General features: G+C 46.2%; 2 protein-coding genes across 5 annotated transcripts; one reads left to right on the top strand and one right to left on the bottom strand.

Moving 5' to 3' along the window:
* The first annotated feature begins 30,230 nt into the window (after nt 1–30,230).
* Nucleotides 30,231–108,269, top strand: ADAM19 (ADAM metallopeptidase domain 19). Of its 4 annotated transcripts, XM_026510866.4 has the most exons (23): nt 30,232–30,436; nt 33,124–33,206; nt 37,843–37,913; nt 59,175–59,253; nt 64,966–65,042; nt 72,537–72,729; nt 73,403–73,468; nt 78,176–78,247; nt 81,825–81,991; nt 84,274–84,358; nt 85,045–85,184; nt 87,110–87,287; nt 89,899–89,988; nt 92,663–92,858; nt 94,176–94,284; nt 96,023–96,227; nt 96,965–97,042; nt 97,157–97,265; nt 98,349–98,493; nt 99,352–99,436; nt 99,690–99,914; nt 103,750–103,902; nt 104,662–108,269. In XM_026510866.4, exons 1-23 carry the CDS (start codon nt 30,370–30,372, stop codon nt 104,713–104,715), a joined length of 2,727 nt encoding a protein of 908 aa, XP_026366651.2. In that variant the 5' UTR covers nt 30,232–30,369; the 3' UTR covers nt 104,716–108,269. The 4 variants fall into 4 exon arrangements, with proteins under 4 accessions (XP_026366650.2, XP_026366651.2, XP_044244481.2 ...); XM_026510865.4 differs by lacking the exon at nt 104,662–108,269 and having other exon boundaries at nt 30,231–30,436; nt 103,750–104,634; XM_044388546.3 differs by lacking the exons at nt 30,232–30,436; nt 33,124–33,206; nt 37,843–37,913; nt 59,175–59,253 and adding an exon at nt 65,281–65,389.
* Nucleotides 108,270–110,029: 1,760 nt separating this feature from the next.
* On the bottom strand, nt 110,030–123,134 carry NIPAL4 (NIPA like domain containing 4). The gene is made up of 6 exons (XM_026510864.4): nt 122,941–123,134; nt 119,475–119,714; nt 116,508–116,564; nt 115,307–115,397; nt 113,172–113,332; nt 110,030–112,380 (listed from the first exon to the last, which is right to left on the bottom strand). Exons 1-6 carry the CDS (start codon nt 122,975–122,977, stop codon nt 111,752–111,754), a joined length of 1,215 nt encoding a protein of 404 aa, XP_026366649.2. The 5' UTR covers nt 122,978–123,134; the 3' UTR covers nt 110,030–111,751.
* Nucleotides 123,135–124,036: the final 902 nt, after the last annotated feature.

The following is a 124,036-nucleotide window of genomic DNA, read 5'->3' as shown; positions in this document are numbered from 1 at the left end:
ATTTTTTTCAAAGTAGTTATCACCATCTGTAGCTATCCTGTTTGTTTCCTTGTTTATTTTCTCCTCACCAACCCCTGTTGTGAGAAGCTCCAAGAGAACAGAAGCATTGTCTTTCTTCCTTGATTCATGATCCCTGATGCCCAGCACTGTGCCTTGCAGTGTATTACATGCTCAGTATACATTTGTTGAATTAATTAAATATAAGCTATACTTTGTGGATCACCTGCTACGTGCAACTGTCTCTGGTATTTTATGTGATTATCTCACTTAATCCTCACAAGAAGCTTGTAAATAGGTATTATCATCTTTATTTAATCAGTGAAAAATCTGGAGACTTAAAGAAGTGAAATGACTTATCCAAGGCAACCCAGCAAGTGAGCAAAAGAGTTGACAGTTGAACTCAAGTCTCTCTGCCTCCAAACTCAACACTCTTCCTGCTTCACCATGTTGCCCTTGCTGACAATTCTGGAATAAAATCTACCTCGACTGGAACTCGCAGACTGATGGAACTTTCTTCCACCAGATATGGAAGCCTGAGCTAGCTTAGGGTAAAAGAAAAACATAAAAGGAAGCTGCAAGATTAAAGGGGCCATCAACTCACCCCTAATTTTGTCACCACTTTCCAGAGCACAATGAGGTCTTCCACATTTTCCCTCTTGGGAATATCACTCCCCATTTGTTCTTTTGGGGATCCTTTGCAGCCAAGAGGCTCTCTCTGGGGCAGGCAATCACAGCAGTATGTTGGATGCAGTGTTGGGGCCAGGGTAGGTTGCGCTCTTCAACAGGCCAGTCAGGACCTTCACGAGGATTTTTCTAAGTGGACATGGTGAGACAACTTTGCTTCCCTCATCGAAAATGATTCTCTAAGAAGTGACTTTGGAGCTGCCCATGGCCATGTTTCCTCTCTCCAGGTCAGGCTCATCTCTGGTAGGAGCAAATGATGCCAACACAGAAGCAGAGGCAGGAAGACAGAAAGAGAATCCAGACATTGAGTCATTGAGTCTTTGGTTCCATTCATCACAGAGCTTAGCTTCATACCCACCTACACTGGTCCTTGAGCCAGTTAGCTAGTTCAAGCATTTCTTTCCCCATGGTGTGGGTTTTTATTTCTTACATATTAGTCGGGACAAACACAGGGACATATAAAAAGGCCCCTTCATGTGGTGCAAGGAGCCAGTCCATATCTTGAAACTCAGTGAATACTCTTCACAATGTACATTTTTTACCTCTAGTGATGCTGTAGAATAGTGTTTAAGAATTTCTGTAAGTATTGGGATCAGACATAACTAGAAAAGAGTCCTGTTCCATCATCCTGGAACCGTGTGACATTGGGAAAGTAACTTTAGCTCTCTGAACCTATTTTCTGAACAATAAGAATAATAATTATATATACCTCATAGGATTTTTTGGAGGATTAATGATTGTACACAATGTTGGGGGCATATTATGAGCAGTAGTTGTATCCTGGTGTTTCCCTCTTCCCTTTTAGCAACAGCACACAGCTTCCCCCTCCCCACTCTGTTTTATAATGTCTCTGGGGCACCTCCAAGTTGCTAGAACAAGGCCAATCCTAAGAAAATGATTGGGAGGGAAATAAATTTGTCTTACTCAGGTGTCCACCTGCCCCAGTGTTGGCTTCTTTTGCTCCTTAAGATGTGACGGTATAATTGTTGGGAGGGTACTAGCCACTACCACCTCCTGACATTTGTATAAAGCCAATCAGAACACTTTGTTTTCTCCTTTGAGTTTCATGAAAAACACAAGGTGAAGAAACTGAGACCCAGAGAACGGCCATTGACTTGTCTCACATCAAGCAGTTCCTCCCTGTTGGAAGAGCAAAACTCAGGTCTGCCAGGGAGAAGTTCAACTTTGTACAGACATAGAATCATAAACTTCTAGCTATGAAGGATTCAGACATTTTAAGAAAATGTCTTAATATAAAGCTGAAGTTTATATGTTCTAAATTTCTTTTTACAAACAAACCGTACTCTTTTGCATGAATTAGGAAAACACAGGAAAGCCCGAAATTCTTTCATAAGTACTATCCTTCCGTAACTTCTTCTGTGCAAATATAGTTATGCGTGTATTTTCTTTCTAATTGTAAATAGATTTGTTGTTATTTTCTGTTTGTAAGAGTAACAAGGATTATTGGAAAAAACTCATGGTAGTAAACACCATAAGAAAGTACAAATTACTGTAATCCAGTCATTCATAATTAATCATAGTTCATTAATCATTTTGGTTCGTGTATTTCTGCAGATTCTTTCATACGTATACCCACACAGTTACAAAAACGAGATCATCATGAAATTTAAGATACAAACCCCTTGTAGACTCTCTCTTTTTAAAAATATATCGTAAACACTTCTCTGTGCCACTGGATTTTCCTCTACACCATGCTTTCTAAAACTTTTTATTATGATAATTTCAAATTATACAAAAATAGCATTATAATAAACTTCCTGTACCTATTACCCACATTCAACGATTACCAATTGTATACCCACTACTCCCTTTACTCAATGGATTTTTTAAAAGCAAATTGGAAATATGTTATTTTATCCATAAATATTTCAGTATATATCTCTAAAAGATTAGGATTCTCTTTTTTTATAATAATTTTTTACTATGTTATGTTAGTCACCATACAGTACGTCCTTAGTTTTTGATGTAGTGTTCCATGATTCATTGTTTGTGTATAACACCCAGTGCTCCATGCAATATGTGCCCTCCTTAATACCCATCACCGGCCTATCCCAGTCCCCCACCCCCCTCCCATCTGAAGCCCTCATTTTGTTTCCCAGAGTCTATAGTCTCTCATGGATTCTCTTTTTTTAAAAGATTTATTTGTTTGAGAGAGAAAGAGAAAGCACGAGTGGGAGGAGCAAAGGGAGAGAGAATCCGAAGCAGGCTCCACATTGAGCTCAGAGCATGATGTGGGGCTCGATCTCAGAACCCTGAGATCACAATCTGAGCCAAAACCAAGAGTCGGATGCTCAACTGACTGTGCCACCCAGGTGCCCCAAGATTAGGAGTCTTTTAGCTAATTGCAATCATTCATGAATACCATCAAATATCCAGTGTTCAGCTTTCCCAATTGTCTCGTAAATGACTTTTTTTCGTTGTTGTTGTATTACATGTTTCAAACAGGCTTTAAGCAAGGTCTACTTACTGCATTTGTTTCAGATATTTCCTAAGTCTCTTTTTCTTTATGTATTCCTAGTGTCATTTTGTTTGTTTTGTTTTTTGTTAAAGAAGAAGCTAGGTTTGTTTTGTAGAGTGCTTACATTATGAATCTTGCTGATTGTATCATCTTGATGTCATTTAGCATGTTCCTTTGCCCCCTAAATTTTCTATCAATTAGTTAGATTTAAAGCTTTGATCAGAATATTTCTTAGGTGGTGGGTTGTTCTTACACCAGGAGGTACTAATCTAGAATACAACTTTGAATGGTTTCCTCATATAGATACAGAATAATTTCTTTAACCAATCACTTACTATTGCAATTTAAATTGTTTTTTGCATGTATTGTGATTATCAGCACTGAGACAGCAGCCTTTTAGCCAAAACAAATTCCTTTCTTTAGAATAGATTCCTATAAGTAAATGTAGAGCCAGAGCTCAAAATAAATGACCTTTGAGAAGGTTCCAAGGAGTTAAACTTTCTAAGAGGCTCTTTCTTTCTTTTTTTTTTTTAATTAACATATAATGTATTATTTGTTTCAGGGGTACGGGTCTGTGATTCATCAGTCTTACACAATTCACGGCGCTCACCATAGCACATACCCTCCCCAATGTTCTAAGACGCTCTCTTGATAACTCTGAACTAGGCCATGGCATAAAGGCTGGCTGGGTTTAAGGGTAAGTGAAAGTATATCTCACTCTCATGAGGTTACTCTTACTTTGCTTTACTGTGGCCTAAGCCAGTGACCAGGGCAAAGACCTCCTATAGAATCTGGGGTCCGAGATGGCAGATGCAGCCACCCTCCACCCTCACCCCAGGCACCCTTTCTTCATGGGGGAGCTGCCCACACGTCAGTCTCAGCACCCACATGGAGTAAAGGGCTGCCAGGATGGAGTAGACTGTCTAGGATCATTTCCTTGTACCCTTTGTTAGGTTTATGATGCCCAGATTCTGGGTTCATTACTTCTTGTGAGACTTCTACTTAGCTTAGCTTCTTCCATGTGATATCCTTGTTGTACTCAAGGAGTCAGTGTACTGGGCTGGCCCGAGTTTCCTTCACAATTTTTGTTGGGAGCCAAGATGTTTGAATCATTCTAAAGTCTTTAGTAGCCCCTTCTCCACTCTAGTTTGAAGGAGAAGGGAGGCGGTGAAACCCCTCCTAGCTCCAGCCTGGGAGTGTTGAACTTTCTCATATAATGGCGCAGGCCCGTGAAAAATAGGAGTAGAGCAGGTCAACTTCTGACTCCCCTTGCCCCGAGAAGATGATCCAGAGCACTGATGAATCCGGAAGCACTTTGCACTTGCAAAGTGTCTTACTACAAAGGCAACAAGACCCCAGCAGGTGACTTTATGGAGCTGAGTAGAAACAACGTGAGCACAGGCCGTGTGCTCCTGATGCCCCAGTCTTGGGCAGAACCACACTTGCAACAAGTGGGTAAATGTCAGTGAAGACCCAGAAGTAGGTAAAGATGCTGAATATAAATGAAGTTGATAATAGAAGCCACTGATTCAGGACACTGAATTCTGCTGCCCTAAGGGGAACACTGAAGTCAGCCTTTGTAACAGTCCAGCCTTGTTTAGCTTATCAAATCTGGCTGGAGCAAAAGCCGCAGGATCCACCCACTTCATCAGAAACAAGTCTGAACAAGCCAGGCACTGTCCATCAGATACCCAGGCATTTTGACAGTTCAGTTCTGACCACCAGCCAAATGTAAATTGAGAATGCCAAGTCATCCATCATGGGTCAGCCACGTGTGAGGTTAATGCCCCATCTTCTAGAAGCACACAAAAGGCCATTTGAGTAGGAAAGTCCCACCAACTCCTGCTGAAACACGTAGCCTACATTCGGATCATCTTTCTGAACAGCATCTTGGTTTGGAAGGCACAGCTGTTGCTGAGATCCCTGAATATAGCCTGCTGTTCTCTGTGGAAGCTAGGGTAGATTAGTGTGGTTAACTTGAGATGCAGTAAAGCCCTCCAGTCTGCCCCCTCCTCCAAATAGCCAACCTGCTGGCAGCCAGATGCTGATGTTTACCGTATTATCCATGTCTGCTTGCTAGTGGGAAAAGCGGGGTGGTAGTTGAACCCATCGTATGACTTTAGGAACATCAGCACCCCTCTCAGGAGCTTGGTTCCACAGGAACGGGCTCTACTTCATACTGGAAAGTCCCCTTGGAAATAAGCACTCAGCACTTCTGATCCTGGGAGGGTGATGATTGACAGAAGTGGCCTTCTCTGACTCAACTCCCAGAGGTGTGGCTTTTAGAGAATTCCGTGAAACATGAGACATGGACCAAGGACAAAGCCAGAGTCAGGTTTATGCCTCTAACAGCTGTGGTTTTCAAATTATTTCGGATTGAAGACGTTGAAACAACAGCTGCAGATTTATTCCTTGTTCTTGGGATGGAAGGTGTTGGATGCAAATACAATGGAGACACAAAGGCCATGATTATTTTCTTCTTCAATAAAACCCAAATTATGTCTTGGGCCCCATAAAATAAGATGGAAGTGAATACATGGGGTTAGGTACCCCCAACCCCTGTGGCTTTCCAAACTCAGATGAATATTTTTGCTGGAAGATGCCCCAGGCTCATAGAGTCCTGAGAGACCTTAAAGTTATCTAGTCTATGTATAGGAACTGCATGGTCCTCCTATGTCATTCCTCATGCTTGTGTCCATGACAGACATTGTTAGCTCTAGCCTGCTTTCAAACATTCCCTCTCATCACAGAGGTGGTCCAGGCAGTATCTGAAAATGATACGAGCTGACACTCAAGATCAAGGTCTTTGCCATCCCCGATCTAGCCCAACTCGTGCATTTTACACGTGGAAAACTGGGGGTCAGAGGGGAAGAACCTGCCGAAAGTCACACAGTGAATCAGTGTTATTTGTGGAAAGCGAAATAAAGGGGCTAGAATTCTTAGAAATGTCGAGCAAAATATAGGTCACTGCTGACTTACCTATTGTGCTGTATTTGTTCTGTTTTCCTAGATTCATCACACTGTTTCTCTAAATTTTGAGGGCTTTTTTTCCTAATATAAAAGCAATAGATCTCTCTAGAAATACAAATAAACAAAACAAAAAACCCACTCAAAAGCAGCACTTACACATAAAACTATTGCGTTAAAGCCATGGTCTATAGACCTTTTCTACATGTATGTGTACCTTTACCTATATAACTATATTTTTATGTGGGAGTAAATCAAGTTTCCTTTTTAGAGTTCCTGATCACAAGAAATTCTTAATGAAAGCAATGCTTCAGGTCATACCCTTGATTGGACCCATGTTGTACATATTGTTTTGTGACCTGGTTTGAGTAAATGCTCATCAATTGCAATGTCTAAATATTCATGGAACTTCTGTTGTTAGAAATTTAGACTATTACCAGTACTTTGCTACTCTAATATCCACTCTAAAATCTTTGCTCACAAGCTTAATTGTTTTCTTAAGGGCAAGCACATTTTAAAGGCTCCTGACACATTGACAAATTGCTCTCCAATAGAGCTGGGAGAGGGAGGCCAGCAGTGTCTCTGAAGTACGTTCTGTTTTAGCAACTTTACCAACATAAGATCTCATTATTTCTATTCTTCGTTTATTCTCCTGTCAGTATACTTTGTACATCAAGAAAGAGTGTAGAATTTCCAAAGGTAAAACCATACTTTTGCAGTTCCCTGGGTAAGATACATGACTAAACACATAATAGTGAATTAACATTTACTGAACATTTACCAAGTGCCGGGCATCAGGCATGAACTCATAGCCTTGACAACAACCCACCTTGTAGGGGAAGTTCAGAAGGGTTGAGTAACTTGCCTGATGTTCCATGGGACCAAGCGTGGTTCAGTCTGACCTGCATACCAACCCCTTTGCCGTGCTGCCTCCACATAGTCACTACAAGTAAATATTTGTATGTGGGCTGATTGATTATTTTCCTCTGGTAGGACAGACCTGAGCAACTCAGAAGGGAACAGCCATAAAAATAGGCTAAAAACGCAATCTTAGTTCTCCTAGTCAGTCCTGACTGGAATAGCCCTGGATTTCAGCAATGTTTAAGCTGGGTTTGAGGGTATGACCTGAGGTAATATTTTTATTAAGGATTTCTTATGACTGGGAACTCAAAGAAGGAAACTTGAATTATCCCATATAAAAATATAGCCACCCAAGATTATCAGTGGCATTTCCTTTTTATAGTGTTTGGTGCTAATAATAGCCCCAAACTCCTCAACCCAACTTTCCAGCTTTTTAAAAGAACAGTACTTACAAGAATGTCTGAATACTTGTGACTGGTGAGATTTATTCCATCCAGTGTTTCCTGTGGTTTCTCTGGAGAAAGCAAAGGGCTTGGGAGTTGGGGGCTACGTACAGTCTCTGTGCTGCCACAGGGACCTGGTGAGTGACAGCCAGAGAGAGAGGTTTCTAAGGAAGTGAGACGGGGATGTGAGGTGAGAGGAGGAGAGATGCCTGAGGGTTTTTACGGAGAAACCAGAGCAAGTCAGATCATCTGTCTTAGGTTCCAGGGAGCCAAGTAGGAAAAATGGGCCCCTCTCTCCCTATTGTTGTTCTCTGGACAACCTTGTTCATGTCAGTCCAGCACTTGGTGTCTGATAGGACCCGAGAAGGGATTGCAACCTCTAAGAGCCTGAAAGGTCTTGGCAAAGCAGAGAATGATTTTATAAACCAAAATATTCTCTGAAGGTTTCCAGCCCTTGTCTACTTCAACGTCTTCCACAGCATGTCTACTGGTGGAGGACCTCTCCCTGCCACAGCATCTGTGGAACAGTTCACCATGTTTCAAGGCTCTCTCCTTTAGAAAAAATTATTTTTGGAGATATAATTTACATAAAATAATATGTACTCATTTTAAGTGCACATACAGCTCGATACATTTTGATGAATGTGGGCACCCATATAACCATCACCACAATCAGGATGTAAAACACCCCCCTTCACCTCAAAAAAATTCTTATCTGCTCCTTCTAGCCAATCCCCTCCCCCCAGCCACCACTGATCTACTTTCTATCACCGCAACTTAGTTTTGACATTTTCTGAATTTCACATAAATTGGATCATAGGGTATGTACTCTCTTGGTCATGACTTCCTTCACTAGGCATAACATTTTTGAGATTCACCAGTGTTATTGCATGTATCAACAGTTCTTTTGCACTGCTGAGTAATATACTATTGCGTGGATATACCACAATCTGTCTAGCCCTTTGAGTTTGCTTCTTTTGATTATCATGAATGAAGTTGTTCTACACATTCATATAAAAATCTTTTTGGGGTATATGTGTTCCTTTCTCTTAGGTGAATATCTTGGAGTGGAATTGCTGGGTCATAGAATAAGTGTGTGTTTAACTTAATAAACACCTGCCAAACTGTTTTCTAAAGTGGGGTATCTGAAAGTTTCAGTTGCTTCACACCCTCACCGATGTTTGGTACTGTCAGTCCCTTTAAGTTTAGTCATTCTCAGTGGTATCAAGTAGCATCTCACAGTGCTTTTAATTTGCATTTCCCTTCTAACTAATCATGTTGACTATCTTTTCATGTGCTTGTTGGCCATTCATATATCACCTTTTTGGAAGGGTCTGTTCAAATCTTCTGCCCATTTTTCTTTAATTGAACTATCTTCTCTTTATTGACTTCTCAGAGTTCTTTTTATATTCCGGTTACAAGTCCTTTATCTGATATTTGCTTTGCAAATATTTTCTCCATATGTGGCTTGCCACTTCAGTTTCTTAGTAGTGTCCTTCAAAGTGCAGTAGTGTTTTGTTTGGTTTGGTTTGGTGAAGTCTAATTTATCAGTTTTTCCTTTTATGGTTTAAACTTTTGTGTCCTGTCCATGAAATCTTTGCCTACCTCAAGGTTGTGAATATTTTCTCCTATGATTTCTTCTAGAAGTTTGTAGTTTTAGCTTTTGCTTTTAGCTGTATGATTTATTTTGAAGTAATATCTGTATATAATGTGAGGTAAAAGCCAAAATTCCTTTTTTTATATATAGATATCCAATTGTTATATAAATGTGAGTTGACTTCTGGTCCTGCTACTCACTAGCTTCATGACCTTGGACAAAGACTTAAACTCTCTGAGGCTTCATTTCTTTATCTGTAAAATGGGATAATAGTACCTACTTCTGGGGCACTTTATTTTCCTTCAAAGAATATGTATAAAAGATTTGTCATTGTGCTTGGCATAGTAGGTCATGACTGTGAACTGCTTTTGTTCCTGGTCTGAATACTAACATCAATTATACTTACAAAGCTATTTTTCCATTTATAAAGCGTGTTTGCATATAGTTGGTATGAATTCATCCTATTCCTCCATGTCAGGCTTTAAGACCCCTGAGAGAAAATCCTTATGCTTCATCTGTACTCAGTAGAAACTGTAGGTGGAACTGTGATTTTCTGAAAGGCAGAGGTTGTGTTTGCTCTTCTTTGCATTCTCCCCAGTGTCTAGATTGTGCTGGCTACACACACTAGGTACTCAATGGTAGTGTGATTTCATTTAGTGGGACAAAAATCTATCTAAGTTCTTCTTGAAATCAGTCATGTTTCCAGTCTTTTCTATCATCTCTTTTTCCCTCCACAGAGATCTCATGGATTCTGAACCACCTTTGATGATCAACCCATGGCTTCCACATCCCACTTTCTGCTTGGTTTGCTTCAGTCCTCCTGTTTTCAACACCCTCACCCTAAAAAGTTTAAAAGCACACTCCTTGGTGGTATCCTAATCGAAGCTTTTTTGGTTGCAGATGCAGAAACTCACTCAAGTTAGTTCAGTAGAAAGCAGTGAAAGGTTACAGGGGGACAATCACACAAGTGTGGGGGAGACAGGAGAGCTTAGAGGAGAGCTTGCTTGACTTGAGTAACCAAGGAGAGCCCCTCTATTTTATTCTATATAAAAGCTTTTGAAATGAAGTCTGGATATGTTTGAAAAGGTGAACATGGTGGGAGAAGTCTTTTCCAGTAGATTTCCAAAGATAGAAATGCGCTAGTTATTCTCAAATACTGCTTGGTACTGTGTTTATTTGGGAATCCAACTCATCTTTCCCAACTGAATTTTGAATATGAGCTTTATATTATATTTCTTCATATTCCTTTAGAACAAAATAATATTAATACAGATTACCATCATCACCACCATCATCATCATCACCACGAGAACTATTTATTTGACATTTATGTGCTAGGTACAGTGTTAATTGCTTTTCCATATTTTTTTTCTAATCCTCAAATGCTTTTGAAATTTTATAGCTGAGGAATTTGAGGCTCAGGGAAGGCGTGTTCTTTAACTTGACCAAAGTGATTACTTTAAAGACACATACAGGGGAAAGACAAATCCAACACTGTTCTGCCAGTTCCCAAAGTCTCTTAATCTTGAAGCTTAAGGCCTCTTAAGGACATGGTTTCAACTCTTGACTTGCTTGTTGAATGAAAAAGGCTCCCTGTGATTGGTATTGGAAATCCTCCCCCCACCCCTTCTCAGTCGTCTATAACTATTAAGCTATTAGTGCAGTCCTAAACTAAAGATCTTTAATGATGACTTTGTCCATCATGAAGGTTTCTGGCTCTTTGAAAAAGACAGAAAGTCATTATTTCTTCTGACAAGCCCTTCTTCAAATGGGATCTTAATCCTCAAACCTGCAGGAATATTGACACTGGGAGGAAGTCATTGCTCAGCTCCAGTTAGCACTGCTAATCTTTGGGCAAACTGCTTCTTTTAAAGTTGTTTCCTTGGCTTGGCTTTCTATGTAGAGAACTTGGTTACAGAGAAGGCATGGGAAGGGCTTTGCAACTGATACTGATCAATAATCTTCAAGACACAGGGAAGAATGACAGGCTTAAGTGATCCTTGGTGACCCTACTGAGCCAAATGCACTTTCAAGATATCTACAACAGTGACTTTTTTTTTTTTAAGATTTTATTTTATTTATTTGACAGAGAGAGACAGCTAGCGAGAGAGGGAACACAAGCAGGGGGAGTGGGAAAGGAAGAAGCAGGCTCCTAGCAGAGGAGCCTGATGTGGGGCTTGATCCCAGAATGCCGGGATCACGCCCTGAGCCAAAGGCAGATGCTTAACGACTGAGCCATCCGGGTGCCCCCAACAGTGACTTTTTAAACCCAGGTCCCTATTCAGAGAAATATACTAGCTTGTGTATTTGTTGTGCTCTCTTTGAGATGGAATTCTTGGGCCAGCAAAGGAAACCCTCTCATCTGCATTCTCTGAATCATGGTCCCCATATACCATTGAAATTACTCACAGTCTGTAAAAGAGGAAGCAGGGTTATGGAGAAGGACCCTGGCCCAGGAAGGAGTATGAATCATTCCAATGTGGTACACGGGGCACCACCCACTGTTGGCATTAAATCCCAACTCTGCCCTGCCCTCAGCATCCCCTCCCACTGCCTGCTCTGGTGATCTGTGTAACACACAGTCTCATAAACACAGCTCTGAGTTGGTTGCTAAGACCAATTGTTTGCATCCATATAACTCTTTGTAGTTAGCAAGGCATCTTAAATCATTTATCAATCCACCCACCCATCCACTCTGTGAAAACGTACTTGGTAATAATAGTAATATTATGGGCGCACCATGGGACAAGCATTGTGCCAGACATAGAAGGTATAGTGATAATCAAAAGAGTCATACTGTCATGGTCGCTGCCATCATGGAGTTGATAGTCCATAGCAGTGATTTGTTTGTTTGTTTGATTAAACAATTCAGTGAAATTCAGTTGAATGGTGTTATAAAAAGTATTTCTTACTGAGGGTCATGGCCAAAAACATGGAAACACAGTAGTTTAGCGGAGGCTATTGTCAAAGATTCCTCTAACTATCCTCCTCACAGTCACCGGAGAGTTCATGGAGTCTCATGCAAGAGACAGAAGATATTATTACTATTCTTGCTTGTGATAGTATTTGTTGGGCATTGTACCTTGCAGGGAAAACAAAAGTTATCAAACACATCTGTCCTTGCCTTCAATCCCTTTGGGGCTCCCCGTTACCCTCAGAATGAATACTCAACAGCTTAGCCTGGAGGATCTGGTTTCTATCTCTCTGTCTCCTTTTACCACTATTCATACCACTTCCCTCCATCCTCCTCAAATGCCCTCCTGACCCCAGCTGCTTGGAAATACCTCCTCACCTTTGAACACTCAGGTTAAGTGTCACTTCTGCTGTGTCTTTGCTTCTTGTTTGGTCTTTCACTGCCACATCTGCTTTTTTCTTCTGGTTATGGCACCGTGTTTTCGTTAGAAGTCCCTTCCACCCCACCACCACCACACTCGATGAGGTGCTAATGATAGGCAGGGCTCATAGGGTAGGTTCCTGACCCAGACCTAGAACCCCGCATTCTGGATACTGCAGTTGATTCAAGGATATGGTATATAATCCAAGCAAGGCCAGTCACAGTCTGTGAGCCTTTCGTGTTAAGATAGTTCAAGCTGGGCCTCCAAATGGTCATGAATATACAATGTCTATCTTCACAGCACTCTAATTTGTCTATAGCATGTCTCCTACCATACTGTAAATTCCCTTAAGACAGGGACTGTTCTTTGATTGAAAATATGTGTGTGTATTACTTTGTGTGTCTACAAAGAGAATATATTGTAGGAAAGTGGTGGACAATTTGCTGTTGAAAAATTTTAAAACACAAAAAGGTTGTAAAACACTTGTAATCCTCCCTCTCCCAAAGACATTTTTTTAAAGATTATTTATTTATTTATTTGAGAGAGAAAGAGGAAGGGCAGAGGGGGAGGGAGAGGGAGAGAGAATCTCAGGCAAATTCTACGCTAAATGTGGAGCCCAACTTGGGACTCGATCCATGACCCTGAGATCACAACCTGAGCCAAAACCAAGAGTCAGATGCTTAACTAACTGAGCCATGCAGGGGCTCCTCCCAAAGACATTTTAACAGTCTTTTTATAATACAGATACACACAAAACTCACATTTTGCACAGGGAGAATATAATTGAACATACGACTTTATAACTCTTTTTTTTTTTTTTTCGCTTAAGTGATATACTGTGGAAACTTTTCCGTGTAATTAGCTGTTTTTCCTCATGATTTTTCTTGGCCATCAATTATTTTTAATCAGGTGGAAAATGTATCATGGGCTATTCATCAAAACTCTATTTGAAGTTTAGTGGTTTTTACTTCTCATTATTATAAAAAAAATGCAGTGTCTGATTTATGCCAAAGATGACACTGCAAAGAGTGGTCTTTTCATTGAACGATACTGATCAATGAGATATCCATATGGCAGGTGTGTAAGTTACCTATTGCTGGGTCACAATATTACCACAAACTTGTACTTTAATCCAATGTGACATGTTACCTTAAAGTTTCTGTAGACAAGAATTTAGGCATGGCTTAATCAGGCCCTCTGCTTTAGGGTCTCACAAAGCTACAATCAAGGTGTCAGCTAGGGTTGCAGTATTGTCAGAGGTTCAACTGGGGAAGGATCTGCAATCAAATTCTTGTAGTTATTGGCAGAATTCAATTCCTTGCGGACTACCAAAATGAGAGCCTCAGTTGTTGTTGTTGTTGTTTAAAGATTTATTAATTTATTTTAGACAGAGAAAGAGAAAGTGGGGTGGGGGGAGGAGCAGAGGGAGAGAGAATCTCAAGCAGACTCCCCACTGAGCATGGAGCCTGAAGCAGGGCTCCATCCCACAACCCTGAGATCATGACCTGAGCCAAAATCAAGATTTGGTTGCTTAACCAACAGAACCACCTAGGCTCCCCAAGAGCCTCAGTTTTCTCCTGACTGTTGGCTTGAGGCCACCCTCGACCTCCTTGCTGCATGCCTCTTTCCGTGGAGTACCTCAGAGAGAGACTCCTCCCTAGTTGGGTGTTCCAATTTTAAGGAACCTAATCATGTACATGTAATCACATACATTCTGCCATGGCCCACACTCATGAGGAAGGGATCATACAAGAACATAAATACCAGTGTGGGAATCATAGGGGCTGCCCTAGACTCTGCCTCAGTGAGGTTTCCCAAACTTTCTTGATACATGGCACCTATAATATCTTGATAACTTTTTTCATGGCACCTCTAGCCCAGAAAAAATACCTAACATTTTTTTATTAAGCAGTTAGATCCAAACAATTTAGTAAATATTGATATCCTAACAATTTAGTAATCATCTGAAAAAAACAGTACTTATAATTTGAAAGGAAAAGAGTATTCTATTTTATTTTTAAACAATCACAATATTTGCTAATGGATTTACACTCTTGTTGGGCACCGTAGGGCTTATTGGGCCTTGAATCATATTGAACACCATTTCACACCTCCTGATTTCAAGGGGTATTTATTTTTATCACAGCAACTTCAAAAAACCCAGCTTTGCAAAAATATGATGTCATTGAAGAGAATGTAGTATGATTTAAAGTTGAAACTGTAAACTACTCCAAGTTAATAGTTTGTATGGTATCCAACAGATTGTCATTGTGCTTCTCTCAAAAATGTAAACTATCTCTTGGCACCTGTGAATTCACATGCCTTCCAAGGGTGACTTGGTACATAGTTTGGGAACCATGGCCATATGGAAAAATTTCCTTGACCTTTACTTCATACCCTAAACAAAATCAATTTCCAATAGATTGCAGATCTGACAGTAAAATGAAAACAGCAAAGCTTTTAGAGCAAGAACATTTTTCTGATCCTGGGGTAGTACAAAATCTCTTGAATAGGATTCAAAAAGTACTAAACATAAGAAATTGATAAATTCGACAATATTAAGAATTTCTTTTCATCAAAAGTGAGTAAAAAGATACCTTATAAAGTGGAAGAAGGTATTTGCGTGCATGTATCTGACCAATGGCTTGTAGCCAGGATGTTTAAAGAAACCAATAATGAAAGGCCTATTCAGTAGAAAAATGGGAAGCAGACTTGAACAGACTTTTCAGAAAAGAGGTTATCCAATGACCAATAATTGTATGAAGAAGTTTCAACCTCTTTAATCATCAGGAAACGAAAATTGAAACCACACCTCGATACCAACACACCCACCAGATGGCTAACAATTTTTGAAAGTTTCATCAAGGATGTGAAGAAACCAGAACTCTTACAAAGTTGGTGGGGATGTAAACAGGTACAATCATTTTGTTAAAGTATGTAGCACTTTCTACTAAAGTCGATCATATATGATGACTCCGCATTGTCACTCCCAGGTAGATACCCCAGAAAAATACAGATATATCTTAACCAAAATATGTTGACAACAGCACTGTTTATAACAGTCTTAGTCTGGAAACTACCCAAATGTCCAAAAATTGCAGAATAGATAAGTAACTTGTGGTATATTCCAATAATGGACTACTATACAGAATAAGCAACTTATAACTACATAAACAATATAGTGAAATCTCACAAACATAGTGTTAGTAAAAGAAGCCAGGACATCCCAACCTTCCTCCTTCTCCCCGCACTCCCCACAATGTAAACCACATACTGTGTGATTCCATTTTTATAAAGTACAAAAAGAGTAAAATTAATCTATACTGTTAGAAGACAAGCTAATGGTTCCCCTTGGTGGAAAGGGCTTCTGTGAGTAGAAAGGGGCAAAAGAGGGCTTCTGGATCACTAGGCATGTCTTCTTTCTTGATCTGGGTACCATTCACATGGCTGTGTTCATGTTGCGAGAACAGTTGAGCAGTATACTTATCACACGTTCACTCAATACATGCATGTATATTGTACATCTGTACAAAGTTGAAAAAATGCTGCAATGAACATCATTATAGCTGTATTTTTGCAGATATATCTTTTTTTTTCTCTTTTGACAAAATTCCTAGAAGTGGAATTGCTAAATCAAATAGTTTGGACATTTTTACAACTTACAATATATCTTGCCAACTTGTCAGGGACTTCTTTTATTTATCTTTGTCTCCCTGTGCCTAGCATCATGCCACTGATTAATTGACATTTGAATAGGTCAACAGATGAATAAATGAGGGACTTCTTTCAATTCCTTGAATGAATCAGGTCTTTTCAAGCCTAAGAGCAGGTCGTGTTTGCTCTGCCCAGAAATCTTGTCCCCCTTTAACTCCCAGCTTTAAAAAACACTCAACTAAGAGCCTTCCCCAACCACGCTGTCTAAAGTACTCCTCCTCTTATTCTGTCTTAGCTTCTCTTGTTTACAAATCCCCATGCAAAATTATTATATTTGATTTATTTGTGTAGTTGCTTGTTTATTACCATCCTCTCACTGAATTCTAAGTACCACGAAGATAGGAATGACATATGTCTTGCCCACTATTTTAACCCCAGCACCTACCTAGCACAGTGCCCAGGAAGGAGAAAGCCTTTATGCTAATGAGACATTTTCAGCCACAGGGTGGCTCAGATGCAGTTAGATAGACTTAAACAACAAAACGATTTTTTTTTTGGCTCATGTAATTGAGAAATTCAAGGGATAGATTTACTTCGGACATGACTGGACCCACAGGTTCAAATAATATTGTTAGGCCCTTGTCTCTTTCTATTTCTTGCCACTATTTGACTTCATTTTTGGACAGGTTCTTTCCTGACACAGTAGCAAAAAACTACCCACACAGCCCCAAGCTTAAGTTGCTAACCATCTCAGAAGAAAAGGAAGCAACTTTTTGATAGGGCTGTCAAGAGTCTTGGGGAGGGGATGCTCATTGTGCCAGCTCAGGGCCATAAACCCATTACTGAGCCAAGCACAGTGGGTATGGGGTTGGAGTTTTACACCCAGGCCTTGGTTCTTTGACTGTCTCTGAGTGGTTGGATGGGTAGGAGAGGAGGCTCTTCCCCGTCCAAACCCTAAGTGCAGATGTGCACAGGTGCAAGACCACCTGGGGCTAATTACTTGCCTAACTCCCAGTCCAACTTACCACTTGATGAGCTGCAGGGACTCAGCTCTCTCATGGGGTATATGCAGCCATTAACCCAAACCAGGCAGCTGAGACCTACAAGTAATTGAGCTATTTTCCAGCTAAGTGAGGCCAGCTAAAATTAAGTGCTTCCCTGAATCTTGATTGCCATTTTTATTCAGGCGGTATATTGGCATTCCCTGAATGCCTTCGCCCTTTGCAGTTTATTTGGGTTTTAGGTGGAGGTCTGCCCTTTATAGCAAACATAGGGGTGGAGTTCATATATAACATTTTCCTCCTTGCCAGTCCTTATCCTAAACTAAGTCCGTTAATACAGTTTTCTTGATCTAAGTCTTCTGCCCCCATCCTTCTGTTTTATCCACCTGCTTCACCTGCTTCAATCAGATCAAGCTAAAGTTGACTGAGCTAAGTGACAAATAGGAATTTTCTCATTGGTATGCAGAGGTACATCAGATGCGTAAACTCACTGGCAGCCTAGTATTCATTGCCTTGCAGACTCATCACTTTAGACTTCCAATTTGGCTCCTTTTTCAGGGTTTGTCCATGACCTTGAGGAAGTCAATTCCCTCTTTCTGGACCTTGGTAGCGCTAGCTATAAAATGAAATAATTAACCCGTCTGCTGAATAAGGTGGTTTCTAAAGTGTCCCCTCAGATCTCTGATTTTGGAATTAGCTTTCTTTCTTTCTTTCTTTCTTTCTTCTTTCTTTCTTTCTTTCTTTCTTTCTTTCTTTCTTTCTTCTTTCTTTCTTCTTTCTTTCTTTTTAAGATTTTATTTATTTATTTGACAGAGACAACCAGTGAGAGAGGGAACACAAGCAGGGGGAGTGGGAGAAGAAGAAGCAGGCTCCCAGCAGAGGAGCCTGATGTGGGGCTCGATCCCAGAACGCCGGGATCATGCCCTGAACCGAAGGCAGACGCTTAACGGCTACACCACCCAGGTGCCCCTCAGAATTACCTTTCTCCCCTCCTTAGCAATCTGGTGATGAGAAGGTTACCATTACGTGTGAGGTGGCTGTGGCACCAGCCACATGATTTGTGTATTCCCATACAAAATGTCCAAAAATTATTAAGAATTTCAAGATAGCAACATCAAAGAATTAAGCCAAGTATGGGGCCCTTCTGAGAATGGGGTCCTGTGCAACTGCCTGGGTTGCACTTCTGTGAAGCCAGCATGGATGCCTGAATTAATTAGATAGGATTAGCCAGCTATGCTGATGTTCCTCCTCAGAATTCTGCTTTATATCTCTGCCATCTTTTGCAGGAATAGCAAAATCAAATATCTATAAAATAAATGAGCGATGTGGGCTGCGGGTGGTGGTGACTGTGACAAAAATGGAGAACAAACGTTCTCCCTAAAAGGAGCAGCTCATATTGTCTGCCAATTTTCATCATGGGAGAATTTAGATGTACTTTTGTTCACCCTTTTAATATTTCAAAAGAAACCAGGGTCATGATCCTGGATTAAAAAAACAAAAAACGAAAAACTCCTGAGGTTTTTTTTAAATGCTGGGAACTGTTGAGAAAAATTATCTATCTAAAATTTGGCAATGAGGCAAAAGGATAATTGCAATTCCTTTTAATGACATCCAAGAGCAGTGGTTCTCAAAATGTGCTTTCTAATCAACAGCATCATCACCACCTCAGAACAAAGCATTAGCATATATATGCTTATATATAAGTGGTATGAATAAAAGCAGTGATACAAGGGACAGAAGGGAGGAATTGAGATTATTTTGTTATTATAAGGTACTCACACTACCCTTGATGTGGTATAGTGTTATTTGAAAGTGGACTTGGATTAGTTGTAAACGTATATTGCAAACTCTAGAACAACCACTAAAAAAAAGTTTTAAAAAGGAAGTGTAATCAATTTGTTAAGAGAGAAAATGGAGTCATATAAGATGTTCAAAGAGCCCACAAAAGGCAGAAAAAGAGTGAGAGACAAAAATAAGAACAAAGAACAAGGACAACAAATAGAAATCAGTAACAAATATGATAGATATTAATCCAACTGTATCAATAAGCTCTTGGAATATCAATAGTCTAAATGAACCAATTAAAAAATGAGAGACTGTCAGACTGAATTAAAAAAGACTCAATTATATCTTGTATACAAGAGACCCATTTCAAATATAAGACATGTATACATTAAAAGTTAATGGATGCAGAAAAATATACCATGACAACACTATTGAAATGAAAATAAGAGCATCTATATTAAGATCAGAGAGAGCAGATATGGAAGCAAGGATAGTTATTAGGGAAAAGTAGAGCATTACATAATGTTAAAGGGGTCAATATTCCAAGAAGACATAACAATCCTTAATGTGTTTGTGCCTAACAATAGAGCATTAAAGTATGTGAAGCAAAAACTAATAGAATTTCAAAGAGAAATAGATGAACCACTATCATAGTTGGAAACTTCAACACCCCTCTATCACAAATGGACAGAGTCAGCAGGCAGAAAATCAGTAAGGAAATAGATGGGCTCAACAACACCATCAATCAGCTAGATATAATTGACATCTATAGACTAGTTTATCCAACTATAGCAGAATACATATTTTCCTCAAGATCACATAGAACATTCTTCACTATAGATCACATTCAGAGCCATAAAACACACCTTACCGAATTAAAAAAGAATAGAAATCATACTATAACAACACTCAGACCACAGTGAAATTAAATTAGAAAGCAATAATAAAAGGATAAATGGAAAATTTCAAAATACATGAAGATTAAATAGTATACTTCTAAATAACACATGGTCAAAGAAAAAATCTCAAGAAAATTTAAAACTATTTTGGGTTAAATGAAATGAAAAAAACAGCTCATCAAATTTGTGAGATACAATGAACACGGTGATTAAATGGAAATTTATTGAATGTGTATATTAGAAGGAAGAAAAATAAAAAATTAATAATTTAAGCTTCCATCTTATGACACTAGAAAAAGAAGGGTAAATTAAATCCAAAGTAAGCTGAAGAAAATAAATAATAAAAATTAGAGCAGAAATCAATGAAATTGAAAACAAGATATCAATATGGAAAGTCAATTAAACCAAAAGCTGGTTCTTTGAAAAGATCAATAAATCGATAAGCCTCTAGCCAGGTTAACTATGAAAAAAAGACAGAAGACACATTACTAATACCAGAAGTGAAAGAGGGGACATCGGTACAGACTCTGTGGACATTAAAAAGATAATAAAGTAATACAAGAACAACTCTATACCCACACATTTGATAACCGAGATGAAATGGACCAGTTCCTTGAAAGACCCAATTTGCCAAAACTGACACAAGAACAAATAGACAAAGTGAATAGGCCTATAACCATTAAAGAAATTGTATCAATAATTAATAACCTTCCAAAACAGAAAGCACCACACCCATGGATTCACCAGTAAATTCTACTAAATATTTAAGGATGAAATTATACCAATTCTCTACAACCTGTTTCAGAGGATAGAAACAGAAGGAACCCTTCCTAACTCATTATATGAGGCCAGCATTACCCTTATACCAAAACCAGGTAAAGACATTAACAAGAAAAGAAAACTACAGATCAAAATCTCTCATGACCATTGATGCAAAAATTCTCAATAAGATATTAGCAGATTGAATCCAACAATATACGAAGAGAATTATATACAATGATCAAGTGGGGTTGTCTCAAGTGTGCAAGACTGGTTCAACACTTAAAAATCAATTAATATAGTCTACACATCAACAGGCTAAAAAAGAAAAATCCATTGATCATATCAATAGATACAGAAAAAGCATTTGACAAAATCCAACACCCATTCAGGATAGAAATTCTCAGTAAACTAGGAGTAGAAGGGAATTTTCTTAACTTGATAAAGTCTATCTACAAAAAACCTACAGCTAATATCACACTTAATGGTGAGCAACTTGAACATTTTCCAATAACATGAGGTACAAGGCAAGGATGCAACTTCTCAACACTCCTTTGCAATATCATGCTGGAAGTTCTAGCTAATGCAATAAAAAAAGAAAATAAAAGATGTACAGATTGGAAAGGAAAAAATAAAGTTATTTTCATTTGCAGATAATATCATCTATGTAAAAAATCTGAAAGATTGACCAAAAAAAAAACTAAAAAACAAAACAAAACAAAAAACTCCTGGAACTAGTAGGTAATTTTTGCAGGGTTGCAAAATTTACAAGGTTAATACACAAAAGTCAACCACTTTCCTTTATACTAGCAATGAACAAGTGGAATTTGAAATAAAAAATGCAACATCATTTATATTAATACCCCCAAAATGAAATACTTAGGCATAAATTTAACAAAATATGTACAGGATCTATATGAGGAAAACTATAAACTCTGAAGAATGCAATCAAAGAACTAAATAAATGGAGAGATATTCCATGTTCATGGATAGAAAATTCATTATTGTCAAGATATCAGTAAGGAGGGCATGTACTGCACGGAGCACTGGGTGTTAAACACAAACAATGAATCATGGAATGCTACATCAAAAACTAATGATGTACTGTATGGTGACTAACATAACATAAAAAAAAAGATATCGGTTCTTCCCAACTTAATCTATAGATTCAACGGAATCCTTATCAAAATCTCAACATGTAATGGATATTGACAAAGTCATTCTAAAGTTTACATAAAGAGGCAAAAAACCTAGCATGGCCAACACAATACTGAAGGAGAACAAAGTTGGATGCTACTCAACTTCAGGATTTACTACAAAGCTACACTAATCAAGACAGTGTGGTATTGACAAAAGAATAGAAAAATAGACCAATGAAACAGAATAAATTTCCCAGAAATAGACCCACATGAATGTAGTCAACTAATCTTTGACAAAGGAACAAAGTGCAACACAGTGGAGCAAAGATTTTTCCTTTACACAAGTGACACTAGTACAACTGAACAACCACATACAAAAAAAGGGGGGAGGGAATTTAGACAAAAGCCTTACATTCTTTACAAAAATTAGCTAAAAATGTATCACAGACTATGTAAATGCAAAACTATAAAACTCCTGGAGGGTAATATTGGGGAAAACCTAGATGACCTTGGGCATGCAGTGACTTTTTAAACATACTTTTATTTTTTATTTATTTTTGTTTTTAAAATTAAACATACTCTTAACATACAGTCCAACAATCATGCTCCCGGAAATGAATTGCAAACTTATGTCCACACAAAAACCTGTACGTGGTATATAGCATATTTAATCATAATTGCCCAAACTGAGAAGCAACCAAGATGTCCTTCAGATAAATAAATGCTGTTATATCAAAACAATGGAATATTATTCAGTGATAAAAAGAAAGAAGCTATCAAGCTATGAAAAGACATGGAGGAACCTGAACTGGATAGTGCCAAGTGAAAGAAGCCAATCTAAAGAGGCCACATATCATATGATTCCAACTATTTGACACTCCAGAAAAGGCAAAACTAGAGAGACAGTAAAAAGATCAGTGATGGGCAGTTTGGGGTTTGGGGAGAGAGATGAATAGGCAGGTCACAGAGGATTTTTAAGGCGGCAAAACTACTCTGTGTGATATTTATCATGCTAGATACATGTCATTACACATTTGACAAAACCCGTAAAGTGTATAACACCAAGAGTGAACCCTAACGTAAACTATGTACTTCAGGTGGATAAAGACGTATCAGCGTAGGCTCATTACATCAATCAGAACAAATGTTCTGCTCTGGTGGGGAATGTCAATAGTGGCATAGGTTGTGGGGGGGAGGGAAGGGGCGTATAGTGAATTCTTTATACGTTCTGTTCAGTTTTGTTGTGAACCTTACACTTCTCTAAAAAACAAAGTTTTTTTAATTCAAAAACTATTTCCTTCAGGGTCGTGTGGGAACAAACAAATATCAAAATCTCCTTCCCGGCTGTCGAGGTACCCCTGTGTGCTTCTGAGCATGGCCTGAATTCAGCCCAATTTCCAGAGTGACAAGGAAATGATGAGGGGAAAAAAGGCGATTTGGCCAGGAATTTGAAGCTGAGGTGCCCTGTGAACTCGGGCATGGTGGATCCCACAGCCACCGCAGGCAACTTCACCTCTTCAAGCCACAGTGTGCTCTTCTGTAATAATACCAGAGTAGCATAGTGGTTACAGACCCTAATGGCTTCAGAGGGTCTGAAGCTTCTCATATTTCAGTTTGAATTCAGGCTTTGTCTCCAACCTCGCAACTGCATGAACATGCTTCCATTGCCGCCCACCTCTAGCTTCAAAGTACGAATATCAGTAGTACCTATGGTGGAGGGTTGTCCTGAGGATAAAATGTGATAATGTACCTGGCACACTGTAAGCCTAGTGCAATCAGTTATAACTATTATAATTAGGTGGACATATTATATTGCCAAAGTTTGACTCTTTCTGACCTACAAAATCAACAATTCTATGTGGTTTGACTTTACATGTCTTGTGGGACCGTTATGGGCACTAAATGAGATCATATAGGCACTGGGCTTGCTACCCTTTGAGGTGTTCAATACACGATCGTGATGATTATTGTTATTTTTTTATCCACAATCCTGGGGCAAGTAGCTGTTGTTGAGAAATCAAAGGACCCAAGACACACATCAGGAAACTTGATCATCCTCTGTAACTATCGTTTCATTTACTTGTCAGTTCCTACTCCCATCCCTCTTTTCCCTCACCTCCTCCTACCCTAATTATTATAGTGGAGACCTGGATTTAGAAATCTTTGTATTTGTAGATTCTAGCAAATGCTAGGCTCGTAATAAGTGCTTAAGAAATTTTGTTGAATGAGTGATTCAAAGAGTTTTATGGGTTTCCCAGGGTTTGGGGGGATTTGTTTCTCTTGTGGATTACTGGGGCCAAAAAAGGAACTAAAGACTAAAATCTTGAACATAACCAAGGGACTTGAGTAAAAGACCTCTTTAGGCTTTAATTCATTCCATCAGAATGTGTCCAATAATCCTAACCTTGCTCCATCAGACAGTATTTGAATTGCAAGAGTGTTGCTGGGAAAATACACATTTGTTAGAATGGCTCAAATTGAAAGAACTTATGATACCAAGTTCTGATGAGGACGCAGAGTACCTGGAACTCTCATCTATTGCTGATGGGAAAGCAAAACCGTTAAATCACTTTGAAAAATACTTCTTGTAGTTTCTTATGAAGTGAAACATATATTTAACCACAAGACCTAGCACGGTCACTCCTAATTATTTACCCTAGAGAAATGAAAACTAATGTTCACATAAAAATTGAATATTTATAGTGACTTTATTCATAATTGTCAAAAACTGGAAACACCCAATGTCCTTCGACCGGCAAATGGATAAAGTAACTGTGGTACATTCGCACAATGAAATACTACGGAATAATAAAGAGATGGGAACTACTGATACATGCAACAATATGGATGAATCTTAAATACATTTTAGTGAATGAAAGAAGCCAGACTCATGCTAAATTCTGGATAGTTCCATTTATGTGATATTCTGGGAAAGGCAATGCTATGGGGACATAAAACAGATCAGTAATTGCTAGTGATTGGGACTGACGGAAACCAGAGTGAAGTTTTTGAAGTGATCCTTATTGTGGAAGTGGTGATTTGATTGTATGTATTTGTCAAAACTCATAGTCAGGTACACTAAAAAAATGGAGAATGTTAACATATGTAAATCATACTCAAATAAACCAGACTTTAAAAAAAGAGCTAAGTTGCTGGGGAAAATGGTTTACAAAAGCAAAGTTATCACTTGGCGAATATTATTACCATAGTAAGGGCCAGTGGAGACAGTTCTCCTAAGAGCAACTTGGAAGTGTGCCGAGCCAGAATGAAATAATAATTATTATTTGATTTATAATTTATTTAATCAAATATTTATTGTGCCTTCCAGATGTTGGGGGGATGAGAGCGAATCAGGTGCACCTCCTATTCACAAAGGGCTCACAATGTAGTGGGAGCGGGGTAAGAGAAAGAAAATTACAGTATAACATGGTCATTATCTTTGATATTATTTTAAGAACCAGTATATAATTAGACTCTTCACACATTATACAATTAAAAGGACAAGCTAAGCATTAGGAATACACTCCTTACCCCTGTACTTAACAGCAGTAGAACGAGGATAATAAAAGCTAGTGTTTATTGACCGCTTACTTTGTGAGAGGTGTTATTCTAAGCACCCATTTAAGCCTCACAAAAACCCTATGAGTTAGGAGCCATCATAGAAAAGTTGATTTGCCCATGGTCACTCGGCTATAAAGGATAGCAAAAGGATTTAAGCCCTGGTATGATGGCCACCTCCTAACCGCGACAGTATACTGTAGCTAGAGAGGAACAGTGACCTGGGTCACCTGAACTCCCCAAACTTGGAACTGGTTGTTCCAACTCTACCTCAATTTCCCTAACATCAGAGGAAAGAGTCAAGCATGCAAAACTCTCTGTGTGAGACACCAGGTAAACCATTATTCCCCTTGTGATCCTTTCCTGTGCTTGCTATTTACCCACCCACCCCTATTACTAAAGTAATATGTAATTATTATAAAAAAATGGAAGAGGCAAAAAAAAAAAAAAGATAAACAGAACCCAAGAAACCAAATGAAACAAAAAACTCTTCTTCCATCCTTAGTCTCACCACCCAGAGGTAAATATTGCTAGCATTTTGGCACATTTCCAAATGTGCTGATCTTTTAAAAAATGTCTTTTATTTATATAGCTGAGATCATACTTAAATGTAATTTTGGAGCCTGCTTTTTTTCACTTAACATCAGAGCATGAACTCTTCATAAACATTATTTTAAATGGATGTATAATAATCCATCATGTAGATATTCTACAATTTATTAACTGTTCCTTCACAGTTGGATATTTAGGTCGTTTCTAATATTTTCACTATTATAAATAACACCACTATTAACATTCTGGTCCATAAATCTTATAGATTATTTTTTTAGGATAGTTCCCCAGAAATGTAATTACTAGGTTAAATGTCAAGAGTATTTTAAAGATTACATAGAGATGTAGTATTCTTTAAAAACAACAAACACATTCTTTACAAACAAATGGAAAGGCTTCCATGGGGTTAAAAGTTGTTTGTATGTTTGTGTCTGTGTATAAGTATGGAGGGCAGCGGATGAGAGGCAGAACTGGGAACTCTCTCACTACTTGGTCGGTGTAGGAACCACATGACTTTTTCTCTTAGGAGCTACTGCCCAATTTTCTGGGGCACATGCTGATTAAATATTGATCATTGAGTGCCAAAAATGGAAGCAAATTTCATGTATGGAGTTTGTACGCCTTTTGCAAGCATACTGTCCATAGAATCAGTGAGACTTGGCACCTGTGGTTTTTTTGTTTTTTTTTTTTTTAACCAGGCAGAGCACTTTCACTGCCATTATCTCAACAGCTTCTCATGCTCCTGGGTGAAATAGGTTAGGACAGCCATTACCATTCCCAGGTCATTGGTTAGAAACTCCCGCCCACAATGAAGTGAATTATCCAAAGTCACGGAGCTGGTGGGAGAGAGCTGGGACTAGAATTCTAGTCTCATGGTTCTCAGGCAGAAGCCCCTGTTATGGAATGAATTATATCTTCCCCCCACCCACAACCCCCATCCATATGTTGAAGCCCTAATCTGCAATATGACTATATTTGGAGACAGGGCCTATAAGGAGGTAAAAAAGATTAAATGAAGTCATAGGGTGGGGCCCTGATCTGGTAGGATTAGTGTCCTTATCAGAAGAGGAAGACCAGAGCTCGCTCTCTCTGCACACACACAGAGAAAAGGCCACAGGAGGACACAGCAGAAGGCAGCTGTCTACAAGCCAGGAAGAGAGGTCTTACCAGAAATCAACTCTGCCGACACCTTGATCTTGGACTTCCAGCTTCCAGAACTATGAGAAAATACATTTCTGTTGTTTAAGTCACCCAGTCTGTGGTATTCTGTTATGGCTGCCCTGGCAGACTAATACAGATTTTGGTTCCAATAAGTGGGGGGCGAGGTTGTTGCTGTAACAAAAGCCTAAAAATGTGGAAGTGTCTTTGGACCTGGGTAATAGGCAGTAGCTGGATACGTGCATGCTGGGAAAAATACCAACGTTGCCTTAAAGGGACTGTTGGTAGACACTGAATGTTAAAGACAGTTGTACTGAAGGCTGAGGAAGAAAAGAGGAGTTGTTAAAGAAAGCATCGATTATTTTAAAGAAGACACACATCATCATGGTCAGAATGTTTATAGAACTGTGAATGTTAAAGGTGATTCTGGTGAGGCCTCACATGGAAATGCAGAACATGGCAATGGAAACTGGCAGAGAGGTGATCCTAATCGTGAAGTGGCAAAGAACTTGGCTGAATCGTGTTGTAGTGTTTTGCAGAAAGTGGAAATTGCAAGTGATAAATTTCGATATTTAACTAAAGAGATTTCTAAGCAAAGTGTTGAAGGTGTGGCCTGGCTTCTCCTTGTGGTTTATAATAAAACATGAGAGGAGAGGGATAAATGGAAGGGACTGCTAAGCAAAACGGAACCACAGTTTGAAGATTTGGGAAATTCTCAGCCCACCCATGTGGCAAAAAAACCCCAAGAATGCATGTTTTAGGGAGGATACTGAGGGTGTGCTTGGCCAACCACTTTATAAGGAGGTCACCCATGCAGTTCATCAGACATCTCAGCAGAAACCAGGAATAGAGATGGGATTTATACTAGGAGAGACATGGCCAGTTTGGACCAAAGGGAACAGAGAAGGGACAAAACAAAGGAAGGCTGTTGGACTTCTGGGATTCTACAGACAGGACAGCTGAGCTATTTGGCTGTGAATATGCTTTATCCTTCAAGAGAAGGGAAGAATAACCCTGAAGGTGATTCAGAGATCATCAGCACTGCCGTTCCCACTATATGCCTAGGGCACTCAGCCCAGAGGGCAAGGCTATTTTCCTTCTCAGGTTCAGAGGGTAGGGCCTCCCCTTGGTTTCAGGGAGCTGGGCCATCCCTGCCATGTGCTTCAGATGCAGGGCTGAAGCAAAATGCCACAGGGTGGGGCTGCTGTCCAGAGGGAGGAGGTAGGGCTACTGCCTACGGCAATGGAGATGACACTACTGCCCCAGTGGGCCCGGACCACAGAACATTCAGCTAGAGGATTATCCTAGAACTTTAAGATTTGGTGCCATTTGCCTTGCTAGGTTTTGGATTTGTCTGGAACCTGTCATGCCTTTCCTCTTTAGGATTTCTCCCTCTTGAGATGGGAATGTTTATCCTATGCCTGTATTTTGGAAACACATAAATTGTCTGGTGTCCAGGTGGAGAGGAACTTTGCCTCAGGATAAATCTTGGAGTTTTAATCCGTATCTGTTTTAGGTGATATTTCGATGAGACTTTGGACTTGGAATTGATGCTAGAATGGGTTAAGACTTTTGGGGTTGTTGGGATAGCATGAATGTATTTTCTGTACAATGAGGACATGAATTTTGGGGGGTGGGGTCAAAGAAAAATGTTAATGGACTGTGTGTCTCCCTCAAATTCCCATGTTGGAGCCCTAACCCCCAGGGTGACTTTTTGGAGACTGGGCCTATACAGTGGTAATAAAGATCAAATGCGATCATAAGGGTGGGGCTCTGACCTGGTGGAATTAGTGTCTTTACAAGAAGGGAGAGAGAAGAGGTTGCTCTCTCCACACAAGCACAGAAGACACCATGCGAAGACTCAGTGAGACTGTGGCCGTCTACAAGCCAGGAAGAGAAGGCTTACCAGAAAACCACCAGGCTAGCACCTTGATCTTGCACTTCTAGCCTCTAGAACTGTGAAAAAATAAGTTTCGTTGTTTGAGCCATCCGGTCTGTGGTATTTTGTTATGGCGGCTTGAGCAGACTAATACAGCTTCTAAATACATCAGTGGCAAGACCGTATCTTATTGATCCCATGGGTGCGCAATGGTTTTGACAGACCCACCTACCTACTCACCATCTTCAGGAATGTCTTGTCCTTCCCAATACACAGTATTTTGTTGAGTTGTGCAAACCTGGGTTTGAAGAAAGAGGCTCAGTGAAAGCAACAGATGACAAGAGGTCTGAAGCTTGGTTTCTAGAACCAGGATTTGCCAAAACTTGCTAAGGGATCTTAGGCAAGCCACTTTTCTGGTTATTATTATCCATCTGTAAAATAAAGTGTGCTGCATCAGGCTCTGAATTATACAGATGTGGGCTTGAATCCAGACTCTGACATTAGTTGTGTGACCTTGCACAAATTACTTAGCCACTCAGGTTTGGTTTTCTCATCTCTGAAACAGGATAATAGTACTTACCCCAGGGATTACTGGGCTAATTAAGAGAAGATGTATCCAGAGTCCCCAGTACATTTTAAAGGACAATAAATGAGTTCTTTTCCTAGATTGATTGATTAATTGATTAATTAATTAAGTTAATGTATGCAAAGCACCGAGGACAGTTTCCAGCACTTATAAAGGGCTGTATACGCCTTAGTTACCATTTTTTAAAAAATTCTAGCAGATAGTAACTCCTCAGTAAGCGAGGTCTTTATGATTATTTTCAGGCCTCATCTCCCTTCATTTCCTTCCAAAGCCCTAAATTCTAACTATACCTAATTCTATTTTCCCCCCAATACAGCCCGTGGGCTTTCCTGCCCTAGTATATTTGTCTACTCCGTTTTCTCTGCCTGGTGCTCCATTTCTCTTCCTCCAGAGCTCAGATGTCTTCTCCACTGGGAATCCTCTCTCCATTACCCTCCTCCTCCCAGTCAGAGGAATGGCTCCTTGATTTGTGTCCTGCTAAGAAAACAACTCCATATAGCACTTAGTTCTTTGTGCCTGGTGGTTCAGTTAACTCTTTCAGAGCCTGCCTCCTAGAGTAGCGGCCTTGGGGGCACGGTGCTGGGTGAGTAGCCCCTGGGTGTCACCCAAGACGTCTAGCACAGTGCGGGACAGAGGAAACGAGCCGCTACAGGGGTGCAGAGAGGGGTCCAGTTTAACTCCTAGAAGCCCGAGCCCCCGACCCTCCCCAGGCCGCGCCCACCGGGAAGCCTGCCCCTCCGCGGGCTCGGACTCTCCCTCCGCTGCTCCCCATCACCTGAGCCGACCCGGCTCCCAAGGGTCCCCCGGGCTCCTTCCCGGCGGTCCCTCCCGCCCCCTCCTGGCGGGCGCGTCCCCTCCTCCACCCCGCGGCGGAGCCCTGCGGAGCTGAGGGCGGAGCGTCGCTGTCGATGGCTGGGAGCCGGGCTGGGAGGCGCTGGGCGAGCAGTGGGTTCCAGACGCGCCGCCGCCTGGCCGGGGGGCTGGCATGGCCGCGTGCTTGTGAACGCGGAGCGCGCGAGGGGCCGCTGCCACCATGCCCGGGGGCGTGGGCGCCGTCCGGCTCTGCCTGCTGGCGCTCGCCCTGCCGGGGTGGACCAGAAGTAAGTGGCGGGGCGCGCGGGGGGAGGTGGCTGGGGGAGGATGGAGGCGGGTGGGCTGGGTGGCCCGAAGACCTGGGGGTCGCCCCCTGCAACTCCGCGGGGCTGCTTCCCCGCGGCCCCCCAGCCTGGGAGCCCGGGCTGTGTTCCCACGTTGTGCGCCCCGTGGGCGGTGGTGGGGGTCCGGGAGACCCAGAGCAGGCAGAAAACAGCCGGTCCCTGCCGTGGCTTGCCTCCCTGTGCCTCGTTCTCTCTTTCCACTGTTTTGTTTTTTTTTTTTTTTGCTTTTGGCTTCTCTTTCCGCTGCTTTCCTAGTCTCTCCCTCTTCTCTCCAGTCTTTGTGTGTGTGTGTTCCTATAAATATATATTGATAAAATCGGCACCATACCATATGTACAGCTTTGTGCCTTGCATTCTCCACTTCACATTATGAGCCCACATCGTTTCATTCTCCAAAAACATGATTTTAATGACTGTAGATTACATCAAGAAATCGCAGAAGTGTAATTTTCAAAAAGTTAAAAAAACATGACTCATACAAATATAGGATGAATGGGTGGCAAAGACTCCTTCAATTCATTAATGAAGCAGTGAGTAGAATGGTAAAGCTGGTTCAAAGCGTGAGAGGAACGGGTCGTACAAGCATCAGGGACAATGTTGAAGTCGTGTGCTGGGACAGATACAGAAGTGGTCAATGCCCCCACAGGGTCAACCAACCTTAATTCTTAGTTCTCTTTCTACCATACCGAAGTCGTTTGCATCTCTACCAGACAAAAATCTACAGTTAATATGTAACTTCACAGAGTATGGTTTTTAAATTTGTGGTAAATTAAAAAAGTCAAACCAAGGTGCATTCCCTTAGAAAAATGTGGTGATCTATGGGAGGGCCTGTTAAACAATGCTCCAATGTGACATTGAAAGGACATCCTGCTTGCTTTTTGCCTCATTTGCAAGTTTTTGAACAATTTTTCTTAAGGTGTATTGTATTCCTCTATTAGTTAGCCTTGCTTTCAGTATTCTGTTTTGCAATCATAAAGATCATTTCATTCCTTTAAACATTCCATTAAATATCATAGAATTCCTTTTTGTTGTAAAGAATCTAGACTTATCAGAGGCACCAGAGCAGGGCTATGCCTCTCTGGTTCCCCCATGAATATCAAGCACCTGGCATAGTACTTGGTAGACAATTAAGCATTCAGAAAACACATTATGAATAAATGAATGCCTTGCTTCTGATTTTTACCAGTACAATGAAACTAATGCTTGTCTAATGAGATTATTTTTCAGATATATTTTGATTGAGAATACTTTATATCAGTACTCTGAAAGGAACATTAATCACTCATAATCCTGCCACTCGGAACAACTGTAGCCACCTTTCATACCACTCATTGTATCCTATGTGATCGATGTGATTGGCGTAGAAAGAATAGAATTTGAAGTCCTCACCACCACCCCAGGAGTCCTATGGATATGGCCCCTTCTTGTGGAGACTAATTTGTCTAGGTCTTGGGAAATTACCACTTTATTAAGATTATCTGCAAAAAGTGTTTGAGGTTAGCGGTATCTAGAACAAGTCTTTCCGCAAACAACGTTCAGCTCCCCATTCTTGGAAGATAGAAATCCTGCTACCTACCTTGTCTTGCGGAGGAAGGAGAACTGAGGGTGATAGTGATTTGGAAAGTGGGAAGTGATCTACAAATGCAGACTTGCCATTAGGAAGCTCAGGGTAATGTGATGATGCTTTGTGGATGTGGGAGGAGTTTCATGGTGACTCTCCCCAGTACTGCTGTGAGATAGGCAGGCGGGTATCATTGTCTTCATATTACACATGAGCAAACTGAAGCTCGGGGGGAAAACTTCCAGAGCATACCCAGAATCCAACCACTTCATTCCTCTCTCCTGAGGTCATTTTAGTCTGAACCACCATCATCTCTCACCAGGTCTGCAGCCTTGCCTTCTTACTTCTATTCTTACGCCCACCCCTCCCCCACGTTACCCCCCAATCTCCACCCAGCAGGCAGAATGATCTTTGAAAAACTGAATACAGATCATATTGCTCTGTGTCTAAACCCTCCAGTGCCTTCCAAGTCTATTTATAATAAAATCCAGGCACTTGTCATGGCCTCTGTGATATCAGACCCATGGCTGTCTTGCTGACCACGTCTCCTAACAGCTTCCCTGCTCATTTACTAGATTCTAACTACCTCTATCTTCTGCTTGTTCCTTAAACGGGCCAAGTCACCTTCGGCTCAGGCAGGACCATTGCACTTGCTGATCCTTCTCTCTGGGCCGCTCTTCCCCCAGGGCTTTTCACAGCTGCCTTCTTCTGGTCTCTTAGGTCTCAAACGACATCTTTGTTAAACATCCTGTCTAAAATAGGTGCCTCTTCTTCGGTTCTCTTTATTCTGTGACCCTGTTAGACCATTTGAGAATATTTGTGTGCTGTGCATCTCCCAACTCTAGAAGGTGACCTGTGAGGAGTTCAGAGACCTTGTTATCCCTGTTTACCACGATATGGCCAACAGTTAGCAGAGTGCCTGACCCATAGTAAGTGCCAAGAGCCTGGCATCCGGCAGGTATCCTAATGACCCAATAAGCGTTTCTTTTTTCCGGTTGGCAGTGCATGCCTAGCTTAGCTAGGGTGCAGAGTTTTGGAATTCCAATGGTTGTGTATCCTGTATTGGCAGGAGGAAATGTGGAAGGCAGCCCCCAGCTACAACATGAACGGATAATACCTCAGTGGAAGACTGAAAGCCCCACGAAAGAAAAGGTAAGACACAAAACATCTCATTTTCAGAGGCAGGAGCTGACAAGTACATTCTGTGAGATGCGGGGCCACCTTCTCAACTTTCCTGGAAGGCCAGTCATTGCTATTAGTTCTGTTTTTGGCCTGCACTCCCCTCTCTGTGCATTGGTTTTGAAAAATCCCAGATGGGACTTTCCTTCATTGTGTGACAAACTTCTAGAACACTTCCAAATGCTATTAGTTGAGGAAATGAAAATTATTAATGTTGACACAAGCTAAGTGCAAATATGTGTCACAAAAATCACCAGCTCTCAAATGGAATTGATTAAATGTTGTCACTGTTATTTTTACTTTATATAATACATGCTTTACTTCATTGATAAGATAATGTACTTGGAGAGAAAAATAATAATTCAAGCTATTTTTAAGAGACAGGGAAGGAATCTAGTACTGGGGAATATATCTTAAAATGCAATAAATAGGCTACTTGGGCCATGGCACAAGCAAAATGCACAGGCTTGATCAAGGGGATTGAGAGTAAGACAGAAAACATGATCCTGTTATGCAAAGAGGACCTGTACATCCAGGATATTCTTTGTGGTTCTGGTCTTTACGGTTCAAGTGAGACATGAAAGAGCTAGAAAGGAAGACAATTGCTGTGTGCCCGTAACCAGCTATGGGACTTTCTACTTTCTGAACTTCAGATTCCTCATTTATAAAACAGGGCTTCAAGGGAATAGGAGTAAAGAGGGCTGGAGAGAAGCAATAGTCAATTAGGTCCAGAAAGAATGATTACCCAACATTTGCAGCAACATGGACGTGGCTGGAGGAGATTATGCTAAGTGAAATAAGTCAAGCAGAGTAAGACAATTATCATATGGTTTCACTCATTTATGGAACATAAGAAATAGCAGGAAGATCGGTAGGAGAAGGAAGGGAAGAATGAAGGGGGGGTAAACAGAAGGGGGAATGAACCACTAGAGACTATGGACTCTGGGAAACAAACTGAGGGCTTCAGAGGGGAGGAGGGTGGAGGATTGGAATAGGCCAGTGATGGGTACTAAAGAGGGCACATATTGCATGGAGCACTGGGTGTTATACGCAAACAATGAATCAAGGAACACATCAAAAACTAAGCATGTACTGTATGGTGACTAACATAACATAATAAAAAATTCTTATTAAAAAAAAATAAGGTCCTTTGGGGAACAAAGGGTCCATGATTTATTGGGCAGCATATAAAAAAGCAAGATTATTGTAGGAGAGAATGGAGAGAGAGCTGTATCAGGAAAGATTTCAGACTTTGTGGAAAGGTAAATGGAGAGGAGAAATGCCCGGAATCCTTGAAGCTACGGGTAGGGTAATACACCAATGTCCAAAAATGCTTCAGCTTGAATTTATTAAGGGAACTTCCAGCAAAAAATTTGGGAGAAATGAAAGTAAGTGACATTTAATCCTAAGGACAATAAATGCATGGACTTCATTTCATCAAAAAGTAGGAAAGGCTGAAAATAGCTTCAGGAAGAATCTAGACAGATTGATAGATGGCCATCGTAGAGCAGGTTTATTTTTTAAAAAATTAGGATCTTGGATAGTCCAACATATCTATTATTGCTCAAGGAATGGATCTGATATTTTCTGTAGAGATTCTTTGTTCCTTCCAGATGTGGGATGCCCGGCATCCTCAGGAAGGGCCTGAGAGACAAAGTAGAGCTCCAGACCCTGTCTTCATTCCTAGCCATTGTCTGCCCGGAATCTGGGTCATTGTATTTTGTAGGAATAGTGGGCACAGTGCCTGGTCCCATAAGTATGTGTTGAATGAACGAATGAATGAATGTCAGAGAGAGAGCAGAAGGTAAGTTTCAGTCGGGCCTCTTATTCTCATTTAGGTAACAATTCATTCATCAAACATTAATTGAAACCCTTGCTGTATAGTAAGTATTATACTAGATCTTAAGGCAGGGTGCACATACACAGGACAGATTTTGATACCCTGTGAAGCTGAAGGTCTATTTAATCTACCCCTAAAGAGAAAGGAATTTTAACCTTTCCCTGTGGTAAGTATAACCAGCAGGTCGGCTCCCTCCACGTCCTAGGAGAGGTGAGGTTACCCCTTCCTAACACAGAGTGGAGCTGCAAAGGGAAAGCCGAGTAAAGCCGGCCAAGGACAATACATGGATCCTGATAGAGCTGTTTCATTGTTTTGCTTGCAATGTCCCCTGGAAACAAGAGACAACATATTTTAAATATCAGTGTCTGAGCATCTTCCACACCAGAGAGAGATATTTTTGGATCACCCACTTGTAAATATTTGTACTCATGTTGCAGCTTGTGTCTCTTTGGAGGAGAGGTGACAGCGCTTTGATTTGTGTCAACTTTCCTTTTTTGTGTGAACTGTCACGTGGACATCCACTCCTTGAGTAAGGGAATCGCTACAGCTCTGTTGCTGTGCACTTTTCCTCAGATGCCTGCTTGGACCTGTGTCCCTGATGCTTAATGTCACTGGACAGGGTAAATATGGAATATCCCAGGGTTAAGTGGCAAAGGATCAGCACCCACAACAGGTGTTATCAGAGCTGAATCAGGGCATCAGAAACAGAGATGTGGATCCCTTAGTGAAAGTTATTGGGTAAACAACCACCTAACTTCCTCTCCCCATGGTTTTGAAATGTCCCTTTTTAAGAGAAGTCAATAGGATGAATTAGTACAAAAATAGCAAAGGACAGGGTTGCCCAAGCTTCCTGGATCAGAATGTTCAAATCTCATTGGAGCCCTTGTGGCCTGAATGTCTCAGGGATGCCCAGTGCCTGGGACCCTAAGGGGAAGTGCAGTTCGGGTCAGATAAAAAGAGGAATGTGCTTGGAAGAGGAAGGCCCCCAACTAGAGGTGGCAAAGCAGTGGGCCCTTTTTCGCCGATGCTGAAACTAAGCTTTGGGGACAACTTTAGGAATTTATCAGTTCCTTGGTCCCAAGTTAGAGAACATGTATTTAAAACACACGAGAGAATTGATTCTGTTTCTAATACGCTCAAATATGTAAATATCTCATTTCAAATAAATAACTTTTCCCTTCAAAATGAGTTCAACCACCTGAAGTTGAATTGTTGAAGCAAGGACATTTATTATGACTTGAATTTTTTTCCCTTCTTTTTAAAAATTTTTTAAAATTTTTATTTTTCTATTATGTTCAGTCAGCCAGCATATAGTACATCATAAGTTTTTGTTGTAGTGTTCAATGATTCATTAGTTGCATAATTTTCCACAATAATAAGGTAAAAAGAGATGAGAAGTCCCTTACTTAAAATATAAAAGCAATTCTAAAAACATGGAAAGATGCACAAAGAAAATAAAATTAACCCATGGTCCTACTGCGGAGAGGTCACTATGGTAACCTTTTGACTTATTTCTTTCTACAAAAGTATATTTAAATAAAATATACAGTGTTGTTTTGAGTCTTTGTGTGCTTAACAATTATCATGTATACTTTCTTGATAGTTTAAAAATTAAAGTCATCATTTTTACTGACTGTTGAGGGTTTTGTCATATGATTGATCATTTATTTAACTATTCTTCTATTTTTGGACATTCAAGTTATATTTCATTAGTCATTATTATAAGTACTGAGCATCCCTGTGTCTAAAACTTTGCCTACGTTCCCATTTGTTCTCTTCAGATAGAGTGTTGTGTCACTGAGTCAGAGGGTCTAAACATTTAAATTTGTCCATCTGTCAAATTATTTTCCACTGAGTTGATATCAATTTAAATTCTTACTGGTAGGGTATGAGAGTGCCTACTTTCAGTATGCTCATTGTGATTTATGGGTTTTAAAAAATCTCTGTCACTGTGATTTTTTTTTAAAGGTGTCTTTTAAAAATTTTGCTTTTTGGCGGGGAGCAATTACCGGCGATGTTGAACACGTTTTTCATGCTTATTGGCCATTTGTATGATATCTCAAATGATCTCTTCTGGGTGTGCTGCTCATTTGGCCAAGTTTCTCTCATGTGTAAAATATACCTTTTTTTGGACCTACGAAACTTTAGTTAGAGGTTTTCCTAGTTGTCTCCTCTGAAATGTTTGGGGGGTATCCAAACTGCGAGCCAGAATGAAATAAAATACGAACTCACTCGGAAGAGGGTTCTCCCGGTATTTTAGATAATAGCCAACAAGTATCATTGGGTTTTCTCTGTGCCAGGCTCTGGGATGAATTATTTACATTTTCTATGTCACTTAATCCCTACAAGAGTCCCATAAGCCTGACTGTTATTATCCATTTTACAAACAAGGAAACTGAGCCGTAGGGAGCTTCAGTAACATGCTCACAAGTGCAGTGTGAGAGCCGGCCCTTGAATCCAGATCTGACTGCACAGAAAACTGACTGTTGAAGATCGTATTGTCGAGGGTTTGCCTTGACCAGACGTGCATGGAAGCACTTAACACCACATTTCGGCTTGGAGTTTCTTTCCTTTGTATGTGAGGTGGCGGCGGTTGGGGGAGGGGCACCTGGTCCTTTGGGGGCTGAAGTCATTTCATGTTTGGGCTGGAAATGCAATTGACCCTTTCTCGTTCACTTCCTGTGGATCAATGTCAGAGCCCTGTGCTAGATCCCTGGGAGCCTCATCCCCTGCTTTTAGGAACTGACATTCTTCTGTTGTTGCTTTTAGCATCCACTCAAAGCTGAGCTCAGGGTAACGGCCGAGGGGCGAGAATTCATCTTGGACCTGGAGAAGAATGAGTAAGTGGACTCCTCATTTATCCATAATGAAACAATTCACCTCCATGTCAATGCCGGATGCAGGTGCCGCTGTTTTGGAAGGAAGCAGTTTGTGAAATCACCGAGCGCTGGATCTGTCGTTTCTTTGCGGGGAGTGTCTTGCAAAGACAGCATATCCACGATCTCTTGACTTGCTGTGAAATTACTGGGCCGTTTAACGTCTTCCTTGAATTTCCTCTGGCTGTATTTCCGGGGCCTCCTAGAGTTCACTGCAGGCACACAGGGGTGTGTGTGTGTGTGTGTGTGTGTGTGTGTGTGTGCGCGCGCGCATGTGTGTGTGTGACGAAGGGAGGGATGGAAGGGAGGACTTTGGCAGCTGACTTACTAGCCCCAGCACGGCGCATGGCAGGAAGTGAAGGAGATTAGAGGAAAATTGCAGAAAGCACAGAGAGAGGCAGGGTGGAGTGTTGTTGGATTTGGCGCCTCAAACGCGGCCGCTCCATTTGTTCTGGGTCAGCTAAGTCTGAGATTCTGCCAATAAGGGCATGGTCAGCAGTCTCCCAGCTTCCTCAGGCTGATTCCTCCATCTTCCTAACCTCATTCATCTCGGGTGGCTGCCTGGCTCAGGAATATTCCCACATTGATTTGCCATCAAGCGCCGCTGTATCTTGATTCATGTTATCGAGCTGGTGAATAGATATGATGCATGGCTGCTCGTCGGCCGTTCCCAATCTGCTTGGCCACTTGAGAGCTCTCCTTACTTGGCTGGGGATGCTGAGGCCTCTGGTATTTTCCCACTAACTAGTTCTGCCTCGCAGACCTTGCAGATAAGGCTGCATGGCTCAGAGAACTGCCTGCCTCCTCTTGGCAGCCTCTGGAGTCCCCTGGAAGCAGATGAGTAATCAGACGCATCACTGCCAAGAAAGGGATGGATAGGGACCTTCCCGTATCCAGAAGGACGGGAAGGGCTGCTAAGCTCGGGTAGAAGGCAAGAACATAAATTATTCCAAATTTGGGCTTTTGGATCCTTGCACAGGAGGGTGAGTGGTGTTGGAAGTGTGGTAAAAGCATGCCCGAAGCAGCGTGCACAGCAATGGGCTTCGGCCACATCTTTCCTCTGCCTCCAGTAGATGGTGGCCTCCGGGAAGCTGGAGTGTTGGGCATCTCAGTCATTTTTGCTGCTTTCTTCCTGGCAGTGAAAGCCACCCCAAGAATGGGTTCCTTTTGTCCCATTTGCCTGGAACAGAATTGGCTGGCTATGTCCCCAGAAGGCGTAGGCTCTGCCTGCTTGGGATTTCTCCTTGTGTTGTCTTCCTCTGGTCCTGCAGGAAATGCCTTTGGAGGATCTCTTCTTGTCGGTCTCTCAGGAGCCTGCTTTCATTTCTTGTGGCCCCAGCCCTCTAGCTCCAGTCCGAATGTCCAGTTTTGGCCCCTGAGCCTAATCCGTCCTATTTGGCCTCCAGTGGACCATTTGACCCTTCAGCCTCCTCTGGGCAGTCCAAGAGATGGGGGTGTGTGTGTCATGGGTAAATGAGATCCCGGGACTCATCCTTCCCTCATGTTTTGGAACCTGTGCAAGAGGCCATAGGAAGTTCAAGCAGGGAGATGTCTTAGAAAACAGGGTACAGCGGTCTTACAGGTGGTTGTAGAAACTTTGAATCAGAGAGCATTGGGCAGGCACTTGTCTAAGGTCGCACAGCAAGTAATTGAGAGAGGTGAGACTGGGATCATTTGTGTTCTTGGCTTGGGTCTGGAGAAGGCCAGGTTTAGCTCCTAGCTGTGTGACCTGGGGCAGATGGCTGCAGCTTACGTAAGTTCGCTGTCCTCATCTATAAAGTAAGGATAGTCATGCTAACCCCACAGGGTGGTTGTGAACGAGGCCGTGCGCACAAGGTGCTTCTGGAGCACACGGTGACTGATCAGCCACGGTGGTGATTTTTATGGTCCCGCACTGAGAGCTTCCAGAGCAGAGCCCTCATGTAGTTCTATTGTCTGCTGCTCCAGGCCGCCTTTTGGTTTCCCAGTGAGCAGCGGGGGGCTGCCTGTGGTTCCTGGCCTCCTTGAGCGGGCAGAAGGCAGGAGACTTGACAAAAATGGAAGCAGCAGAGCCAAGCAGTATGACCTCACCAGGTATCCCTGGGGGACGGCTTCCTGCTATTTTCATCTAAATTGGGCTTTTTGTTTTTGAACATGTGTTAGCAAGCGGAACTCTTAACTGCACACGACTTCCTAGTGTGTTTATTTCCCCAGGCCTTCCCATTCATGGTGCTTGTGAGTCCGGATTCAAAACAGCTCGGGGGTGGGGGGTGGGGGGTGGGGGAGTGAGGCTTTTCTGATATTTCAAATCGCTGCGTTCAGGTTTTTGTAATCCCATGATACTTGAGGGGAAGCTAGGCTCTGCGCCAGGTGACTTCTCAAGCTCTGCTTCTTAATTTCCTCAACGGATTCATTCATTGTTATTCATCTGTTATGCATCCGTAGCATGGCTGGCCCCCGTGTCAGTACTGGAGACCCGGCTGTGTACAGAACAGTTCTGCCCTTACGGAGCTTATATTCTAGTGGCAGGAACAGTAAACAAATGAACAAGTGAACTGTGGTATGTCCAAAGACACGCACTGTGGAGGAACCATAGTGGAGGGCAGGGGGGAGGGTTCAGGAGGGAGGAGCTTTCGAGAATGGTGGTCAGGAAAGGCCTTGGTGGTGAATTGATATTGGAGTCAAGACCTGAAGGAGGTGAGGACGTGAGCCATGTGGACGGCTTTGAGATGACAATTCCAAGGAGAAGCAACAACCAAGTTCAAAGCCCCCAGTAGGTTATGAAGCTTCCCTTTCTCCACAGCTCACCTCCCCATACGTTTTCCCATACATTGGATTCTCAGGCCTCTCAGCGCAAGGGCTGTGGGCAAGGGCTTCTGGGACTTGTGAGGGAAGGGAGAGGACATTTCTAATTTATTTTTCATCATCCTGAGGTGTCTGGCCTTCTCCCATCAAGTCAAAGCCCGCGTGCTAATGCATGGCCCAAAATAGCAGTGAGCGGGCCTTTAATGGAATTCACACATGGAGAGGTTGCCAAGAATGGTGAGAATGGAGGAGCAGGGCGTGGGCCAGGAGAGCGGGCACGTAGCAAATGGGCCTTCGGTGCAGGAAGCAGACACCCCAAGTTGTCTTAATTCAATAACATGACAACCGGCAGCCTTTTCCTGCTGTGAAGCAACTGAAGATAAATGGATGGCATTCCCATGGGAGACGCACACCGTTTATCGAGTACAGGCAAAAACGAGTGGCATTGTAAGGCTGATGTCAATATGGCGTTCATGTCTGACAGTCCTAGGTTCAGATCCTGGCTCTGCCACTTACTAGCTGTATGTTTTCTTTAAGTCTCAGTTTCCCTATCCTTATATCCCTTTCTGGGATATAAAGGTAGGCCATGCCATGAGCCATGGGGAGGATGAAATGAGATGGTGTGTGGAAAGCCAGCACGCTGCCTGGCTTTAGTCCACACTCAGTGAAGGGCAGCTACTATTATCTCTTGCTCACGATTTTTTAACTGCAAAAGTAATACATGCTCATTGTAAAACATGTAGCAATACCAAAAAATGATAAGTAAAAGAGTGAAAGTCTCCCACCCTCAAGGAGAATCCATCATTAGCAATTTGGGGGGCATACCCTGGATACTCATAAACGCAATTGTACAGAAGCTCACGTACCAGCTGTTATTTTTGTTGGGGAGGGAGGAGCAGAAGTGAGCTTATACTATATATCTTATTCCATACTTGTTTTTTAAGACTCAACTGTATGTCTGAAGGTAGTATTCTACCTTCTATTATGTTGCTTTACATTTACTCACACACGTACACATGATTTGCAAAGATTGGTGCACAGCTGTTGTTAGGAGAGCCTTACTTGTGATCGAGGCAGTGCGGTACGTGGAGAGAGTACTGAGCTCAGAGACCGATGATGTCGAGGTGATCAACAAGCCAGCTGGCTCTCCTGGGTCTCAACGTTCTTCATCTGTAAAATGGGGATTTTGCCCCATTGGCCTCTAAGAGCTTTTTCTTGCACTACCTATTTAAAGGACATGGTGTAAGTAGAAAAATGGAAAAGAACTCCTGACCCCAGGAAGTTTGCTCTCCAGTTATAGGGACATTCTTGAAAATAGGGCACTGGGATAAAGGCAAATGCCACAAAACCACGGACCTTGAAGTTGAGGATGAACTGCTAGCTCAGGACTCGCCACTTAGGCAACATCAACACGGGAAGGGAAATGATAGGGAAGAAATTATAGGCTGCTATTTCCACAAGCCACAAATCCATAATATTTTTTCTGCATATAATTTCCCCCATGCCCTGAGGACTGCCATATCAACCCAGAAGCCGTACTGGACAAAGATTTGTTTGCTGAAATCAAATGGAATCTTCCTTAGCTGTAAACGTCTAGGGATATGAACAGCTCTAGGAAATGTAGGCTCTGGCTCACTCCCTTCTCCTTTCTGTACTTTTTCCCAAGGAGGGACCACTGAACTGTTGAATCAGCTTGCAGGATGCTCACTGGGCGGCATTACTCGAGGGCAGGATCACTCGGTTACAAGGTCACCTTCAAAAGCACACGAGCAGCTCAGCTAGTGGGCACTCTGCCCAGAGGACCTTTGGCCATGCACTGCTCTTCTGCTGGTCTCTTGAGCACATTCTGGAACTCTTAATTTCCTCGGTATACTGTCCTTCCTTGAGTCCAAATGATGATAAGATTCAGATTTTGGCTTGCGAAAGAGAGACATATCTTTTGGTCTCACTCCATTCGTTGTGCGCCAGCCCAGCTAACTAAAGGGAGATCCTATTTGCACGAGTCTAGCTAATAAGAGTGGACATTTGTTTTCTTTTGTGTGTATGTCTACCGCCAGACCTCAGGAAAACAGTAACTCTCAAGGCAGAATTTGGACTTTTAGGGGCTCAGTGATTGTAGCCTCCACCATTACTTTCTGACGTTAATCTCTCCTCATCTCTCTAATTTCTTAATAGTCCTTCAGAGATGCCACTGGGAAGGAGACTGCTTTTGTTGTCCTGGAAATCAAGAGACAACCTGGAAAATCAACAGGCACTAGATCACTGCTAAAGGAGTGATCTAGTGCCCTGTCTCCTTATTCCCTCAACTCTATTTGAATTGTATAATACTGGAGGACTGGAGAAGGGGAGAGTTAGCAAGCAAGAAAGGAGTTTTTTAGCAAGAGACAAGCTGGATTAGTTACCACCTCTTAGTGCTCCACTTCTCTTCCAAGGAAGCCTGGTAGAAATATGTAGCTGATCAGAGGAAAATCCTGAATACACCCAGGCCGTGGCACGCTCTGCCGCCTCCACCTTCCCAGCTTCCTCTTGAGTTGGGAGTAGTCTTTAACATCTTATCTAGGATAAAGGACAGCTCTGTTTGACGCTCTCTTGTCAGGAGCTTCATTTGTTGTTGGCAAAATTCAATTTCCTGAATCAAAGCGAGGCTTAAGAAAGGCTTAGACGCTATCCCGATGTTCTTGGTAACCCGCGCTCACCGAGTCGCATCGGAATGAGTCAACAGACATATGGATTACATTTCACTTAAAATACACATGGCTTAAGAAATTAGAGGATATCATTCTTTAACCAAGTATTTGGCAGATCTAAAGCATTCAAAATGTTTTTCCAAACTCGGCACGCAGCTGGGCTCCCCATTCCCTGCAGTGAAGATCGTGTAACCCAGGGAACCCGGTGCCGAGGAAATGGTTGAGTGGATGGGTGGGGACACCAGAATTTGATGAGAGCTGCCTGTGAGTGTCTGAGATTTACTTCAAACGTTTTCTCAAGCATCAGGAACCAAATTAACCCTGCCATGTTGACTCTGAGGCAGTGAATGCATGAGCGGATGCAAATTCCAAGCACTGTGCTAGGCACCTTGCCCCAGAAACACCTCGTGGTCCTGTTTGAGATGTAGTTTCCAACTGTAGCTTTGCAGACTGGGATTGATTTCACCTACACTTCCCATGTTGTCCAGAACTGCTGGAGCTGCAGACCAAATGGACTGCCAGCCAATCTGATGTGATCTTTTTGCAAACCAAATTCTCACATAAGCAGGGTTATTATTTCCAGATCACCGGAGATATGATATTGCTGTCTTAGGGTCCATTGCATAAATTCAGTTTCGGTAATTCAGAGTGCTGATCCGGAGGGATGCGGCTATACATTTGCCAGAAGACGGTGTCAAGGAGTGTCTGGAATTGAAATAACCTAGAGGTGTTGATTCTGAAGGCTGTGAGCACAGAAACCCGAAACACCATAATCCATAGAGTAGAACAGGCTGAGGCTTTGGTGCTAGAGAGACCCAATTGAGTTCCAGGCACTGACAGTTCCTGGTTAGGTGGCCTTTGGCAAGTCACCTGCCTTCTGAATAATTCTTCATCTGTATTCATAATAATATTCACTCCTTAGCGAGCATGTACCGAGAGCCAGTCATTGTGCAGAGACACCTCAGTACTGCTCTATGGCCTCCTCATGGCAGCCCTTCGAAGGGGCTGTGACTGTTATTCACATTTTATAAATGAGGAAACTCAGGTGTTAGGAGTTTACATATTTTGCCCAGTGTTAGCCAGATCCAGGCATACACTCAGATCTACCTTCTTACTATCTTCTACCATATGCTAGAAAGTAGATATTAATACCTTCATTGCAGGGTGGGCTAAGTTGAAAAAGGCCCCCCTCCCCAAGATATTCACATTCTAATCCCTGGGACGGGAGAATATGTTACCTTATATGGCAAAAAAGAGTCTGTGTGAGTGTGATTAAGTTAAGGGTCTTGAGAAGGGCAGATTATCCTGAATTATCTAGGTGGGTCTTCAGTGAAATCACAATTATATTTATAAGAGGGAGGCAGAGGGAGGCTTGATCATAGACAGGAGAAGGCAGTGTAACCATAGAGGCAGAGACTGGAGTGACGTGGCCACAAGCCACAGAAGGCAGGCAACCACGGGAGCCCGACGAGGCCAGGAGTGGCATCTCTCAGAAGGAGTGCAGTCCTGCTGACACCGTGATTTTGGCTCAGTAAGAATCTTGTCATTCTTCTGGCCTCCAGAACCGGGAGAGACTAATTTCCTGTTGTTTAAAGCCACGAAGTCTGCATTAATAGAAAGCAACCACAGGAAACAAATACACTCCATGAAGTTTAGCAGTAATGTATTAGGATGTGCTCAGTACAATGCCCAGCACATAACAAGCACGTTTCAATACACACTAACTTTTATTAACGCAAAAGCAAGAACAAATGATTTCTGAAATGTTTTGGTAATGCATAGTATTTCATGTGGCTGCTGTGACTGTCTTCAAGTATGAGGTGAAAGGAGAAAAACATATTGAGAAATCGTGTGTGTGGTTATCACTTATCAGCGTTTCCTAAGTTCCGGTCATGTTCTCGGATGCTCAGTCTGCCTTCAGGTAACTTCTGGCTGAGGAATGATAGTCACATATTAATAATGCTGTCAACAATTATGGTAATTGTCGCTATTAGCATGTAGACGAAGCCTACATAGTGGGCCCTGTTCTGAGGTCTCTACCTGGTTCATCTAAGTGAATCCTCACAGCAGCTCTGAGGTGGAGGTACTTGTATTGACCTTATTTGGCAGACGGGGACCTGAGGCTTGGAGTAGTGTGACTTGCTCAAGGGCCTCTGGGTGGGAAAGGCAGAGCCAGGACGTGAAGCTTAGATCTGTTTGACTCCGAAGCCCAGGCTCTTAGCTGTGGCTGTTGCTCAGTACTCTGTCTTGGTTAAACTGGCATTACTCCCCCATCCTCCCCTCCCTCTTCCCTTTCCTTCTAACTGTCCTAGGCCATGATTAGGATCTGGACTTCGGCGTATGGTAGTAGTGTCATCCAGGTGGGGATGGATTCAGAGCCTGGCTCCTTGCACCCACTGGTGATGTAAGCTTTGGCAAGTCACTTCACCTTTGTGAATCTGTTTCCTTACCCACTTGATGGGGCTAATAATAGTGGCCACCTCGCTGGATGTTGTGTGAATTCAATAACGTAATTCTCCGAAAGGACGTGCACAGTGCCTGGTGCACCAAGAAAGTGCAATAAATAGTCGCTATGATTTGTATTTTGCACGGTCGGAAAAACAGTTAAGAATGAAGGAAGAGGGAATTCCCCTGAGTTGGTTTCCAAATGTAATTTGGAAGAGTTGACCTTAAAACCCATGGCCCGTGAGAGGAAAGTCACTCCTGCTGTCCAGCTACAGCCAGTTTGACCTCACTGTATCTCACAAATATAGCTTTGCAGGGCTCTCCAGCCAGCCAAACTGTACATCTTCTCTGTGCCTGCACAATCAGTGCCCAACGGCTCCCTTGGCAAGACGCTGAGCTGTCCGATAAGGAGGTCGGGATGTGTTCGCCGGTTCCGGCTCGCTCTCCTTCCAGGGACCCACAGCCAGGGCTGCATGTGTAGCCAGGAAGGATGTCCATGGTTTTCTTTTGTCTCAAGCTGATTTCTCCTGGCGGCCCTTCAGCGGGAGCACGGGCTAAAATGAATGGGAGGAAGCTGTCAGCTGGCCTTAGATGGACCCTGGTCAGAGCAAAGGGAAGCAGTGCCCTTGGAGGAAGTCAGGAGTTGATTTCTTGAGTTTGAGGATCCCTTTGCCAATCAGGTTGTTTACCTTAAGATAACAACGATTGCCGGCATCCAGTGTGGGAGCATTTACCCCAGACTTAATGTTTTACGTAGGGTTTTTTTTTTTAACCCTTTGTAAATTTCCGTGTGAACTGACTCAAATGGGGTTGTACTATAGCCTCAGTTTTATGTGTATTTTCTTTTTCAATTAGAAATAGAGCACGGACAATCATCAAATCATTTTAAAAATTTTACACAAGAAATTTTTGGAGTGTGTGAAAAGTTTGATATTAAATTCTAGAAAAAAAATTACACAAGTAATAGACTTTCAGAAAAACAAGATTATGCCTTATGTGCTATTCTGTAATTGGCTTTTTTATTATTTATCTTCAATATCTTTCCATATTAGCATATTTATAGGTCTGTCACATTCTTTTTAATGGTGCCATAGAACACCACTAAATGGATGGATCAAAATGTATTAATTTCCCTATTAATGGACAATTAAGTTTTCAATTTCTTGCTATTACAAATAATGCTGCAGTAATCACATTATCTTTAAGAACATTTGCAAGCATGTCTGTAGGCTTGATACCTACAGATCGAGTTGCAAGGTCATTTAGCATATATGTTTAAAATGGTTTAAATTTTCATCAGTTGTACCTCTCACTCCGCAGCTTCTACCCCCGAAGGCTGTACCATTTTACAGTCAGACAGCAGAATGTGAGAGCATATGATAGACACATTTCCATGTAAATTTATCAGATGATTTTTTATGTGACGATTTTTAATGGCTGTATGATATTACATTGTACGTGTATGTCATAACTAACTTTGAAAATTTCTTATAATGAAAAATTATCGAATGCTCACAGAAGTAGAATAAAATAATGAATCCCCATATACCCATCATCCAGATTCGGTAATAATAAAGAAGCCACAATTAATGCAATTACCCCGTATTGATGGGCATTGAAACTGTTTCAGGGAGGTAGATGGGGTACCTAGGAAAGAGGCTTGAGGAACACTCTAAAGCTAAGCTGTATTTTTTCACACATGGGATGAGAAGAAGCTCTTCCCCATATCTCCCCATTGAAGAAAATTCAGTCTGAGTCCAATAGATAGGGGTATACCTAGTGGATGGAGCTGTGGAGCCATGGACTGCAGGGGGCTGAGAGTAAGACAGAAGTGCCTTCTTCACAACTTAGGGATGGGGGAAAGCCTCTTGAGAAGTGGGGCATGGCAGGCGGGATGCAGAGGGATGTATGGATATCCTTTTGGACTTGGGAGAAGTGTGGGAGTCCCACCTTCAAGACCTCTATTTTCTCCCTAGCTTCCAAGATGCCTTTAGGCTCTTCACCTAGACTCCCTAGAAGTTGGAAGTTATTTCCACTCCCTAACCTTTGTGCTTTGGCAATGGAGTGTGATTATCCCAAGGAAAATCTAAGGGAGGAGGAGGTCAATACTGGAGCCTCTGTCCTGAGAATGAAAGTGCATTTACACTTCACCCAGGAAGTATTATGATTTTAAGAAAATGAGCTTACTCTTTCTCTGTGTAGAACTTAGTGCCATACACAGACCTTTAGCTGACAGCTTCAATACTAAATAAATAGGCCCTTGGGCACCCTGGGGCAAGTTGTAGGTCTTGCTCTAACTCAGCTGGGGGCAGACATTGGGTCAGAGAATCCCTGACTTTTTTTTTTTTTTTTTAAGTAGGCTCCATGCCCAACATGGGGCTTGAACTCATGACCCTGAGATCAAGAATCGCGTGCTCTACTGACTGAGCCAACCAGGCGCCCCAAATCACTGGCTTTTCTGATGAGAGTCTCTATTGTACTGAGCTTGAGCTTTGGACTAGTCACTGGGAACTCTTACCTTCTTGTCTTTTCTTCCTTCTCTTCCTTCGTTTAACAAATATCGTGAGTGCCAACCCTGTGGCAGGTGTTAGGCTAGGTCGTGGGTATTCCCAGGCAAGCAGTGGCAAGCAAAACACAGTCTCTGCTGTCATGGGGCTTAGAGCTTAGTGGAGGAGATGAGGAATTAAACTAGTACAGAACAAGGTAGAGCTGTAGTGGAGGACGTAGAGGGCACTGTGGGCCTTGGGGAAGGGGAACTTACCCTGGATCGGGGAGAAGGGGCGGCTTCTGGGAGGAAGTGAAGTAAGGAAGAAGTAGGGTGGTGGGGGGAGGAGGGTGATAGAGTTGGCATATTCAAGCTGCACAAGTGGCAGAAACAAGGGCCCAACGGCAAGATTAACATGTGAAGATGTAAGACCTTCTTTCCGGTTAGAGCAGAGAGGGAGGGGGGCTGAGGAGATGGTGAGAGATAAGGTTGGCCAGGTTGACAGGGGTGAATCCTTGAAGGGCCTCGCGGCTCCCTAAATGGGTTAGCTGTTTAACTTGAGAACAATGGGGAACTGAAGAATATTTTGAAAGTCAGATAGTAATTGCCTCCAAAGTGCATTTGAGAAAGGACTACTTCAACTGAAGTGTAGGGTGGATTGGAAGGGGCAAGCCTAGTGAAGTACTAAGACCCACTCAAAAGTTTTATTATAATCTGAGTGAGAAATTATGGTGGTCGAATTTCGGGAAGACGTAGCTGATACGGAGAGAAGGGGATGCATTACAGAGGTGTTTACAGGGTGGAATCATGGAGACTGGAAGATGGGTTGACTATGGGCTGAGGGAGGGGATGGATTCAAGGGCCAGTCTGAGTTTCCTGCATGAGTAGGTAGCAGGACAGGGCTGCCAGTCCCTGGGTTTGTTCTTAGCTTGTGCTGGGACCTCAGACAAAGCCACTTTTTTTTCAGGTCTTTAATTTTCTCATTAGATGAAAATAATAATCCCCAGTCACCAACTTTGCAGGATCGTGGTGGGGATCCACAGATAATATCTATGTGTAGAGTAGTGTCCTGTTCTCTTTCCATGACCCTAAAAGGCCGGGCAGAAGCAACGTCTGTCCTTACCCTGGTTATCTCTGTAATTTGGGCTTTTACATAGTTTTGCCTTCTTATCTGCAATTCTAAGCACTTAATCTCCCAGGAGCTGGTGAGACCTCAGCCTGTTCTAGCAGCTGAGGCCTCACTGGGGGCCTCTCTGGGGGTTCTCAAACCCGCTTTTGTTGAAAACAATGATATCATTGAGTGGGTGGAGCTGGGCCAGGCTTTCCTCAGCCAGTTTAAGGAGAAATGGGGTCTTTATGACTTCTGTACTTATGGCTCTTTTCCAGTCCCTTCCATAGCTCCCATGTGCCCCACTGCCCGCTTTCCATCTTTCTCCCCTGAGGTTACAGATTTGCGGAAAACTGGCAGCTTCCACATTTTCTCCTCTTGCATCAGTCTCCCCGGAGAGAGGTCCAGATGGGCCAAGGGGCTATAATGGCTGCATTATATCAGGCATGGTTTCTTTTTCCAAGTTCCCCTCCTCCCCTGAAAGGAAAGGCAAGTCATGGAAAGGGATTCCTTTGGAAGGGAGACTGGAACGCTAGGGAAAGAGGTGATCTAAGTGTTGGGAAAGATAGCAGGCTCCTTGTATTCTAGAAGCGCTTTATCTCTTGACTTCTTGATGCTAAATTTGGGGTTTGAGTAAGAGTACAAAGATTGAACTAGCCTTTCAGTTATGTGGCGGTGGGAATACGGCTGGGGAAAGGAAATCAGAACTGTTGAGTAAGGACCCTTAGTTCCTATTCCTTTACTTCACTCTTCCTCTCTGTCCTCAACTCACGCACACGGACACACACACACATAAACACTGATGCTTAAGCACCCTTCCTCCAGAGCTGTTTAGGCAGCGCGTTCGGGGTACTTGGAAGCTGGTTGCCTAACTGGTTTGCAGCAATTCCAGGAAGGAAGGAAGACGGGCTGTTTAACCGTGACTTGGCCCCCAGGGACCAGATGGTCATACCCACCTTCTGTGTGGCCTGTTCGTGTTTGCCAAGCTGACCTTGTAGGAAAGGAAAAATAATTTTCTCTCTACCTTTCTAAGTTCTTGGCTGGGAACTCTGTAACAAAAGACAGATTAACAAGAGAAAAACAAACAGAAGTTTATTAACGTGTACGTAAGAGATACCCAGGGAAAAATGAGTAGTAACTCAAAGAATTAGGATTCAGGCTTACGTAGCATCTTTCCCAAAGAACAATAAATCTGTAGAGAAATGACAGGACAGAGGAAAGCAGCTAGGCTTCCAAAGATGGTAAACTGTGGGGAGGTAAATAGATGGGAAGCTAATGGGAGACAAAGGCTAGTCGGTAAAAGTTGTTGTGTGGATTCCTCTGGTATCTTCTCTGGGCAGATAGGGCCTGAAGTTGTCTCCCGCGATTACTGATCACCTTTTGTCCTTCCTGGTAGAGAGGGGAGGAGGGACGCCTTTGAAAATTTTATCTTACTTTTAGGCAAATAGGGGGAGGGCCGAGAGGTTTTTGTTTTGTTTTGTTTTTTGTATCTGCTTCTCAGTTGCCTTCAGTGCAAAATCATCTTTATGCTAAAGTGGCATCGTTGGGGGTGGCATCTTCTGCCCCCCTTCTGCCTCCTCTGAGCGTCATGGCGGCAGATGCAGGTGCTGGGTGGAGGGCAGAAAAACCGCTTGCTTCACTCCCATCCCCTAGCATCCCAGCACGGTGCCTGGCGCACCACTGGCCTCAGTCAGTATTCGTGCAATGAGTAAGTGGGTTCACAGATGCAGAGCCTGAGGCTGGGGAGGGGTACTGCAGCTTGGCCGATGACCCAGAACAAATACGTGGTGAACTCAGGCCAGGAGGAATTCGGCCTTCCTGCGGCCATATGCCCCGCGGTTTGTACCGTGATGCAGTTTAATAAGCAATTATTGATGAGATTGCACTAACATCCTTCCTCTCTGCCTTCTGCGAGTGTCTGGACGGCCGAACTCTTGGATTAGCTACCACTGACATTTCGCTTACTTCTGTTTATTTAGACTGATGGGTGTAGAAACAAAGTATAACTGTGTGATGTTGGGTGAGTTGCTTTCGCTCTTTTTCAAGTTCTTCTGTAAGAGTGGATTGAGGGGAAGTATTGGACAGAGAGGGTGGCAAATAAAGATGCTTTTGTTGCCGTCAGCTCTGCAACTTACATATTGATCGTCCCCCCCGCCAAAAAAAAACCTTTATGGAAACGATATGGGACAACGGAGGCTGCTATCAGACAATGTTTTCGTTTTTTAAATTTTTCTAAGAAATAGAGATCATACCCCATTTCCTTTAACGGTTGTGGTGGTGGTGGTGGTTCTTGTTCTCCTCCTCCTCCTTCTTCCTTTAACTGTTCTTATCTAGTTCCAATAAACACTCATAATGGGCTTTTCAGGACACTGCAGAACAAACCTGTAAACTCTTGGGTGAGTCATTTTGAGGTCCCTTACCTCAGGTTCCGGACAATTAAGCTCCCTGATCCCAAGAAATCAGCCGTTTGCTCAGAGAGGTTACTCATTTTTGTGGAGTTAGCCAGGAGGGAGGCATGAAGAGGATTAAATAAAGACCCTGCTGGTCAAAGGAGTAAACAGTGCTCATCCAAACATCCGCTGGTATATAAAAGTAAAACATAGGACCAGGAGCTGGTCGGAAGGATGCCAGGTCTTGTGCGGACTGGGAGAAGATGTAATGGGAAGCGGTTGGTGAAAAGGAGTGTTGATTTAATGCATTGTTTGGAAACTTCCTTAATAAAAGGTTAAAGAAAACATGCCATGTAGCTTCGGCCTTTTGCCAGGATTATGGGTGGCGCCATCTTGCCTCAAAGTGTTGCTTCTGGGGCTGGTCCTCTGGCAAGAATGATACTTGTTCAAGGAAGTCCTTGGGATAGGGGGAGATCCCCACTCCTTAGATTAGGACCGATGTTTAAAGTTCCTCTTTCTTTGGCCTTTCTGTTCCCTCAAAAAGGAATGCCTCTGCCTGTGGGCCCCTGGACTTGTCAGTCCTTATTTGGCTTTAGGGCCATGCTTTTGGCATGTTGGTTTGTTTCCATTCCTCTGGAGTCAGAGGTGGAATGAACACTCCGGGCTCATGGTTTGGAAATCTTGATTCTGAAACAGCTGTCTCTTCTCCCCTTTACTTTCTCCTTCTTCGAAAACAAAAGAAAACAAAATAATACTTACTGAATTTGTTATTTTGTCCCAAATATGGGCAAACATTGGCCACTATATTAGAACAGCCCTCTCTGCTTTTCAAAAACCCTTCCAGTGCCTCCCTGTCCTGGACTATTTCCACTTGATAGAAAGGGGGACTAAGGCCAAATAGCTTGTGATTGGCAAAATGTCCCCCTAGCTAGTTAAAAAATATTAATAACCAGGGGTGCCTTGGTGGCTCAGTTGGTTGAGCATCTGACTCTTGATCTCAGCTCAGGTCTTGATCTCAGGGTCATGAGTTCAAGCCCTGTGTTGGCGTGGAGCCTACTTAAAAAAAAAAAAATTAAGACCCATAAAGAGAGAGACTAGTATTATGAACCCTCAGATACCCATTATCTGGATTTACCAATTATCAAGATTTTGCCACATGTGCATCTAGCTATTCCTAGAGAAAATGATAACCATGATTTTAGAACACAAATACTTTATACTTTACAAAGAGTTCTTCCACATTTGTTGATTTTACTTGACAAAGTTTCATACTCTTTTGACAGCAACCCTTTGACAAAGATTCTAAAATTCTTCCCATTTTATAGATGAGAAAACAGGCACAGAGAGGTTCACTGACTTGCCCAAGCTCCCCAGAACTTAACGTGTCCGAACTAGTGTTCGGATGTTATTTTCTCATTTGATCCTTTCAATGGTGCTGTAAGATAGTAATTATTACTCTGTGATTTTTGGTCAAGGACACGAGGTGGTTTAGGTGGCTCAAGTGAAAAGAACTAGTTCTCATACAAATACCAGTGAGCACTTGTCAAAGTTTGAATTATCTCCTCATGGTGGAGCCAGAAAGATAAAACTGGTTTAAAAGTCGGAGAAGGGAAACATGTATGTACGCATGTATTTTTTTAATAGTGAGAAAATGAAAGTTGAGATAAGATCGCTAAGTTCGATATAAAACTGGTTAATATCATTTTAGGGGAAATGAAACCATAACCTTCAGAATTATCTTTTCCACTGGGTAGAAATCATTTGCATCTCTATCGTACCTCATTAGCGTTTTACAAGGTAAGGGCTGATTTTACAGGGTTGTAGGAGAGCTGCCTTAATTAACTGTAGTCTTTCAAAGCGGCATCTCCCCCCCACGGAGTCCGGACTCCGGAGACCCTTAGCCTGGCCTCTCCAGCCTACCAGCTCTGAGAAATTGAAAGCAAGCGTGGTTGTCTTTTGCCTCATTTCTAGGGTTTCAACTGACAGTCATCTGGAGAGCAGTGCAACTGTTACTCAAACCGAAGCTTTCTGAGCCCAGACTTTCCCTCTGTGCTGTGCTGGTATCATCTTCAGGTGCGGGAGGGTGATCAAGAGCCTAGAAACGGGGAAAAGAATTTAAAATGTTAACATCGATCCAGTGGAGTAGGAGAATTCCCAGAGCCTGAAAATGCATCACCTGGAAAAACTATTAAAAATACAGATTTCTTAGTCCTTCTCTAGAGAATATAATTCTCAGTGGGGCCGGGATGGGGCCTGGGATTTTATATTTTTTCACAGTGTTTCCGGGTGTTGTGCAGTGACTGGTCTAAGTCCCAGACGACGGCATGGAGAGCCTGAGCGAGAGATGACAGAGGCTTGCGTTAGCATCAGCACGAGTGGGAAGGGCGAAGATCCTCCAGGGAGAGGCTGTCCCTCCCCACGCATCACCAGTGTTTAAGCGCCAGGATACTCTTGAAAGACCTAGATGGAACAATCTCTGGGGGGAGGAGGTGTGTGAAAAGTAGCCACGGTGGGATGAGCTAAGTAGTGCGGACCCGTGCTGAGCATGGCTGCCTAGATTGTTTCTCAAGGTGGTTTGGAAATTGTTATCTCTTTGTCTTCACCGGATGCTTATCTCAGGCAGAGGAAGGAGGGTTGAGCTCAGAGAAGATGCTTGTTTGAGCCCTGCTGCTTCTCTCCCCAGAGGGAGTTTTAGAGATTGAAGTTTTAGAGAGGCGTTAGAAATTTGTCTGATAGTAAATAATCCTTAAAAGGATTGTTCTGGTTTTGAAGGTGCTGAGCCTTAGAGCAGAAGGGTCAAGGCTGTTTCAGACTGTAGTGTGCTTTGGGGTCTGGCTGCACCTACTCACAGGGCCCGGGCCGCCACAGGCAACTCTATTGTCTTTCCCTGGAGAGCAATCTTATGTCTAGTATTTGGGGGGCAGCTTCTTTTCCCAGCTGGGTTCGGAAGATGCAGGTTTTGCTGGAGGGCTTTGGGGCCTGAGCAACCTGAGTCTTGCCCAAATCGATCATTTCCATGCTGGCTGCTATTAGCATTGGGATAGAGTCTCTGCCTGCCTTGGGTGCTTGTGAGCCTGGAGCGTGTGTGTGCATGAGGCAGGGGAGCATTTCGTAGAAACTGCTTTTCCATCAAAGCCAGAAAAAGGAGGGGGTGGGGTGGGAAATCTTGGACAGTCCTTCTCCCTTCCTGGACGCACATCACTCACAACTTGTTTCCTGAAAATCCTAATACACTCCAGTGGTGAGAGATGGCTTCCTGCTGATGTGCTGAGCCAGCCCCTTGTCCGGGAGGAGATGAGAACAAGATGTGGCTGAAGAAGGGGCGGATGGGCCAAGCTGGGCTGCTCAGTGGCCCCGTGGCCCCCTCTCTGAGTCCCGACAGCACTGCCCAGTACCACCTGGACACACGGGCATAGGTGGGCCTGGCTTGGGTGGATTTGAAAGTGGTGTTTTGTCTATTGGTAAAATTGCACAAAGGGTGGTGATGAAACATGACCCTTCCTTTTGCTTCTGGAAAGGAGGACCTTCCTGGCCGACATCTGCAACCCCATTTAGGGAAAGGGTTGTCGTTTCAAAAAACTCGCTCTGAAGTTCTTATGCATTCATCCTCTTTCTCCTACCACGTGCTTTACCCATATTTTTCTCTGCATATGTGCGTATCTAACAGCTCATGACATTTTTGTGACATCCCGTTTGTCCTGAGGGCTACTATCATTACCATCAAATTGTGGTTTGGACTACTGGTTCCTGGAAGTGCTTTTTTTTAACGCTTCCACTTTCTAAGAAAAACAGAGCAGAAAAGTGCTTAAGAGTATGGTCAGGGCCAACAGACTGGGGTCTGAAACCTGGCGCTGACATCGTGCTGGAAGAACTTGGACAAGTTAAATGTCTGAGCTCCCAGGGTCCTCAATCACACAACGGGGAAAGGATTAGGACCTACCTCATAGGTGGGTTGTACATAGGTGTGTTAAATGGTTTAACACTTAAATATGTGTGAACTGTTTTGATGGAACTTTTCTGGGTTTTTCAAGTTCAGAATGATCCAGGATGTGGTAGAGGCAGGAAGGTGATGGGGGCTTGGAGAGTGAGACACTTCGAGACTTCTGAGGTGTGCCTGCCTTAAAAATAACTCACTAGCTTGTGGTCTAGGGTGGTAGTTCTGCATCACAATCACTTAGAGAGTTATTACAATGGATGGGTGAGTTTCTCTCTGCCCCAGTACATTTGGGGTGCGGCCCGACGACCTACATTTTTAACTAATTCCTAGGTGATGCTGATGCTGCCGGTCCTGAAAGGGTAGGTAGATAGAAAAGGAAGCGGATTGTTCTAGGTGGATTCAGAAGACAGAATGAGGCCAGTGGGTGCCAGCTACAGAAAGGTAGATTTGGTTCAATATAAGAACTTTCTCTAACTACTAAATGTGTTCTAAAATGAAGTGGGTGGTCTCATGAGCTCCAAGTCACTGGAGAGGTCCAATACTGAATGGCCATCTGGCAGATTCCTACACAAGGTAGAAGGTTCACTGTTCATTCATTCATTCACCCATCCATTCGTTCATTCATCCATCCATTCATTCATTCATCCATCCATTCATCCACTTAGTCACAGAATAAACATGTATTGCCTATCTGGGAGGTGTTAGGATGTGGGGAGAAACCTTGAACAAAACACCTGTACCCTTGTTCTTAGGGAGCCCACAGTCTAGTGAGTTTGGCTAAATGATTACAAAAGTCCCTTTTAACCCTGAGGCTCTGAGAGTCCTATGATGATGGTGTCAGATCCCCAGAATAAGAAGCTACAGAAAGATGCTTACCCTTCTGAAGACATGGCCAGGGACTGACAAGAAGGTGGACACTTCTGAGGTTCAATCTAGAATGTTCTCTTTGGAGCATCTTAATATCACTGAATGACTGATTTTTCCCCCCTAAGACTCAAAAAGAGGTTAAGAACGTATTTGCCAGGAGTGCATTTCCTGTGGGAAGATTCAGATCTCGCACTGGCACTGGGATAGACCATTAAACTCTGAACCCATGCCTAGCTGTCCATAATGCCGTCTGTGAAAGCAGACCCAGGAAACGGAGCTGCCGGAATAAGTTAATTGCTTTTTCACCTCTCTCAAGTGATCAATTGGAGAATTCATGGCTGGGGAGAGTTGGGGGGAAATAGGTAGATTCCATCCGTTTTTCTGGGTTCTTCCATCATAATCCCTGGTGAAAGCAACGATGATGACTGCTGACCTTTACTGAGCTCACTCTGTGATGCCAGGCGCCTGGTGTTAAGCCCTTTTCATGGATTGTGTCATTATACTCTTAATACAGCCCTATCAGGTAGGCATATTCTCCTCATATTTGCAGAAGTGGGGACAAAGGTCCAGAGAGGTCAAGTAACTCACTCCTGGCCACAGACACAGTAGATGTCACAGCTGGAATAGAAACTCCATTCCCTCAGACTCCAAACCATGCTCCAGTCTCCTAATGCTGAACAACTCATTCACTCACTCATTCATTCAAATCTGGTTCAGTCATTCTTTCATTAAGTCGGTGTTAAATACTGGTGAGCAAAAGAGCTTGGCCTCAGTCCTGCTGGGGCTTACAGTTTATCTCCCTCAGACAAAAGGGTGACTCCTTCTTGGATCCTTGGCTTGTTAGATGCTAAGGAGAAAGATGTGGGCTGGGAGACGGAACCTGCCAAGTGAGCTCCTGACCCGAAGTTCCCATGCGAATGAGAGTTTCTCTACACAAGCTGGGTTTTGTACTTTGCTTTAGTTTTACATTTTCTTACTGAGTTTCTTTTCTTCTTGTCCAAGCCTGATGTTGAAGGGCTTGACATAGTATAAGAGACAATTATTGTGACATTTGCCTTCTGGCTGCACTCTGGGAGTGGAGGCAAATCTGAAAGTCAGGAGTCCCAGAACTTACAGCTGAAACTGACTTTGGAGACCCTCTTCAACTGACCCTGTCTTGCTGGGAAATGTCACCTCTTCCAAAACCAGGGTGGTCTCTGCCGATGCCCTTGGCTCTCATTGCTGACTCCAGTCTATATTTTCTTCTTTTTAAAAGCAGTTTCAGATTAGGTTTTCAGTTTTCAAAATAAATACATGATAATTATTTTTTAAAAATCAACCAATCTTTGGAAGCTTGCAACTTATATTGTGAACTATCTGCAATCCCCTGAGATAACCACCATTAACAACGGACACTTGCTTCTCCAGTTGTTTTCAGTACACTGGAGTGTATTGTTATTAGTTTTTATTATAAAAGGGATTTTTAAAATATGTATTTTCCTGAAATTTATTGTTTTTTTATCTAACTGCTTTTTTAGGCATTTTTTCCATGTTAGTATATATAGATCCACTTAATTCTTTTTTTTGTTGGACTCCCAGTTTCTCTTCCATTTTTGCCCCTGGACCTCAACTTTCTACAGGTGCATTTTTCTTTTAATGTGGCTGAGCTAGTTGAAACATCCATTTGGCTCTTTTATTTTTCTTTGAACTTTTAGAGGAATTCTAGGACCCTTGTTTGGTGTTGTCTTACCTTTGGTGAGAGATTCTTAACCGCAGCTTCAAGGGGTCTGTGGCAAGAGAGAAACCAATGTCCAATTTTAGAAAAGAAAAGAAAAGAAAAGAAAAGAAAAGAAAAGAAAAGAAAAGAAAAGAAAAGAAAAGAAAAAAGAATTTATTGTATTGTAACGCACAGATCTACCAGGTCTCAGGAAATCTGAACCACTAGGTCTCAGAAAAGGCAGGCAAAGGCCGTGCCGGGAATCCACGCAGCAAGAACAAAGGACCAGATGAATTGCTACCATCTGTTCAGTTTTTGCAATGTCACTCCATTGGCTTAGCTTGGATCATGGGCCACCCTTGGCCAGGGCCAGGTAGGACACCTTGATTGACAATCTCACCAAAATATGCAACAGGAAAGAGGGTTTCCCTTGAAGAAAACTTGGCATGCTGATACTCAAAGCTGGCGAATGCAGTGCTAGTGTTATCAACGAGGGTACGAAATAGAGTCCATAGACCTTGGGAAATTCTGAGTATGTGTTTGCATGTGTGTATTCCTAGGACCCAAAAAAGTTGCAACCATGCTTTAGTTTTGTCTCCTTCATCTGGTTGTGTCCAAACTAGGTGATGAACCCATTGAATACAAAATTAATCAACTTCCTCATGGTTTTCTTTTCATTCCTTAGGCCCTTATGATGGCTTATTTTCTTCAGCGCAGGAGATGGGTGGGTGGTTCTTTCTGGGTCATTTAGAATGACTGGCTGCTGTTTCCAGGAGGGTGGAGGCCATCACCTAAAGAGACAAATGTCTGTGTCTATTCTTTGCAGACACCTTTTTGCTCCAGCCTACACGGAAACCCATTATACTCCAAGTGGCAACCCTCAAACCACCACTCTGAAATCTGAGGTAAGTTCAGGTCAACAGAGATCTACAGGTGGCCTCTCCTGGCCCCACCCCTGGGGAGTGAGGAGACGCATTGTGGAGACTGCCCCCCTCCCCCGAAGGGACTGTTTGCCCTGACCCAAGACCAAGGGCGCAAGCAGGAGAACCATTATGCGAATTTGTTGTTTCATAAGGGCGCCCTCTCCTCTGCTGGCTACAATGGCCAAACAGTATTTTAGGTAATTGCATCTGATTAAAATTGGTATCAGTCATTACGAAGCATGCATTTTCTTTGTTGTATGTTAATCACCCACATATTAACAAAAGTCTAAGTGAGAGAAATGAATTACCAGTAGTCCTGCCGTTTCACTTAATCAGATGTTTAATTGGTCCTTTTCCATATGGATGGATAAGGTTTTGTAGTCCGCCTTTTTAATGTGATTTTAGGTTATGCAGATTTTCTTGTTTTGCTGCCATCTTCATATTGGATTTTTTTTTTCCCTCAAAGGTGTTTTTGAGTTTGGGTATTTGCACAAAGATTTGTCATGTAAAAAATGGTCTTTCAAGGGTAGCTGGGGGGGCTCAGTTGGTTAAGCATCTAACTCCTGATTTCAGCTCAGGTCGTGATCTCAGGGTCCTGAGATCAAGCCCTGCATTCGGCTCTGTGCTCAGCTGGGAGTCCTCTTGTCCCTCTCCCTCCTCCTACTTTCGAGCATGCTCTCTCTCTCAAATAAATAAAATGTTAAAAAAAAAAGTCTTTCAAATGGTTTGTCAGATGGATGCATTTTAGTTTGCTTCACCACACCCCACTGGTGGGCATTTAAGGAAGTGAATTCTACCCATTTCATGGTTTGCTAACTTTTCCTACCGGGGGACCTGTTAGCATTGGTGGGATCAGAGCAGTGGTTCTCAGCTAGGAGTGATTTTGCTTAAATCGTTTCTTTTGCTTAAACTTTTGTTAATGCGTGGGTGGGTAACTACCATAGTGCAAAGAAAATATGTTTCATGATGATTTCTATCAATTTTAACCAGATGCAGTTACCCTAAAAATTTCTATTTGTTTAACCATCTCAGCCAACAAAGGAGGGGACATTTGGCAGTGTCTGGAGACAGTTTTGACTGTCACAGCTGGGAGGTGGATGCTGCTGGCATCTAGTGGGTAGAAGCCAGGGATGCTGCCAAGTGTCCTACGATGCACAAGGCAGCTCCTCCACAACAGGGAAGTATCTGGCCCTAAATGTCAGCAGTGCCCAAGACGAGAGTGATCCTTCTCAGACTGCGCAGATGAGATGGGGGAGAAGGAGGGAAGACGGACTCCAGCAGGGGCAACAGTGGTTTTCTGCCTTTCGGGCAGGACGTCATGGACATTGGTGGCATGCAGATGTGGAAATGTGGTATACAGGGCAGCAGGATAGGTCCCTTTGCCTCAGTGCTCCTCTGGCAGCTTCTCGTGGAATCAGAGATTCCTACGTGGCCCATCTTTAAAATATCCCTGCTAGAGTGCAGATGTCCAAAAGACAACGACAGCCACTTTCCGTCAGCAAAAGCTCAGGTTAGTTTATCAGATTAGCCTTGGATGGGGAAGGGACACAGGATCGCTAAGTTTTGGTAGATCTGAGAGGTCTGGAGCATAGTAATCAGGTAGCTGAGGAGCTGTGTTCCATCCATGCTGTCTGCTTCACCAAGACCTTTCTGGAGCGGGGAGGAGTTAGCAGTGTGGCCGGTACCCACAGAGGGCAAGCTGGCCATGTCTTCTCATCTCTGGGGGGCATTCAGGTGTGGCTCCATACTTTCTTCAGTGCCCCTTGGTCGAAACTTCCTCCGTCATTGAGACCTCTGCTCTCTGCCTCTAGGGAGGCAGGGAGGGGGCAAGCATGCCTCGAAAGCCCCAGGACCTCACAAAGCACTGTCCTCTGAGTTTGGCTCTTGCACTTCTCCACCCGCAGCTCAAGAATGGGTCTCAGTGCACAAGTTTGCCATGAGCTCATACTTCCTGCTGTGAAAGCCCCCTTGGGTGGCCCCCTCAGACCGAGAAGCTGAGAAGGAATGCGATGACTTCATGACTGTTCATTTACTTGTTCTTTGTGCTCTCAGCATTAGGCAGAGATGCTGTGAGGGCCTTTCAGAAACAAAGGAGTGGATGAGAACTTCCCCCCACCCCCAGAGTGCCCCTCCTTCCTAAAGGTCTTATTGACCGAAGCACATCCTAGCTCTAGTATGGGACGACCCGTTATTTTTGTACATCCCCTCCTATTGGACTCTTGCAAAGCCCCCACCCAGCCTCATGGAGCTCCTACTCAGCTTTCTTATCTGGGAGCTGAGGACTTCAAAAAGAAACGAGAATAGAATATACCATTTAGCTGCGCCTGACCCCAGTGTGGAGGGCCACTCCCTCCCAGCCTTGGCCAGGGTTACTGGGAACCCTGGGAACCCTGGGAACCATTAAACTCATCCTCCGGGCCTGTAGGAGTTACAGATTTGGGGTCTGAAGCCAGGCTTGTAGACTTGGCTTTAACTAGCTATGTGACCTTAACCAACCCTTTTGACCACACTGGTGTTGAGTTTCTTCATCAGAAAATTGGATGTATTAAGATGTGACTCTCAGAGCTATAGAAGGGTAAGATGAATCACCAATTTTGTGGGAATTTATAAACATCTCTCCCAGCACCACATTTTACTCATGATGATTTTGAGAGAAGAAGAGAGAAAGGAACATGTTTACGTTCAGATAACCAGTGAGTGGCAAGGCTTAGACTAGGATTAAGTCCCTGTTGGTGCTAGAAGAGAGTAGGGCTGTGACCAGTCCAGTCCTATGCACTTTCCTGGGACTGCTTTTGCTCAGAGAGTCTAGAGTTAGGCTGCTGTGGTTTGTCTCCACCTGGCTGTGTGACCTTGTGAGTAACTGGAAACCTCTCCCACCTTTAAGTTCCCTTTTTAAAAAAATGGGAGTAATAATACCTACCTCATAAGGCTATGAGGTTGTTAGAATTAAAGGAAAAAATCTCCATTAGCTTTTTTATCCAGTAGTCAGGGCTGCACGGATGTTAGCCCCCACTGATTACAACAGTCACTGGCAAGTATCGCTAGCCCACACGGCGTGTGTGAAAGCCCTCGGCCAATTTAAGGCATGTTACAAAAGTCCGTTGTCAAGCTATTTCCGAGAGCACTCAGTGAACACATCACTCCAAGGATGGGAAGAAGCCCAGGGGTTCTTCACACACATCCCTGGATTTGAATTCTCTTGATTTGTAGAGGTACCTGGATTTTTGAAACTGTAGCTGACCCTCATTTCTGAGCTTTTTGACTCTCCATCATTCCAACCCCTGCGGACCCCATTTACTGCATGTGGGCCTGGCCCCCTCTTGCACCTGTGAAAGATCCCGGTTGTGGAGTTTGTGGCCCCATGGCTGAGTTCTGAGGATCAGTTCAGAACCTGGGCGTTTGATGATGCGTCTCCGGGTCTTGGAATCTGGGGGGAGGGAGAGATCCGTGCGACAGGCTGGCATCTGCAAGCAGATGGAATCCTGGCTGGAAGGAGGGCTGGGCCTGCCTCCCCTTGCTTCATAGGTGCCGGCGCGGTGGCTTTCCTCCGTGCTTCTCTGAAGGTCGGGATCTGGTTTGTTGGAAGGCCAGGAGAGTTCGATGCAAAGAGGGGGCCTGCTGCCAGTCCCTCCTCCTGACTGCCTGACCTTGCATGGGTGGAGGAGCCGAGCCACACTGCTGGCCAGTGGGCTGTCACCAGGAGAAGGGGCACCGGTGGTCCGGACACTGACCCTGAGCTGAGGGCCAGCCTGGCGCGTAGCCTGTGGTCTGGCTGCGCGGTTCAGCTGCATAGGACGCAGGACTGGTGCAGGACGACTGAGGATTCAGGCCCTTGGTGGGCTTCCAGCTCCCTCGAGGCCACCTTCTGCCTTTGACAAGGAGACTTGAATGCCCGTATCATGATCACTGAGGTTCGTTCCTGCCCCTGTGGGCCAGGGTCCTTGATGTAGAGTATTCGCACAACCACCTCTCGAGGTAGAGACCCAGGATGCTGGAGGTCTGAGAGAGGTTGTGGGACTGCTTCCATCGCTGGCAGGTGAGGGAGCGTGCATGTAATCTGGCCTGGCCATGCCAAAACGCCTGAATTTAATCATCAGGCCACACCACTGCCCAGAGCTGGTGGAAGGTGGGGCCAGAGAATTCAGACGAATGGGTCTGCTGCGTCCTGGGTCACGTCCCTACTGGCTGGGGATTGAGGAACAACTGACTACAAGCAAGCATCGTCCCAGTGATGGTTCGCTTGGACTCTTCCATAGGCAGATGCCTGCAATTTCTGATTGGCCCTGCCTGGGCGTTGGGGGGAAAAGAGAAAGCTCCCATGTCTGCAGCTCATAGCTCATCCCCTTCCTAACACCTCTGCAGAACCTGGCTCTGCTCTGGGGACTTTTCCTTCTCTCTGTTCTGAGCAGCTGAGCTCCCTTGAACTATGTGGGGAGACGTTTGTAGGAGTGTGCCCCTTGTGTGTTGGGGACAGTCCTGGGCTGCGCCTTTCGGTCTGGTTGGTGCCTCAGTGCTCCCCGCTGTGTCCCGGTTGGCCTCTTAGATGCCCTGGTCCCCCTACTTCTGATACAGTCTGCTGGCACCTCCAACTTTTATTTCAAGCCTCTCTTCAGAGTCTGTAATTAGATCTTTGTATGGCTTTTTAATTAAGATTGGCTCTCACGAGATGCTAAGGCCCAGGAAGGCTGGAGCTGTGCCTGTTCGCCCCTTGTTGTGTCTCCCAGGCCTAGCCGGGGGCCTGGCCCGGAGCGGCGCTCGGCAGCTGGCGTGGTCATGAGGAGTCCAGCCAGGTCGGGAAGACCAGATGGCTGTGAGACACGCCGATGTGAGAACAGCATCAGAACTCCATGCGTCCATGCATGCGGCTGCCAAATCGGCTCTGATCCAGACACGCAGGGATTCAGGGGAGGTGGGGAAGTGGGGGAGCTCTCTGTTTCCCAGGGCTGTTGTCGCAAAGCACAGTGAACTTGGGGATGTAAGACACAGTTCCGGAGGCTGGAAGTCCAAAATCAAGGTGTCAGCAGGGCCAGGCTTCCTCTGTAGTCTCTAGGGAATGGGGCTTCCTTGCCTCTTCCAGCTTCTGGCAGCCCCTAGTAGTCTGTGGGGCTCCCCGGCTTGTAGCTGCCTCACCCTAATCTCTGCTGCCATCTTCCAATGGTGTCTTCTCTCTCTCTCTCTCGGGGTCTCTGTGTCCTCCCCTCTTTTTCTAAGGACATGGGTCCAGTATGACTTCATCTTAATTTAATGCCATCTGTGAAGACCCTATTCCAAAAAAGATCACATTCTGAGGCTCTGGGAGGACAGCATCTCAACTCTGCAGGGGGTCCCAGAGATGAGTCTACAGGCAGGGAGGCAGGCTCTTCAGAAGCCAGCCTTGCCTAGGGCCACGTGTCATGGCAAGACCCCTGAACTAGACCTGAAGTCCCGGCTTCTCTGACTAGCAGGGAGACCTTCAACAAACCTTTCTGCTTCTCTGAATCTCGGCTTCTTCATCTGTTCACTGGGGATGATGACATCTGCTCTGTCCCACTTCCCAGGACTATTACAAGGATCAAATAAAATGGTGACTTGGAAAGCTCTTTGCAGATTGTAAGTTAGGACGTATATAATCATTCCTGACCTTCACAAGACATGAACATTGCTGTACTTATCAGTGTCCTTTCGCCTGACTACCCCTCCTTTTCTCCTTGCTAGAACCACTGCTTTTACCACGGGACGGTGAGGAAGGCAGAAGAGTCCAGCGTGACACTCAGCACCTGCCGGGGAGTGAGGTAAGGGGCCCTGTCAGTGCTGTGGGTGCCTGGCACTTGCCCCAGGCATGGAATTTTTAGGACAAGCAGTGCTGGCCTTGGGCAGGGACCCTGAGATGCTGTCCATTGAGAGTGTATGTGAGCCAGTTCTAAGAGGGACTGAGCTTGGGAGAGACCAGGGAAATCCCAGATTATCTACAAATTCACTGAGATTGAGCTTTTTTTTTCTTGAGGAACTTGAGATTTCATTATTATTTAGGTATGGTGAAGCCAGAAGATCAGGAGATGACTGTCATTGAAAAAATAGTTTGCTGTACTCAAGATCCCAAGAGGAGGGGGCACAGCACCTAAGGAAGCATACGGTTCAGGTTGTGGGGCGTTCAGGGTGTGTGGGGTGAGGGGACGTGGGCAGGAGTCTTTGCTGTGGTTTCTACAGGAAGAAACAGGCAAGGCAAGGTTAGCTGGTTTCGGATTGGCCCGTTTGAAGTGAGACCTGGGGCATAGGGGCTGCTCCTAAGTTGTCTTCCACCTGACCCTGGGGTGATCAGGGCAGGGGGACTGGCCAAGGGGGTGAGAGCCTGCATTTGAAAGTTGTTTACCATCCCTAGGAATTGGCTAATCCTGAGAAGGGCAAGGCCCCAGCTGTCAGAACATCAGAATATAGAAAATAGAAGTCATGGTTCACACACTTGAAATGAGCGTGAGTGCTTATTCCCACTTCTCCTTTGCTCTCCTCGGGTAGAAGAACTAGCTGGCAGTAAAAAAGGAAATGGGCATCTAGTGAGAAGAGGAGGGAGGAAGAGAAGCGAGAAGCAAGGTAATTTTCAGGATGAGAGGCGTGGTAGAGAATGTTAAGGGTTAGGTTAGCTACAGCACTCTACAGACATGCAGGGTTATTATCATCCTGTAACAGTGAGGCCGTGCTAAGGCTTCACCCAGGCTCACATGCAAGTACAAGGCCCCTCGTGCTGCAGATCCCATGTGTTTGTTTATAGACTGGGCCATGTCTCCTCTGTAAGGCTTCGTGGTGCGTCTGCCGGAGGGAATTAAGCAGGAAACAAGTTTTGGCTGGGAGACCATAACGGTGGCTCCAAATCCCCTGCTCAGATGACCTGGTTGAGCCAAGCCAACTGGTCTCCCAGTGGTGTTTACAGGCCCAGCCACCACCACCTGCAGTCTGCAAGTAAACAATGTCTGTCCCAAGAAGGAAGAAAGGGAACATGCAGGTGTGACTTGCTTCTCTCTGCCTCTTCCTCTGTGTCCATGGTCTGGAGCAGTGGGAACTTGGCTTGGCCTCTCGTAAATCATTCCCGCAGCCGTGCTGACAGGGGGAAACCGGGTGAGCCGTCCATGTGTTTGTGTTTTGCATGCTTCCCTCTGCAGTCCACTCATCTTACTTTCCCAGCCTTCTCACTCCACACCTTAAGAACTTAAGGGCATCTGTGGGCCCGGCTGGCTTAAGAGCCGGAGACGTATACCAGATGTCTCACTCGGACCCTAGGGAAGGAGCAGCTGCAGCAGCAGCAGACTTGAAACCCATGGAGCCCTCGAGTCCCTCCCCAAGGCTCATAATGCCGTGCCTCCGTGGGCGAGTCCCCATAGTGATGGTGCTTCTCTCCTGGGAACGTGCTCCTTGTGATTGGAGAAAATAGGTAGGATTTATACCAAATGGAATCTTTAGGCTGATAATACAAATACAGAGGAGTTCCCCTGAGTTTCCAGAGTTTCCAGATTGTTGTGGGGCCCCCCTCTTCTCTCCAAAGCTGTGTTTGGTGACTTTAATTGAAGCAGTAACACATGATCAGAGGAAAAACAAACTCAAATAGTATAAAAGAGAGGGTACAATGAAAGATAGGGTTCTTTCTCACCCAGGATTTCCAGGTCTTCCCCCCGCCCCCGAGGCAGTCATTGTGTTACCAGTTTCTTGTTTATCCTTTTAGAAATATTTCTTGCAAAAAAAGAAAGTTGGCAGGTAATATTGTGTTTTATAATAATATTTGGGCCGCTGACACCTTTAAGAATTGCACAGCAGCTATGGATACTTATAAAATACACCAGTAAAAAGATGTGGCATACCATTTCACTAGGGATGGTGGGTATCCGGGCTCCCCCAGTCTATCTCTGATCAACAACTCATCCTCTAATGTCTACCTGACTTCTTGCATGCACAAATGCTTTGCAGAGTAACAGATAGGATCAATGTAAGGAAGGACGGTTATTTGTGAAGAAATCTAGGCAGTACTGGGATGAAGGGAACGTGAGTGAACTTGTGGGTTCTAGGAGACACGGTGTGCCTGTGTATGTTTGTGTATGTGTCCCCAGCTCACTCTCTGTGAGCAAGAGAGGTATGGATTGCAGTAAAACATTTTTTTTTTTACCTCCTGGTAAGTTGTTTATTTTTAACAAAAATGCTTATGAAAAATTATTATTGCATAACTAATGTGTTAAACATTCAAATAATCTAGAAGTGTCAAGTTAAAAGAAGTGAAAGTTCCTTACCCCCTCCCACTGTTCCAGCCAGTTGCATTCCCCATCTATATAACCACTGTTGGGGATACACATAACTGAAAGACATAATCGTATGTAGGCATGACGTTTCTTAATCCGAGTAAGATTACCCGATACATAACGTCTTGTAAGTTTTCACTCACTTAACATTATGTCTTAGGCGCACATAGATCTGTCTCATTCTTCGAATGGCTGCATAGTGTCTTATCTACGAATGTCCGGCAAGTTTAATTACATAGAACATCTTTCAAGGATAAACAATAAATCATGTGATAGCAGCTCTGTCCTCAAAACTCTGGGACCCACATTCACTGTGGTTATACCTGACTCCTTGTCCCAGGACTCAGATCTGTGAGAGAGGGCAGGAGAGAGACCATGAGATTGGAAATGAACGCGAGAGAATATGTAAGAATGTGTGCATGATGGCCTGGAAGGAGCTCAGAATTTAGAGTCAAGACACCTGAGTTTGAGACCTAGCTCCACACCTCCTGGCGATGTGATCTCTGAGCTTTGCCTTCTCCGAATCATTTTCTCCTTCTCTTTGCCTCGGCTGGACTGGCGTCCCCCGTGGGCCTTCGTCAGTTTTACAAACAGTGCTCATGGTGCAGGGGCTGTGAGTGGGCGGTGGGGGTGGGGGCTTGTGTCAGGGCCCCACTGGGGAATGAGGAGCCTGTTCACCAGAAGACTGGTATCTGCCCCCAGCTCTAACATTAACTCACTGGGTAACCTTGCAAGCTCCTTGTTCTCTGGGCTTTGGTTCCTCTCATCTGAAAAAGAAAATAGATCAGGTCACTCGAAGGACTATTGAGCGTTGGAAGTTCCGTGCTGCCGAGCGTGCACGGTCCCAGGGAGGTGGGCGCCTGGGGCAGAAGGAGGTGGTTCGTTCACCTGCAGCAGGCCATCCCTGTCTGCCCCTTTGCCAGGGAGGGGCATGGCCTTCCGCCTTTGAATACCTGGCCTTCCTTCTGAAGAACACAGAATAAACACTGCCTCTGTGTCCGGCACAGAGTAAGCCCACGTGGGGCGGTTCCGCTAAGTCATGACAGGTGTAGTAGATTCTGGAGTCAAACCAGTCTTGCTCTAAAACCTAGTTCTCCAGTGTCGGTTTTCTCGCCTATAAAGTGGGAACGGTCGTGACATCATTGGTGGATTTACATTAGGGGATGAGTGCAGTCTCTTTGAGAGCAGGGACTCTTTTCGGTCATATTGCCTCCCTAGAGCCTAAAACAGTTCCTGGCACATCAGAGGTTCCATATATGTGTGTTGGATGGCTACAGAATGGCTCCCTATTACTTCAGTCAGTTATCACAGCCACGGTGTGAGCTGCCCAGCACAATGCTAGTCAACCGCAGAGCCCGAATTTGAACCCAGGTGTGTCTCCCTCCTGAGCTTACACTCCCCACTTGTCCCTTGCCACCCCATTCCCTAGGGAGTGTGTCACCTATGTGCCTTCTTCCTTCTGTGCTGCCTTTGATGCCCCCAGCTACCTCCTTCTCATTGGATGCAGATTGGGGCGGGGTGGGGAAGGAAGAGAAAGAAGGGGAATACCTCTTAGAGCAGCTCTGGTTGTAGGGACATGGGATGTGTCCCCTTAGGTTCACATTCCCCTAGGAATGGACACATTCCTAGGAAGCACTTCTTGGCTAGGTCCTTCAAGGGTGCATTTGGGTGAGTCCCATGGTCAGTCAAGAGTTAAGCACGCTTCACTCGCTGCTGTCTGCCTGTCCTGCCCTGCCAGGGTTCCTCTTTATAATTTCATTTATATCAAGCTCTCAACAATGAGCAATAGAGTGGAGAGTGGAATGGAGCTAGCATGTGAGGTCCCAGCCACCCAGCCTCCTGGGCCCCCCTCCCGTGCCCCTTGGCGGAGCTCTGCCACGGCTTACATTTAGCAAATTAAATCAACTGAGGCTCCTGGAAAGATAAATGACCTGTGGGTGCTCAGGGGAGAGCAGCTAGCAGGATTTGGGGGTGGTGATAGGGGAGGGCCACAGCAACTAGATTCTAAGAAATCCCCTCCTACGCCCACCATTGTCAAAGCTGGTGCTCACTGTGAAGTCATGGGGCCTGTGCCAGCTTCTCCTCCAAAGCAGGCAATCTGGGAGGGTTGCAGCTGTGCCAGGGGGGCAAGTTACCAGGAAGCACAGTAGGGGGAGGGGAGGGGAGCGGCCACGAGTTCTCAGTGTCCTTCTGAGCCCTATTATCTGCCCACTCCCTGAACCAGAGTCGTCTGGACCTTTGTGAAAAGACGGGCTAGGCCAGACTTCCGGAGTGTGCCTGTGCAGGGAATTACCACGGGGCTTGTTCGCGGTGTAGGTGCTCCAGCCACAGAATCTGAGGGTCCTACATCTGTAGTGTTAATATACCCTACAGAACAGTCTACTAGGGAACTCTGGGAGCTCTGATCCTGGAGCTCTTGGACCTGCAAGGTTGGAACTCAGTGATGGAGGCAGACGGCCCCGAGACTGCCAGACCCTAAATCTTTGGCTCCAAATACCCAGCAGACCTTGTGATGGAACCTCCCTGGGGCTCAGTTTCCTCATCTGTAAAATGGGACTCATGATGGTGCTTTATAACACTGAGAAAAGAAAAAAAGAATGATGATTGTTAAGCACCGTGCCTGGCATGTGGTTAACTCACAAAAAATGGCCGCTAACGATGAAAAGCGGACTAAATGCCTCCTTTGTCTTGTTATCTCCCAGCAGACTGCTGTCTTACTTCCGACAGGCGATCGCACCTCCGTGGAGAGTTAACAGTCGGTTGTAGCCATCTGTAAACCCGGGATATCTTTCTGATCCACTCTACAGCGCTGTTGTGACAGATGCAGTGCGAGGGCGTGGTTCAGGTTGTGGGACCTGGAACCAGACAGCTTGAGTTCTTACTACCGGTGCGACTTTGGGTCGGTTTATTAACTTCACCTAGCCTTAGGGTTCTTATTTGTACAACGGGGATCAGGAATGTTAGTGTGAAGAAGAAAATTCTCAGCACAGTGCCCGGACCATAGCAAAGCCTCTATATAGCCACCGTGATTACTCTTATTCACCATGTACCAAGCTTTGCCTTGACCTCTGTTCTGTTTGACCCAGAGGCTTGGGTCAACACACTGGAACCTTCCTGGTTCCTGTGTGGAAGTTTCCACTCACTGGGTGTTATCTTCGCAGCTACAACCTGATGGGCACAAAACCATCATCCGACTTGCTGTCAAGCCCTCTGTTTCCAATGTTTGGAGCCATTGGGGGAAACTGAGGTCATGGGAGGGGCCTTGGTCAGCCGAGATGAGAAGAAAGCTTGGGAACAGGATGCCCACGGTGGCTCTGACCTCTGCCCTTTCCTGTCTGGACTCGAGAGCGGATGTGACCCTTGCTCTTCACCCCTCTCCCACCCCCAGCTGTTCAGGGAGTACCTTGGGTGTCCTGCCACGGGGCTGGTCCCAGATTGCTGTGTCAGCCTGGGTGAGGCAGCCGGGAAGTCGTCAGGCTCCCTGGCACCGGAATGAGGTCAGCCAGGGATGGATTCCAGGAAGGCTGCTGCTGATCAGAGCCTGGCGCTGTCTCTCCCACAGGCATCACAGGCTCTTCCCAAAGGGCAAAACCTGGGTGGGGACTCGAGGGGGTAGGGGCAGAGGTGGAAACTGGGGCAGCCAGAGAGAGGTCCTGCCAGTTTGAAGTGGCAAAGAGTGACTTGGAGATACTTTAGCCTTTTGAACTTTCTGGACAGATGAAGGCCTGAGGTTTTGGAGCCCATGAAATGCTGCTGGTGCCCTGGGACTTATTACTGGGCTTCTTCCTCCCCTGGAGCCCTGACTGAGTGCATTCCTTGGCTACATCAAGGATGGCAGATGCCTGCTACACGGGCCTGTACTCACCCTTCCATGGATTATTTGGGATAGCGACCAAGAATAGGTCAATGCACTCTTTCTCTCGGAAGCCTCATTGATGTCATGCTCCCAGGCAGCTGTGTCCAGTCCATCAGTGTTTGGGGCGATGAAATCTTTTTGCTGTCTCTGTTACATACTCTAGTGATTTATTCCCAGGTTCAGAGTCTAAGCTGTATGGGGGCAGGCGCTTCATCTGTCTTGTTCTCTTCTCCGTCCTCAGCAACTAGTTTGATGCCTGGCACATAGCAGGAGCTCAGGGAACACTTGTGGAATGAATGACTGTCCTCTGATGAAGCTGTGAATGACTCGAGGACAGCGATCACATCTACACCACATCTAGTACAGATTGCGAGTTCAGTGAGTGGAAGAGTAGAATGAATGAATACATGTGCTTATTCTGAGTTCAGTGCTTGTATCTGTAACCAAGAGCCAAGAGTAGTTTCCCGTCCTTGGTTGTGGTCATCACTTCAGTGAAGAGCAGCCTGACTGGGGCTGGTAGGAAAGCCGTCAGTGATGCCTCTGGCTTTGGTTTCTTCTGTACACAAAAATCTTTCCATTTAATCATCTGGAGCCCTGTTAAATTAGTAAATTGTCATTTGCATTTACACAGGGGGAAAACTGAGTGATTTTTTTTTTTAAGAGATTCATTGAAGATCATTTGACAGCTTAACATTTAGAGGGAAGACCAGAACTTGGGTTTTCTCACCCCCAGGCCACTGGTTTCCTTTCCAGTCACCAGGCTATCTTTTTCTGAGTCTATAAGTTTCAACTTTTGATTTGTCATATGCCATGTTTGAGTTTGGGAAGCTTTTTGGAATCCTGGTCTTACCATCCTTTATATTATGAACTGTCCCTGGTGAGCCTTTTTAGAACCTTTGAGCTTCTTCATAATAAGCTTTTAGTACCTGAAATTGTGTACCACCTTTCATGTACATGTGCGGATTTCTCTGGAGAGGAAGTCTGAGTTTGCATCAGATTCTCACCCAACGGTGCGTGACCCCACAGTAAAGTTAAGCACCAATGATCAAAACCAACTGTGTCATTTCACGTATGGAGAAACTGAGGCCTGAGCAAGAGACTTTTCCAGGACTACAATCTTTGACCAGAGATTCTGTTTCTCCCGTTGACAGAGGACTGATCATGGTGAGCAGTAACCTCAGCTACATCATCGAGCCCCTCCCTGACAGCGAGGGCCACCACCTTATTTACAGATCTGAACATCTCAAGCTGCCCCTGGGGAACTGTGGGGTCGAGTACTCCAAGTCCACCACCAGGGACTGGGTCCTTCATTATACCAACCAGACCAGGAAACGACCTCGCAGGGTGAGTCTCAATGCAGGCGTCAACCTGGGGGTAGGTTTTTCCCCTCTGCGGATCCTTACTTTGGATCCAGGAGTATTTCTAAATTAAAGGAGATGGCCAGGAACGAGGAAATAACCTTTATTTTTTTTTTAATTCTAAGTTACTATCTTTTTCACTGTTGTGTGAGATACCCTTGTTTGGATGGAATAACTGCTTTTGGGAAAAACTTTTGGGAAAAACACTATGACATTTAAAATACCCTGAGATGCTTATTTCAGAAACTTTAAAATGTGAGAAAAAAAATATGCCTCCCCTTTTGGAATAACCACTTAACCATATGCACAAAGTGCTTGTATTTATGTATACTGAAAATAGAGGTATGTGGTTTAAATGCTTTTTGGGAACTTGATTGTCAGCATGTTCCCTCACAGTATGTTGGCCCCTGTACTTGCCAGCCAGCTCATAATTTTTTGAGTATAAAGGACTGGACTCATAGTCCCAGAGCAGCCCCAGCGATAACCAAGATGGCGGGCGGAAGGTGTAGTGAGGGTAATGGGACCGTAGCCAGCATCAAATGTAAAGTTAGTGAGGAGGTCCACTGCTTATTAACTAGCACCATTTCTTAGCAGTTGTTTTGAAATGAAGCCATGCCCACCATTTCTACAGCTCTGATCTGTTTATATCTCTTTCTTAGATGAAACGGGAAGATTTACACTCCATGAAGTACGTGGAGCTTTACCTCGTGGCTGATTATGCAGAGGTAAGGGGGAGGCAATGGGTTTTAGCGGAAAAACTACTCTCTCGATAGCTTCCATTCCAGGCTTTCACCCACTTTGGGGAAATGCTGAAACATTCATCTTTCTCCAGTGTGTCGTGTGATTTGGGCCTTAAATCTGACCGAGGGCTCTTTTTGCTATTTCAAACATAGTTGGGGAAAAAAATCAAGGAAAAAAATCTCTGCTGGCTCAATACATTAATTAGATAGAAAATCAGGGCAACCAGCGTTATTTATATTAACATTTCTTAAATTGAATCTGAGTACCTTTCGGTTTTGGTGCTTATTCTTAGGGAACCCATAAATTCTCCATAGAAATTTCAAAAAAAATTTTTTTTTGCAAAGATAATAAGTATATTCTCAGTCATCTGATTGAATACAATTTTCCTGCCCATGTGTGGGTCCATTTTTATAACCCCCTTGGTGCCAAATGAGAACCATGGTTCCCAAAGCATCAGCAGCCCCTGGGAACTTGTGAAGTACAAATTCTTGGGCCCCACTCCAGACCTGCTGAGTCCTAATCTATGGGGCCAGGGGCCAGGAATCCCTATTTTAACAAGCCCTCTGGGTGATTCTGGACACAGGCAAGTTTGAGAACTACTGACCTAAGGAATAGCTGTTTACCCTTTAATTCTATATTTCTCAAATCAGCCAGATTCTCAGGGGCCTTGGCTTCTAAGATTTGATGAGCATTCATCTCTCTCACTCTTTCATTTATTCATCAGTGATATCTTGATTCTCTCTTATGTGTCAAGCACAGTGCTTGACCCCAGGAGATGAGCCCAGACCTGTCCCTGACATCAAAGTTTAGAGTAGCGGCACAAAAACTCAAGTGTGGTGACGGCCAGGATGGATCTTTACAGGGGATTAGAGCAAAGATCGTGAGAGGGCTGGCATGGTTTTGGGAATTGGGGAAACTCCACGGGGATGATGTTGAAGCTGAAACTGGAAGAGGGGGTTCAGGTTCCAGAGCCCATATTTGCCTACACTAACCATGTTTCACCTCCAATTCTCACTTTGTGTAGTGACTCAACCACAACTAAACACAGCTGGGCAGGGACAGTCACAACGAACTGAGCACTCACCATGGTCTAATGCTGCCGCCTCGCCTGGGGCTCCCCTGGTACAGAACTCGTCAGAGCTCCGCCTGTCTCGTGCCCCCTCCAGATGCTGCCGTTACCAGATCCCCAAAAAGACCTCATCCCAAGGCAGCTTTACCTAGTCCACAGTCCCAAAGCACGGATCCTGGGGCAGTGAGGGTCGTGGAAAGAACACTAGGCTTCGGGCCAGAAGATCATTAGTGGCAGGAGCAGGTGGCCTTGAGCTGCCTTAAAGGGCAAGGAGTTGTTACCTGGGCAGAAGAGTGGAGGTGAAGGGCATTTCAGGCCGAGGGAACATCATGTTCTGCTTTGGGAAGAATTTAGCTTTGCAACTGATGTAGGTATTGGTCTTTCCAGGAGCCTTTCCTTTTTTTTTTTTTCTCTCTTTTGTTTTCCTTTCCAAAGACTGGTGTGTGTGTGTAGGATGGGGGAGCGGTGTGGGGAGCTAAATCTAAAGCTGATTTAAAAGCCTGAGCTCCGTGGTCATGCGGAGAGGTAACGACGCTGGCCCTGCCCAGCAGGACTGCCTTGCGGTGAGAGGGCTGCTGGAAAAAAGCTGAGTTCCTCTGACTCCAGAACATTTTTCCATTTAAGCTTTTGTTAGATGATCTTAAGATCATCTCATACATAGTCTTGAACATTTCTTTTGTGTTTTTTTTGTTTTTTTTTTTTTTTAGCCACAGAATCGTTGGTTCAGATAAAGCTCCTAGGACCCCCAAAGCTCCTGCTCTAATGTAAAGGTGGGGTGATCCTCCCCTTCGGCCCTGCACTCTCCCCAGTAGCATCTTGCTGGAAGGTTCTAAAACCTACTGGGTGTGAAACTCTGGAAGCTGAAGTAGTGGGGGTGGGTTAGGGATTGGGTATCTTCAGTCTCGTGACCTTCGGGGTCCCAGCAGAACCCCAAGAGGAAAAGTGGCCCCCAAGTTGCCTCTAGGACTGTGGTGTGGTCTAGGGCCGTCTTCCTGTTCCAGAGGAGAGAGCCTCCAGCCCCAGCCCCATAGGCATTGCCGACAGGGTGTGATTCGTGCAGCCTGTGGATCGGGAATGTGCTCATTTCTCAGGGTCCTGGGCTTTGAGTGATTCACGGGAGAAGGATGTAATCAGCCAGATGGTTCACAGGCTGACAAATCTTCCACCTCCCCACACCACCTCTCCCTGACTCCCTTTTCCAGTGGCCTCTCATCTTCTGCAGGCAGAAATGTATTCCTGACAATTAATTAATCTGAGAGGTTGGGAAGATGGGGAAGGGGAGGGCTGCCTTATCTGTGATTTACAACCTGGCGCTGAGACAGGCCAGGCTCCTTCTCTGGGCCCTGAACTCGGTGCAGGAAGCAGAGGCACCCGGAGAGGGAGTTATTGCAGTAAAAATCACGAAGCGGCCACTCACTCCCTGGGCCTAGGTGGGAGGGCCTGGGGCAGTTCTCCGTTTATTCATTCTGCAAGTGAAATGGGAAATCTAAGCAGGGAAAGAGCGAGATGGGATGTTGTAGGACATGGGATAGTTGTAAAAACAGGCCTGCAGAGCGCTGTCATGCTCCGGACAGCAAGTGGGGTAGTTGGAGAAGGCCAGGTGTTATATACCACGTTTTACTTCCTGTGTCACCCTAGAAAGTGTAAGGTTGAGATACTTCTTTCTTTTGATCAGGTATCTGCAAACTCTGGCTGGTGGCCTAAGCCAGCCCACCACATGTTTTTGTAAACAGAGCTACTGGCACCAGTGCTTCCTGCTGTGTGTTGTCTGTGGCTGCTTTTGAGCTGCAGTGGCAGAGCGGCATAGAGGGGACATGATATGCCTGCAAAACCTCAAATATTGACAGTCTGGCCATTTCTAGAAAGTTTGCTACTCCTGCTTGAGGCTCTTCTGTGCAACATGGTACATTACTTCAACTACCGTGGTATTGTCAGGCAGTTGTTTAAAGACAGGATTAATGTATTTGAAAAACAATGAACTCTGACTCTGACGTTCTAATAAATATTCAGTAAATGTTGCAACCCTTTCTCTGCAGTGAGACCAACTTAGAAATGGGATGACTCTATAAAGAGAAACGTCAGGATTCACAAGTCATAATTAGGTCCAAGTCATAGGCCTTTGCGTCGAATTGCCCTCTAGAAAGCAATGGTGAAGTGCGATGATTGACAGTTCTGATGAGCCACAGTTCCAAAGAAGCCTAAGGAAGTCCAAAAGCAGTGGGAGAACAGAAACGGCGGTTTTCTCCCCTGAATCCATGGCCAGACACACCCTCATCCCAACAGATACCCCAGGGTGTTTTCTCGCTGTTCTTTGTGATTCTTGCTTGAACATTTTTGTGGGATTCAGTGGAGGAACGATGTGAAGGGTCGGAGTTGAAGTCCCATGGTAGCGTGTACAAAGTAATCAGATAGGTATCCAGATTCCCTGGAACAATGGCAGCATACAGGACATGCCCATCATTTGCAAACTTAGGTTGCACTTGTAACAGATTTTATCTTTACACTGTGAAGCTTTCCTTCATCGTGGCAGCTGAAAGAGATCTATTCCCTTTCAGGCAGGAATGGTAAATGTGAGGCTATGTACTGGTACCCATGGCAGATATTTGCAATCGAGCACAGCACTCTTTCCTGCTGACCCCCATGCTGTCTCAGTCTTCTTCTCACTGTAGAAGGCACTGCCAATCGATCCAAATGGCATGCCAGACGCAGCCTGTTTGCCAAGGCCTTACGGTTGCCAGCACCGATGTGTGTCATTCACGCGGCCTCCCACAGCTATTTATGTGCCCATTTTAATTGTGCATTCCTTAAATACAGAATCTGCCATTCTTGTTATTTCTGGCTCTCTTTCTGTTTTTTGTTTTTTGTTTTTTTTAAGATTATTTTAGAGAGAGAGAGAGCACGTGAGCAAGCAGGGGGAGGGGAGAGGAAGAGGGAGAGAATTCCCAGCAGAGTCCTGCTGAGCGCAGAGCCTGATGCAGGGCTTGATCTCACGACCCTGAGATCATGACCTGAGCAGAAACCAAGAGTCAGACGCTCAACCAACTGAACCACCCAGCTGCCCCTCTCTTTCTGGTTTAATGCACGGTCCTGTGGGCCATTACCAGGATCTCACACACGGTTTCGTACCTAGTGCCACGCATAATGCTGTGCACATGGCAGACATTCAGACAATCAGTGTTGATTGATCACATGTAGGGAGGCCTCGTGCGATCCCTGTGATGATGGCTTCATGTTGGAGTGATGACCAAAGCAAGGATCAGATTGGTCCCACTTCTGAGTCCCAGTGAGAGACCGCAGGAAACCTGGTAATTTGGAGGACAGGAGAACAGATTTGACTTCCATGGCTGGAGGAAGAGACTTCAGTTTACCATACAGCTATTACATGTCTACGGTGTGCCTGGCACGGAGCTGGCAGCTGGGGATGCCGTGATGAATGTGACCCAGGTTCTGCCCTCCCTGAGCTGACACTGGTGAGGGTGTGGGAGGAGAGGAAATTGCATAAAAATAACTGCTCATAGAAGTCTGGAGAAAATAAAATCTAATTGAAAGACAAGAGGTGGGGCACAGGAGGGGTCCAGAAAGGGGTTCTAGGGCCTCACCTAACTCTGCTTGCTCCATTTAGTTTCAGAAGAATCGGCGGGACCAGGACGCCACCAAACACAAGCTCATGGAGATCGCCAATTACGTTGATAAGGTGAGACCAGGTGTGTACTTTGTGGGAAAGGCGCCAGCACCTCAGAGGGGCCACAGGACAGGAGATCGCACGGCACCGGAGCGGCCTCATGGATCAGTCACCCCAGCCAGTTTCTGAGACAGAATAGCAATGCCGTAGAGGCTCGGGGTGCTCATGACAAACCCCTCGACTACATGAGCTTAGCCAGGGAACTTACCTTCTTTGGGTTGCAGTTTTGTTTTGTTACGTTTAAATTTACAAAGTAGAGGGGCTGGCTTAAATTAATGGCTTTCAAAATTTGTGTTTTTCTGGTGGAACCCTTCTTTTAAATGACATCTTATGCCTATGTCTAATATAAAAGTCAGATAAAAACAGACTCTCTAACCAAAGCAGGGGTGAGGATCAAGAGTGTTGTCCTCTTGCTCCTTCCCCTCACCCCTGCAAATGGCTGCCAGGGAACCTAGGACATGCAGAGCCCAGTTTAAGACTGCTTGAAGGTTCTCTAAGGTTCCTTCCAGGTATAAAGCCCAGAAGTGTCCTGACTTAGGGGAGAATTGAGGTAGGTCAGCATGGGAAAGGTACAGAGCCTTCAAAGTTGAGTGGTTTGTTTTGGGCCAATCTGTATAGTCTCCATCTATAAAATGGTTCTAAAGTTATTTATCTCTTAGAAAGACCGTGTGAATGGTTAAGTTTCCTGATCAGGCCCTTTTAAAACATGCCCTTAGGAAATACCCAAATTCTTGAATTTTACTAGAGCAGGCTGGTCTGGGACTTGGAAATATGCTGTTTATATGAAAAAGGTATTTGTTATACTCAAAATGCAGTAGAATAGATAACCTTAAATTACAGTACTCTCTTGATAGGCTAGTAGTAAACAGTTTTTAAAAATAGATTTTCATTTGTTTAAGGTCACAGGTCTCTTAGAGTATCTGAAAACATTTATTGTACAATTTCAGGGTGTTCACAGCACTTCTGCAGCTTGCCTCTGGGCCTGTTAGGGAGTCGTGGATCCCAGGTCTAAAAGGGAAATTATTTTTTTCCAAACATTAGAAGATAGAGAAGAAAACTTAGGTTTTTTTGTTTTTGTTTTTGTTTTTATGGATTTATAAGCAAATTCAATAGTGTTCTGAAGTCATCAGGTGGGAGAGTCTGTGGTCTGCGTTTTTGTTTCACCCTAGATGGCTCTGGAAACACTGGTGAGTGGTCAGTGACAGGTGAAAGTCAGTCATCAGCATTTCCTGGAAGGAAAGCCTCCAGGGACACAGCTCAGTCCTCTCTCTAGCCCTCAGTTCACTCAACAATAACATTTAAATGATCCTACATCCTAAACACTCAACATCTGGGAAAACAAGAAAACCTCATTTCCTGGGGGGTATACAGGAGGCAGACCCTGCTCTCACTATTGTTCTGGAGACCCAGCAGGTGGGAAGCTTGGCTGGGCCTCCCCTTTGTGAACTCTCCAGCGGGTCTGTGTGGTAGAACCAAGGGTGCTGATGAAAAGTGGAAGAGAGGTGACGCTGCACCCCAGCCCTTCTGTGAAGCCCCTAGTCTTGCTTAGCTGGTCCCTTCTGTGGAGCGGTCTTGGTTTTCTCCTGAGCAGCTAATTTTAGTCACTCTGGCTGGGGTGGAAGAAGGCAAACCCACTTCTCTGAGGCTTGCTGACCCAGCTACTTGAACTGAACTGTTGTTGAACTAAAACTGGAATGAACTGCACTAATTTGCTGAATCATGAACCCAATCCAAAATGTTTTTCCTGAACTGTGAAAAAGCCAAGTTTAAGTCCTTAAAAGCTCCCTCGTGAAGCAAGTTCGAATTGGAATCCAAACCCTTTATTTTCTGTAATGACTGACCTGGCACAAAACGGGAAAATCAACATTTCCTTTGCAATCAATGGCTATTTCACCGAATCTGGAACCCACCTTACACCCTTCTTGGGGGCAAGAGGATTCTCTGGATGTGTAAATACGTCAGCAGTGAAGCAGTGAGGGCCTCGAGTGGCTCTGAGATCTGATCCGATCCTCTGGGCCTTACTCCCGGCTCCACTGTCCTCCTGCTGAGACTTTGGGCAAGTTACTGAGCTTTTCTAAGCGTCCATGCTTGGGACATAGAATGTGCTCGATAAACGTTGATGTTACAATTGTTGTTTTTAGCTGCTGCCGTACCTGCCAATTTTGGATTAAGATGGTATCTTCTACTTATGTGACCTGGGTTTCCGTGCGGTTTTGTTTTCAGAGTCCCTGCCTCAGTAATCTCTAGGGTAGGCCAGTCGAAGAATCTGTTGAACGTATACCTTCCAGTGGTACTTAGCTTTAAAGAAAACCCTCTTCTTGGTGATATGTGTATGAGAGGAAGGACACCACGTCACAAAGGTCAGGTGTAGCTCTAGTCTGAAGGAACCTGAGAGCCAGGTCTCCTTTATAGAATTTCAGGATCTCTGGGCTGGACAGAACTCTAGAGGTGATCTGGGACCTTTGCAGTCTCGTGCTGGCTACCTGTCCATGCCATTCGTGACAAAGTCCAGACACCTCCAGTGACGGGAAAGGAGACTTTTGAGAATAAGCGTGTCCATCTACTCGCATACCATTTATACCCGTTTACCTCCAAAATGAGTAGGTGACTTCACCCGGTAATGCATCCAAATGCAATTGGGCATATCCAGACAGCGAAATACTATTTAGCAATAAAAAGAATGACAAACTGATGCATAGGCCAGGAGGTGGATGAATCTCAAAATGTGCTAAGTGACAGAAGCCAGACACAGAGACCCCATACTGTGTAATTCCCGTAAGAGGGAGGAAACGTCTAGAAAAGGTAAATCTGTAGCGGCAGGAAGTAGATTAGAGATCATCTGGGTCTGGGGGCGAACATGGGAAGACTGTAAATGAGCACGAGGTACTTCTTGGTATGAGGAACATACTCTCTAGCTGGATTGTTGTGGTCATTTTACATCTTGGGAAATTTACTAAAAATAGTGAGCTGTCCACCCCAACTGGGTGGATTTTATGGTATGTAAACTCCACCTGAGCATACAAGAGGAATTTTGTCTAACTTTTTAGACAGGTACAAACGAGATAAGTACCGTGTAAGGACCTGGGAGAGAGATTGTACCTGACGGCTCGGCCCAGGGTTCTTACCACAGACAACAGCAAAGCGTAGCTCTGAGCTCACTTAGGACTCACTTTAGTTACAACGGTTTTTGTTTTTGGTTTTCTATTTTAAAATGAAATGGGTCTTCCTGTCTGTCGTACCTACTGGCCACATCCCACTTTAGGAGCAGTTTAGAAACAACATTGATCCTGTCTTGCACATGCCAGCCCTGCCCGCGTTTGGAAGCAAGTCTGTGTCCTGTTCCGTCTCAGCGTTCTTTCCTCTTAGCTAAGTTACCCCAGCTCTGCTTCCAGAACGTTGCGCATCTTTCTCAGGATCTCACTGCTCCCTCCTGAGGCATGTGACTAGGAGCCCCTGTGGCCTCCCTGCCCTGGGAGGCACGTGCCAACAAGCAATCCGGCACCTGCTCCGAGTGCTGGGGCTAGGAAGGGGCACGTAAACGTCAGGTGGTGCTGACAGATGATGCTGTGGCTCTCGTGTGCACTTTCAGTTCTACCGATCCTTGAACATCCGGATTGCCCTCGTGGGCTTGGAAGTCTGGACGCATGGGAATATGTGTGAAGTCTCAGAGAACCCCTACTCTACTCTCTGGTCATTTCTCAGCTGGAGGCGCAAGCTGCTCGCCCAGAAGAACCATGACAACGCACAGTTAATCACGTACGTGGCCTTTGTGCATGTGTGTCTCCTCGGGCCTGGCTGCCCAGCCCCTGCCTGCTGTGTGTGCCCTCCCTGCCCTTTCCCCCCCGGGGCTCAGTGTGGGTGGGACCAGCTATCCCGCCTCTCTGGTCCAAATAATCCCTTAGCTCTCAGACATGTGCTCTGCCCCAGTGCACCCAGGAAAATACTAAAACCCTAAGAGTCATAACAACCCCAGGAAGCGTTGACAGTCTAGATGAGAAGCTGAGACTTAACACCTATTCTGTTGAACATCTGAAACAGTTGGGTGTGTGTTTGGGAAGTGACCGACCGTCAGGGGCTGCTTTCAAACAGACTTTCTGAGGGCCTCATTTTGGTCTTGGTGGTGCCTGGTTGTCGGACACATGCTCATCTCCCAAAGCAGTAGCCGCCTTAGATCAGCGCGGAGAGCCTGAGCCAGTTCGAGTGGCAAATAGTGCCGGAACCATGTGTTGGGAGGCAGGGAGAATTTGGGGGTGGAGGGAGTTGTGCCAGAATTTCTTCAATCCCAGAGAGAAAAGAATAGATAGTGTTGGGGGTCATGATGGCACCTGAAGTCCTCCGGGGGATGAGGGGGTGAATATCTGGTATTTTTAGTGTTGATTTCCAAAGGTATTCTGAGACAGTTATTACAAAAGGCACATACATAGTAAAACTATTTTCCTTTTGTTCCCTAAACAATCTTTCTGAATCATTAAACATTTGTTCACTCTTTAAAAGATATGGGGAGGGACACTTGGGTGCCTCAGTCATTAAGCATCTGCCTTCGGCTCAGGTCATGATCAGTGGGGTTCTGGGATAGAGCCTGCTGAGCAGGGAGCCTGCTTCTCCTTCTCCTACTCCCCCTGCTGTGCTCCCTCTTTAGCTGTCTCTCTCTGTCAAAAAAAAAAATCTTAAAAGAAAAAAAAATAAAAGAAATGGGGAGGGGCGCCTGGGTGGCTCAGTTGGTTAAGCATCTGCCTTTGGCTAAGGCCCTGATCCCATGGTCCTGGGAACCCCACGTGGGAACCCTGCTTCTCCCTGTCCCTCTGCTGCTCCCCCTGCTTGTGTGCACTCTCTCTCTCTCAAATAAAAAAAAAATCTTTAAAGAAATGGGGAAGTAACTGTACCAAAAATCTGGGCTATGTGTATTTCGCAACGGTACATTCACCTAGGAAGTTTTTGGGTTTTGCCCCAAAATTTGGAAGCCTGGTGTCCTGCTTTGGGCAAGACCTTGAGTCCAGGTGTCTAGTAGGACTTCCTCAAGGCCATGTCTAAGTGTATCAAACAACCTGTGGGGCTTCATGGAGATTTGCGTATATTTTATGTGTCCTCTTGCAGACTGTTGTTTCTCTGAAGAAAGAATCTGCCTTCAATTCAGCAAACATTTATTAAGTGCCCCTATGTGTCAGATACTATGCTAAGTTCTGGTGACCCCCCAATAAATAAGGCCATCTTGGCTCTCAGAGGTCTCGTGTTCTAGATGAGAAGACAAACAGGGAGCTGTGAAAGCACTGCATCATGAATTTCCATGTAGATAGATCCTTTAAATAAATCCCATGTTAGTGGCATGAGGGAGAGTACTGTTTTACTCAGCCCCTCTCCCCCGCCCTGGATGGATGCGGCTGAGAGAGGGTGGATTGAACTGCGTGAATGTAGGGGGCTGTTGGCAGATTTGCATCACAATTGCAAAACAAAGGCAGAAACAGCTCATCTTTGCACCCGGCTGCACTTGGTGAGGTTCCTGATGGGACACATCTGTTTCCTTGGCCCCACAATGATGTGGAAATGAAGCATCAGCCCCCACAGCTGCTGCCCAGTACCCCCGCCCCGCCCCCAACATGCATACCACAGAGCAGGGCTTGTGGCCCGGGACCCTGGCAGCTGGCAGAAGTGGTCATGAGTCACCACAGCATCAGAGCCCGTGCCACTCTTCCCTCAGCCCCTCCCTCTGGCCTTTTCCTCTGCAGCAGGAATGGGAGGCAGCTTTATGAGCCCTGCCCATTTCCTTCCAGGGAATGGGGCTCTGGGCATACTGTGGGAAAAAGTGACCTTTCGCCCTTTCTGTTTCTCTGGAGCAGTGAGAGAGTAGGTGAGAGGAAGTGAGAGGTGTGGTGACCTGGAAGTTGTCCATTTGGCCTAGAACGCCAGGGTCTCTCTCCTTGGGAATGATCTGGGAATGTCAGCGGGGTCAAGGAACACCATGATGGCCACCTGCTCCCGGGCACAGCGGAAGAGCCCTCACAGCTGCCATCTGAATGACCTTCTCTTGTTCCTTCCTGCAGGGGCATGTCTTTCCACGGCACTACCATCGGGCTGGCCCCCCTCATGGCCATGTGCTCCGTGTACCAGTCTGGAGGAGTCAACATGGTGAGTCGCCACTTCTCTGTGCATAAGGCAGAAAACTGCCTCACAGGATAGGAGGTCATCTTGTGAAAAAAAAAATTAATATTTATTATTGCAAGGAAAAAACCTTGACATCAAGTAGGGCAGTTGTTTAAAATGAAGTCAGTAAGTTCTAAGAGATGGAGGTACCCAAGGGGGAATTTTCATTTATTATAGTTTATCCCCAATTTTCAAGCTCAGGAGACCCCTGGAAGTGATTATATTACATCTAGTGATGTCACCGGATCTCTCATGTGTTCCAGACCAGGGTCTGGAGAATAGTAGGATAATAGAGATAAAAAAATATTTTTCATCCTTGGTTTTATGTTATCATGCATATCATTGTGAAACAAGAGCTTGTCTCAAAGTCATGGTTAGGAAATTACTGCCTTCTTTTGAAATTCTCTCTGGCTTTGTGGGACTGTGTTGATTATTCGTTTCTAACCCGCGAAGTAGATGTCAGGGAGGTCTGCTCTCCATCTGTCTGTCCACCCCTTTATCCTGTATTTATCCACAGATGTAGCATGACGGTTAAAAGCACAGGCTTTCATCACGGAGTCTGTGTGCGCTGATCATGGAATCGGTGGACAGCTGTGAGGCCTGGCTAAGAAAAGACCGAAACAGGGAGTAGGGAGAGCTGTCTTCTTGACCTGAACTCTCTCCTTGGGCAGGACCACTCTGAGAATGCCATTGGCGTGGCTGCCACCATGGCCCACGAGATGGGCCACAACTTCGGAATGAGCCATGATTCTGCGGATTGTTGCTCGGCCAGTGCGGCTGATGGCGGGTGCATCATGGCGGCTGCCACTGGGTGAGTCAAGAGTGTGTGAGGACAGTACAACCCAAGCGTTCCTCTCCATTAGCCCTAGGAGCCTCTGTTATCCTCCAGCGGGGGCCTTGGAGAGAAATGAGGTTGACAACAAAGAAATAGGAAGAGAACCAAGAAAGCAAATGTGTGCAAGGAGCTCTAGGTTTGTAGTGGGTGGTTTGGTGGTGGTGGAACCCTAGATATACTTAATTTCTGTCTTAGGGTCTTCAGCTGTAAAATTGGCCTGACCACATGTGTCTTTTTCACTTCATGAATTTTTGAAGAGAACCCATTTTGAACAACCCCAGCCCTTAAGTCCCTCCAACCCAAGGGATTTTGGTCAGTGCTGATTCAAAGTTCTGACATAGGCTGCACAAGGAAAAGGACAGGGAACATCCATAGCCACAGAGTGACTCCTCAGGGAATTTATAGGTTGCATTTACCACGAGGAACAAGAACAAGCCAGCTACATCTCCCTGTATCTGTGAGGGGATTTTTTTATTTTTATTTTTTTATTTAAAGATTTTATTTATTTATTCGACAGAGAGAGAGACAGCCAGCAAGAGAGGGAACACAAGCAGGGGGAGTGGGAGAGGAAGAAGCAGGCTCACAGCAGAGCAGGGAGCCTGATGAGGGGCTCAATCGCAGGACCCTGGGATCACGCCCTGAGCGGAAGGCAGACGCTTAACGACTAAGCCACCCAGGTGCCCCTGTGAGGGGATTTTTTTTAAAACCAGAGCCTTTGAAAGAGAATTCTGGTAACAGCCACAACTCTTAGTCACAACTCTTAATATTTAGTATCTGAACTCATACAGCAAAGAGCATTGGGTTCTTCCAAGACCTGAGTCACTCTTTGGAAAGGCATCATGGTGGGAGTTTGTGTTCCCTCTACTCCAAACTGTTAGAGCCTGCTTATGCTTCTGAGGGAATGGTGTTTCAGTGTCTCTTAGAGGAAAGGCAACTTTCTTGGAGTTCCAGTGTCCAGTGTTTGTCCGTCGCTTCTTGGCTGTGACATAGAAAGGATGATATTGACATGCGGGGTACAACTCCATGGGTCACGCTCACATCCCTAAGAGCTCATGGTTAAGTCCATCCCTTTCTCTCTCAATCTAAAAAGCATATTTATAGTCATATGGTTGAGAGTTATATTAATTACTACTCCATTTTGTTTTTAAACTATACGCAAATAAAAACTACTAAAGTAGCTAAAAAATTGTTGGCAACAAATTCTTCGTGAAAGACCAAACAACTCCAGTGTTTAACTTTTAGTTGGTTTAGAGCATTGGGAACAGGATAGCTCTTCCTTTACAGACCCAAATTGTGGTATTGACCTGCTGGTAGAGAACGTATGACTTCTGATTCTTTTTTTCCAATAGCAGGACTCAGGACCTTTCATAATGTTGTGATAAAATTATGCATTTATGAATTGCTGGTTGAGTTTGGAGTGCTGTGTGTATCCTTAGAATAGAGGTCATAAGATCGCTGGCCCAGTGAAGCAATTAAACCCATGATCTTGGCTTTCTTTGGCCTGGTCTTCTATTCCAAGAAAATCTCCATCTAATATCAGCTTCAGGAAAAGTTTGGGTTGGCTAGTATTTTATTCAGCTCTAAAACTCAGGAAACCTATTGTAACATATTCAATTACCCTTTATTTATTTCAACCCCTTCCTATGAAGGGCAGAAATTGCTGCTTGTGATTCTCAAATACCTCTTCCATGCACGGTGAGGGGAAAAAAGAACATCATGGGGCGCTTAGAAAGAATTGTAAGATAATGTATCGGTGATGTTCTAAGGGGACAGAATGTGTGTGCATGGGACTGTGGGGGTCTGAGTCTAGGTGGAATCAGCCTCATGGGCGGCAGGATTAAGACTGTTCTGGCTGCTTAATGCTCAGATGTCCAACTAACTCCAACCTTACGCTCTGCCAGACATCCTTTTCCAAGAGTCTTCAATGGATGCAACAGGAAGGAGCTGGACAGGTATCTGCAGTCAGGCGGCGGGATGTGTCTCTCCAATATGCCTGACACCAGGACGCTGTATGGAGGCCGGAGGTGTGGGAATGGGTACCTGGAAGATGGGGAAGAATGTGACTGTGGGGAGGAAGAGGTAAGGTGTCATGGTAGTGCTCGTGGGAAGGGAAGAATGTGCACTGATTTCAAAATCTTAAAGTCAAAGAGAATGCAACGGAACCCTTCTTAGTCTTAGGCATCTCCCACATATGCACGGCTATGAAAGACGCCATCACAGATCAGGTGTGGCGAGCAGGCCTTCAATATGGACCATTGACTCTTTCAGTTTGAGGTTGGCTCCATTGGCGTCCAGGTCAGGGTGGAGTTCTTGTGAGTGTCTGGTCTAACCCCAAACCCATAATCTCCTCCCCAGTGGAGTTACAGACAGCCTCCCTGGTCCTCCAGCTGCACGGAGTTTATTCCGGAGGCCACACAGCTGGATATATGAACTTGAACCTGGGCCTTGAGGATGCTTAAAATAACACGCTTGTGCTATTTAGGCTGAGAAGAGATGATTGAAAGAGGATGTAGGAAGTACTGTTAGGTCTGGAAAGGGCTGCTGCAGGAAGAAGGAACAGAACTGTTTGTGTTCAAGCTCTTTCCTTCCTTCCGATCTTCAAAATGAGTGGTGGGCATGCAGCGTGGCGCTGTCATTTTTGGCAGATGTGTGTTGTTCTGCAAAAAGCAGAACTAGATAGTTTCATGTCTATTTTCTGAAGGATGAAATATGTACGTTAACATATGCAAAACAGCCAATTATGTGAAGGGGAGACTAAAGGTCTGTATAAGACTATTTGATTTTATAACCTTCTCTGTGGTTTGATTTTTTGTTTTTTGTTTTTGTTTTGTTTTGTTTTGTTTTGTTTTGTTTTGTTTTTGAGAAAGAGAGAGAGAGTAGGGGAGGAGCAGGGGAAAAGAGAGAGTCTTAAGCAGGCTCCAGGCTCAATGCAGAGCCTGATGCAGGGCTTAATCTCATGACCCTGAGATCATGACCGGAGCCGAAACCGAGTCGGATGCTCAACTGACTGAGCCACCCAAGCACCCCTGATTTTTATCTTTAATGTCAACATGTAACTTTCATAATAAAACAAAAACTAGTTAAAGTCTCTGCCACCTCCACCACCATGAGTTCAAAGAGATCAGTCCAGACCCATCAGAAAGGAAGGAGTTGTCCCTTTTACCATGGAGGGTCTCATGGAGTTGGGGAGCAGTCTGTGAGTGGGCTCGGCCAGTTGGCTTATGTTCAGCAAATATTTCCTGAGTGTGGGGCACTATGTTGGCAAAAGTAGACGTGGTTCCTGTCCTTGTGGAGCATATCATCTATGAGGGGAAACACACATTGACCAAATAATTGCAAAAACATGTGAGTACAATCTGTGGTAAAGGGTTAGGAGGGCCAGTGATGTTGTGTTGTGAGCATTTGCAGTATGAAAGGAGCTGCCCCACACAGGCGGGAGTGTGGCTTCTGACCCCATATCTGAAGGCTAAGTTAGGAGTTACTGAGCAGCACAAGGAGAGAAAGCACATTTCAGCTAGAGAAGGAACCACACCCTGAAATGGGAGGAAACACGGTCTGCCTGGAGCCCAGGACAATGGGAGATTAATGGAAGGAAAGTGTCCTTTCCCTTCTCTTAGGGGAAACAGGTGGATGGGCATCCGTAGTCGGGCATGCCATGTATCTCTCCAACATGCCAGACCGGGACAGTTACGGTTATGATATGGCTCGTAAGCTTGGGACAGGCCCCAGGCAGACATGGCTCGCATTCAGCTCCAGCACTTGCTGGGTGTGTGCCTTGACCAGCAGAGGACTTGTCTGAACTCCGTTTTCCCATCTGTGAAATGGGAGTAATCCTGCCTCACAGGCTGTGATGGACCTATGCATGGGGTCTGGCACATGTCAAGAAATGGTTTAGAATAGGCCTATGAACATAATAGGAGAGTGATAAAGACACTCATCATCTTTTTAAATCCATGCTGTACATCAGCGAGTCAGGGCCCATAAGGCAGGAAGGAAGAGAGGAGAGCATGGAACCCCTGAAGGCCTTCTGTTCCAGATAGGTCTAGGCCAGTGAAGAGTGAGGAAGAGCAGCAGGTAGTGAGAGCAGTCTGAGGAAGCAGGCCTCAGGACTGATACAAACTGTGTTCAGATGTTGTTCCAGCCTGACCTTTGCTTTTGATGGCCTTGTCTTCTGGGATAAAAGGCCCGGGAGTGTGGGGGCAGGGGGCAGGAGTAGAAGGCATGGTCTCTGGACGTCCTATTGGGGATGAGAAAAACAAACCCCAGAATTCCTATATAGTGTAATATTACGCTAAACCTGTTTTTGAAGAATACAGGACTACAGGGGAAAATGTACAAATTCGATTAAATTAAAAAGCAGCATGGATACTATGATTTTGTAAAAAAAAAATTGTATCTACGTATGTGAAAGGGAAAATGCCTGGGTAAATATTCACACTCAAAATGTAGTTGTGTCTATGTTGTGGTTTTACTGAGGATTGTGCATTTGTATATTTTCTCCGATAAATGTACATGACCTTCATAATAAACCTATAAAGTGAATTTTTTATAAAGATTTTCTGGGGAGCTTGGGCCCCAGGGGCATGTGGGGCAGGGGTGAGGAAGTGGGGGGGGGCTTCATCCCACCCCGACTCCTGTCTCCCGGACTCCCTGCCCCGGAGGCTCATGGCCTTTCCCTCTGTCTCTGCAGGAATGTAATAACCCATGCTGCAATGCCTCGAATTGCACCCTGAGGGAAGGGGCCGAGTGTGCCCATGGCGCCTGCTGTCACCAGTGTAAGGTAAGAGGCCCTTTCCTCCCACCCCCGCCGACTCCCCCAGAATCCCAGAATTCTGACCTGACAGCCCAGGGCTCTGCCGGGAGCTGATGGCCAGGCTTCAGGCTCCATCCCGGGGAAGTGATAGCAGCAAAGTTTCGGAAACATGCAGCTGGGCTGGCCCCTTGGATGAAGTTTACTATTTTCTATACCATGCCCCACTGGCTTCAGATCATCCCAGAGGTCTGTGCCACCTGGAAGATGGAAGACTTTATTTATTAATTTATTAAAATTTTACTTTATTTATAAATTCAATTAATTAACATATAGTGTATTATTAGTTTCAGAGGTAGAGGTCAGTGATTCATCAGGTGCACACAACACCCAGTGCTCATCACATCACATGCCCTCCTTAATGCCTATCACCCAGTTACCCCATCCCCCAACCCACCTCCCCTCCAGCAACCCTCAGTTTGTTTCCTATAGTTTAGAGACTCTTATGGTTTGTCTCCCTCTCTGATTTTGTCTCATGGAAGACTTTTTTTTTTTTTAAAGAAGTGTCCAGAGAGAGTAGGCTTGATTTTATTTGGAGTTCATAACAATAATCATCATAATTCTGATTAATGTTAATGGACTTCTTATTAGATGCCAGGCACTATGCAGAGAATTTTATATATATTATCTCATTCAATCCTCACAAAAGGACGTATATTAATGAGATGTATATTAACATCCTCACTTTAAGATGAGTAAACTGGAGCTCAGAGGGGGTAAGTGGCTTACCCCCGATCACACAGTCAGGAGGGGGCTGAACCATGTTTCCCTGTCTCTGGAGCCTACACTTCTAGTACTGATGTGGAAGATATTGCTACTAATCTTACTATAGCTTTACAATCTCTTATCTATAATTCTGAAATTCAAAAAATTCTAAAAACCGGAAACAAAATTTCTTAACTCGTTTGGTGGCAAATTTTACCTGAATTGACATAATGATAGTCTTTTTTAAAGACACACTTAAAGTGAATATTTCTGTTTTGTTGCAGAAAAGTTAATTTGATTATAAAGTATAACCCCAGACCTTGCTGGGGAAGGGGTCATATAATATACATACGTAATGCATGAATGTATATACATACGTATGTATGCAAACATGTGTAATGTCTGCTTCCTGAAATCTGAAAAGTCCCCACAGTTTTGGGGAGGAATTCTGGACCTGTGCTTCCATCTGCCACTTGCTAAGGGCTCGTTATGTGCTAGATACTGTTCAGGTGCTCTGCTTGAACGCAGTCCTTGAACAATCCCATGAGAAGGTTATTATCCCTGTTTCCTCTGTGCTAACCCAGAGAGGCTAAGTGGCTGCCCCAGCCCCACTGCTGGTTAAGGAGCTGGGATTTGAACTCAGGCAGGCTGGCTCCACGTGTGGCCTCTCCACCTCTATCCTGCTCCTTGGGGGTAGAGACGTGACCTGCGTCTTCCTCCTCCACACACGGCCCTTGCCCGCCCTTGCAACTGAGGCCTCATGCTTTCAGCTGGCTGCCCAGCTGGGCCCATTCTCTGCTTCTCTCCTGGGGGGACCTTGTGGGTGGTGTGGGGTCTCCTGGGAGTAGGGAGGGCACTATTTTCAGATGTAGCTTTCCTTACGGGCCTGGGGAAACTCACCATCTGGTTTGACTCTAGGGTCGACTTGACATCTTCCCGTGGAGGTTGTGCTGGGTGGGGTCCTTTGAGGCTTGGACCGTGGCCTGAGACTAAGCATGGACAAGGTCCGTTCGGTTTGGTTCTGAGAAAGAATTCTCCGGAGAGAAGTGCGTGCAGAAACATGAGGCTTGGAGCCTGAGACCTGCAGTTCAAGCCCTGTAGTGAGATTTGGGGCAGCCTACTAACCATCTGAGTCTAGATTCCTTATCTGTAAAATGGGAAGAGTGTTACTAACCCTGACCCACTACCCATCCAGGGAGATTGGAGGACTCAAATGGGAAACCTAGTCTTCACCATTGCCCACCGTTGTGCTATTGGTCAGGTTATTTTAGCTCCAGAAAGAGGCAAATAACAGCATCTGCCTCATGGATATTGTGAGGCTCACATGGGATCAGTATGTGTAACTTAGCCCAGTGCTTGGCTCAGTAGTGGGGATATAGTATTGCTAAGGTGCTTTGGAAACTCAGGGCTGTTGTGTGAATAGTGTGTGTGTGCATATATGCAGGCACATGTGTGTGTGTATATTAGTGGGCCTGGCTCTTCAGCCACTTACTGACCACCAGACTTTTGATACCTTGCTTAACCTCTTCTGCCTCTGGTTTCATCATCTGTAAAATAGGGATAATTACTTACCTAGGACTCTCATGAAAAGTAAATGAGGTAATATTTGTCCCAGGCACTTAAGTGGGAGTTCCATAAAAGTAGCCATTATTACTAAAGGACTTAGTAAACTGTGAATTGTTGCATAAATATTATTCTTACCTACTTCTTAAAATTGCTAAGAAGAGGAAATGAGTTAGCATTTGTGAAAACACCTTGAAAACCTCTAAGTCATTAGTCACATTAGAAGGCTGATGGGGGTTTAAGCTAATGAGGTCTCTGGAATAATGGACATGGGAAACTCTGTTCCATGAGAGGGATGCTCACAGGTCCTTTGCAGGTAGGGTTGAGGGCATGTGGGAGATTGACAGTTTTTTCCCCTCTCGTTTTCTCGGTTCAGCTGCTGGCCCCAGGGACCCTGTGCCGTGAGCAGGCACGGCAGTGCGACCTCCCAGAATTCTGCACGGGCAAGTCTCCCCATTGCCCCACCAACTTCTACCAGATGGACGGCACCCCCTGTGAGGGTGGCCAGGCCTACTGCTACAATGGCATGTGCCTCACCTACCAGGAGCAGTGCCAGCAACTGTGGGGGCCTGGTAAGGACTGTCCTACAGAACGGCCCTCCTCCTGCCTCACCGCTTCCAAGCCAGCCTCCCTCTTCAGGCCCTTGTTGTAGCTTAGATCCTTGGCTTCCAAATGGCATCTCCAGATCCTTTCTACTTCCCCTTGATTCTGGGTAGACCTTCAGAGAGAGAGAGACAGTGAACAGTATTCTTCCCAGGCCCTTGATGCTTGAAATCCTCAGAGTGGGTAAATGGATAAGAATAATCCAATAGAAAAATGGGCAGAGCATGGAGACAGAAAAGGAAATGCAGATGACCCTTAGCTATGAAAAGATATTTAACCTCACTTATATTAAGTGGAAGCAAATTATAACTACTATGAGATGGGATTTCTCATATATCAGATTGACAAAGACTGAAAAAGATAATATAATAATAATTATAATACCATAACTGTAACAATAAGAGTGGTAGTAGTGTAGTGTGGAGAATGTGGGGAAACATACAGGTACAACCCCTATGCAAAGCGATTTGAAGATATCAAAATTCATGTGAACTTCTCGTTGGACCCGTCTATTCCACTACTTAGGAGTGTATCCTTTTCTATTTGCACATGTATGTGAAGATAGATTTATAAGGATATTCACGGCGCAGTGTTAGTGATAGCAATAGCAACCTAGATACCCTTCAGTAGGGACCGATTATATTAATCCTGGTACACTCATGTCATGGACCCCTCTGCAGCAAAGTGAAAGAAGGAGGCAACTCTGTGTGTACCTTATAAAATCATCTCCTACAATAAAGTGAAAAATGCAAGAGGCAGAACAGTGAGTAGAATTGCTGCCATTCTTCATTAGGTAGATTATCTCTAGAAGATATACAAGAATTGTATCTAGAAGATAGAGAGATACAGTTACCTTTAGAAGGCACATTGTCAGTCGTGATTGCTTCTCCAGGTTGTGGGGAAGTAGAAACTGGAATGGCTACTTAGAAAAATAAAGACATACTTTATTTCCTTAAAATGTTGTGCATATATTACCTGTTTCAAAATCTGAAATGAGACAGGGCTTTGTCATCACGGAGAAGGCTTCAGCACACACACCTCCCGCAGATATGATACCTCAGTAAGGTGTAAAGAACTGACATAAAACGTTTTTCTATGAGTAGGTCTTGACGAGAAGTTGGGGGTGGAACAACCTGGTGGGGGTACAGGAAGAAAAAGCTGACCATTCCTGCCCCCAAAATGTTTCTAACCTCATGACTTTACCAAGGGCTAACTTTGCATTTTGGGGGCTTCTGACTTCTCCTAAAGTTGGCTAGTGTGCTGATAACTGTTTCTTGCCCACCCAGGAGCCCGGCCTGCTCCTGATCTCTGCTTCGAGAAGGTGAATGTGGCAGGGGACACCTTTGGAAACTGTGGGAAGGACATGAACGGGGAACACAAGAAGTGCAACATGAGGTGATGACCGTAGGGCTAATCCCATAAGATGAAGGGTCACAGGGCAACTTCTGCTCCGTCCTCATGCCTACCCAGATCAGCCGCCTGGGGCTTTAAGTATATTGTCAGAGTCAGTCACCTATTCCAGGCCCCTTGTGAGACAATATACCATTCAGTCTAAGGAAGGCAAAGGGAGAGTGTGGATGGCAATGCTTCCTAGAAAGCTGGCCAGACTTCCTTTTGGGATCTTACAGTTGGGCAGGGAATCAGCTCTCTTGGGTCGTTTCTGTGGAATGCTAATTATACCCTCACCTAAATAGCCTGTTCATTCATTCATTCATTCATTCATTCATTCATTCATTTCAACCAGCCATCCACCCATCCACCCATCTATTCATCCACCATCCACCCACCCATCCAGGTACTATCTGTTGAGTGTTAGCCGTGTACCAGATACGATACCGAGTCCATGGAACTTTTAATTAACAATACCATGTGATAACAGAACGGTGGAGAAAGCCACCCAACCTGGCTTAGTAGGTCAAGGTGGTGCCCCAAGGGAAATTAGGCCTACAGTGAGATGTGGAGAAATTATCTAGTAGAACAGGACGGGGAATGGTGCAGGTACACGGGAGAGTAGATAGATAAGTAGAGAAAAACTGGTGGTAGGTGTAGCCGCTAGCAGTTTGATGTAGTTAAAGTACGATGTTGGGGTTCAGTGGAGAGGGGACTGCTGGGAAATGAGCCTGGAAGGCTGAGCAGGGACCAGATCATGAAAAGCCTTGAAGGCATGACTAGGGCAGTTTGGACTTTGGTTGAGAGGAGTTTAGAAATGAGACTCCAGTGGAGGCAGGACAGGAAGCAGGGAGAGCCATTTCCTGGTGTCCGGGTAAAGAAGGATGGTATGGTGATTTAGGGTTAATGTATACGAGGGAGGATTGGCAGGGGTCAAAAATCATTTGAGGGGCGCCTGGGTGGCACAGCGGTTAATGCCTTCGGCTCAGGGCGTGGTCCCGGCGTTGTGGGATCGAGCCCCACATCAGGCTCCTCCGCTATGAGCCTGCTTCTTCCTCTCCCACTCCCCCTGCTTGTGCTCCCTCTCTCGCTGGCTGTCTCTGTCAAATAAATAAATAAAATCTTAAAAAAAAAAATCATTTGAACTCAGGAGTGAGGGAGAGGGGCGCCTGGGTGGCACAGCGGTTAAGCGTCTGCCTTCGGCTCAGGGCATGATCCCGGCGTTATGGGATCGAGCCCCACATCAGGCTCCTTCGGTATGAGCCTGCTTCTTCCTCTCCCACTCCCCCTGCTTGTGCTCCCTCTCTAGCTGGCTGTCTCTATCCTGTCGAATAAATAAATAAAATCTTAAAAAAAAAAAGAAAGAGTGAGGGAGAATGGGGCATTGGGGCTGACACCAGGCTTCTGGCTGCAGCCCTTGGGTGCATGGGGCTGGATGGAGCATAAGGGGGCCGTTGCTCAGGTCAGGCAGTTGTCCCTGCAGTAAAGAGGGCTTCCCCAGGCCTGTTCTCTGGCCTAGATCTACTTGGGGACGAGGATCTTATTTCCTATCCTTAGTCTAAGTTCACATGAGATCTCTCCTGCTGGGTCCCTAGAGCACACTCGTGGCTCCCTGGCCCTCCGCCATCCAAACCTGCTCTCCTGGTCGAGAAAGACCTAAGCTCTTCTGTAACCCAGCTCTTCCCCTGCCTCTAATTCCACCTCCTTCCCTCCCTCCCTCTCTCCTTCTCTCTCTCTGGCTCAGAGATGCCAAGTGTGGGAAGATCCAATGTCAGAGTTCTGAGGCCCGGCCGCTGGAGTCCAACGCGGTACCCATCGACACCACCATCATCTTGAACGGGAGGCAGATCCGGTGCCGGGGCACGCATGTCTACCGTGGTCCCGAGGAGGAGGGGGACATGCTGGACCCAGGCCTGGTGATGACCGGGACCAAGTGCGGCTACAACCATGTGAGTCCCTGCCTCACTCGGGGGAGAGGGAGTGACTGACAAATGTGAGCTCTGGAGGGAAGGTGCCTGGGCTCCAATCCCACCTTCCCAGCCACCCCAAGCCTCAGTGCCTTCCTTTATAAAGCATGTTAGCAATAGCGTGACCCACCCCATAGAAATGTCGTAAGGATTAAATGAGAGGATCCGTGTAAACCACTTAGAGGGGCTTGCTATTATCCCTTTTGTCCTCATCATGCATTATTATATGACTTATGAAATAAACTAGATGCTAGTCCAGAAGCCTAGGGAAAATAGGGCACCTATCTCAGGGTTAACTGAGAACAAAATTATAAAAAACATGTGAAACCCTTGGTATAGGACCTGGCATAGAGTAGACTGCTGTCACCATCATTATTTTTAAGGATAATATTAAAATTAGTGCATATTAATAAACAGTGAAGTAACTAACATATAACCAACACATTAATATAGAACGTAATAACACATTTACTATATTAAATATAAATTTTAATAATATAATGTTTGCTATTTTTCTCCCCGGTCATGAAAGGAATGGCAGAATTTAGTCAACTATCATCCCGTCCTGGCTTTTTTGGCCATTTTCAGTTTTTCGCTGTAATAAATAACCGGAACGGAGTTGCATTTCTGAGTCCCATATGTTCTTAGAACCGCAGCCTCTTGTCGGCCAGACAGTGTCCTTCCATTGGACTGACAGTTTGGTTTCCTCCTCACTACAGATCTGCTTCGAGGGGCAGTGCAGGAACACCTCCTTCTTTGAGACGGAAGGCTGCGGAAAGAAGTGCAACGGCCACGGGGTGCGTGTGCCCGGGGTCCTGGGGCTCCTCTGCGCCCATGTTGGTGGGGACGGGCCCTGGGGGGCGGGCAGAGCCCTCTGGCGGGCTGACACCCGTGCCCTTCCCTCGCTCCAGGTCTGCAACAACAACCAGAACTGCCACTGCTTCCGGGGCTGGGCCCCGCCCTTCTGCAACACGCCCGGCCAGGGGGGCAGCCTCGACAGTGGGCCCATGCCCCCTGACAGTGAGTGTCTGGCCTGCTCAGGGCCTCTGCCCACTCTTGTGAGGAGGGGTGGGTGGTATGGTGTAGACAGAGAGTGAGTCCACTCCGCTGTCATGATTTTGTAGATGAGGGAACAAAAAGGCGGTGGTGGGCAGGGGGCGGGGGGGGGGGGGGCGGCTAAGAGGGAGAGCGGCCGAGGCTGGCTGGCTGGTGTGGGGCTCATCTCAGTTGCTCTTCCTCTTATCATTTCTACGGAGGAGGGTGACACACCTTGGGCGAGGGAGAGATTAAGAGAGATCATAGGTTACTGACTAATCACATCTAGTTTTGGACAGTGGGGTGGTGACCAGCCCTTCCGAGCACATAAAAAGAACCATGAACCTGGGACACATAACAGTGGTTCAGATTCCTTGGATGAACAAAGCTTAAAATGAAGACAGACATGTGGAAAAATGTACAGTTTTTAGTGTAAATCACGGAGATTTTAGCCCTTTGGTTTCCAAGCTTTTTTTTCTCTCCTTTTTTTTTTAACAGCAAGGTACTTTTATTTGAATGAAATCTTTTAGAGAAGAAACCCCAACATATAAAACAGATAAAAGTCGTGTGCCACTGGTGTATATATATTTTGTACATTTAAATTTGTCATTTGTGAGAACACTGAGTCAGTGCTGATGAAGCCAGATATGAAACTGTGGATTATTTGTGAGACTCGTAATCTTAGACCAGTCTCAGCCTCTCAGCATTGTGGGTTGGTTGCTTTGTGTCCAGAAAAATCATATTCGGGCTGAAAAGTGGTGGTAAGTAATAATAGATCTTGAGCTCCTTGTCTCAAAAGGGACTCTTCAATGAAACAGAAGTGGCTGGAGAAGCTTCATTATGAGGTCTGTGCAAAGCAAGTTGACCTGACTGTGGAAGCTAATAAATATTAGTGGTTTCCCAGTGGTACCTAACGTGTGTGTTTCATTATACTTCTTAGTTAAAATAAATAACACAAATTAAATGTAAATCAAATATCTGAAGAAGAATCAGGAATACAGTGTTTGAACTCCACTGCTGTGGCCTGAACAGCTTCTGAATTTCTCACTTGGGTTCTGTCTCTGGAAGGTGTTGGTCCTGTGATAGCTGGAGTGTTCACGGCCATGTTTGTGCTGGCGGTCCTTTTGCTGGTCTACTACTGCTGTAAACAGAAGTACAAACTGGGCCAACTCAAGCCCTTAGCCCTCCCTTCCAAATTGAGGCAACAGTTCAGGTATGATGGGGTGCCGTGAAGGACTTGGGTCTACTTATGGGTCATAAAGCTTTCTGTAAGCAGAACCTGGTAAAAAACAAAAAACAACACAAAAAAAAAACCCTGATGGTAGTGGGTCTAATTCAGAGAAGGCAGGTGAGCTGTCCATGCCGCCATCTTCCCTTCTGCCCTGCTTTTTACCACCATGGCAAACATTACTAGTTGATCTTACTGGAAGTACTCTCTACGGTGGTCACTTCAGAATCACCAGAAGAATGCCTCTCACCAATTCAAGTTGGAATACAAGATGAAATTTGCCATCCTCTTTGTAATTGTCTGGATTTCCATTTCAAAGAGCAGGAACCTGAGGCAACCCAGATGGACCGACCGGCCTAAGTCAGTCACAGCGGTAGCTGGACAGCCACTCAAGACAAAGGCTTTTTTTTTTCTCTTTCCCAGCGATTCATTCCTTTGGATCCTGGGATTGTGTAGCTTCTGAGTCCCCTATTAAATTACGCCTGTTCTGGAGAGGATTTTAAATCCCAAGCTTACCTGGATCGAAGCCTGAAGGGACTTGGTGGATAGATGGTGACATCCATGCGTCTCCTTGAGGGAGAAAGTTCTCAAAAGGGTAAAGAGAAGGTGCTGAGGAAAACTGTTTTGTAAAGGGCAGCTCTCTTTCCTTGAGAGTTCTCCACTGGCCATACAGTGTCTCTACAGGTAGGGAGCCAGGATTCAGGGGGACTAATCCCACTTTGTCCAGAGCAGACTCGGTGGAGGGGATTTAGCTGCTTGCTGGCTGTGCTGGGCCAGAGGCAACTCAGGCACCGACCCTTGATGAACACCTCCCTCTTCCTTCTCCCCCATTCTTGTTACTAGCTGTCCCTTCAGGGTGTCTCAGAACAGTGGAACTGGCCACGCCAACCCAACGTTTAAGCTGCAGACACCCCAGGGCAAGCGAAAGGTAAGGGCTTTGGCATCATTGCACTTTGAGGCATTTCTTCTATCCCCCAGGACCCTGTTGGATTTTCCTAAGAGCTTCTGTGGGCCTGTGGGATTGGTAATAAAAGCCACTTTCTTGGCTTGAGAGAGATTCTTGTCCCTGACCCCTGGGCACCTGGGGAATTGACAGGTCAGCACGTCCTCCCTTTGGCCTCTGGGTTTGCAGTATATTGAGGATTCCTGTTTCTCAGGCATTCCTTGTCTTATGCATACAGATGACCAACACCCCTGAAACCCCACGGAAGCCCTCCCAGCCTCCTCCTCGGCCCCCTCCAGACTATCTGCACCTTGGGTCCTCACCTGCGCCATTGCCCGTGCACCTCAGCAGGACTGCTAGGAACTCCCCAGGGGCTGGGTCCCAAGTAGAGAGGAAGGAGTCATCCAGGAGGCCTCCTCCAAGCCGGCCAGTTCCCCCAGCCCCAAGCTGCATCCTCTCCCAGGTAAGTGGATTCTCGGCAACCCAGGACGAGGGCTGTGCTCTCAAGGCGCAGGCCATGGGGAGCGACAGAGGCTGTGAGGATGGGACTCTGCGTCTGGAGCGGACCGCCTTCCCTGCATTCTGGTAAATGCAGGGAGCACACAGAGCATGAGACCGGCGAATGTGGAGAACCTGACTCCCCAGGCGGCCCCCAAACTACAGAGGATTTCCTTCTGGGTTGGCCTATTTTATGACAGGCCACTCCTTCTGCCCCAGTGAACTTCTGTCCGTTCCCTGTGCTCCTCTCGGTCTTGGCAAATGCTTTGTCTTCTGCCTGGTACCCCCTTTCCTCTTTCTGCATGGCCAGCTCCTATTCATCCTCAGATCTCCTCCTAGAGGCCACTTCCCCCAAGCCTGAGTTCAGTGCCTCTGTACTTCTCTCATCGTAGCACCTGTCCCACCACATTGTAACTTCTAGTCAGGAAGTCTAATGGGGGATGCTAATTCGAGGGCAGGTCAAGGGGCAGGGGCCCCTGGGAGGTGGGAGCCACCTGTCGGCAACCTGTTCACCTGGCCTGTCTGTGCTCGGATAGCTTCTGTCAGTCCTTCCTTTGTGCCTCGGAGTCTCTGTGTCCAGATTTCCTCTTCTCACAACACCAGTCAGGTTGGCTGAGGGCCCACCCTCATGGCTTCATTTTAACTTAATTGCCTCATTAAAGTCCCTGTCTCCAAATACAGTCACATGCTGAGGTCCAGGGGCTTAGGGCTGTAACATAGGAATCGGAAGAGCTAGGATTTCAACCCAGGTCTGACTCCAGACCATTTACCACCCTGTGCTCCAGCTCCTGGTTTAGGGCTTGGGGTCCCCTGAGCTGAATGAGACACCACCTGTCTTAGGGGCATTCAGGGTCCAGATCTCTGCTCCACCACTTGCTAGCTCAGTGATGGGACCACCCTGGGGAGGTGGTGGTGAAGCTTTGTATTCTCTGTTCTACTCCCTACCAGGCAATGGTGAGCGAAGCCAACACCGGCTCTGTATCACAGGGCTCACATTCTGCTGGGCAAGAGACCTCAATATGTGTAGTTACACTGGGGATCAGTGCTGTGAAGGAGAGGTTCAGGGTTCTCAGAAAGAGAGTTATAGGAGGACTTGACCTATTCTGGGAAATCTAAGAAGGCTTCCCTGAGGAGGTGACATTTAAGCTGAAGGCTGAGGGATGAGTAGGAATTAGCAGGCTGTGAGGGGTGGGGGAGGAGAGAGTGTTCCTGGTCCAGGACCTGCTGAAAGGGAGCTCCCTGGGGCCGGAGGAGCTATGAGATGAGGCTGGAGAATCAGGAGGGGCCAGACTGTGCCGCAGACTCCAGTCAGGGCTTTGCTCTGCATTCCTTGGGAAAGGGGCAGTGGTGGGGCATGGTGACATGATCCACTTTGCCATTTATGAGGATTGCTCTTTGGGCTACATTGTAGGCCAAAGCAGGGTGCAGGGGCTGGGAGGGGCCCACAGATGTTTCTGGGACTGTTCCTCTTCTCTCAGGCCCTGAGCAGGGATTACATAGGTGTGTTCACTTCGTGATTATTCATCTAGTTGTATATTCATGATTCACATTTTTATATGCATATGACACTTCAACTTTAAAACACTGGTTTAAAAAAAATGGAAGGTTCACTCCAGCCGCAGTGTGAATCACTGATCCGAGGGGCTGAGACTGGGTGCGTGGACATACTGGGCAGAGGCTTACATGCTTCCCAGAGCAGAGATGATGGTAGCCTGGAGCAGGGGGTGGCAGGAGTGCTGCATCGAAGCTGACGGGAGACGTGTACGAGAGAAAACAGATGGGACTTGGGGAACAATTGCCGACGCCCCCAGTGTCTGGTCCGTGCAGCCTGGCTGATGGAGGTGCCGTCCCGGGTAAGCAGTGGGCCAGAGCGCCTCAGGGTCTGTTTCTGCCTCTGGAAAACAGTGCTGGCTGAGGCCCCTGGTCGAGCCCAGCTGGGTCCCTGCCACATGGCCCGTGGCAGGGTACTGCTCTGGGACACCCGGTGCTGCCATGCCCATAAGGCTCCTACCCAGAGACCCGCCCCCCCCCACCCCCGCTCATTTTGCACAGCAAGCGGCTTGGGAACATAGCATTTCCCCACAGCAACCTGACATCTGCTCCCAGCTGTTGTCTCCCTCAGAAGGTCTCTGGCCTGGCCTCCAGCAGACACCGCCATTTGGCAGCTGTCTGGGCTGGAAGGGTGGGGGATTGCATTGTCCTTGGGGGCTTTTTGGTCACAAGTGTCTGCTATTCTTCTCTTCGTTGAGCTTTAGTTTCTGTTCTCAGTTTTCTGACGTCTGAGAAGCTTCTTTCCCCAAATCCTGATTTGCTCCTGCCCTCTCCCTATGCTTGCTTTTTGGCCATTGTTAGGTCTGCTAGTGACCTCAGGAAGGGGAACAATCAAGCACTGCAGGCCCTGGAACTCCCAGCGCCTGGAATTGGCTTCTGTCTCCCACCTCATGGCCTTAGGGATCTGTGCGTGGTGGTATGGTCCATTCTTTGCCCTGTTTAAAAAAAAGAAGAAGAAGAAGAAGAAGAAGAAATACATATTTGAAGAATTTTGACTAGCTCGAAAATTTATTTTTTTAAAGATTTTTAAAATTTATTCATGAGAGAGAGAGCACGTGAGCAGGGAGTGGGAAAGAGGGAGAGGGAGCCCGGATGTGGGGCTCTATCCCAGGACCCTGGGATCATGACCTGACCCAAAGGCAGATGCTTAACTGAGTGAGCCACCCAGGTGCCCCTCAGAAATTTATTTATTCAACTAATATGTGTTGGGTGCTTACTGTGTCCTAGGCACTGTTCTGAAAGCTTGATCTCTCTTAGTGAGCCAAATAGACAAGGACCTCTGCCCCTGCTTCTGGTCTCTTGGGGGGTGGAGAGGTAGAAAAGAAGAAATAAGTAAGTTGTATGGTATTTTGGAGGGGGGTAAGTGATGTATATCCCCCCTCCAAAAAAAAAAAAGTAGATTGGGATAAAAGGGTCTGGGAATGCTGAATGCCAGGGTGGGGGGTGTTGTCATTTTAAGCAAGGTCGGGGAAGACCTTATTGAGTTGGTGACAAGACGATATAAAAGCACAAAGGGAAGAATCCCTTTAACAGCGCCACTCAGAGAAAACCAATGTGGAAAATGTGGTTTCTTCTGTTAAAAAAAATTTTTTTTATTTACTCAAGTAACACACATGTATGCTCATGTTAAAAATAGTTGACTGTCCCCTGGATGACCCCCTCCCCACTCACACCCCATCCCTAACCTCCGTTATCAGTTTGCTCTTCATCCTTCCTGACTTTCTTCTGCACACTTGCACTTACACTTGTGCGGCCGCAGGGGCAAGGTGGTGACTTATTCTACATAACCAACCTTTACAACCTGCGTGTCAGCTTGCAGTGACTCTCGATTATTCCACCTTGGATGCCCTACTTTATTCTTTTTAAATACCACTTCATTTGTCACTATAGGACCTTACTAACTTGTCTACTGACGGACACTTTGGTTGTTTCTAATTGCCTTTGCTGTCACAAACAGGCTTGCAAGGAACATCCTTCCAATTTCGTTTTTGTGCCCCTATGCAAATAGTAAGAAGTAGAATGATCAGATTGGAGAATGACCATTTCTCATTTTAACAGATAAAGCCAGCTTGCTCTCCAGAAAGGCCTTTTCCTGAGCACGTAAACACATGCGCACACAATTTGTTTTTCAATAGGACCATGCAGTCTACCCCTTTTCTCCTCTGATTTGGATCGGTAATATATTGGGAGCATTTTCTTTCAAACAGGCCCCTCTGGCCTTTGAGTGAGGCTTGTGGCTCTCTCCCCAGGATTTCTCCAGGCCACGGCCCCCGCAGAAGGCGCTCCCGGCTAACCCGGTGCCAGGCCGCAAGAGCCTCCCCAGGCCGGGTGGCACGTCCCTCCTGCAGCCCACTGCCACTACCCCTCTTCAGCCCCGGCCTCTGGCAGCACCTGTCCCAAAGGTGAGTCCTTGGAAGCCCTCAGGGTGTAAGCCAGGGCCACGGGCCTTCAGGAGGCAAGAATGTGGTTGAGGAAACAGACCAATTCATGCGTCTTTTGGCAGGGGTGAATTTCCAGAACAAAAGCCAAGGACGAAAGCTGAGTGTTTCTTGGTGCTTGCATGACTATCCCTGTGAGTTAGGGTTGGAGTTTTTGGGTTTCCTCTGAAAGGTGATGCTTGGGAGCCTAAATATGGTGGCTTCCAACCTGGGTCTACAGCTCACCCACTGAACGACTCTGAGCAAATCACTCTCGAGTCTTGACTTCCTTCTCTGGAAAGAGGCAGTAAGCAGCGGCAATAGTCAGCCCCATCAGGCTGCTGTGAAGGTCCAGGCAGTTAGTTTCTAGAAACTGCCGGCCTATGGGAGGCTATTTACAAATGGCCCCTCTTCTTTCCTCTTCCCTGGGGTTGATGTTTTCCGGCTGCCGTCCGGGAGTTGAGGCAGAAGGAAGGAGGCGAGGAAGTTGGCTGACGGCCCTCCGTTCCCACCAGGCCTGGGAACTCTGTGGGTTGAGCGGCAGCTCGAGTTGGGGGCCCCACCTTGCCTCTTCCTGGGGAGTTGATAGTCTGGACGCACAGATGTGGCGACAGACTTCTGAGGGAAACCCTTCTCAGCCAATGGTCTTTCTGACCTGTCGTAAGTAAGAGGACAGCCCCCATTGACGCCACCGGTCAGCGTTTAGCTGACCTCTCTCTTGCTCTCTTCCCTTTCTTTCCACAGTTTCCTGAATACAGATCACAGAGGGCCAGGGGGATGATTGGCTCGAAGACCTAGACCCCTCTACAGGGGCTTCTGCCTTTCCTTGAGGACTCTGAACTCCCCGGAGGATCCGTGGCCATGAAGTCTGGAACAAGCATGTCTGGCCACCTCCAAGTCCTTCCCCCCCTCGTTCCCTCCTCCCAGAACCACCGCATCTCTGAAAATCTCTTTTTTGACTCAGTGCCTCCTTGGCTTCCTGGGAGGCCCAGAGAGACTACTATCCAACGGCATCAAAGTGTTGTTTTGTGCAATATACTGCCCCAGGGAAGGGAGGAGAGAGCATGGAAGAGGATGAATGGTGGCTTCTTCTCCAACCTCCCTTTGGCTGGCCTGTCTCCTCAGAGGTGCCAGTGGCGATGGTCTGGGCTGTCTGAGCTGGTAAGCCAGCTTCGGGAGAGGGCCTCTTCAGTCCATCAGCCCAGGACTTAGCTTGGAGAAGCCATCCATCCATGTCCTATGGTGGAGGGCATGCATCAGAGCTTTCCATTGCTTCTGTCTTCCTCGAAGGCCCCAAGCTAGACAGAGGCTGGACGTTTACTCATCCCTTCTAGCTCTGAGATTGAGAGGGGTCAAACCAGCCTCCACTGTGGCCCCGCCCAGGGCTTGGTTGACGTCACCACTCCTGGGTCTGTGACCACATGTGACCAAGAGAAGTCCCTTCCCCTCCCCAAGCCCCTACCGCCCCTTGTTCACACGGGTCCCCCTGACTCTGACAGGTACTATTTGTGGGCAGTGTAGACAGCAGAGGGAGCACCAAGCTTGGGCCTCCTCTGAGCCAATGCCAAAGGTTGCGGCTCTCAACTCGGAATCATTCTTGGTTGCCTTTTGTTTTCTTCTCTTTCCAAGTGCTCAGCACTTTTGATTTCTCCCTCAGAAATTTCTTCTTCCCCGCTCAGACCTACCTAATGTGTGGTGCTGTGGTGAGTGGGTTTTCAGCAGTTCCAGCCTCTTGGAGACCTGGTGCTTGTGACCTACACGTGAGAATCCTGCTTTAAGTGTCGGCCACTGGATTTCCTCTGTGGTTCTCAAGAGTGTCGTAAGAGCGTCGAAGCTTTATTTGCCATTGTGTTTGTGACCTCGGCAGGGCGAAGGTCTTACCCTCTACTCCCTGATGGAAATCTAAGGTAGGTCCTCAGGGATGGCAGCAAAGGGGGCAGAACCCTCGCCTGTCCCTAGGTCTGGTCACTGATTTGAGGCACGATCATTGCCCTCTGAGCGAGAGCTGACCTGTCTCTAGAGATCCATAGAGAAGGAGCAGTCAACGGTCTTGACGGAACAGAGTCTGAGCTGGGCACACCAGGCTTTTTATCGTCCACTTCCTTGTGTTCTTTCTTCTGGTCACTGCCCTTATCTGACCTTTACAGAAAGAACTTGGAGCAGCTGGGGAAATGCCACTCCAATGGGTACTACCCCCCCAACCCCCGCCCCGGAGCCGGGAAGGAAGGCTATGTGGTGCTCTGCTAAAGTGGACGACTTGTCACTGGACATGTCCTCTGGTGACGGTCTCCCGTCCCCAGAAGGGTGCTGTGCCATCCCCACCTCCTGCAGTGAGCCATTGTTCGCTCTTGAAAACCTCAACGCAAGGAAGAAGCTTGAGCTTTCACTCCCAACCACCAACCCAGGGCCCCCTTACAATTCTCTGAATACAACAGGTGCTCAATAGATGTTCTCGGGTTTTAGACAAGTGGGAGATTTGGCAAATGCACCTGGGGACACACATGGCGTGGATTTAGAAAGATCTCAGGAAAATGAGGCTCTTTTCCCTCAGGTAGTCTGATATCCATGCCTCTGTCTCCCAGACATGGGCCCTGGCTGGTCCCCATAGCCAGGTTCCACCTTCCTTGCTGCCTGATGAGGTCAGAGGACAGCCTTCCGTGTAATTGCGTTACTCCAGATGTCCCAGGCCACAAGGTTGGGTCCCAGGAAAATAAAGGTGAAAACACCGTGGCAAAAAAAAAAAAAAAAAAAAAAAAAATCACTCGTACCCACCCGCGTGCCTCACAGACGTTCCTGTGGTACTTGCAGCTTGTCTCCCATACAGGAGGAGGTCGAAGGCTCCGAAGTGAAAATGCCACAGCCATTGTGGTTGCATGAGCCTTTTGAACATGAAATCCACCCTCCCTGCACCCATACCAGAAAGAGCCCTGGGTTGTATTTTCTTGTTTTTCTGTTTTTGTCTTCTGTTATGTTATTCCCACCTCCATCCCATAAAATTGTACTGTGAACTGGAAGAAGGTTGAATTTTTAAAATTTGATGGAGACTTTTGGCAGCCGGTTCTATTTCCGGTTTCACTTCTGGCTGTGTTCAGGGACCAGGAGCCGCCGTTTTGGCAGGCCAGTTAGGCTCCCCGGGAGCAAGAGCGACCAAGTGCTCCTTTTCCCTCCTGCGCCCAAGTGCTGCTTTGAGGTGACAAGTAAAAGCAAATAGGGCCTTAGGAGGGACTTTATTGGAAAGGATTACTGCAAGGCGGGGAAAGGGAATCTGCAGTCCGGGCAGGGGCTGTAGCAGCAGGGAGAATGTTCAGGTGAGCTCCTACAAGATCTGCGAGCATCTCAAAGCTCAGAAAGGAAGGGCCTTTTCTTTGATCGACAGAGTGGACTTGGCTAGAGAGAACCGCAACTGGGGCGTCCTTGCGCTCAGCCTCCTTGGGAAGGGGCTGCTGCGGAGGGCTGTATGCTGGCTCAGGCTGAGTGTGGGTCCAAGTTCAGAGTCGGGCGGGCAGGAGAGGAGCCCAACTAAAGCTTGGTGGAGTGAACCAGCCCTTTGTTCAGACGGAGCTGGATATAAATCTTTTTAAAAGCTAACTTAGCCTGCCAGGTTTACAGCCCTGGAAATGTTTTTCTTAAGAACCTGGGAGCCATCTCTGAAATGTAAACCTCAAGGGAGCTAGCACCCTATCTCCCTGTCTCCCCGTCTCAGTGGGAGTTTTATCCCAGGTGCCTGGCTCCAAGTTGTAAGTACCTGCTTGCCATCTGTTCTTTTTAGCCTTGTTTACTTCTCCCTATAAAGGCTCTTTTCTGCCCCAGCTCTGAAATGTTCTCAGATCTTACAGGATTGGGGGAGCCCCTCCTCCATACTGCAGGAGCCCCTTGCTATCTCCTGCATTAATCTTTTTGAATAAAACCTCCCCTTGCCTATGTCCAAATTTGTTCTTATTTGGCAAAGGGTATGGGAGGCTTGCATATTTTACATTGGGGACCAGTTCTAAAGTCACGATTGTGTTAAATATGTGTATAACAGCTCTGCTGGACACCCAAGGGAATGCCGACTGGAAAGGTGCCCCATCCCTAGGGAAGCTTGCTAAGAGGGGTTCTGCAGAACCCAAGCCAGTGTCCCCCAAGTCACCCTTCTGTGCATCCTCTCACACCATCCACTGTGTGTACGTCTGGGATCTGGGGCAATGTGAATTTTCTTTTTATTTGGAGATCGTTCACGGAAAACAGATCCTCTCCTCTCTTGTCCTCCTATTAATTGTTTACAATATTTGTACATCTATGCAAAATACTTGAATGGGCCATGGTGCCTTTTTCCTTGTTTGTATTTAATTAAAATAAATTGTCATTTGAAATGTTGTCTGGTTTGGCCATTCTTTTTTGTTTGCTTTAATCTCCCACTGCTCCGCCTGGATAAGATCCATCCCACGAGGACTCCTCATGAGAGTTCCCACAAAGCCCGCAGTCCACCGTCCAGGCCATAACAGAAGACCTGAAGCTGCAGAAAAGCCTGGGTTTGCCCATGACCAGTCGAGGGGGCTGTTTGTCTTTGCACCTGACCCGGGATGGTCTATTTCAGTTAGGTCTTGGGTCACTAAAGCCATGAATGATCCTGGGATTCTCTGCTATGTTTCTTCTCCTGCTACACTATAGTGTTTAGGAGACAACCAAGATCCCGTGTTCACCTCCTCATCTTACTGCTAGGTAAGATGCACTTCAAAGTGGGGAGAGACTTGCTCCAGGTCTGTTGGGCTGGGTGGACAGGTACAGAGCCAAAGCTAGGGTTGGGTAGGCTTTTGGACTCCAGAGCCCTGTGTGATAACAGCTCCCATCCATTAGCGCCTCTTAGTCCGCAAAAGGACTTCACCCTTATTCTCTCATTTGATCCCCATCTCAATTCTAAGGTTCTCCAAGAGAGAATCCTAATAACCATGAGAGGAGGTAACATCTACTGAGTATTTAACATATGCTGGCATTGTATCCTACTTTCTTTATGTGAATGATCTCATTTAATCTTCACAAAAGCCCTGGGAGGTCTTTGGTATCTGATTCTATCTTTCTAACTTCTCAGGGTTTTGAGATTGCCTAAGGATTTCAAAGGCATCAAACACAAATGCTTTGACTACTACAATGCCTGCCTGTGACATCAGCCCTTGTCCAAACACCCCTGCCCGCTTACCCCCACCATCTGAACTCGCCGCTGTGTGGCCTCTGCCAGCCGGTCTCTGCTGCTTACTAGATGCATGAGAGCGGATGAATTCCAGAACCCTGAGCTTCTTTTTGCTACGCAGTGGGAATAACACCACCCTCAAAAGTGTCGTGATCACTGGAAATGGTCCACGTGACAGCACCCACCTGTCCCCCGCACAAGCCAGGTGCTCAGAAACTGGAGACTACGGTAGTTTTAGAGTTGCTCTGCGGGACATGCCAGGGGTTCATGAACACCTGCTCTGGATCGAGAGCTGGCCCCTGAGAGAGTCTGGGCAAAGAAGGACGATTGGAACAGTTTTGTTCCTTCATTCAATAAATGTTTTTATGAGTGCTAACTATGTGTTGGGCAGTGAGAATAAGCAGCAAATAAAGACCAACTCTCATGGGGCTTCTGTCCAGACAAGGGAGACAGCACAGATCACTAGGAAAGAAAAGAACAAAGAGATATGAGCTTTCGTTTAGCCCTTTGGAGAGACACTGTCTGGTGGTTACGCCTCTAGGCTTGGAGCCAGATAGCAACTTTGATTCATCCCGGCTGTGTGACCCTGGGCAATTACTTAACCTCCCTGAGATCCTTTCCTCATCTATAAAATGGGGATTCAACAATGTATGTACCTTAGGGATTTGTGAGGACTTAACGAATTCCCATGAAGCTCTTAGTACTGTGCCTGGCTCCCAGTACGGGCTCAGGCATTAACAAGGGATGAATATCGTCAACCGACTCTTCCCAAACGGCCTTTCCCACTGCAGTGAGGGTGTGGCCGCGAAAGCTACCGCAGGGACTCACTTGGCAGCCACAACCCTCCAGAGATTGGGGACCAGCCCCCCAGCACCAGACAAACCAGTTTAATTGTTCCGCGTCCAAAGAAGGCCAAGACGCAAGTATCGAGTAAACACACTCAGAAGTCTTTATTCTTGACCCTGCAGACCATACTCTCAGGGCCCTTAGATGACTGCCATTCTCAAGATCCAACATGTGGCATTGATTTCAGTTACAGACAGACATCCACGTTCATTAAAACCCGGGGATTCAAGGCTGGAGGTGAAGGGGGCCAGTCCGTTGGTGAGCTGAGCCTTTGGAGCTTCAAGGCCAGCAAGAGTCGGGCCCGGGTTTGGCTGTGCTTAGGGCATGGGACATCAAAAAAGGACACAGGTACGGGGTTACATAGGGGAGGCTTTGCGCCCACCTGGGGGCTGAGGATCAAGCCTTCCCTCTTTCTAGATATACTGGCTCTCTCACTTCCTTCCAATGGTCCTTCCACCAACTCCCATACTCTTGGAGCTAGAAAGAAGACAGGAAGGATATTATCTCTCTCTCCAGCTGCTCTGGTTTTTTGAATGCTTCTGGTCAAATATGAGGGGACTAAAGGCAGTCCCCAAAGGAGGTGGTGTTAGAACAGTCATGACCTGCTGCTTCCCAGGGCGGGGAGCTCGTCAGTGGCACTGGGGGCTTGGTGGCCATCTGATCAACAGCCAGAAGGCACCCCACGCCAAGCCTACACCCCACTGGTCACTGAAGTTCAAAGCTGATCCCACTGCTCAGGCCTCTAAGGCTACCTGCCCAGAAATTACCCAGCACCCCTTCTACCTGGGCTCTTAGTTGGGCACCAGAGTAAACACAAAAGTTAGCCCCAGGTTTCTAGAGGGCCTAGGGCTGCTTTCTGCCAAATCCTGACATTGCTCCTCTTTCTCCCCATCTCCCCAAATCATATTTTGGTTGACTCCTTGGGGAAAAGGAAAGTGCATTCTGCCAAATTCTGTCTTGACAGCCAGACTACTTTTAAGAGCAGTGCAAACGCTGTTCTCTTTCCAGAGCGAGGCAAAACGAAACACCGGGCAGCGCCAGCAGGGCTTGGCTGTGGAGGATCTTTCGTTGTCGTTGTTCTTGCCATTTTGTTTTGAGTTCTAAGGTAATTGCCCGAATGTCTCAGTGACGACTCCTTAGGCTAGAGAGAGAGGGGGACGGAGGGGGCGGGGCTGGGGGTAGAGTGGACGGAAACGAAGGTGCTGACCTCCAGGCTGGAGCGCTCGGGGAATGGGGCTGGTGGAAATGTTCCCTGAGACATCAGGTGGTTTTCACAGTGAGAAGGTCAGCTGAGGTCATGCTTTTGTCTCCAAAGATGAAGCGGCGAAAGCAGCAGGACGTCTCACATGAGCTGTCGGCGCTGGATGGAGAGGCAAGATGAACTGCTGTCTGGGCCTCTGGGAACGCGCCGCACTCATCCTTGGGCCGAGGAATGGGATTCAGTCTCAGGAGAGCTGGTGCTGAGGACTTCCCGACAACCAGCATCGCTGGGAAGGTCTTGGCCTGTGCTACATTCAACGGGTCAGATGCTCGCTTCTTCCCAGCAACACAGCGACAGCACCGAGGAAGCAAGTGGGAAGGGAGGTCCGGGGACCTGCTGGCACCGATGTATTTGGTCACTGAGGCTGTTTCCACGAAGTTCTGCCACCACTGCTCCCTGGGTGGGGCTTTTTCTTCTGGAAACAGTGATGAGGTATAAATGAACATCTCAAGAAAAGAGAGCCCATGGGTAACTGTGGTGGTGAAAATAACCAGGTGCCTCTGAAATGGAGAGGTCAGGCTGTACCATGGAGCTCACTTCTCACTCATGTATTCCAAGCTTTAAGAGTGGATGATAAATACTTTGGGCTTCTCTTCTGGTGATGGGGTGCTGGAGAGTTCTATATTGTCCACAAGGACATTCTTATCTTCTAGTCTAATGGCAGTGGGCTCAGGGGTGGGAGAGGGGGTTGGGGTTTTGTGCATGTGGGGCAAGCTGGTCTGGCTGATGTCCAGGTCTTTGAAGGCGTGAAGCATGAACACACCCAGAATGATGGTGACAAAGCCAGCAAGGGTGCCTACAATGTCCACGGCCAACATGCTGTACCATTCCTTGAAGAGGATGACGGAGGAGGTAACCACCACCGTGGTGAAGAACACATAGTAGATGGGGAACACCAGCGAGGTATTAAAAATGTCCAGGGCCCTGTTGAGGAAGTTGACCTGCGTGCTGAGAGAAAGTGCCAGGATGAGGGACAGGATGTAGGGGAGGGGGTGCCGCACCACGGGCATCCCCTGGAAGAAGTTCTTAATGGTGATGCCCAGACCCTTGACGGCGGACACGGAGAAGGCCCCGATCACAGAGCAGATGAGGATGTATATGAGGATATTCCTCTGTCCATAGCGTGGGGCGACGACGAAGATGAGGATGAGGCAGACCACCAGCAGAAGCACGGCAAACACGATGTACCCTTCGGGAGGGGTGCGGGTGGGGAGAGACAACCTGAGCTGCAGAAGACCAGGTCGTTTCTGGAGCCCTCTACCCGTGGTCACGGGATATAGCGCTAAGAACTTGGGCTCTAAAGGCAGACAGACGCGGGTTCCAGGCCCACGTCACAGCTTCTTAATAATTTGGGCAGGTTATTAATTAAACGGCAAGACCGCTGTTCCCCTATTTGTAAAACACAGCTAATAATTTGTGGGGTTAAATGAGAAAATGCATGCTACAAGACTGTGCCGTCCCCCCCACCCCCTCACTAATCCCCAGTGTGATGAGGCCTTTGGAAGGGGATTAAGTCATGAGGGTGCGCCCTCATGAACGGGATTAGTGTCCCTGTAAGAGAGGCCCCAAGAGCTCCCTCGCCCCTTCCACCACACGAGGACACAGAGAGATGGCCACTTATGAACAAAATCTACCAGGGCCTTCCTCTTGGACTTCTCAGCCTCCAGAACCGTATGAAATACATTTCTGTTGTTTATAAGCCCCCCAGGCTGCGGTGTTGTCATGGCAGCTGAACACACCCGGACAATGCACAGAACGTACTTAGAACCGTGCCTGGCACATAATAAACACGTAATAAATGACATCAATACACATGGGGCTGGGAAGCCTGTGAGCTAACCCCAGGACCAGCCCCCCGACTTTCCTGCTTTCGCCTCCTTCTCCTCCAGGTGGCAGCACCTGGCATGGTCAGCACCCAGTTAGACCTTCCCCGGGGTTCATCCCCCAGGGCCTTCCTGCTCAAGGGGGCTGGGAGCCTACCTGTGTCTTTCATCTTGGCAGCCATCTCAACGACGGTGGCGACCTTCTCTTCCTCGGGGGCGTGTATCACCATCACCGTGCTGCCGGCCACACAGATCACACAGCCCAGCTTCCCCAGCAGGTTCAGACTCTCTCCCAGGAAGTACGAGGACAGGATGGCACTGCATGTGGACATGGGAGAGAGGGATTAGCAGCCAGGCCTGTCCCAGCGTCCTGAAGGAAAGTGGGGGCTGAGCAAGCATTCATGGAGAAGAAGAGACAGGACTCAGTACTCTCCCCCCAAAACGTTTGAAATAGGAACGTATTTTTGGGAGGGTTACAGTGTGTGCTGGAGGAATCGGCATACGTGTGGATTTCTTTCGCTTTAGAGACTGAAAGGATCCCCGAACAGAAGAGTCAGAAAAGCCCTTCAAGGCATTCTTGTCTAACTTCTATCCAATGAGCACATCTTCCCTTAACATTAGGAACAGGCTGCTTTCAGGCTTGGCTTGTATACTTCTGATGGCAAGCAACTCACCCCTTCACAAGGCAAAGGAATCTATCGTAGGTTCATTCTAATTACCAAAAACATGGTGGTGTCTACTCATTGTCCTATTTCTATTCCTTGAGTTGTACAGAACAGATCTATTCCTTCTTCCGTTTGTATATGCCAATATAAACCACCACGATGACAACTGCGGGCACTACGTCTTGGGCATGTATCATGTACTAGGTATGATGCTAGGAATTTTCTACTTACTATAGCTCATTAACATCTCACAGCACTTGGAGAAGTAAAATATACTATCCCCATTTTATAGATGAGAAAACGGAGTCTCCTAGAAGTGAAAATAACTTGGCCAGGTCATACAACCGGTAAGTAGCAGGGCCAGGATTTTACCTAAATTTCTGTCAAATTATAAAACCTATGCTTTTTCCCTCTACACTTTATTAAAGAGAATCCCGTGACTTCCCTGAGTTTTCTCTTTCCTGGACAAAACACCATCAGTTTCTTGCTATTTCTTGGTGACATGATTTTCATTCCCTTCACATCCTCAGATGCGGTGGCAGAGGTGAGGGAAGAGGGCAGGAAACTGGGCAAGACAGGTGTGATCGCAGGGCAGATTTCTGTTTCTTTACGAAGGTAACATGAACTTAGGGTAAAAAGCAGTTAGCTGATCTAGGATTGAATTCCTCCCCAAAATTCTGGTTTAAGGTATCAAGAGAGAGGGGATTGATGTCCAAGCTCCTTTGAATGTCTTTCATCTCTCCTCTAAAACTACCAAAAACATTTGCATTCAAGAGAGTCTGGGGCATTTCCATAGGCAGAGGTCACACGGTGGAGGATTCCCTACCTCTCCCAACTTCCTGGGAAGGGGAATTTGTACATTAATCAGATATGCGATAGTGCCGTCACAGCTACGTCCGCCAGCTGTGTAAAGTGAGTCATCCCTCTGTTTGCTTTTGATTGTGTCGATGTTACAAAATTGTCATCAAGAGGGTAAAACAAAACAGAGGAAACTGTGGGCACTGGGCGTGGTTCGCTGGGATTTACCAAGGCTCCCAGGTTAAGCCAATAATCACAGCCAGCTTCACATGGGGCTCTAAGACCCCCACGGAGGAACTACGCAGTTAGTTCAAGAGGAATGTGGCAACGGGAAGCCTACATAGTTAGTCCTTGAAGCAATGCCTTCGGGTAGGGAGGATTAGCTTCCCCATTGAGCAGATGGGGAAACTGAGGCTTGGGGTAGTTAAGTGACTGGCCCATGGTAATGCAGCTACTAAGAGGCAGAGCTCAAGGTGAGAGCTCAGGGAAAGCTGCTCTCAAGCTCGTGCTTTTCAACTTGAACGCTGCTCCTCTCGACACACCAGAAACGCGGACGTGAGACGTTCAACGTGGTGGCGCTGGAAGCCCTGCCAACAGGTCTGGGCTTGGCCTGCCCCTCTAGTGGCCAGTCATTTGAGGGGATGCTGGCACAAGAGGCAGCAAACCATCCGAGGCTCAGGGGCTCTGACCAGCCCAGTGCCTCTTCCTGGGAGCTGGGACCGACCCAGGTCCCTGATTGCAAGTGGCAGGCGACCCCACTTAGCAGTTCCAGATCTCGACAAACTGAAAATAGGAAGGAGGCAGAGACAGCAAGAGAGGGGACAATAACCTTATGAGGACGCTCAGCGCTCCCAGAGGCGTGACGACTGTCGCAGGAGCAAATGCGTAGGCCCCGAAGTTGGCAACTTCACCAGCAGCCACTAGGAAATGAAGGGAGAAAACAGGCTAGTGTGGCTTCGAGGCACCAGGTCCAGCCCAAATTAACCCGGGTGGAGATAGCTTCATTTAGTGATCAACCATTCACAGAATCGTATGCTTTCCCCCTAGCGCATCTGATCAGAAGGTCAGGCCCGGACTCCCCTGATCAAATCCTTCCATTTTAAAGATGGGCAAGCGAGGCCCAGAGTCCAAGGTCACATGACATGTTTGTGGAAGGACACCTTGCTGTTCTCGAGGCCCCTCGGCTTCTAGTGCAGGCCACAGTTAAGCGTACCTCAGGGGCTGCAGATGTTTGGTCTGTATCTATAAGGTACATTCTAGAAAGTGTTAATTACCAAAACAGGAACAGTTAGAAAAGTTATTGATTCTCCAGGTCCCAGTGGGTCGTGAAGCCATCCGTCCCAGAGGAACTATGGGCAAGTGGTTAGAAAGTCTGATGTCCCCACCGCACCTAATTCTCCACATTTGAGTTTCTAGTTTGTAGACCCCTACAAGTGCATTTTCTGTCTCTGCTGGGAGAGAATGACCTGGGTCTGCACTTTGAAAAGAGAGGATGAATGGGATAGCCCTGGTTAAGACTGGGATCAAAACCTGACTCACAAATGGAAAGCTGGCTGATTTTCCATTTAAAGAATTAGGGTTTGAAAGACAGCGAAGGTGGGTGGTGAGCGGGGGAAATGTGTGAATGTGCAAATCCGGGCAAACTCTCAGTGGCAGACCAGCCACGCTCTGAGTGAGCCAACACACTGCCTGGGGAATGGGAAAACTGGCGGAGGAGCCCCAAGAGACTCCAACTGGCAGTGATGACTCTCTCTGTTTCAAGGGAAGTTGAGAAACAACACCTCTATCATTAGCAGCAGCTCTCTACAAGCCTCTCTGGGGACACGTGTTCCCTGGAGGAAGGACTGACTTTGGGTGGAAAATGTGATCTGAAATGCAGGGAAGGTGTTCCACCTACGAAGATGGCCAAGGGTTTCCCCCTTGAGATTCACACTTTGCACAGTGAAGATAGAAATGCCCTCATCCACCCTTCCTTTCATCTCCAGCTCTGCCATCAATGGGTCAGTGTTGTTAGGAAAGAGCCCACTTACTGGTGAGAAATCCAGCCCACCACATGGCATCCTTCAGGTAGCCATAGCCGCCATCCACTGTAGAAAGGAATGGACACAAAGTGAGAGCTTGCCATGCTTTCTCAGGCACTTTTCCCATCTCTACCTTCGCTCCCCAGTCTTGAAGGGTTCAACCTATGTGCCCTGTGGTTAGTCCTCTGGGCGTGCCTCTGGGTCCCCTCCTGGGTGCCTTTATCCACTCCCAAAGTTTTATACACCATCTACGCTGGTGTCCTGACCTCATATATGTATGTATACTGAGCCTTTCTTCTCAGCCCACATGAATGTCCAATTGCTTACCTGACGTCTTTTGGATCTCTCATAGGCATTCCAAACTGTCCTAAATAGAACTCTTGATTTTAAATGCTCCACACCCACCCACCTACCAAAGGAAACTCAGTCAGTGGTACCTCCATGTACCTGGTTGCTTAAGCCAGAAACCAGGAAATCACCCTCGACTCTCCCACTCCTTCACCTTCTGGGTTCCATCCAACCTGCTATTGCCCTCTCCAAAAAGCATCTCGCCTGGCCCACTCCGCCACTGCCACCCGACTCCAGGGCACTACCCTCTCTGGCCCGGGGTGAGCCAACAGCCTCCCAAGGTCCATCCAGTGCCACTCCCATCATCCCTTATAATGCTTTCCCTCATAGCAGCCGATGGTCTTTAAAGACTGTGAATCATACTGTCACTCCTCAGCTTGTAACAGGCCAATGGCTTCCAGATACTCTATAAAAGACCAAATTCCTAAACAAGCCAGTTCATAGCTTTGACCAAGTTCACATGTCCAAAGGCATCTCCTGCCACTCTTCTTACTGTCTAGCCAATCAGGCTTTCGCTTAGTCCCTCCAAAACGATGAGCTCTTTTTGGTCTTAAGACCTTTGCTTTTCCATGTCAGGAACAGTCTTCTTAGCGATATTGGCTTATACCTACACTCATTCTTCAGGACTTTGCTTGAATGTTGCTTCTCCTAAGATGCCCTCCCTCTACCCCTTATCTCTTTTATTTCCCCCTTGGGATTCTCTTTCATCACACCGAGCTCTTCTCCTTCGTGATACTTATTTATAATTTGAGTTAATGTATTTATTTTCTGGCATTTCTCCCACTAAAATGGAGACACTATGATGCCCGGAATTGTGTTTTTTTAGTTCACATGGTGGACTTTTGAACACTTGTCCAGAAGTACAGGGTAGAGCAGCAAAGACCATTGCTCCCATCTTCCTCCCCACACCTCACAGCTCTCCATTTCAGAGGGCACCTGGCTCTAGACCTGGGGGTCCAAACGGCCTGCCGGGCCCTCCTACTTAGATAACAGTAATGCCAGTACTCCTGCTGACTCTGGGCCAAGCCTCTTTGTAAACACACTACCTATCTTCAAAAGAATCCCAGCGGATGGAACTGTTCTCAACCCCATTGTACAGATGAGGAGGCAAAAAAAAAAAAAAAAAAAAAAAAGAAAGAAAGAAAGAAAGAAACCACTTCCCTTGCCCAGGATCACATCACCAGGGATGGAAGAGCTGGAATTGGAACCCCAGGACTCTGCTTCCAAAGCACAGTGTCCCGCAGAACACTACCTTGAGCATGTCTGAACTTGGACCATCATGATCCCATAAACCTGCTCGTCCTGCATTCTTCATCTCAGAGAACAGCACCCTCTTCTCCCCAGTTGCTCAAGTCAGAAAGCTGAGTCAGTCTCGACTCTGTTTTACCCTCTCCTTGGAGCCGCTCAACACTAAACCCAGTAAGTTCTACCTTCGAGGGCTATCTCTGGACTCCACCACGGTCTCCGTTCCCACTGCAATTCCCCTGGCCTGAGTTCTGAGCTGTCTCTCTCCCCTAACTGGTGTCCTAGGTACCAAGCTTGTCCCCTGATCCATTGTCCACCCAGCAGCCAGGAACCCTTTCAAATAGTAAACTGAACTATGTCTCTCCCCTGCCTAAAAACTTTGTCACTTACAACTACACCGAAACTCTACGGCTCAGTTTATAAGACCCTTCACGATCTGGCCCTTCCCTCATCTCTTACCGCCCCCCCCCCCCGCCCCCGGCCCCATACTCCAGCCATCCTGAGCTACTTTCAGCTTCTAACATCACTCATGCTCTCTCACCTCTGAGCCTTTGCACACGCTGTTCTTTCTGCCTGAAACACCACGTCCTCCTCTTTTACCCTTCACCTGGCCATCTCATGTTCAGGTCCCAGCTTCCAGATCACCTCTTATAGAAAACCTCCCCTAACCTTCCAAGCCTGGGCTTTACACGCCCTTCCAAAATATTCCCAAAGCGTCCTGTATTTTCTCCATGATGAAGAGCATGTCATACACTGTGGAACAGTTGCCCATGTCTCCCACTCCACTCAATGCCTTACGGGGCGCTGGGTCCCCATGTCCAGCGTGGGACCTGGCACAGCAGGTAAGCAGTGAATGATAATTAGATGAACGAACTCTTTTACACATGATTCCTTTTCTCCAGAATGGGTTCATAGATATGCCCCTTATTTCCAAGCAAACAAATCCCTTGTGGACAGAGACTCAATAATTCTTTTGTGGCCTGGGAGGGGCCCCCATCTGAGAGGCCAGGAAGGCACAGTAGTGTGTGACACTGCTATGGGCAGAGGTATTTGTGTCCCATTTGGCAAGGAAGTCGTGGCATTCCCAGGATGCCAGAGCTGGAAAGAAATAAAACTGGACTAGATCTGCGGTTTTGGTTTCTTGGCCCTGAGACGTTTCCTTACGTGTACCCCAGTTAACTTATCTTGAAGTTCTCCAGAAATGTGAGATCTTAAAGGGAAGTCTCCTGTGGGTGGATTGGATTCCCAGGGGGGTTGACGATGAGCCTTTCCTGACCCTGTAGGCCAGGCTCTCCAACGGCCGCAGGACCCCCCTGTTCACGGGGCTGGCTGGGGGCTCAGCTGCCTAGCACCCCACGCCCGCCCTCCCCGCCAGGACCCTACCGGCCCGTGTGGCCCCGGAGGCCACCAGTCGCTGAAGGCCTTTCTTCTTGAGGATGACACTGCTGCCGATGAGGAAGCTGGACAGGAAGGCCAGGCCCAGACCAACGTAGAAGCTGTAGTTCTGCCGGAACCTCTCCTTCCAGCCGTGAGAGGTGACATTGCTGGGCACCTGGGGGCTGAGGTCCCCGACGATCTGGCACAGCACTTCGTGGGAGGAGCAGTAGAGGCTGATCAGGGAACCTGGACGGGAAGACCACGATAAGAGAGTCACGCTGGGGACATCTGAATGCTTTCAAAAGACTGGACCGGCTACTGTTTCAGACCCCATGGTTCAGCTGCAGCGGACCTCCATCCGCGGGCCTCCATCCGCACCGTGGGCCTCAACCGAACAAAAACAGACAACATTCACTGAGTGCTTCCTCCTGGTGAGGGGTCTTATTTGCATGAACTCATCCAATTTTTATACCGTCTGTCAGGTAAGCACCGCCTTGAGTTCCCATTTCACAGATGGGAAGTAGAGGCCACGAGAGGTCAAGCACCTTGCCGAAGAACACAGACTGACTCCAGAACGCAAGCACATAACCACTAAGGTGTACTGATGCCCCCCACACCAAGCAGGGTCCTCCAAGCTCTCAGGAATCACTGAATCCAACCTCCCACCCTTCTTAGCATCCCCTCCCAGCCTCTGGACCTCCCACATCTCGGGATCACACAGGGATCTTCCCCTCCAAGAGGCCTCGTCACTTCCATACCCCCACCTCCAGCCACAGTGGAGACTCCTGACAGTTAACCTGAGGGAGTGAGGCTAGAGAGCACGCAGTCCCTTCTCGGCCCGAAGATAACTAAATAGGAGCAGCCTCATGGTTAGAACCGACCATTCCCGGCCTTCGTCTAAGACCTCCGGTGCCTGTGGTCAGCGGCAGGGGCCTCCTTCATGCCTCAGAGGGATTGGTGTCCTTGACGCCCCATGGCGCGTCTCTTCAGTTTGCCTTCCAAGTCCTAGAGATCCTGGGAGTCAGAATCAGCCCTCATGCCCCAGAACCCACGAACACTTGCTTGTCCTTCTGGCACAAACGCCAAGGACAATAGGACAAACTTGGGCCTGAGGGGCAGACCCTCCGTCAGGACAGCTAAGCTGCCAAGTTCAGTAAAACCACGTAAAGCACAGCCACGTAATCCCCCAGTGCCAGGAGTCTCACACTCGTCCACTCTGGGGCTTTCCATGAGCATTCCTACCATGGAAATGGCGCAGTGATCATGTCTAGGGTTTTAGCGGAAGAAACTGGGGCCCTGATAAGTTCGGTAAGCTGAGTAAGACACTGGTGGTACGTAGTGAAGGCAAGTTGTCCCCCAAGTCCATGTGATGCCAAAGCCATGCTCTTAACTGCCACTGACGCCCCCTGAGCAGGCAGCAAGGGCAGGCTCGGGTTTCGTTTGGCCTCTTGAGGGTTGTTTTAAACTATGAATTCATTACTAAGATTTACTATCAGATTTCCCATGAAAATTCAGCTTTCGAGCTGCCTCTGTTTACCTTATCGAGCACGCCTTCCCAGAGCTGACCACTGACGGCAGCTGAGAGCAGGTGGCCCCTTAGGACATGTTCTTTGCAATCCCCCAGAGTCCGTATCTGCTTCCCTTCAGTCATTTTGGTTATGTGCTCAGCCCCCGCAGGCATTTGAGTTTGTGACTTTTGGTGGTAAAAGGTCTTTTTCAAACTGTGGGGCACAAAACTCCAGGCTCCTGCCAAGGATGTAAGCCTGGGCCAGGCCCTTCTCCTCAGAGCAGGGAGAACTACAGGCCAGCAGTAGATGGGCCTCAAAGTGCAAGGTCATGCAGCTCTGGCATTGGTGTATCTGAACCTTAGAGTGGCATCTCGGTGGAATAAAGTAAGGGCGATGTTGACCTTTCCACAGACGCATAGAACAATGGCTCTGGGAGAGCCCTGAGAAGACAGCCTGCCTAACCCTCTTGCAGCCAGGAAAACTGAGGCCATGGGAAGGGGAAGGACTGGCTTGAGTCTCAAAACAACCTAGCAGCAGAGCTGGGCCTGCAACCCACCAGGGGACATCCAGGTGTCTTGTGCAATGGGAGGAGATCTGTTTCCCTGACGCCTGTGTCACAATCAAGAGAAGGTGAGACAAGAAGCCATCTCCATCCCTACTCAGATTCGGTCTGACCTCTCACTCCTGTTCCTCAGCTCTGACAGTCAAGTCTGGGGAGTTCCCTGAACACAGGAAATGAGCCAGAGCCAGGACATGGGCCAAGGAAGGTGACTCCCAAGAAGGCCAATCCCATTCCCACCCCCTTCACCGGCCCTCCTGAAGGTACATCTCCAGGAGGTGGAGCCAAAGGGTGAGCTTGCCTGTTTTGGGGAGGCCTGAAGCACCCCAAGACACAGCAGCCTGCGCTGAATTAAGTTTTCCCATAAGGACAACAAGAAAAAGAGAGAGGGCTGATGACCAAAGAAAATCTAATTCTGAGGAGGATGCTCATTAGACAAAGGGGTGTTGGGCCTGGTGATCCCCACTTCTCTTCCAGAATGTGCTAGGACCAGGGAGCATATTCTTTCCCAGGGGAAGGTGAGGCTGAAAATGGACTGCACTGTTGGTCAGGAAACCAAAGCCAGCCAACACCCACGGAGCTGGCTTTGAACACTTCACTGGGCAAGAGAAGTTAGAGAAACAGGGCTATGCGACAGGCTGCCATTGCAAGAGGAGATAGGAAAATGGAGAGATCGAGTATAGTAGTGTGAGTACAGGTTTGAGGATCCAAGAGCCCTAGTTTTATATTCCCCTCCCCCACCACAGGAGCTTGAGCAAATTATCAGGCTTTTCAGAGCCTCCATTTGTTTCTCTCCTGAAAGGAGACAGCAAGGTAATAATTCCTACTCGCCCTCCAGAGTTAAGAGTTAAATGAGATAACGCAGGTAAAGGGCCTCGTCTACCACCCGGGTCCTGGTAAGAACTCAACGGTAGAGCTCGGGGTCTTTCCTTACCCCTTCCTGGGTTGTTCTTTCCCTCCTTTTCCTACAAGGTGTGTGTGGGTTGGGCGGTGGTGAGTGTCTGTGCCCCCTCCCTTGTCTTCGGTGGGCCTCAGGGAGATAACCAGACCTGGGCAGGTACTAGAGCCCGAAGCAACTATACCTAAGAAACCCCCGGGAACCCCCACCTCCCCCCCGCCCCACCTCTGGCTGACCAGCTCCAATCAATTTCGCCGCCTCCGCCTCCTCCCTCCCCACGCGTCCGCGTTCCTCCGGATCCCCCTCTCAGCTCCCCAGCTCTGGAGGAGGGGGAAGTCAGCCAGATCCCTGCTCCTCCCCCCAAGACGGGCCTGACCACAAGTCGCGCTGGCCCAGCCCTCCCCTGTTTGGGCCACCGCAGGAGAGGACGAGAGGGAAAGGCGCGGCGGGGAAGGGAAGGCGCGAAGCGCAGGGCGCACCCGGGGCCCCTGGGGGGCCCGCACGCACCGTTCTGGCAGCTGGCGTTGCTGGCCCGCAGCTCCATGGGCCCTGCGCGCACGGACCGACGCGCGGGCGGCTGGCGCCCGGGGCTCCCCGGCTCCGGAGCAGGTGGCCGAGACTCGTCGCGGCGTGGCCGGCGTGCGAGAAGCTGCCGGGGTCGGCCCCAGGGGTGGAGAGAATGACGCGCCCCAGAGGGGGACGGTCCCCGGGGAGGAGTCACCCGGCATCTCGGGCAACTCCCTGGGTCGGGGGCCCAGGGCTCCAGCTGCCCGCAGAGGAGCGCACGCCCTCCCGGGATGCGGAGGCTGCCGGGCTCCCCGAAAGGGAGTCACCGCGTCGCGCCCCCGGTAGGAGGCAAGGGGGCGGGTCCCCCGGAGCCTCCGCTCCCGAAGCCCGGAGTGCACCCAGTTGCGTCCCCAGGACAGAGTTGAGTCCCGAGGGGTGGGAGAGGGGGACATTTTCTGGCCGAAGTGGAAGTGGGAACGTGGGAGTTGGAAACGGCACTGTTGCCAGTTGGAGCCCTCCCAGGCGGGAGTGGTGTCCGAGACCCTGGGTTTTTTCCTTCCCACCTGCCTTCCTGGCTTCCTACTTCCCTGCCTCCGGGCCTCATTCATTCATTCATTCATTCAGCATAGGTCTGATCTGTGCTGGGCACTAGTACACCACAGGCACATAGTAAGGAAGTGCCCCCAAATGGTCGATACGTCCATGTGGAATGAGTGGATGATAGACTCTTGATAATGAATGAGGAAAGTACATTTCTTCTTCCAAGCGATTGGAGACCAAAATGAATTAGACATATTCTCTGTCCCTGGAGAAACTTGTATATTAATGAGAGAAACAAAATGGGATTTACTATCTAGAAACTGTTGTCTTTCAAATCACCATGAAAAAAAAACCGTGGCTATGGAAAGTGTATTTGCTACTATGGGTAATAGTAAAAATAAATTAGAGAAGCACTATCTTGGACCATAAAAACTCTTGTGCAGGGCTTGCTATAGGCCAGGCACTGTCATTAGTGCTGAAAAATCCCCATTCACTTAACCCTCACGACAACCATATGCAGTACATACTTTTATTATTCAAAGAAAGGAAACTGAGG

The sequence above is a fragment of the Ursus arctos genome, unplaced genomic scaffold (genome assembly GCF_023065955.2).
Source record: "Ursus arctos isolate Adak ecotype North America unplaced genomic scaffold, UrsArc2.0 scaffold_15, whole genome shotgun sequence".
Classification (NCBI taxonomy): domain Eukaryota; kingdom Metazoa; phylum Chordata; class Mammalia; order Carnivora; family Ursidae; genus Ursus; species Ursus arctos.
This window is presented reverse-complemented; position numbering and strand designations above follow the sequence as displayed.

Coding starts and splice junctions, on each gene's coding strand:
- NIPAL4 (XM_026510864.4), bottom strand. CDS start 122,977: ATGGAGCTGCGGGCCAGCAACGCCAGCTGCCAGAACG. Junction 119,715..122,940: donor CAACGCCAGCTGCCAGAACG/GTGCGTGCGGGC, acceptor CTTCCCGTCCAG/GTTCCCTGATCAGCCTCTAC. Junction 112,381..113,171: donor TGCCAAGATGAAAGACACAG/GTAGGCTCCCAG, acceptor CCCCTCCCGAAG/GGTACATCGTGTTTGCCGTG.
- ADAM19 (XM_026510865.4), top strand. CDS start 30,370: ATGCCCGGGGGCGTGGGCGCCGTCCGGCTCTGCCTGCTGGCGCTCGCC. Junction 87,288..89,898: donor GTGACTGTGGGGAGGAAGAG/GTAAGGTGTCAT, acceptor CTGTCTCTGCAG/GAATGTAATAACCCATGCTG. Junction 94,285..96,022: donor CACAAGAAGTGCAACATGAG/GTGATGACCGTA, acceptor TCTCTGGCTCAG/AGATGCCAAGTGTGGGAAGA.